Raw genomic sequence first — 144,179 nt, 5'->3', positions numbered from 1 at the left:
ATGAAGTAATGGGACTGGATGCCATAATCTTAGTTTTTTGAATGTTGAGTTTTTTAAACCAACTTTTTCACTCTCCTCTTTCACTTTCATCAAGAGGCTCTTTAGTTCTTCTTCACGTTCTGCCATAAGGGTGATGTCATCTGCATATCTGAGGCTATTGATATTTCTGCCAGCAATCTTGATTCCAGCTTGTGCTTCGTCCAGCCCAGTGTTTCTCGTGATGTACTCTGCACATAAGTTAAATAAGCAGGGTGACAATATACAGCCTTGATGTACTCCTTTTCCTATTTGGAACCAGTCTGTTGTTTCATGTCCAGTTCTAACTGTTGCTTCCTGACCTGCATACAGATTTCACAAGAGGCAAGTCAGGTGGTCTGGTATTCTCATCTCTTTCAGAATTTTCCACCGTTTATTGTGATCCACACAGTCAAAGGCTTTGGCATAGTCAATAAAGCAGAAATAGATGTTTTTCTGGAACTCACCTGCTTTTTTGATGATCCAGTGGATGTTGGCAATTTGATCTCTGCTTCTTCTGCCTTTTCTAAAACCAGCTTGAACATCTGGAAGTTCACAGTTCATGTATTGCTGAAACCTGGCTTGGAGAATTTTGAGCATTACTCTGCTAGCATGTGAGATGAGTGCAACTGTGTGGTAGTTTGAGCATTCTTTGACATTGCCTTTCTTATGAATTGGAATGAAAACTGATCTTTTCCAGTCCTGTGGCCACTGCTGAGTTTTCCAAATTTGCTGGCATATTGAGTGCAGGACTTTCATAGTATCATCTTTTAGGATTTGAAATAGTTCAACTGGAATTCCATCACTTCCCCTAGCTTTGTTTGGAGCGATGCTTCCTAAGGCCCACTTGACTTCACATTCCAGGATGTCTGGCTCTAGGTGAGTGATCACACCATTGTGATTATCTGGGTTGTGAAGACCTTTTTTGTACAGTTCTTCTGTGTATTCTTGCCACCTCTGCTTAATATCTTCTTCTTCTGCACGGTCCATACTATTTCTCTCCTTTATTTAGCTCATCTTTGCATGAAATGTTCCCTTCATATCTATAATTTTCTTGAAGAGATCTCTAGTCTTTCCCATTCTATTATTTTCTTCTATTTCTTTGCACTGATAACTCAGGAAGGCTTTCTTATCTCTCCTTGCTATTCTTTGGAACTATGCATTCAAATGAGTATATCTTTCCTTTTTTCCTTTGCTTTTCACTTCTCTTCTTTTCACAGTTATTTGTAAGGCCTCCTCAGACAGCCATTGTGCTTCTTTGCATTTCTTTTTCTTGGGGATGGTCTTCATCCCTGTCTCCTGTACAGTGTCACAAACCTCCATCCATAGTTCATCAGGCACTCTGTCTATAAGATCTAGTCCCTCAAATCTATTTCTCACTTCCACTGTATAATCATAAGGGATTTGATTTACATCATACCTGAATGGTCTAGTGGTTTTCCCTACTTTCTTCAATTTAAGTCTGAATTGCCAATAAGGAGTTCACTATCTGAGCCACAGTCAGCTCCCCGTCTTGTTTTTGCGGACTGTATAGACCTTCTCTATCTTTGGCTGCCAACAATATAATCAATCTAATTTTGGTATTGGCCATCTGGTGATGTGCATATGTAGAGTCTTTTCTTGTGTTGTTGGAAGAGGGTGTTTGCTATGACCAGTGCATTCTCTTGGCTAAACTCTGTTAATCTTTGCCCTGCTTCATTCTGTACTCCAAGGCCAAATTTGCCTGTTACTCCAGGTGTTTCTTGATTTCCTACTTTTGCTTTCCAGTCCCCTATAATGAGAAGGACATCTTTTTTGGGTGTTAATTCTAGAAGGTCTTGTAGGTCTTCATAGAACCATTGAACTTCAGCTTCTTCAGCATCACTGGTCGGGACATAGACTTGGATTACCATGATATTGAATGGTTTGCCTTGGAAACAATCAGAGATCATTGTGTCGTTTTTGAGATTGCATCCAAGTACTGCATTTCAGACTCTTTTGTTGACTATGATGGCCACTCCATTTCTTCTAAGGGATTCTTGCCCACTGTAGTAGATATAATGGTCATCTGAGTTAAATTCACCCATTCCAGTCCATTTTAATTTGCTGATTCCTAAAATATCTACATTCACTCTTGCCATCTTCTGTTTGACCACTTCCCATTTGCCTTGATTCATGGACCTAACATTCCAGGTTCCTATGCAATATTGCCCTTTACAGCAGCGGACCTTGCTTCCATCACCAGTCACAGCCACAACTGGGTATTGTTTTTGCTTTGGCTCTGTCTCTTCATTCTTTCTGGAGTTATTTCTCCACTGATCTCCACTAGCATATTGGGCACCTGCTGACCTGGGGAGTTCATCCTTCAGTGTCCTATCTTTTTGCCTTTTCATACTGTTCATGGGGACTCAAGGCAAGAATACTGAAGTGGTTTGCCATTCCCTTCTCCAGTAGACCACATTTTGTCAGAACTCTCCACTGTGACCAGTCCGTCTTGGGTGGCCCTACATGGGTTGGCTCATTGTTTCATCGAGTTAGACAAGGCTGTGGTTCATGTGATTTGATCTGTTAATTTTCTGTAATTGTGGTTTCCAGTCTGTTTGCCCTTTGATAGAGAAGGATAAGAGGCTTATGGAAGCTTCCTGATGGGAGGGACTGACTGAGGGGGAAACTGGGTCTTGTTCTGATAGGCGGGGCCATGCTCAGTAAATCTTTAATCCAATTTTCTATTGATGGGTAGAGCTGTGTTCCTTCCCTGCTGTTTACCTGGGACCAAACTATGGTGGAGGCAATGAAGATAATGGTGACTTCCTTCAAAAGATCCCATGTATGTACTGCTACACTCAGTACTCCCAACCCTGCGGCAGGCCACCACTGACCCAGGCATCTGCTGGAGACTCCTGGACACTCACAGGCAAGTCTGGGTCAGCCTCTTGTGGGGTCACTGCTCCTTTCTCCTGGGTCCTGGTGCACAGGTTCTGTCTGTGCCCTCCAAGAGTCTAATTCCCAGTCCTGTGTAAGTTCTGGCAGTTCTGTGGTGGGGTTAATGGCAACCTCCTCCAAGAGGGCTTATGTCACACCTAAGTCTGCTGCACCCAGAGCCCCTGTCCCTGTGGCATAGAGCAGTCCGCTGCTGATCCGGACCTCCACAGGAGACACTCAAACACGGTTCTGTATCAGTCTCTGTGGTCTCAACTATCTCCCAGAGTTTGCTCAAATTCATGTCCACCGAGTAGGTGATGCCATCTAACCACAGGTTAGATGCTATCTAACAAGGACCTTCAATCTTTCCTAGTATCAGGGTCTTTTCCAATGAGTTGGCTCTTCACATTAGACGACCTAAGTACTGGAACTTCAGTTTCAGATCAGTCCTTCAAATTGTTAGGTAGTTAGAATAGGGAAAAGGAGTACAAAATGGCAGTGGCTAAAAGACAAGGAAGGGAAAAGCCCATGAAAATAGAACAGAAGAAGGTCAAAGGAAGGTCCGAGGACCAGAGTGAGGACTTCAGGTAGAACAGCACTCCTGACTAAGCCCAATTTGCATAGGGTAGGCCCAGGGGGAAGAAAAAAACATACAAAAAGAGGAGCCAAAGGGCTTGCTCTCTCGCTCTCTCTCCCCCTCTCTCTCTCTCCCTCTCTCTTGCTCTCCCCTCTCTCTCTCCCCACCCCGCCCGATGGAGCACGCTTCTCTTCGCGTCTTTGGATGGACGTGCCCTCACCCCTCGAAGATGGATTTTCCTGCTATCTTCTAAATAAAATAGAGCTGTAACACTGAGCTGTAACACTGATTTGTCTAAGAGCTCTAACACGGTCCATTCGAGACCTGAGAGCTATAACACGGTCTAATACCCGGGAGCCATGACATGCCTAGGGGGCTTTAACGTCCGTCACTCCAAATCTCTGTTGTGACAAGACAAAAACCGAGGAACATACACTCGCCTGACACAATGAATATTCAGGGTTGATTTGGTTTGGGATTGATTAGTTTGATTTCCTTGCAGTCCGAGAGACTCTTAAGAATCTTCTCCAGCATCACAATTTGAAAGCATCTATTTTTCAGTGCTCAGGCTTTTTCACGGTCCAACTCTCACATCCATACATGACTACTGGAAAAACCATAGCTTTGTCTATACAGTATAACACTGACTTATGGGCCAGGAAATATACTGCATACATATATTAACCTATGTAAGGAAATGAAGGAGACATGGAGATCAAGGACCAACTAGTGGGTTGATGGCTATAGTATATCTAAAAACACTAGGCAGTTTAAAGAAAAAGCACAAAGGTAAAGTTAAAATTTTTGTGATTCCAGCTTCCATCAGATAGCTGTGCCCTTCATGATTGTAGGGGCCTCTAGCTCTCCCTGATGACCCTAGTATTGTTTTTTAGTAACACCACCTCTTTCTGCTCTTTCTGGCTCTTGAGTTTGTCACAGCTTCTCAGTCACCACATTGTCCCCCTGAGTGCCTTAGCAATTTCATCACCTGCATAATCAATTCTTGAATTAGAATCCCTCATTTTAAATACCCAGATTTTCCTGACTAGACCCTGATTGATATGGTGACTACTATGTACTTGGAGTACTCTGGTATCAATCAGTTAGCTTTTGTTGTATAATAACTCACTCCAAACCTTAATGGCTCAAAGCATCAATGCTCAACTTTTGCTCATGAGTCTGTGCATCATTTGCTGCTGATCTGGGCCAGCTCATTTCAGCTGGGGAAGCACTTGTGTATCTGCAGTACTCTGGTCAGTTGGTTAGAGATTACTAGTCTATATTCATGCATCTGGCTGTTTGAGAACATTATTTAGGGCAATGCGAAAAGCTCATGGATACAGAGAGAGGATAATAATGTCTATTTTGCCAACTATCTACCAAAGAAATTGCCTCTCAAAATGGAATTCTAGTATTGGGTTGCTCACCTATTTAAGTTTGACTACCATGAAGCCTCCTTACAAGTAGAACCCTATTCTACTTGTTGGCTACTAAAAGTCTGTGGCATATAGTGGCATCACAACTATTTAAATTATGTTATAACCTATTATTGCTTGGTAGGAAATGTCAGCCAAATGGAATACATTATGTAGCTGCTGTACTTGCCCTCATGACTGTAAATAGTGCAAAGTCTGTGAGATGGGATTGCTGCTTCTGACTGCTCTGGAGAGTTTAGAGAAATAAAATAATAAGTCTAGAAATTTAAACTCTCAACTCAAGACATGGGCACAGAACAAGACGGCTCTTATGGTGCCATTTTGTATGTGCACTTGTGTGCATGTGAGTGGTTATTGTGGCTGAAGATAAGACTCAAAATCTATTTGTGTGACATACATAATTTGAATAGTTGAGTATACAACTTCTAAAAGTACCTTGTGTTAAATTAGAGAATGGGAAAGTCTGGGACCTTTATGAATAAGAACATTTGGGTGGATTTGAAACCACTAGATGGCATTTCAGGGGAACTCCATGGAGCTCGGGTCCTTTATATCTCAACACAGAAAGAATTCAGAGAGAGGCAAGGTGATAGATAAGAAGTGATTTACTAGCATAAGATGCTTATGAGGCTTACAAGTGGGTGGCCAAGAAGGTGCTGCATGCAAGAATTTAGTGGGCTGCGGTTTTATAATCAAAAGAAAAGTGAAGGGGGGAGGGAATTCTTTGTCATTCTTGAGTAGACATCAGGCTTCCATCATCAATTCTTCCTCCAGGTTGGACAGGGGAATTTTCTTGTTCCTACGTGATCAAGCTAGGTCCACAAATTACTGTTTTTTATGTGTGGAGAGAGCATGTCCTAATTTCCTGAGCCACTGAGTGGGATGAGGGTTTCATGCCACCACTCTTTCATTGTTTTGAGGCATGTCCTGGGCCTCTCTTATGTGGTTTTGTTGCTAAGCAAGCCTGCTTGGTTTTGTGGTTAAACAAATCCGTTTTTTTTAGTAATCATTAAACTTACAGGGGTCTCCCATATTTTTCTACTTACAAATCCCTAATGGGATTAACTATTTAAAAACCTACTTTGTCCCTTTACTCTGTCCTTATCAGATTCAAATAAATCTGAGAACTTGTAACTATAATCCTTCTTTGCTTCCTTTGTCAATAGAATCAAATCCTCCTCCTCCTCAACTCTGAGGAGACAAGCATTTCCTGCTTAAGATGCTATAATGATACCCCCAAGATAGTTGATTTACAAGGTGATGCATATTCTCATTGCCTGAAGACTTAACACCTAGAATCAGGTATCACATGCCCCTAGGAGAGAATTTAAATTACGCTTCAGTAGGAGACAGTTATATTAAAAGAATTTCAAGTTCTTGCTAATTTATAGTAGCAGGGAAACACATGTGAGAATGGAATCAAAGTGATGTTAGATCAAGATGAATGGAATATAATACTGAATTGAACTATAGTTACTGAAACAGGTACACTTACCCAAGATTCTGGATTTAATATGTTTTCTTAGTCAACTATAAGTGGTTCTAAGAGTTTTCTTAGTTGCTAAACTAAAATTTGAATTCAGTGTTATTCTATAATCAGTGAGGTTAAGATGTCATAGCTTCTATGGTATGATGTAGAAGAAATACAAAGGTTTAGGAAGATAAGAAGTTTGGAGTGAATTTATCATGTTCAAAGTATTCCCCTTCCAGGGAGGAGGGGAAGGCCTTGGAGGACACATTCCTTTACTAAGTCATTGAGAAATGAATCAGTGTAGGGAGATACTGATGCTGAAATGGACTCTGATTCGATAAAAGTTATGGGATTTACATCACTGGAAAATCTCTAGGCCTGCTGGGCAGAGGTATGGCGCCTTACCATGTTCCCACACCTAAGCCAGGTAACAACTCTGGAGTCCCTTGACTGAAGGGTGTGTATGTCACCTTGAGAGGGGACCTGTGGTCTTTGGGAGAAAATGCAGAATGAATACTAGCTCTGAGTTGACAGTAATTTGTAGGGGCCAGAAATGGCACCGTGGTCTGCTGAACCAGTGATGGCTTATGGAGAATAGAGGATAAATTAAATTAAATTCTGTCCTGAGTTTATCTCATAGTTGTTCAGTCACTAAGTTGTATCCAACTCTTCACAACTCCAAGGACTGCAGCACACCAGGCTTCCCTGTCCTTCACTATCTCCAGGAATTTGCTCAAATTTATGTCTCACAGTGGTCCCAGCACAGAAAAGAGTCCTTCTGCAGTTTTTTAATTCCTGGATTCATGGTTGAAAGATTGATATTCAGCAACTGGTTGAATACTTACATCAGCCTCTTACCTGTGGTGTAAGGGCTAATGTGGTAAGGAGGGTCAAATGGAAGCCAAGTAAAAGGCTCTCCTACTAAATAAACAATCAAGAGTAATAACACCTTCATGTGGAGACTGTAAAGAATAGTGCTACCATGAAGGACTTGAACATTACAGACTATTGATCCCTATCACATCCTTGTTTAATTTGCATGTTTGGCTAGTATAAAAGCCAGATGAATTTGGAGAATGCCTGTGGATCATTATAAAGTTAATTAAGTGGTGACGCCAATTACAGCTACTTTTTCTAGGTGTTGTTACATCTTGTTTCCAGAGTGAATGAACACAGTCCCGGGTATTTGGTCTGCAGCTGACCAATGTTTTTCCTTATATCAATTAATACAGATTATCAGAAGCAGCTTGCTTTTACCTGAGAGAGATACCAGTAAACCTTAGAGGTACATGAACTCTAGAGCTGCAGTGTCATATAACACGATCCACAGGGTCTGCGGTCACCTGGGCGTCTCACAGGATATCATTGTTAGCATCGTGCTGGGTATTTTAAGCAGAAAAAAGCAAGAATCCCAGATGTCGTGCTAGTACAAATATATACCAGAAAGTGGAAGAAAAACCCCATCAAAGTTCGGTGGCTTTCCATACCACTGACATTTCTGATGAGCTTGCTGGGGGTATCTACTTTTAACAATTTCTTGCTCATTGCACCACTTACTTCCAAACTAGAGGCATCAAATTCAGTGGGACTGTTTGGATATTGGAGGCAACATATATTGTATTTGAGTGTGCCCCTATGACATATTTATTGAGAAATTGGTGATGCCCAGGGCAGGGGCAGGCTCTAAATAAGGTAGAATCTGCAGAGGAAGCTTCTGTGCCCCTTAGCAGATTCAAGTGGAAACTATACTGTACGGAGCATTTTGCATAGCTCAAGGAGGAAATGAATGCTGGACCCATAGGGATTGTAAATTTGTTGTGACTTCTCCTACCCACCATGAACTTAACGCTATCTGATCCAACAAACTAAATCTGAGCTATATGATTGTAGCTATGTGAGTTACAATCCACTATCAAGTGGAAGTCGTTTCTATGAGAATGGACACTGGCAGTCTGGAACATTGGTGACAAGAAGACCTGAGGTCATGTAGGGGCTGAAATCGGCACAGAGTGTAAGGATAATGTGTATCCCATGAAAACACTCCCCAGAGAGTGATCTCAGTAGAGCAAATTTTCAGTAATCAAGTGGAGGAGATCATTTGTTCTGTGACATTGAACAGCCTCTTTCTGTAGCCATGATAGTGCTTGCTCAATGGGCCCCTGTATAAAGTGGCTTTAGTGGCAGGAATGGAGGCTCTCCAACGGGCTTAATAAAATAGATTTCCTTTCACCAATGATGATCTGGTTTGCTCCACTGCTAAAAGCCCAACTATCCAAAAGTAGAGGCCACCCAGTCTTGGTATGGTACTTTTCTTGGGAGGGACTGACCATCTGGCCACCAGTGGCTTATTGGTTACCTGAATCTTTTCCATTCCATCAGAGAAGGCAAAGAAATTTGTCTTCAAACAAATATAATTTAAATACAGATTACCTTTCTTCCCTGTACTACTTTTGCCAGAACCATGACTTGTGAACTTATAGAATGCTTTATCCATTGCCTCTGACATGGAGATAGATTTTTGTTGTCAAGTAGGTGATACAATAGGCTTGTGTCTGAGGGGTGTATTAGTTTTACCATGTAACTTATGACCCAGAAGCAGCTAACTTTATGAAATGGCTTGCTGAATATTCATTTGTAGTATCAGCTGTAAGACAACACTTTGTGAGGTTAGGGTGCTCTCCTAAAGGTGTGGGATATTTCTCATAATAGTGGCCACTAGGTCATACTGTTTTCCTCAAAGCCAGAATGCACTGGTCCTGTAACTAAGAGGTAGAGATGTGAGGCCCTCTTTTATTACCAAGTAATCCACTGGAGAAACATTTCCTTTCATCTCTAAAATCTTGGGCTCAGTGAATTTGGAAGGTCTTAGGACACAAAGATCTTTCAATCACAGATTGAAAGGCACAAAGACCTTTCAATCACAATCAAAGAAAATTAATGAGACTGATTACATGAACCACAGCCTTGTCTAACTCAATGAAACTATGGCCTTGGGTAGGGCCACCCAAGACAGATGGGCCATAGTGGAGAGTTCTGACAAAACGTGGTCCCCTGGAGAAAGGAACGGCAAACCACTTCAGTATTCTTGTCTTGAGAACCTCATGAACAGTATGCAAGGCAAAAAGATATGACACTGAAAGATGAACTCCCCAGGTCAGTAGGTGCCCAATATGCTACTGGAGAAGAGTGGAGAAATAACTCCAGAAAGAATGAAGAGACAGAGCCAAAGCGAAAACAACTCCCAGTTGTGGGTGTGACTGGTGATGGATGTAAAGTCTGATGCTGTAAAGAACAATGTTACTTCAGTCAGTTTAGCTGCTCAGTCATGTCCAACTCTTTGTCACTCCATGGACTGCAGCCCACCAGGCTTCCCTGTCCATCATCAACTCCCAGAGCATAGTAATCTGGAATGTTAGGTCCATGAATCAAGGTAAATTGGAAGTGGTCAAACAGCAGATGGCAAGAATGAACATCGACATTTTAGGAATCAGTGAACTAAAATGGACTGGAATGGGTGGATTTAACTCAGATGACCATTATATCTACTATTGTGGGCAAGAATCCCTTAGAAGAAATGGAGTGGCCATCATAGTCAACAAAAGAGTCCGAAATGCAGTTCAGTTCAGTTCAGTTCAGTCGCTCAGTCGTGTCCGACTCTTTTCGACCCCATGAACTGCAGCACGCCAGGCCTACCTGTCCATCTCAAACTCCCAGAGTTTACTCAAACTCATGCCCATCGACGCGGTGATGCCATCCAGCCATCTCATCCTCTGTTGTCCCTTTCTCCTCCTGCCCCCAATCCTTCCCAGCATCAGAGTTTTTTCCAATGAGTGAACTCTTCGCATGAGGTGGTCAAAGTATTGTAGTTTCAGCTTCAGCATCAGTCCTTCCAATGAACACCCAGGACTGATCTCCTTTAGGATGGACTAGTTGTATCTCCTTGCAATCCAAGGGACTCTCAAGAGTCTTCTCCAACACCACAGTTCAAAAACATCAACTTTTCAGCGCTCAGCTTTCTTCACAGTCCAACTCTCACATCCATACATGACCACTGGAAAAACCATAGCCTTGACCAGATGGACCTTTGTTGGCAAAGTAATGTCTCTGCTTTTTAATATGCTATCTAGGTTGGTCATTACTTTCCTTCCAAGGAGTAAGTGTCTTTTAATTTCATGGCTGCAGTCACCATCCACAGTGATTTTGGAGCCCAAAAAAATAAAGTCTGACACTGTTTCCACTGTCTCCCCATCTATTTCCCATGAGGTGATGGGACCAGATGCCATGATCTTAGTTTTCTGAATGTTAAGCTTTAAGCCAACTTTTTCACTCTCCTCTTTCACTTTCATCAAGAGGCTTTTTAGTTCAACTTCACTTTCTGCCATAAGGGTGGTGTCATCTGCATATCTGAGGTTATTGATATTTCTCCCAGCAATCTTGATTTCAGCTTGTGCTTCTTCCAGCCCAGCCTTTCTCATGGTGTACTCTGCATATAAGTTAAATAAGCAGGGTGACAATATGCAGCCTTGACATACTCCTTTTCCTATTTGGAACCAGTCTGTTGTTCCATGTCCAGTTCTAACTGTTGCTTTCTGACCTGCATACAGGTTTCTCAAGAGGCAGGTCAGGTGGTCTGGTATTCCCATCTCTCTCATAATTTTACACAGTTTATTGTGATCCACACAGTCAAAGGCAGAAATAAAGTAGTCAATAAAGCAGAAATAGATGTTTTTCTGGAACTCTCTTCCTTTTTCAATGATCCAACGGATGATGGCAATTTGATCTCTGCTGCTTCTGCCTTTTCTAAAACCAGCTTGACCATCTGGAAATTCATGGTTCACATATTTCTGAAGCCTGGCTTGGAGAATTTTGAGCATTAATTTACTTGCATGTGAGACAAGTGCAACTGTGTGGTAGTTTGAGCATTCTTTGGCATTGCCTTTCTTAGGGACTGGAATGAAAACTGACCTTTTCCAATCCCGTGGCCACTGCTGAGTTTTCCAAATTTGCTGGCATATTGAGTGCAGGACTTTCACAGCATCATCTTTCAGGATTTGAAATAGCTCAACTGGAATTCCATCACCTCCACTAGCTTTGTTTATAGTGATGCTTCCTAAGGCCCACTTGACTTCACATTCCAGGATGTCTGTCTCTAGGTGAGTGATCACACCATCGTGGTTATCTGAGTCATGAAGATCTTTTTGGTACAGTTCTTCTGTGTATTCTTGCCACCTCTTCTTAGTATCTTCTGTTTCTGTTAGGTCCATACCATCTCTTTTCTTTATTTAGCCCATCTTTGCATGAAATGTTCCCTTGGTTTCTCTAATTTTCTTGAAGAGATCTCTAGTCTTTCCCATTCTATTATTTTCCTCTATTTCTTTGCACTGATCATTGAGGAAGGTTTTCTTATCTCTCCTTGCTATTCTTTGGAACTCTGCATTCAAATGGATGTATCTTTCCTTTTCTCCTTTGCTTTTCACTTCTCTTCTTTTCACAGTTATTTGTAAGGCCTCTTCAGACAGCCATTGTGATTTTTTGTATTTCTTTTTCTTGGGGATGGTCTTCATCCCTGTCGCTTGTACAATGTCACAAACCTCCATCCATAGTTCATCAGGCACTCTGTCTATAAGATCTAGTCCTTTAAATCTGTTTCTCACTTCCACTGTATAATCATAAGGGATTTGATTTAGGTCATACCTGAATGGTCTAGTGGTTTTCCCTACTTTCTTCAATTTAAGTCTGAATTGCCAATAAGGAGTTCACTATCTGAGCCACAGTCAGCTTCCAGTCTTGTTTTTGCTGGCTGTATAGAGCTTCTCCGTCTTTGGCTGCAAAGAATACAATCAATCTGATTTCAGTGTTGGCCATCTGGTGATGTCCATGCGTAGTCTTTTCTTGTGTTGTTGGAAGAGGGTGTTTGCTATGACTAGTGTGTTCTCTTGGCAAAACTCTATTAGCCTTTGCCCTGCTTCATTCCGTACTCGAAGGCCAAATTTGCCTGTTACTCCAGGTGTTTCTTGATTTCCTACTTTTGCATTCCATTCCCCTAAAATGAAAAGGACATCTTTTTTTTTTTTTGGTGTTAGTTCTAAAAGGTCTTCTAGGTCTTCATAGAACCATTCAACTTCAGCTTTTTCAGCATTACTGGTCGGGGCATAGACTTGGATTACCGTGATATTGAATGGTTTGCCTTGGAAATGAACAGAGATTATTCTGTCATTTTTGAGGTTGCATCCAAGTACTGCATTTTGGACTCTTTTGTTGACTATGATGTTGGATCATCGAAAAAGCAAGAGAGTTCAAGATAAACATCTACTTCTGTTTTATTGACTACACCAAAGTTTTTGACTGTATGGATCACAACAAACTGTGGAACATTCTTAAAAAGATGGGAATACTAGACCACCTTACCTGCCTCCAGAGAAATCTGTATGCAGGTCAAGAAGCAACAGTTAGAACTAGACATGGAACAACAGGTTGGTTCCAAATTGGGAAAGGAGTACATCAAGGCTGTGTATTGTCACCCTGCTTTTTTAACTTATATGCAGAGTACATCATGAGAAATTCTGGGCTGGATGAAGCACAAGCTGGAATCAAGATTGCTGGGAGAAATATCAATAACCTCAGATATGCAGATTACATCACTCTTATGGCAGAAAGTGAAGAAGAACTAAAGAGCCTCTTGATGAAAGTGAAAGAGGAGAGTGAAAAAGTTGGCTTAAAACTCAACATTCAGAAAACTAAGATCATGGCATCTGGTCCCATCACTTCATGGCAAATAGATGTGGAAACAATGGAAACAGTGACAGACTTTATTTTGAGAGGCTCCGAAATCACTGCAGGTGGTGACGGCAGCCATGAAATTTAAAAAAGCTTGCTTCTTGGAAGAAAAGCTATGACCAACCTAGACAGCATATTAAAAAGCAGAGACATTACTTTGCCAACAAAGGTCCATCTAGTCAAGTCTATGGTTTTTCCAGTAGTCATGTATGGATGTGAGAGTTGGACTATGAAGAAAGCTGAGTGCCAAAGAATTGATGTTTTTGAACTGTGGTGTTGGAGAAGACTCTTGAGAGTCCCTTGGACTGGAAGGAGATCAAACCAGTCGATCCTAAAGGAAATCAGTCCTGAATATTCATTGGAAGGACTCATGCTGAATTGGAAACTCCACTACTTTGGCCACCTGATGTGAAGAACTGACTCACTGGAAAAGATGCTGATGCTGGGAAAAATGGAAGGCTGGAGGAGAAGGGGACGACAGAAGATGAGATGGTTGGATGGCATCACCGACTGGATGGACATGAGTTTGAGCAAGCTCCGGGAGTTGGTGATGGACAGGAAAGCCTGGTGTGGTGCAGTCCATGGAGGTCACAAAGAATCAGACATGACTGGGTGACTGAAATGAACTGAACTGAGCTGAGGGCACAAAGAGGGGCTTCCCTGGTGGCTCAGTGGTAAAGAATCTGCAGGCAATGCATGAGACCCATGTTTGATCCCTGGGTTGGGAAGATCCCCCTGAAAAGGAAATGGCAACCCACTCCAGTATTCTTGCCTAGGAAATCCCATGGACCGAGGGACCTGGCAGGCTACAGTCCGTGGAGTTGCAGAGTTGGATATGACTTCGCGACTGAAGAAAGTTAAGGAACAAATGAGGGCATAAAGAAGGCGTGTTTCCACCAGGAAACATAGTGATGGTCCTGTTGAACTGGAATCTGAGGCTTTTTTCTGGACATTTTGTCTTTCCATCATGCTGAGTCAACAGCCAGAGAAGGGGTCTGCGTGGGGCTACTGATAACAATTATCAAAATGAAAGAAGTTGCAACTACACGATAGTGGAAGGAGGACTGTGTTAAGAACTTAAGATGTTCCCTTGGAGCTTCTTATTAGACAGTCTTTATGAGAAAATCAACAATCCAGTAAAGACCCACTAAAGAGTCAGATACCGGACAACAAAGGTATAAAACACTAGGTAAAGAACCGTATATAGCTGAGCTTCTAACAGAGGGCAAGGAACATGAAATTGGTGATAGAAGGAAGAAATGATAAATGTGAATTTGACTCTGTAACCAGCTACAAAAATGAAGACTGCCGCAGGCCTGCACATTTTTCTTATATTTATATTACAAATAGAAACAATATATATAGTTACATACAAATGTATGTCTTTATATGTTAACCAAAGGAAATGTCAATCCACTCCAATATTCTTGCCTGGGAAATTTCATGGACAGAGAAGACTGGTGGGCTATAGTCCATGGGGCTGCAAAGAGTCAGATGTGACTGAGTGACTAGCACACGCACAATTATTTTCCCTATTTCTTTCTTCCACAATTTCTTTCTTAATGAGGAGTGGTTATTTCTTTTCTTTCCAATTTATATCAGAGTTCACCAAACTGAAGAGTTATGCACCATTCTGAGGGAGGAGACCTCATATTATCTGGGTTCTTGAACATGGGGAGAGAAATAATTTCAGATGGTAATTTGTGTTTCACCTTTTTGAGAAGAAAGTGATTCTTTACTTGTACAAAAGTTAGTTGAATTCTGCAAAGTGGAAACATAAAGTTGTTTTATGAGAGTTAGATATGGGTAAAGGATGAGTATGGCCGTTTCAAGGCAGAATGGGTGGGTTGTGGTAGCCATCTGTCTGTCAACTTTTGGGTCTCTCATTTTTCTCATCTGCCCAATGCAGCAGTGACTAAAAATCCTCTTTGTTGTTTCATCTCATGCCAGGCAGCTCATGCTAGGTTCTAGCTCTTTCTGGACATCCTACAATTTTTTTTCTTCAGTCCCAGGAGGGCTACTGTCTTCATTGAATGAATATATACATATAATTAAAAAGTCTACAAATAATAAATGCTGGAGAGATGTGGAAGAAAAGGAACCCTCCTATACTATTGGTGGAGATGTAAGTTGTTGCAGCAGCTATGCAGAACAGTATGGAAGGTCTTTAAGAAACTGAAAATAGAGTTATCATATGACCCAGTAATCCCACTCATGGGCATATATCTGGAGAAAACTCTAATTCATAAAGACACATGCACCCAGTATTCATAGTAACACTAGTTCCAATAGCTAAGACATGGAAACAACCTGAGTGTCCATTGACAGATGAATGGATAAAGAAGATACATATATACATATATATCTTATTTTCTCCTCAACTCTTTTATCACTTATATACGTCCAATCCCCTGTGTTAAATTCCCACTGTTTGAAATACCTGGAACAGTAGTTCTATTTTCCTAACTAGACCCTGACAATTGATAAAATGTGTATGCATGCATGCATGTGTGCATTTATGTGATATAAGTTCAGTTCAGTTCAATTCAGTTGCTCAGTCGTGTCTGACTCTTTGCGACCCCATGAATCGCAGCACACCAGGCCTCCCTGTCCATCGCCAGCTCCTGGAGTTTACTCAAACTCATTTCCATCGAGTCTGTGATGCCATCCAGCCATCTCATCCTCTGTCGCCCCCTTCTCCTCCTGCCCCCAATCCCTCCCAGCATCAGGGTCTTTTCCAATGAGTCAAGATATAAGTTAATTTATATAAAATAATATATAAGCATATAGGCACAAGCACACAAACATGTGTGTGTATATAATCATGTGGTGGGTATATAAATGCATATAAAGGAAATATTGAGTGATAGGTTTTCAAAGGGAGAGTATAGGAAGACTTTCAGTTTTCTCTCTATATTTAAAATTTCCTTATTAGTTTTTACAACAGATAACTTTGTAGTTTTAAAACACATTCTGAACTTATGGCTGTAGGTGGGAAGGAAGGGCAGAAGGGATAGTTAGGGAATTTGGGATGGACATGTACACTCTGCTATATTAAACATAGATTATCAACAAGGACCTACTATATAGCACATGGAACTCTGCTCAATGTTATGTGGGAGCCTGGATGGGAGGAGAGTTTGGAAGAGAATAGATACATCCATTTGTATGACTGAGTCCCTTCATGTTCACCTGAAACTATCACAACATTGTTAATAGGCTACACCCCAATACAAACTAAAAAGTTTAAAAAAAAAAAAAAAACAGTTCTTTTTGAATAACCCAGTTTTCTAAGTGACTGTCTGCCCATCTGGTGGCAGCTTTAATGTCTCAAAATTTTACATAAAGAGTAGATTAGTATAGTTGCACTGATTTCCCTTATCCATACCCCTAGATTATCCCTTTCCTTAAGCAATATAAGAAATATATATCTAGCTGGATCAGTGAAAATATTTCAGATTTCATTTTCTCCTGACAGATTCTATTTTGTCCAATGTGATCCAAAAAAAATACTTCCTTAAAATTCACACAAGATATGAGAACACTATATTTCCATCTGATATCAATATATTCATTCTGTAACTGTTATATCCTATATTTTATGATTCAAAAAGAAAGGTGAGGAAAAGTATGAATATAACTGTGTTGGTGAATTTGTCATTTTATTAGTGATTACTTTTATGGTGCTAAAATTTGTCAAGTACTAATTTTTTAAAGACAAGACAAAATGATGCTTTTAAATTCAGCAGCACCAAGGAAGGGCTATAAAATTACACTGACTGTCTAAGAAAGTCATAATTTTTAATAGCCCAATAGAGTTTGAAAGTGCCATTCTTAATACTATTAGATCCAAACTCATCCCAGCAGTATTCTGGTGACAAGATTTTAGTGGGTTTATGGAGGAAAAAATATTTGTTCAAGTGACTTTCATCATGCCACACTGCCTCAGTGTTATTTTTCTTGTCGTTCATAATTCCTCTGAAGCACTCCCTAGCAATATTGAGAACCTGAATAGGAGTACCACCAAAGACAGCAGCGTGATAATAAAAGTCCCCCTTACCAATAGGTATATATGCTTCTGATGACTGACTCCTCTCATAAGGTAACTCTGAAGGACTTGTCTTATACCAATGAGCATGTAACTGACCTACTGACTCCCCCAGAGTCTCCAGTCCATATTTTTTTACAAAGATTTGATCCACATCCATGCAGAAGAGGAAGTCAACTTCATACTGGATGTGATCCACAACATGTTCACTGATGATCTTCATGCGCATCATACTGATGTCTTGCCATCTCTTCTCTCACTTTATTTGAAAAATTTTCAGCATTCGGAGGGGAGCCAGCTCTACCCAGGGCACCTGAGAGAAGTCATCTACCAGGCTGTAAATGATGACTTTCTGGCCAACCATAAAATATTTATCAGCTGATGTTATAAATGTATACAAATAACGGTCTGCGTATCTGTGAAGTAAATAAGAAGCAATTAAGTTCATCTTCTTATATGTTAGTGAAACACATACTATTTAAATTATACTTACTGTAGTTTTATTGAAAATGCTACCAAGGAACCAAACATTAGATATGCTTCTTGAGTTGTATTTAAGTACTGTAAAAGTGAAATTGTCTGCCTTTCCTCTCCCTGGTGAGGTTTTATGGATTATAGGAGAAAAGAGGAATTTCTCATGAGAGGGAATGAAACTTGGTGAGATCAGAAAACTGAACCGTGCCCAGCACAAAACAAAAGCCAGAGTTTTCAGGGTTATCAGAGCAGTTGGGACTTGTTTTAGAGATTGTAGGCAGGAAAGGTCATAGGTCATTGCAAGAGCAGTTATTGATGCCTGTGGCTTACTTAGAGTAGCTAATTATGCATAAAAAGTCAGAAGTGACATGCTTTGTATCCACTTTAGCACTGGGATTCTTATTTTGCCCTGTGCCTTTTAATATGGTGCTAAGATTGCTGGACTGAAGGCAAACTTTCTCATTTCCAATCTCTCCAGCCAGTTAAGGATTCTTGTAGTAATAAATGGCCTCAGGTGAATTCAAAAAAGAAAAGGTAATGTATGTGACTAGTTCAAATGATGTTTATATGATCATTAGAAATAAGTTCTGGATATTGATCAGAGCCTTAAGAAATACAACAGATGGAGTCAGGAGAAAACTCTCTAGTTTGGAGTATCTAAAATTACTAGGTACATTATGGAAAAATATCACTTAAAATATTATATTGAGCTGGAAGCTAGCAACTCAAATCCAAAGTCCATATTTATCCATATTTCTTTTATGGTTAGTGCTTTTGTGTCATACTTAAGGAATCTTTGCCCCCTCAAAGTAGTGAAAATATTCTCCTATATGTTTTTCTAGTAGCTTTATTATTCTTTCATATTTAAGTCTATTATTCAAGTTAATTTTTGTGTATGATGTGATGTGGGGCTGTTTTGCATCAGTCTCTGACTACTGATAGTGACGTTATCGGCTAGGAGTGCCTGGGGGCACTCACTGGAGTCCCTACTACTTGTGGTAAGACAGCCCTACTTCCCACCAGACATCACCAGAGCCTACGTTATGGCTGGACCAGTCTTTGTCATTCTTATTATAATTTCAAGGAGCACCTCAACAACAACCATAGGGAACTTTGAGAAAATAAGCTTTATTAATCACAAATCCTAGAGGATACGTGGCATGCCTGGGGCCACACAGTGAGGTCACAAGTTGGAGGTGGTGGGAGACAGAGAAAGAGAGAGAAACACGAAGGACCTAGGGTTCTGCCTTTACTGGGTTGAGGGTGGGGTGCCTAGGGTTTTTCGAGTTCACTCTATTGACAAATTTTAAATGTAACAGCAGAAGTTAAAGCAAGGGAGGGGGAAAAATGGGGTCATGCAAGTGGTCATTTATGTAGATCAGATCACTCAGGACTTTCTAAAAGGAAGATTTCATGGGTAGGGTGACTTGGTTCTTTATCTAGTTGTTTAGCTAGTAAGCAATATTTTCATTTGAGATGGGTGTCTTTAAAATGGATATCTCAGGGGATTCCCTGGTGGTCTGGTGGTTAGGACTCTGCCCTTTTATGGCACAGGGCCCAAGTTTTCTCCCTGGTCAGGGAACTAAGATCCCACAAGCTGTACAGTGTGGCCAATGAAAAATAAATACAATGGATGTCTCAGCAATCAATCAAAAGCTTAATATCAGGCATTTACAATTAAAAAAAAAAAAAAACCTTACTTTCACTACAATGGCAAACATTTTCCCCCCCAATTTTTAAAATACTTCCTATGTTGGAATGCTATTAGACTTACTACACTGGATCTTAGCAAGGCCTGCTTCCCAGTTGGTGCTAGTGGTAAAGAACCTGCTTGCCAGTACAGGAGACTTAAGAGATGTTGGTTCAGTCCCTGGATTGGGAAGATCCCCTAGAGAAAGAAATAGCAACCCACTCCAGTATACTTGCCTGGAAAATCCCATGGACAGAGGAGCCTGGCAGGCTACAGTCCATTGGGTCTCGAGTCAGGCACGACTGAGCGACTTAGCATAGCATTAGATTTACAGAAAAGTTGCAGATATATTACAGAGTCCCCACATATGCTCTACCCACCTCCCCCTAATAGTAATATATTATATAACCATAGCACATTTGTCAAAACTAGGAAATTATCAGTGGTAAAATACTATTGGCTAAATCACAGATTTTATGTGATTTTCACCAGCTTCTTCCCTAATGACCTTTTCAGTTTCCAGGATCCAAACCAGAACACACACTGCATTCAGTCACTAGTCTCTTCTAGTCTCCCTAGTCTCTTCCACTCTGTCAATTTCTCTTCTTGTTGGGTCATGACCCTGACCACGTATTTTGTAAAATGGCCTTCAGTTTGGGTTTCTCTGATTTTTCCTTAGGTGAAGTTAATTTTAAGCAGTCAGACTTATCAGTCTCTTCCTTTATGATTAGTAGTTTCCATGTCTTGATTAAGAAATCCTTTTCCATCCTGAGTTCATGAAGATATAGTTTTTCTTTTAACTATTGGTCTTCAAACTACCTAGTAATTGATGTTTGTATGTTTGTACATGATATGCTATAGAAGTACAATTTCAGTTTTCCTGTGTTGACATTGATTTTCTCCAACATCATTTATGGAAATCTTTCCCTATGGGTCTACAGTGCTATTGTCAATGAATAGAAAGTCTTTAATATTTGCATGGTATTTTTCTGTTTTATTTTATTGGCTTAATTGTTCATTCCTGTAGCAGATATTCATGTTGAAAATTTCCATATAGATACTTTAAATCTATCCTCCTAGTTTCAGCCCCACCTATACTCCTGTAATTCCAGAGGAAATTGATGCCATTTATTCCTGAGCTTTCAGAGGTTCTTTAAAAGAGAGTGGGGGTTTCATGGTGAGGTTAATGAAGCTGTGGTTTCAGCGCCCCGTCCCTCATACAGTAGCCTTCCAAGACTCTGTGTTCTATTCAGGAGGGTGTAGGAAGGAATCAGAAACTCCATCTGTGTCCTGAAGGTAGAAGCACTGCCCCAGAGTGGGTTCACTCCCCAGGATCTTGTTACAAATCCTGGGGCAGCAACTTGAAGAGACCACAGTGAGTCCTGGAGGAGGTTATGGGAAACTTCTTCAGTAAGGAGTCTTCCCTTCCTCCTCCCTTTCTTCCTCTTTCTGTGTTCTTTTTATTAAATAATAAATTACTATCAATATTTAATAGCAAGTTGCTATAAAGCTGATAACTTTATCATTTTAATGAGTGATAAGTATTGTTCAACTTACTACTTTTTCGTACTTTTCTTGGTATGATTTTTATATCAAGACAGCATTTGCTTCATAAAATGATTTCTAGTCTCTTTTCTGAAAAAGATTGTGTAGAATTGATGTTAATTTTTCTTTAAATATTTAGTAGAATTCTCTGATGAAACTATCTCCGCCTAAAGACTTTGAAAGTGAAAGTCCTTTCTTTGTGACCCCATGGACTATATACAGCCCATGGAATTCTCCAGGCCAGAATACTGGAGTGGGTAGCTGTTCCCTTCTCGAGGGGATTGTCCCAACCCAGGGATCGAACCCAGGTCTCCCGCATTGCCAGCAGATTCTTTACCAGCTGTGCCACCAGGGAAGCCCCTTTGGGAGTTTTTAAAATTATGAATTCTATTTCCCCAATAGTTATAGGGTTATTCAACTGATCTGTTTCATGTTGGGTGAGTTGTGGTTGTTTGTGCTTTTTAAGGTCCATTTCCTCTAAGTTGTCAGATAGTAGAGAATTTTTATAGTGTTTCCTGATTATCCTTTTAAAGTCTACAAGGTCTAAGGTGATATACCCTGTTTCTTTCCTCATATTTGTAATTTGCATTAATTTTTTTTCTTGGCTAGTCTTCCTGGGTGATTATGGATTTTATTGGGTTTTTCCCCCCCAAAGAACCACATTTTTGCTTCATTGATTTTTCTCTGAGACTTTTCTGTTTTCAATTTCATGGATTTCTGCTCTCACCTTTATTACTTCCTTATTTCTGCTTTCTTCGGTTTTATTTTGTTCTACTTTTTCTAAATTCTTGAGGTAGATTATTGATAATCTCCCGTTTTCTAAAATAAAACACCTGAATATAAAGGTCATTCAGCAATACCTACCTTCCCACGGCAAACACAGTCAGCCCCACAGTAATTTTATGACTTGTGTAGTAATTTTCCAGCACCACTTCATCATAAGTGCTGTGCCACACAATTGGAGCTGCCCAGCTGGTAGTTATGTTTGAGCGATTTACAGCACTGTAAGGAAGATATAAGAATTATGAGCAAAATACTTTTTAATAAAATTCTAGTAGATATTGCTAATGTATAAAGACTATGTCTGATTGCAGCGTTTCCTTATTTCTAACCCAGAGCCTTGATGGCATGATAAACTGAAGAAACAGTTTATCAGAAATGGCTCGGTTCAGTTCAGTTCAGTCACTCAGTCATGTCTGATTCTTTGCAACCCCATGAACCGCAGCACACCAGGCCTCTCTGTCCATCACCAACTCCCAGAGTTTACCCAAACTCATGTCCATTGAGTCAGTGATGCCATCCAACCATCTCATCCTCTGTCGTCCCCTTCTCCTCCTGCCCTCAATCTTTCCCAGCATCAGGGTCTTTTCCAACGAGTCAGCTCTTCACATCAGGTGGTCAAAGTATTGGAGTTTCAGCTTCAACATCAGTCCTTCCAGTGAACACCCAAGACTGATCTCCTTTAGGATGGACTGGTTGGATCTCCTTGCAGTCTAAGGGACTGTAAATAGTCTTCTCCAATACCACAGTTCAAAAGCATCAATTCTTAGGTGCTCAGCTTTCTTTATAGTCCAACTCTCACATCCATACATGACTACTGGAAAATCCATAGCCTTGACTAGACGGACCTTTGTTGACAGAGTAATGTCCCTATATGCTGTCTAAGTTGGTCATAACTTTCCTTCCAAGGGGTAAGCATCTTTTAATTTCACGGCTGCATCATGAGGGTTAGATCATTACAAAAGTACATGTACTGATTATATTGTTATTCCAAGATCTTTGAGGATGCATAGTTGAAATGTCACCCAAAGCTTAAAATAACAATTTCTCTTACAGTTGGACAAGATCTACCATCTTAAACTTTGGACATTGATTCTTTTCAGAAGCAATATTTTTTAAAAATGAACTTCCCAGTTCTCATAATCTGAAATGCTGCCAGTGTTAATATTGTTGCATACTGTCAGAATCAACTTTGTCAGAACTTTGGAAGATAGCCAAATATTTAGAGCAACCAAGCAAAAGTTATCTCAAAAAGAAAAAAAAAAAAACTCAATATGGTAGGACTAGAAAAACTCTGAGGTGTTTTAACCCAGCCTTGCACCAACTCTCTTCCTAGTATAACAATGGTATTGAAAAGACAAAACCATATTATGTTCTCAGTGTGGGTATCTGATTCAGCAGGGAGAAGAGTGGATCTAATTCCTAGGGATTGTGTTTATCTTTTTAACCTATCTGAGAGTTCCTTGAAGGATTGACTCATAGTGCTTTTTTTCTTGTACTTAACATTCTCTAAGAATTGAAGGGGAGGGTATTCCTTGAAAAAAAAAATTGTAAAAGAACAAGCCCCTTCCACCTGAGTCAAAAGATTTCCGTTAAAATAGACACTATATATGTTGAAAGCCTGGGGAGGAAACATTTGAAAGACAGTTCTTTGGGAAGTAAGGGCTTTGACAAGATCCCATGTGTCAATCAGACACACACAGAGCAAGGAACTGAGAAATCCATGCACATGTTCAGGGCAGAATGAATGTTCAGAAAAGATCTGTGAAGATCTGAGGCTTTCAGCCCTGACTGATATTTAGGTTCAGTGCACACAAGAAGTGAAAGCCAGGGCAGAGTTATAAACAACTGGGCTGTGCTGAAGGAGGGCCCAAACAGAGAGCCAATCTTTAAAGGATACAAGTGTTTTCTTCTGTTTTATTTTCCTTTCTTTTCTGTTTTTTTCTTCTTCTCCTTCTCCTCCTCCTTCACTTCCTCTTCCTCCTCCTTCTGCCCTCTAACACCTCCCTCTCTCAGGTTTTAGGCACTTTAAGGAAATCTCTGTCAAACAACTCTCTGACCACAACCTAAGGGTAGCTCAGAGACTTCCGAGACAAAACAAGACAAAGAATACAGTCTTTAAAAAAAATAGTTTAGGATGACGTGGGGAACCTGAGGGCCCAGTACCCTCTTTCCTCTTGCTCACCTAGGGACAAGTCCAAGAAGAAGAGAAAAGTCAAGGTGAAGATGGAGAAGAAATCCACACCCTCTCGGAGCTCATCGTCGAAGTCTTCATCAAGGCAGCTGAGCGAGAGCTTCAAGAGCAAAGAGTTTGTGTCCAGTGATGACAGCTCTTCCGGAGAAAACAAGAGCACAAAGAAGAGAAGGCGGAGTGAGGACTCTGAAGAAGAAGAACTAGCCAGTACTCCCTCCAGCTCAGAAGACTCGGCGTCAGGGTCTGATGAATAGAGAGGAAGATTGTGTCTCCTGGAGCTTGCCCCGTCCCAGCCCGAGTCTCCCCACCCGTGTTTTGGTATCCGTTTTCTCCTATGAAATGCAGTCCTTGGATTCTGCGCCATCTGAACAAGCTTTCCTGCTAGCCTGCACTTCCTGGGGCCGCAGGGGAGGTGTCTCACCCTGCGGCTTCAGAAGATGGCTGTTTATAATCCGGGGAGACATCGGGTGGGGGCCAGGGCAGGGCCGGATCCCACCGCGCCCCCTGCCTTCCTGGCCTTTGGGGTACAGCTGCTGCTTGTCCTGTACAAGTTGCCGCAGGCAGGGGTCCTGTGAGGGCAGTTCTGTAGCTCCTAACTGGGGCCTATTTCTACTTTTATTTTGTATTCCTGGTCTGTGAAAAATGAACATTTAATAAAGGGAACTGACCTTGGCAAAAAAAAAAAAAATAGTTTAGAGAAGCCACTAACAAACAACCATAAAAAAAACCTTCCACCTTCCACCTTAAGGTGGAAAGGGAGGAAACTAGAAAAAAATGGAAAAACAAAACCAAACAAACAACCAATAGCAAATAAGAACAGTGAACTTTGAGGAGGCAAAACTATCTGATTTTCAGAGAATCTATATTATAATACTCAAAATGTCTAGTTTTTAACCAAAATTTAAGAGTTATGCAAATAAAGAAGAATGTACAGCCCATTCACAGGAAAACAAATTAACGAGAACTGTCTAGACATTGACTGAGTTTTTCTAAGAAGACTTTAAATCAACCATTTGAAATATGCTTAAAGTGCTAAAGGAAGCCATGGACAAAGAACTAAAGGAAACCAGAAGAACATTGTCTCAACAAATAGAGAATACTAATAAAGACACAAATTACAAAAACAAATGAAATAGAAATACTGAAGTTGAGAAGTGTATAGCTGAAAGGAAAAATTCACTTTAGGATGTCAACAGAAGATTTGACCAGGCAAAAGAATGAATCAGACACACACAAAATACTTCCTCCAACAACAGAATATATGTCCTTCTCAAATACACATGGAATATTCTCCAGGATAAATTTCATGTTAGACCATAAGACAAATCTCAATAAACTTAAAGTGACTGGAAACATACAAACTATCTTTCCCAATGATAATGGAATGAAATTAGAAATCAGTAACAGAAATAAGTCTAGAACATTCATAAACACCTGGAAATTAAACAACACACCTAGGCAACCGATGTGCCAAATGAAAAAATCATAAGGGACAAAAACAAAAAACTCCAAAATCATGAGGAAATTAGAAAATAAATTGAGGAGGAGCCAAGATGGCGGAGGAATAGGACGGGGAGACCACTTTCTCCCCTACAAATTCATCGAAAGAACAACTGAACGCAGAGCAAACTTCACAAAACAACTTCTGATCGCTAGCTGAGGTCATCAGGCACCCAGAAAAGCAGCCCATTGTCTTCGAAAGGAGGTAGGACAAAATATAAAAGATAAAAAGAGAGACAAAAGAGCTAGGGACAGAGACCCGTCCCGGGAAGGGAGTCTTAACAGAGGAAGTTTCCAAACACCAGGAAACCCTCGCACTGGCAGATCTGGGGGACGTTTTCGAATCTCAGAGGCCAACCTAACTGGGATGGAAAAATAAATAAAACCCACAGATTACGTGCCTAAAAGCAACTCCCAGCAGAAAAGTACCCCAGACGCCCGCATCCGCCACCAGCAAGTGGGGGCGGAACGGAGAGGAGCGGGCGGCATTGCTGAGGGTAAGGACCGGGCCTGAGTGCCCTGAGGGCAATTGGAGGGAGCTTTTGTGAGATTCCAACTTAAATGTGGGATAGCAAAAGAGAGAGAGAAAATTAACCGGCCTGAACACACTGCCGGCCGTTCACAGAACAAAGGGTCTGAGCAAGTCCAGAGAAGAGCTAGCCTGCGGCAGACCGGCCCAGCCCCGCCGGAGGCAGGAGGCGGGGGGGAGGGGAAAGGGGCAAACTCAGCCCCAGAGATGGCATCCCCTACCACACTGCAAACAGGCCTCCAGTTTCTAACCAAAGACTTCCTGAGATTCTGGATGTCGACATCCGCCGGGAGGGTCGCGGCTAAACTCAAGGCGCATGCACCCAACCAGCGCAGGCGGAAACTGAGACTGGGGCCGCAGAGGGGAGAAGGCGTACCACACCCGGGGAGAGTGCACCCGTCAAGCTCCTGGCTGCCTGAGCTGCTCGGGCCGGGGAAGGCACAAAACGCAGGCGCAACCGAGTCCGCGCTTTTGTGGAGTACCCGAAAACTGGAACCGCATGCAATGCAGGGCACGCTCCATATAGAGCAGCCAGGAGCCTGAGCAGCGTAGACGGGGAAAGCATTTCCCCTCCCTCCCCGCATCATGACGGAACTAGCGAACCTGAACAAGAGACCACCTCCGCCCGCCTGTGTCAGGGCGGAAATTAGGCACTGAAGAGACGGGCAAACAGAAGCCAAATAAACAAAGGGAACCACTTCAGAAGGGACCAGTGCAACAGATTAAAATCCCTGTAGATAATACCAACTACGCCGGAAGGGACCTATAGATATCGAGAAGTATAAGCTGGAACAGGAGCTATCTGAAACTGAACCAAACCCACACCAACCGCAACAGCTCCAGAGAAATTCCTAGATATATTTTTACCTTTTTTTGTTGTTGTTGTTGTTAATTAAAAAATTTTTTTTCTTTTCTATTCTCTTTTGTTTTTTTCTCTTTTATTTTCTTTTAAAATTCCCTATTACTCCCCCACTACTCCTTAACTTTCATTTTCATATATTTTTATGATTTTTTTAATTAGGAAAAAAATTTTTTTTCTTGTTTTTTTTTCTTTTTTTTCTTCTTTTTCTCTTATTTTCTTTTAAAGTCCTCTATTATTCCTCTACTACTCCTTAATTTTCATTTTCATTTCACTATAACCTTGCAAAAAAAAAAGAGAAGCCCTATTTTTAAATCGAACTTCATATATATCTCTAAAATTTTTTGTGTTTTTGTTTTTAATATTGTATCTTTAAGAGTCCAACCTCTACTCTAGATTTTTGATTTTTGTTTTTCAGTATGTGATATAAATTTTGGACATTTAAGAATCCAATATTCAGTTCCCATTTTTATTCAGGAGTGTGTTGATTACTCTCTCCCACTTTTGACTCTCCATTTTCTACCTCAGAACACCTCTATTTCCTCCTTTCCCCTTCTCTTCCCAATCCAGTTCTGTGAATCTTTGTGGGTGTCTGGGCTACGGAGAACACTGGGAACAGACAACTGCATAGATCTGTCTCTCTCCTCTTGAGTCCCCCTTTTTCTCCTCCTGCTCATCTCTATCTCCCTCCTCCCTCTCCTCTTTTTCATGTAACTCTGTGAACCTCTCTGGGTGTCCCTCACGATGGAGAATCTTTTCACCATTAACCTAGAAGTTTTATTATCAGTGCTGTATAGTTGGAGAAGTCTTGAGACTACTGGAAGAATAAAACTGAAATCCAGAGGCAGGAGACTTAAGCCCAAAACCTGAGAACACCAGAAAACTCCTGAATACACAGAACATTAAGTAATAAGAGACCATCCAAAAGCCTCCATACCTACACTGAAACCAACTACCACCCAAGAGCCAGTAAATTTCAGAGCAAGACATATCACACAAATTCTCCAGCAACGCAGGAACATAGCCCTGAGCATCAACATACAGGCTGCCCAAAGTCACACCTAACACATAGACCCATCTCAAAACTCATTACTGGGCACTGCATTGCACTCCAGAGAGAAGAAATCCAGTTCCACACACCAGAACACCAATGCAAGCTTCCCTAACCAGGAAACCTTGACAAGCCAATCGTCCAATGCCACCCACCAGGTGAAACCTCCACAATGAAAAGGAACCACAGACCTCCAGAATACAGAAAGCCCACTCCAGACACAGCAATCTAAACAAGATGAAACAGCAGAGAAATACCCAGCAGGTAAAGGAACATGAAAAATGCCCACCAAGTCAAACAAAAGAGGAGGAGATAGGGAATCTACCTGAAAAAGAATTTAGAATAATAATAATAAAAATGATCCAAAATCTTGAAAACAAAATGGAGTTACAGATAAATAGCCTGGAGACAAAGATTGAGAAGATGCAAGAAATGTTTAAAAGACCTAGAAGAAATAAAAAAGAGTCAATTAAAAATGAACAATGCAATAAATGAGATCAAAAACACTTTGGAGGGAACCAAGAGTAGAATAACGGAGACAGAAGATAGGATAAGTGAGGTAGAAGATAAAATGGTGGAAATAAATGAAGCAGAGAGGAAAAAAGAAAAAAGAATCAAAAGAAATGAGGACAACCTCAGGGACCTCTGGGACAATGTGAAACGCCCCAACATTCGAATCATAGGAGTCCCAGAAGAAGAAGACAAAAAGAAAGGCCATGAGAAAATACTCGAGGAGATAATAGCTGAAAACTTCCCTTAAATGGGGAAGGAAATAGCCACCCAAGTCCAAGAAACCCAGAGAGTCCCAAACAGGATAAACCCAAGGCGAAACACCCCAAGACACATATTAATCAAATTAACAAAGATCAAACACAAAGAACAAATATTAAAAGCAGCAAGGGAGAAACAACAAATAACACACAAAGGGATTCCCATAAGGATAACAGCTGATCTATCAATAGAAACCCTCCAGGCCAGAAGGGAATGGCAGGACATACTGAAAGTAATGAAAGAGAATAACCTACAACCTAGATTACTGTACCCAGAAAGGATCTCATTCAGATATGAAGGAGAATTCAAAAGCTTTACAGACAAGCAAAAGCTGAGAGAATTCAGCACCACCAAACCAGCTCTTCAACAAATGCTAAAGGATCTTCTCTAGACAGGAAATGCAGAAAGGTTGTATAAACGTGAACCGAAAACAACAAAATAAATGGCAACGGGACCATACCTGTCAATAATTACCTTAAATGTAAATGGGTTGAATGCCCCAACCAAAAGACAAAGACTGGCTGAATGGATACAAAAACAAGACCCCTATATATGCTGTCTACAAGAGACCCACCTCAAAACAAGAGACACATACAGACTGAAAGTGAAGGGCTGGAAAAAAATATTTCACGCAAATGGAGAACAAAAGAAAGCAGGAGTCGCAATACTCATATCAGATAAAATAGATTTTCAAATAAAGGCTGTAAAAAGAGACAAAGAAGGACATTACATAATGATCAAATGATCAACCCAAGAAGAAGAAGGACATTACATAATGATCAAAGGATCAATCCAAGAAGAAGATACAACTATTATAAATACATATGCACCCAACATAGGAGCACCTCAATATGTAAGGCAAACGCTAACGAGTATGAAAGAGGAAATTAATAGTAACACAATAATAGTGGGAGACTTTAATACCCCACTCACAACTATGGATAGATCAACTAAACAGAAAATTAACAAGGAAACACAAACTTTAAATGACACAATGGACCAGCTAGACCTAATTGATATCTATAGGACATTTAACCCCAAAACAATCAACTTCACCTTTTTCTCAAGTGCACACAGAACCTTCTCCAGATGAGATCACATCCTGGGCCATAAATCTAGTCTTGGTAAATTCAAAAAAATTGAAATCATTCCAGTCATCTTTTCTGACCACAGTGTAGTAAGATTAGATCTCAATTACAGGAAAAAAATTGTTAAAAATTCAAACATATGGAGGCTAAATAACACGCTTCTGAATAACCAACAAATCATAGAAGAAATCAAAAAAGAAATCAAAATATGCATAGAAACGAATGAAAATGAAAACACAACAACCCAAAACCTATGGGACACTGTAAAAGCAGTGCTAAGGGGAAGATTCATAGCATTACAGGCTTACCTCAAGAAACAAGAAAAAAGTCAAATAAATAACCTAACTCTACACCTAAAGCATCTAGAGAAGGAAGAAATGAAGAACCCCAGGGTTAGTAGAAGGAAAGAAATCTTAAAAATTAGGGCAGAAGTAAATGCAAAAGAAACTAAAGAGATCATAGCAAAAATCAACAAAGCTAAAAGCTGGTTTTTTGAAAAAATAAACAAAATTGACAAACCATTAGCAAGGCTCATTAAGAAACAAAGGGAGAAGAACCAAATTAACAAAATTAGAAATGAAAATGGAGAGATCACAACAGACAACACTGAAATACAAAGGATCATAAGAGACTACTTCCAGCAGCTCTATGCCAATAAAATGGACAACTTGGAAGAAATGGACAAATTCTTAGAAAAGTATAACTTTCCAAAACTGAACCAGGAAGAAATAGAAGATCTTAACAGACCCATCACAAGCAAGGAAATCGAAACTGTAATCAAAAATCTTCCAGCAAACAAAAGCCCAGGACCAGATGGCTTCACAGCTGAATTCTACCAAAAATTTAGAGAAGAGCTAACACCTGTCTTACTCAAACTCTTCCAGAAAATTGCAGATGAAGGTAAACTTCCAAACTCATTCTATGAGGCCACCATCACCCTAATTCCAAAACCAGACAAAGATGCCACAAAAAAAGAAAACTACAGGCCAATATCACTGATGAACATAGATGCAAAAATCCTTAACAAAATTCTAGCAAACAGAATCCAACAACATATTAAAAAAATCATGACCATGTGGGCTTTATCCCAGGAATGCAAGGATTCTTTAATATCCACAAATCAATCAATGTAATACACCACATTAATAAATTGAAAGATAAAAACCATATGATTATCTCAATAGATGCAGAGAAAGCCTTTGACAAAATTCAACACTCATTTATGATTAAAACTCTCCAGGAAGCAGGAATAGAAGGAACATACCTCAACATAATAAAAGCTATATATGACAAACCCACAGCAAGCATTACCCTTAATGGTGAAAAATTGAAAGCATTTCCCCTGAAATCAGGAACAAGACAAGGGTGCCCACTCTCACCACTACTATTCAACATAGTGTTGGAAGTTTTGGCCTTGGCAATCAGAGCAGAAAAAGAAGTAAAAGGAATCCAGATAGGAAAAGAAGAAGTGAAACTCTCGCTGTTTGCAGATGACATGATCCTCTACATAGAAAACCCTAAAGACTCTTACAGAAAATTACTAGAGCTAATCAACGAATATAGTAAAGTTGCAGGATATAAAATTGACACACAGAAGTCCCTTGCATTCCTATACACTAACAATGAGAAAACAGAAAGAGAAATTAAGGAAACAATACCATTCACCATTGCAACAAAAAGAATAAAATACTTAGGAGTATATCTACCTAAAGAAACAAAAGACCTATACATAGAAAACTATAAAACACTGATGAAAGAAATCAAAGAGGACACAAACAGATGGAGAAACATACCGTGATCATGGATTGGAAGAATCAATATTGTCAAAATGGCTATACTACCCAAAGCAATCTATAGATTCAATGCAATCCCTATCAAGCTACCAACGGTATTTTTCACAGAACTAGACCAAAGAATTTCACAATTTGTATGGAAATACAAAAAACCTCGAATAGCCAAAGTAATCTTGAGAAAGAAGAATGGAACTGGAGGAATCAACCTGCCTGACTTCAGACTCTACTACAAAGCCACAGTCATCAAGACAGTATGGTACTGGCACAAAGACAGAAATATAGATCAATAGAACAGAAGAGAAAGCCCAGAGATAAATCCACGAACCTATGGACACCTTATCTTTGACAAAGGAGGCAAGGATATACAATGGAAAAAAAAAAACAACCTCTTTAACAAGTGGTGCTGCGAAAACTGGTCAGCCACTTGTAAAAGAATGAAACTAGAACACTTTCTAACACCATACACAAAAATAAACTCAAAATGGATTAAAGATCTAAATGTAAGACCAGAAACTATAAAACTCTTAGAGGAGAACATAGGCAAAACACTCTCCGACATAAATCACAGCAGCATCCTCTATGACCCACCTCCCAGAATATTGGAAATAAAAGCAAAAATAAACAAATGGGACCTAATGAAACGTAAAAGCTTTTGCACAACAAAGGAAACTATAAGCAAGGTGAAAAGACAGCCCTCAGATTGGGAGAAAATAATAGCAAACAAAGCAACAGACAAAGGATTAATCTCAAAAATATACAAGCAACTCCTGCAGCTCAATTCCAGAAAAATAAATGACCCAATCAAAAAATGGGCCAAAGAACTAAACAGACATTTCTCCAAAGAAGACATACGGATGGCTAACAAACATATGAAAAGATGCTCAACATCACTCATTATCAGAGAAATGCAAATCAAAACCACAATGAGGTACCATTACACGCCAGTCAGGATGGCTGCTATCCAAAAGTCTACAAGCAATAAATGCTGGAGAGGGTATGGAGAAAAGGGAACCCTCTTACACTGTTGGTGGGAATGCAAACTAGTACAGCCACTATGGAGAACAGTGTGGAGATTTCTTAAAAAACTGGAAATAGAACTGCCATATGACCCAGCAATCCCACTTCTGGGCATACACACCGAGGAAACCAGATCTGAAAGAGACATGTGCACCCCAGTGTTCATCGTAGCACTGTTTGCAATAGCTAGGACATGGAAGCAACCTATATGCCCATCAGCAGATGAATGGATAAGGAAGCTGTGGTACATATACACCATGGAATATTACTCAGCCATTAAAAAGAATTCATTTGAATCAGTTCTAATGAGATGGATGAAACTGGAGCCCATTATACAGAGTGAAGTAAGCCAGAAAGATAAAGAACATTACAGCATACTAACACATATATATGGGATTTAGGAAGATGGTAATGATAACCCTATATGCAAAACAGAAAAAGAGACACAGATGTTCAGAACAGACTTTTGGACTCTGTGGGAGAAGGTGAGGGTGGGATGTTTCGAGAGAACAGCATTGAAACATGTATATTATCTAGGATGAAACAGATCACCAGCCCAGGTTGGATGCATGAGACAAGTGCTCGGGCCTGGTGCACTGGGAAGACCCTGAGGGAGCGGGTAGAGAGGGAGGTGGGAGGGGGGATCAGGATGGGGAATACATGCAAAACCATGGCTGATTCATGTCAATGTATGACAAAACCCACTACAATATTGTAAAGTAATTAGCCTCCAACTAATAAAAATAAATGAAAAACAAAACAACAAAAAAAAAAGAAAGAAAATAAATTGAGATAAATAAAAATGAAAACACAACATGCTAAAACTTATGGGAGACAGAAAATCAGTACTCAGAAGGAAATGTATGGCTGTAAACATCTATATTTAAAAAAAGGAAGATCTCATATTAGTAATCTCACATTCTACCTTAAGGGGAAAAAGGGGGAAAACTGGAAAAAGGGGGAAAAACAAAACCAAAGCCAACAAAAGGAAGAAATAATAAAGACTGGAGTAGAGAGAACTGAATAGAGAAAAAAAATGATAGAAGCAATGAAACCAAAAGTCAATTCTTTGTGAAGATTAATGAAATTGGCATACCTTTAATTAAACTGACCAGGAAAAAATCAGAGATGACTCAAATTATTAAATCAAGAATGGAAATGGGGACATTATTATAGACCTTATAGATGAAATGGATAAATTTCTGGAAACACACAAACTACTAAAACTGATTCAAGAAGAACTAGAAAATCCTATAGACCTAAAACAAGTAAAGGTAATTGAAAATCTCCTAAAAAAGAAAGCCCAGGATCAGATGGTTTAACTGTTGAATTCTACCAAACACTTAAAGAATTAACACCAATTATATTTTCAAAGTCTTCCAAAGAAATAGAACTTTCTAACTCATTCTGTGAGGCCAATGTTACTTTGATGCCAAAGCCAAAGACATCTCAAGATCAACATCACTAATCATTAGAGAAATGTAAATCAGAACTATAATAAGATATTTCACACACACTAGAATGGCCATAACATAAGCAAAAACACACACCCCCAGCAAAACAAAAAATAGCAACTGTTGGAAAGGATGTAAAGAAATTGAAACACTCATACATTGTTGATGGGAACATAAAATGATGTAACTGTATGGAAAAGAGTTTGGTGGTTTCTCAAAAAATTTAACATAGAATTACCATGTACCCAGTAAACCCACTTATAGATATATACCCAAGGGAACTGAAAGTATGATTTCAAATTAAAACTTGTACATGAATGTTTATAGCACCATTACTTATAATAGCCCCAAAGTGGAAACGACTCAATGTCCATTTACTGGTGAATGGATGTGTCGTATGTCCATACCATGGCATACTACTCAGCTATGAAAAGGAATGAAATACTGATAAATGCTACAGTATAGATGAATCTTGAAAACATGCAAAGTGAAGAAGTCAGACATTAAAAAAATAACAAAACATCCTATGCTCCCTTCATAGGGAAATGTCCAGAATAGGCAAGTCCAGAGAGATGGAAAGCAGATTAGTGTTTGTCAAGGAGCGGGGAATGAGAAGTTACTTCTTAATGGGCAGAGCTTCTTTTTTGCTATGATGAAGATATTCTGGAATTAGATAGCTAGAATTGTACATTTTTAAAAGATTTATTTACTTAAATTTTTGGTTGCTCTAGGTCTTGGTTGCTGCACAGGCTTTTCTCTAATTGTGGTGAGCAGGGGCTACTCTTCATTGTGGTGCATGGGTTTCTCATCGCAGCAGCTTCTCCTGCTGTGGAGTGCAGGCTCTAGGCTCTGCAGACTTCAGTAACTGCAGCATGTGGGCTCAGTAGTTATGGCCTATGGGCTTAGTTGCTCTGCAGCACGTGGAGTCTTTGTGCACCAGGGATTAAACAAGTTCCCTTGCATTGCAAGGCATATTCCTAACTACTGGACCACCGGGAAAGCCCCAAAGTGTACATTTTTAAACAATTAAAATAGTGAATTTTATATTATGTGTATTCAAATCTATTTAAAAAAAAAAAAAGACAATCCATTGTGTGGGATAAAAAGGAGAAGAGATATAAACAGGCAGTTTGCAAAAGTGAATGTCCAAGTGACCAATATTCATATGAAAAGATGTTCAGCCTTAATGATCATCAATGAAAAAAAATGAAAAGTGCAATAGGAACGGACATACAGCAAGAGAAAGATTCTATTAGCTGGTTCAGAGCTTGTTATGGACTGAATTGTGTCCTCCAGATTCATGTGTTGAAGGTGTAATCCCAGTCTGAATATTTGGAGATAGGGCCTTTAGAGAGGTAATTAAGGTTAAACAGGACTTCCCCAGTGGCTCAGATGTAAAGAGCCTGCCTACAATGCAGGAGACCCAGGCTTGATACCTGGGTCGGAAAGATCCCCTGGAGAAGAGAATGGCAACCCACTCCAGCATTCTTGCCTGGAGAATTCCATGGGCAGAGGAGCCTGGTGGGCTACAGTCCATGGGGTCACAAAGAGTCGGACACGACTGAGCAACTAACAGGTTAAGGTTAAACGAGGTCATGAGGACGAGGCCAAAGCCAATAGGGCCGGTGTCCTTATAGAAGAGTAAGAGACACCAGGAATGTGTACACAGAGAAAAAGCCTTGTGAGGACACAGCAAGGAGACAGGCAGCTGCAAGTCAAGAAGAGAGACCTCAAAAGAAACCAGACTTGCCAACACCTTGATCTTCTATTTCCAGCCTTCAGAAATGGGAGAAAATAAATCTCTGCTGTTTAAACACAACCCCCCCCCCAAAAAAAAATAAAAAGGAATGGAGATTGAAACTTAAAAGTAGCCTATTTGGAATCTACTTCAATGATTATATGGTTTTCTCCTTTTTTCACCTGTTGTGATTGATCAGTACCTTGAATTATGAGGCTATAACTTACGTGTCTTGTTAGGGGGAGGCTGTGTCAGTTATTAAGCTATTGTCTTTCATAGTTAAACCCACCACAGTATACCCTGCTTTATTATGTTGAGCTGGGACGCTGCAAATCACATTTCTCCTTTGCCAATGGGCACCCTGTTAGGCTCTACTAATAGAGGGCATTGGAGGAAAATTACAAGGCTGGAGGAAGAAGAAACTTGCTCTTCTCTGTTTCCTGTGGGCTTCTTGTCTGCATCCTGTGCCTGCAAGTCCCATTCCAGCAATGCATTTTACCACAGCAATAGCAGTTCTTTTCCTGAGCAGTTGAATCCAACTTTCAGTTTTTCCAACACGTGCAAAACCAGTCTCACCGTGCTCCTCCTTAGAAGGGCTGGTTCTCTGCCCCAAGAGGCTTCCCTAGAGCTCAGAGGTGAGCACATCAGTTGAGCTGCATCAGAGTTTATGCTCTATGAGATTTGTCTCTAAGTTTTCAAGGTATAATAATTAGAGTCTCTTCCTTTTGTTTCTTCAGAACCAGGGAAAATAATTACTTCCTATAGCTGTTCCCTCTATGACACCTTAGAGTTGTATTTTCAGTTTTTCAGGTTACCTAGTTAATGACTTTATGGGTGTCCATGGGTGCTAAGTTGTTTTAGAAGTGTCTGACTCTGCAACTCCATGGACTGTGGCCTGCCAGGCTCCTCTGTTCATGGGATTCTCCATGCAAGAATACTGGAGTGTCATGCCCTCCTTCAGGGGAATCTTCCCGACCCAGGGATCGAACTGACATCTCTGAGGTCTCCTGCATTGGCAGATTTTTTACCACTATCACCACCTGTGAAGCCCCTTAACCACTGTATAGTAATCAGCAATTCTTTATACTAAAATCTTTGTTTAAATAGTCGGTGTGCTTTGTATGATCTGATTAGATCTGACAAATGTAGTGATATTATGGGAGGAAGAGTCACGGATCATTATCCAATAATTGGATATCTCTTTTCAAAGTTTCAGTTAAGAGAGGTCCTCAGATCTACAGCATGAAGGTGAAAGACAGGTGCGTAGAGTAAGAAGATGGAGGCAGAGAGGCCAGAAGAAAGCTGTTGTATTAAGGCACGAAGTGCACAGACAGCCCACCCACCTGATTTGGGCTTCGGTTCTCTCATTGGTGAAATGAGGAGGAACAACCAAATGATCTCAAATGTACCCTTACATTTTTGACTGTCCATCATTCTAGGACCCATTGTGTTTCTATCATCTAAATTCTCATTCATGGAGGACTTAGGTCCTAATGTCCATTCCCAGTTGATCTCGGCTACTGCTTATTTTTTAAAATAACCATCAAAGATCCATCTGCTCGCCAACATTTGGAATGCCAGTCACAGTATTGTTGCCATCTGTTCATTTCTATTGAGCAGTCTATGGATTAATCTCACACATATTAGATTTGGAATTCTTACTTGGGAAAAAAACAGTCTGATATCTTTAATTCTTCTGTTTGAGTATTCACAGACCTATTAGGAAAAATAATGCAAAGAGTCACATAATATGTATAGAGTTTGAGATGTATTATCAGATGTAAAATGCAAAATAAGCATGAAGCAGAAAATTAATAGTGAACTTTGATAGTTGTGGCATGGAAAAATCATGATTTCCACCCTCAGAGTAATTCTCTGTGCATCCCAGGAGTCTTTATCTGTTCCCACAGTCCTCATTCTCATCTTCTAATTCATAGAGAAAATGGCAATCATCAGACAGAAGCTCCCTCAACTTTCTGCAACCTCATCTGCAAATTTACCTGTAGTGCCTTCTACCACAATGAAAATATATTCATATTTTCTACCTAAGACTAGCCTTAAATATCCTATCTGCTCAGCAGCCTTGATTTGATCATTATTCTTGGAAGGATTTTTCTTAAGTACTCTGTTTGATCAACTGACAATCTTCTGGGCATTTTTCTGTGGTTCCAAGTTCTTATATATAAAGATACTTCTCCCATGAATGTAATACTAGTATATACAACTGAGTTCTAAAGTCTTCTACTTGAATTTTGCACAGATGCTACCAAAGGAAGATGTTTAATGTTAAAGTCATCATATTTTCCCCAAAGTAGTTCCTCTTCATATGTTGCCTTAACTCACTGAATCTGCTTGGATTTGCATGGCAGAAATATGAGAGTCATTCTCCACTCAGAGCCCTTCTGAATCCCAACATCAAACCCATCATTAACCCTGATGGTTTTACCTCCAAAACATCTCAAATCCATCCCTTATCTCCATTCCCTGCTACCACATGACTTCAGGTCAGCGTCATTCCTTGTCTGGGCTACTACCATAGCCTCCTTATTGGCCTCACTGTTCACTTTTTAAAAATTTGTGTACCTTTTCAAAGGTACACAATATAATGAAAGGAGCACAATATAATGAAAATTCCTTCATGTTTCTATCCATGTAATTAGCGATGTGCTGCCTCTCCTTATCCCTGCATGTTACCTTTACAACTGATTCACGATATATTTCCACTCTACTTCCAATAACATGTTCCTGAAGCTCCAATGTTACCAATCACTATTCTATTTAACAATGTCCAGTGGCCTCCCACTGTCCTAAGGATCATGTCCATATTCTTTATATAGCTATGATATTCTGTATGATCTGACCCTTCACACTGTTTCACCCGCCTCTCCTACCTAGCCCCACATTGACAGTTTTCCAGACTCACTGGCCTTTGGTTAGTCCCTTAAATATGCCACAGGTTCCACCAGCTAATTCCCACATCGCATTTAGGTCTCATTTAAATATCCCTTCTTAAGGGGAGTATTCCCTAATCTGCCAGATATATTTAGATTACTTTCATTAATCACTAATACTTATTGAATACTTTCCTAAGTATCATCTAATTCAATCCACTCCTATGAAATAAAGTGAAGCACAGAGAGCTTTTATTATCTTGCCCATAGTCACACAGTAGCTGAAAAGACCAACAATCATGCCTGAGCCCTTACTCTTCCTCTTTTGTAAAAGCTCTATGACACTTTTGCTAGACACCCTGGGAGAGCTGATTCTGGGCTGAGTTGAGGGGATTAGGCAGCTGTGGAGCTGAGTCATATGTCATGAGATTGTCTTTGTGCCTATGTACACAGATGGGTGTAACTGCAATGTTGGAATGTGGCTGAGATGTGACATTCTGCCAGGCACCGCTTCCATCAATAACAATGCCTTGGATGATAAGTATTACTATGCTACAGCTATAGACTCCTGATGCTAAGGAGAGCTAATATTAATAATAGGATGATTGTTAGGTTGTATTGCACTGAATACATTTTGGCAGAAAGCATTTTAATCCATTCTTTCTCCCAGCATCTGCTGTAGCAGGCTTTCCTTGAATGTTCCCACTTTTTGCCTAGGATTTTCCTGCTTTTTTCAGGTGATGGAGAGTTCCAATGCCCTGCTGGCCATGAGAAAACATACTCTGCCTGGTACATGAAAAGCTTCTTTATTATTTTCCCATATAGCACAGCTCGCCCAAGTATATGGAGTCTCGGTCTTAGTGGGGATGTTGCAGTCATGTAACCATGAGACAGACAAGGACCCTGAACACAACAAGCAACATAAGGTAAAGTTGCTTCCACTTCACTATGTGTTCCCACAAGCACAGTATCTTATGATGCTGAATCTTGGACAAACTTTGAGGAAGTTTCCTCTCTGCACACATTCTGATGGCATGATTTTTCAGGTGGTATGTAATTAATACCTGGGAGTCTTTTAGCCAATACTCAATTCCCATGTGTTTCTGCAGAGCTTTAAAAGATCCAAGGTTCCTGTAGGCTGGCTTCTGGCTTCTGTAACATGCTTCCTCTAACCAGGTCTCATTCCTCTATCAGAGATAGCACTCTGCCAGTCTGCTCTTTCTTTGACTCCTGGTACTCCGACCTTAAACAAATATCTCCACTTGTAAATATCTTTATTTGTAAAATTGCCTTGATTTGCCCTGCCTATAGGTTTACCCTGCCAAGGACTTGCAGCTAGTCCATTGCCCTCCAACTTATTTAGTCTTCAAAGAAGTCATAGCCTATTTGCAGATAAAGACTTACCAGCACTGATATATCCTCTGTAATTTCTTTGTGTTTAGGATAAATGAAAAGCATTGTATTAATTTCAAACTTATATAAAGGGTTTCCACATTTAATATGACTAGATTTATTTCCCTGGGACTTCCCTGGTGGCTCAGTGGCAAAGAATCTACCTGCAATGCAGGAGGCGTAGGTTCAATCCCTGGGTTGGGAAGATCCCCTGGAGGAGGGAATGGCTAACCACTCCAGTATTCTTGTCTAGAGAATTCCATGGACAGAGAAGCCTGGCGGGCCATAGTCCATGGGGTCACAAAGTGTAGGACATGACTGAAGCAACTTAGCAAGCACACAGAGTTCAGTTCAGTTCAGTCGCTCAGTCGTGTCCAACCCTTTGTGACCCCAAGAACCGCAGCACGCCAGGCCTCCCTGTCCATCACCAACTCCCAGAGTTCACCCAAACTCATGTCCATTGAGTCGGTGATGCCATCCAATCATCGCATCCTCTGCCGTCCTCTTCTCCTCCTGCCCTTAATCTTTCCCAGCATCAGGGTCTTTTCAAATGAGTCAGCTCTTCGCATCAGGTGGCCAAAATATTGGAGTTTCGGCTTCAACATCAGTCCTACCAATGAACCCCCAGGACTTATATCCCTATGAACCCATTCATTTTATTACCTAATTTTGTTATCTAATATTACCAAATATTTAATGAACATGTAATGTTATATGTGAAATATTTGCATACCACTCAAATTCGTATTTTGAAGTCCTAACCCCTAAGGTGATGGCATTAGGAGGTAGGGCCTTTGGGAGGTGATTAGATCATGAGGATGGAGCCCTCATGAATGTGATTGATGTCCTTGGGAAAGAGACCCTATGGCAGAGATTTTTCTGCTATTGAAGGACACATTGGGAAGATGGCTGTGTGTGAACTAGAAAGTGTGTCCTCAACAGACACCAAACCTGTTGGTGCCTTGATCCTGGACTTCTCAACCTTCAGAACTGTGAGAAATTTCTGTAGTTCATAAGCCAACCAGTCTATGGAATTTTGTTAAAGTAGCTTAACTAGACTAAGACACACACTAGGTGCCAAATATATTGTTGGTTATAAGCAATACAGTAATAAACATGATAAAAATCATTGCAATTAGGACTGCATGCTATATCTGGAGAAAAAAAAACCGAAGTAATTATTTGAGGTACAAATGACAGAGAAGCTTGCTTAATAACATTTAAACAATGACATTTGTGGGAATTCCCTGGTGGCCCAAAGGTTAGGACTCTTCTTTCACTGCCAAAAGCCATGCAGCACAGCCAAAGAAACCAAGCAAAAGAAAAAACAATGAAATTTCCTAATTACCAATGAAATCTCTCTATTTGCTCAAATATATGGGGACAAATACCACACTTAATGTGTGAAGTCACCAATATTAGGGACTTTTTTTTTTTTAATATCACCCATGCAAAAGTGGCAGTTTACAACATGTACTAACATTACACTGTCATCAATTACATAATAACTGTCTTGGTACTTTAACATTGCTTCTCCATGCACATATGGACCTACAAAAATTACATTACCTTTGATCACATTAGAAACAAAGAACTTTTATGCTGAAGATTATGTTTATGTTAATATATTTGGATATAATTGGGTATACTTGGATCAATATATTTGGATGATGATTCATTCAGGGTGAGAGTTTATCACCTTTCTGAATACACTAGATCCTTTACCAACATGAGAATAAAATATCATTACTTTTTTAAAGTTACCTGAAATGAAACATTCTCTGAAAGGTCCACAGAAACAATAAAAATAATAACAATTGAATTGTTTTCCTTTGGTATCTCATTCTTTCCTGGGAGTAAAAAGAAACAGATAAAACTAGATTAAATAAAGCAGAGTGTACACAGAGTATGCTGTGTTGAATCCTGCTTCTCCATGACTGAAAGTGTAATAAACAAGGTGATAGACATTGGCTGGGGTGTCAGGCACCACTGATCCCTGGATATCTCCCCATATGAAAATAGAGTGAAGTCAGTAGAAACACAATTTGAGCTAGCTGCCCAAAGACTTAGGACATTAGCTGGCCTAAGCTGGCCTTAATACAAGAGATCTTAAAACTTATGTCTTTTCTAAAGTACAAAGGGCTTTTCCTACAGAAACGGAAAGTATAAAAGCCACTTCCAAGCCTAGCTCACAGGGTGGCTGTCAGAGAAAGGGAGTGTTATGAAAATATTTAATTGGACTCTAAAGAGTTGTATAGTTAAGGAATTAATTATTTTAATTAAACGGTATTATGAAGATCGTTCTAAGAAAGGTGATAGAACCAATAACAGCATAAAATATATGCTCTTTCTCGAAAGTATTTGAATATAAAATTGATTCAGACCACTGGCTGGTGGCTAAACTATCATTTTTCGATTATTTGTATCCTGACCTTGGAATTTGAGCCAAGTTTACAAAACTCCTTTGTGATACTTAATCTAAGGAATATGAAATCCTCTGTGTACAGAAAAGGAACTAGATATGGCTCAATGGTTGACATGAAGGACAAACTCTTACCTTTTGTTTTACAAAGATTACATAGGAATTTTATACAGCTCTTCTCAGAGACAATGTTTATGGTATAGTGGTTTGGGAATTCATGTAGAGAATCCTAAGAGAGCAGAGAGTTTTCAGGTAGAACATTTTGAGATCTTTGAAAAATCGTGAATCAGATAACCTAGTATTGGTTCTGTGATGCCCTCCAGTTTGTGTGTTTATTATTTCAGACTTCTGTGATTGATGGTGTCATCAAATTCCCTCTTGGGGATGAAAGAATCAGACATTGTTACCATAACAATTCATATGCCAGTAGCTTCTCTTTGTCATTACCAGGGGACTAGATTTTGTCCAACTAAAAAAAAATGACTTAAGTTTCTTTCTTTCCTTGGGGATTTTTTAAAGGTTCATAATACAGTTTTAACTGGTGTATAATCTAAACAAAGTAAAACACATGCAACTTAAGTGTACAGTTCATTAGATTTGTAACAAATGTACATGTGTATGTAAAAACTTCTTTAAGATATAGAACATCTCCATAACTCCCAAAATGTTTCCTGTGCCCCTTGGAGTCACTACCTTCCCACACCCAGGAAACCAGTTTTCTGATTCTATTACCATAGCTGAGCTAGTCCTGCCGTAAAACTTCACATAAATAGAATTGTACTGATTCACTTGTTGTATGCAGCTTTTCTCACTCCAAAATTTTGCAACTCACCAAAGTTACTGTGTGTATTTCACACCATAATTCAACGTGAATTACAGATCTAAGCATAAAAGCTAAAGCCACAAGTTTTCTTAAAAAATTAATTTACTTATTTTAATTGGAGGCTAATTACTTTACATATAGTAGTGGTTTTTGCCATACATTGACATGAATCAGCCATGGGTGTACATGTGTCCCCCATCCTGAATCCCCCTCCCTCCTCCCTCCCCATCCTTTCCTTCTGGGTTGTCCCACTGCACCAGCCCTGAGTACTCTGTTTCATGAATTGAAGTTGGACTGGAGATCTATTTCACATATGGTAATATACATGTTTCAATGTTATTCTCTCAAATCATCCCACCCTCGCCTTCTCCCACAGAGTCCAAAAGTCTGTTCTTTATATCTGTGTCTCTTTTGCTGTCTTGCATATAGGGTTATCATTACCATCTTTCTAAATTCCATATATATGTGTTAATATACTGTATTGGTGTTTTTCTTTCTGGCTTACTTCACTCTGTATGATAGGTTCCAGTTTCATCCACCTCATTAGAACTGATTCAAATGTGTTCTTTTTAATGAGTAACATTCCATTGTGTATATGTACAACAGCTTTCTTATCCATTTGTCTGCCAATAGACATCTAGGTTGCTTCCATGTCCTAGCTATTGTAAACAGTGCTGCGATGAACACTGGAGTACATATGTCTCTTTCAATTCTGGTTTCCTCAGTGTGTACGCCCAGCAGTGGGATTGCTGGGTCATATGGCAGTTCTATTCCCAGTTTTTTAAAGAATCTCCACACTGTTCTCCATAGTGGCTGTACTAGTTTGCATTCCCACCAACAGTGTAAGAGGGTTCCCTTTTCTCCACACTCTCTCCAGCCTTTATTGTTTGTAGACCCTTTGATAGTGGCCATTCTGACTGGCGTGAGATGGTACCTCATTGTGGTTTTGATTTGCATTTCTCTGATAATGAGTGATGTTGAACATCTTTTCACGTGTTTGTTAGCCATCTGTAGGTCTTCTTTGGAGAAATGTCTGTTTAGTTCTTTGGTCCATTTTTTGATTGGGCCATTTATTTTTCTGGAATTGAGCTGCATGAACTGCTTATATATTTTTGAGATTAATTCTTTGTCAGTTGCTTAATTTGCTATTTTCTCCCATTCTGAAGGCTCTCTTTTCACCTTGCTTATAGTTTCCTTTGTTGTGCAAAAGCTTTTAAGTTTAATTAGGTCCCATTTGTTTATTTTTGCTTTTATTTCCAATATTCTGGGAGGTGGGTCATAGAGGATCCTGCTGTGATTTATGTTAGAGAGTATTTTGCTTTTAGAGAAAAGCATAGGAGAATATCTTTGTAATTTGGGGGTAGATAAGTGTCCCTTAGGTGACAAAACCACAGCTGAAAAAATGATAAAGTATGCTTCACCAAAATTAGAAAATCTTTGGCTCATCATAATACATCATTCAAAAATAGAATAAGGAAGCCATTACTTATTGGTGAACAGCCATTACTGTTCACCAATGGTTTACAGTTACATGAAATAATACAAACATGATTAAGGGCTTCCCTGGTGGCTCAGATGGTAAAGAATCTGCCTGCAATGTGGGAAACCCGGATTCACTCCCTGTGTTGGGAAGATCCCCTGGAGAAGGGAATGGCTACCCACTCCAGTATTCTTGCCTGGGAAATCCCATGGACAGAGGATCCTGGAGGGCTACGGTCCATAGGATCTCAAAGAGTCGGACACAACTGAGTGACTAACACTTGGTAAGTTGATGCTTTTGAGTTGTGGTGCTGGAGAAGACTCTTGAGAGTCCCTTGGACAGCAAGGAGATCAAACCCGTCAATCCTAAAAGAAGTCAATCCTGAATTTTCATTGGAAGGACTGATGCTGAAGCTGAAGTTCCAACATTTTGGCCAGTTGATGCAGAATCAACTCATTGGGAAAGACCCTGATGCTCGGAAAGATTGAAAGCAAAAGGAGAAGAGGGTGGCAGAGGATGAGATGCTTTGAAGGCATCACCTACTCAATGGACATGAATTTGAGCAAATTCCAGGAGATAGTGAAGGACAGGGAAGCCTGGCATGATGCAGTTCATGGGGTCACAAAGAGCTGGACACGACTGAGCAACTAACACTTTCACTTTATACATGATTCATATACGAAATAAAAGCCGTATCAATGTTAAAGATTTTCTGTTGATTTCAGTTCTTACTAGGAGAAAAAAAGAAGGTGGCGAAGGAGGATAACTAAGTTAAATTAGTGCAGAATTAGAATCTCTTTTGGATCACAACTGAATAGGTTATACCAAACTAATGCTCCGATATATTATATAACAGTCATATACTCTGGGTTAAATTTAAAGAAAAAGTTAAATAAAACTATCAATATCTGAAGGTAAATGAGAGGGACTAAAAATATGCCAATCCTTGAAAGGAGGGAAGTGTATTGGGTAAAATTCACATTTATACAGCTTTTCATTTGAGGTTATCCCTCAATTCACGTAGAGCTAATTGGCTAGAACTCACACAGAAAGACCTGAAGAGTCAGAGGATAGAGTTGTAAAGGGGGCTGAAAAGCATAGGGAAATCCCAGGAAAAGGGATACACAGAATGAGGTACCCCAAAGTCGGCATAAAAACTCTTACCGAAACCTTGGATGACAATTTAAGTGTCCATGCATAGGAAAGACTTTGGTTTCCCCAGGAAATAGCAACATTTACAAGGCTATAAAAATTGAGTAATTTCAACTGATGCCTCCTGCAGTAGAAATAGGCTTTGGAATTTAGGTCCAGATCAGTTAACTAACTGTCCAGACAAAAATCAGCACTCTACAGAGGGAAATAACAGATCCAGAACCTCTACATGTCATCCATAATGCCAGATATATATTTTTAAAAGGTTACTAGGCATGCAAAGAAACAGGAATATGTGACACATACTGACAAGAAATGAACCCCAATATAACTCAAATATTGGAAATGGTAAATAAGGGCTTTAAAGCAGCTTTTGTAAAAAAAATGTTTTGAGAATTTAATGGACAACTTGTTCAAAATGAATGAACAGATAGGAATCAGCAAATGAATGAAAGCAATTAAAAACTAGAATTTTAAAAGTACTATATTTGAAATAAAAATTTTAGGGGGTAGACTTACAAAGAAATTGAACACTGTAGAAGGAAAGGTCAATGAAATGAAAGGTAAATCAATGTTAATCATTTATTGTGAAAAAGAGAGGAAATTAAAATTTATTTATAGTTAAACTGTACTCAGAAGTTATCTTCACTACTCACATAGGGAAGTTTCTGGATTCTCTCTTTGTGAGAACCTCTCCAAGCTGGGGGCTGTCAGGAGGAAGGAAAAAAGGTGGTGGTGGTAGAACTAGGGGATGCGATGCTCTTTAGTTAGACAAATAGGGTGGTGAGGCATGAACAGGTGTAATAATATTATGAAACCTATTTTAAAGCTCATCTCCATTCAGGAATTGTTTTAGGTGGCTTACAATTAAGAAGGTGTGGTTGCAATAAACATGGAAACAATATAAGAAGAACAAACAAGAACAGAAAGAGACATTTATTTAGTCACTCAGGCAGGTATTTTCACATGACATTGTTCATCCCTGTCACTACCTGAGAATAAATGTTTTCCCTTTATTTTTATTTACATTTAAAGTAAAGTACTGGTAGGGAGAGACTTAACTTCTGTCATTTTGCTATTTGCTTTCTATACGCCTTATAGCTTTTTTGGTGTCCCTTATTCCCTGCATTACTGTCATCTTCTGTGTTTAGTTGATTTTTCAATAGTGAAGTATTTGAGATTATTTCTCATTTCCTTTTGTATGCATTCTATAGCTATTGTCTTTGTGGTAATCTTGGGGTTTGCATTTAACATCCTGAAGTCATAGCACTCAAATTAGACTTTATACCAGCTTGACTTCATAAACACACCAAAGTCGTGTCTGATTCTTTGCAACCCCATGGACTGTAGCCGACCAAGTTGCTCTATCCATGGAATTCTCCAGGCAAGAATACTGGAGTGGGTAGCCATTCCCTTCTCCAGGGGATCCTCCTGAGCCAGGGATTGAACCCCAGTCTCCTGCATTGCAGGCAGATTGTTTCCCATCTGAGCCACCAGGGAAGCCCAGACACATCAAAACTCTGTCCCTTTTCACTCTGTCCTCACCCCTTGTGGCAGTTGATGTCATGAAATTACACATCTTTGCACATTGCATGCCCCAAAACATAAACTAATAATTCTTTTAAATTTATTAGTCTCTTAAATTATGTAGAAAACAAAATTTGGAGTTACAAACCAAAGTTATAATAATAATACTAGTTTTTAGACAGGCAATTTAAAAAATATATGTATATATATTTATCTGTCTCTTAAATAATGTAGAAAACAAACCAAAGTTATAATAATAATAGTTTTTAGACAGGTAATTTTAAAATATATATATATATATATATGTGTGTGTCTCTTTAACAATGTAGAAAACAAAAAGTGGAGTTATAAGCAGTTGTTACAATACTAGCTTTTATAATTGTCCATATATGTACTTTTATAAGATCTTTTATTTCTTCATGCAGGTTTTGGTAACTGGCTAATGTCCTTTCATTTCAACCTGCAAGATTCCCTTTTGGCTTCTAAAGCTTCTAATGAGAAATCTGCCAATAATCTTACTGAGGTTCTGTCATATGTGATGAATCACTTCGCTCTTGCTTCTTTCAGGATTTTCCCTTTGTCTTTATCTTTGTCTTCCAGAAGTTTGATTATCATGTGTCTTGGGGTGGGTCACTTTGAGATCCTCTTACTTGGAGTGTATTGAGCTTCTTGGATGTTTATAGTCATGTATTTCATCAAACTTGGGAAAGTTTCAGGTGTTATTTTTTCAAATACTTTCTCCTCTCCTGCTGGGGCTCTTCCAATGCATATACTACTCAGCTTGCTAGTATCCCATAGGTCTCCTAAGCTCTGTACACGTTTCTGCAATCTTTTTTCTTTCAGTTTCTCAGACTCAATAATTTCCATTGTCCTATTTTCAAGTTCATGGATTCTTTTCTTTTACTTCCTCAAACCTGTCTTCAAATCCCTCTAGCAGATTTTTTATTTCTGTTGTTGTAATTTTCAGCCCCTGGATTACTTTTTGGTTTATTTTTAGATCTTCTCTCTATTGACATTTCCATTTTGTTCATATATCATTTTCAAAATTTTCCACATCTTCCTTTAGTTCTTTGAGCATCTTTGACAGTTCTTTTAAAGTCTTCATCTAGGATATTTTCCATCAAGTTTTTTTTTTTTTTTTTTAGGAACAGTTGGTATTTGTTTTTTCCTTTGAATAGTCCAGACTTTCCTATTTGCTTGCATGACTTATGATTTTTTTTTGTTGTTATTGAAAACTGGACATTTGAATCAAATACTGTGGTAACTCTGGAAAGCAGATTATCCTCTTTCCCCTGCAGTTTGCTATTTTTTGTTATAGCTTTCAATTATTATTTTTGCTTTTTTTGATTGTTGTAGGCTGACTCTGTGTTAAGAATCAGTCTAACTTATAAACTTAAGGTCTTTGAAGTCTTTTCTGAGCCTTTCCCTGGGTGTTCATGGTCACTTACTAGTTTCCCTTTATATGTATTGTTTTTGAATGTCCTTGTCTTTAATACCTAGAACTAATGGGAGAAAAAGAAAAAAATGAAGGGAGAGGTAATGGTTGTTGACCGTTTAAATCCCCTGGAAGTCACTTCAGCTGGAAGGGGAGGGACTTGCAACAATGACAGGATGTGCAACAAGAATGGATGTTTGCCTCTCTGTCTGCACCTCTGTGATCAGAAGCAGCAGTCAGCAATCAGAACACAAATACCCAATACTTGGAAGACAGGGCCCTTTTTGCCCACCCAGGCTTCTGCAAGCTGTGAGTAAGTCACTCCAGGAACACATGCACAGTGGTCTGTCCAGCGGCTGGAAGAAGGGGATGAGTGGCTGCTATGTGCTAAGAGCTGAAACTGATTGCAATTAACCTTAATCTGGGCTTCCCTGGTGGCTCAGTGGTAAATAATCTGCTCGTCAATCCTGAAGACTCAGGTTCAATCCCTGGGTTGAGAAGATCCCCTAGAGAAGGAAATGGCAACCCACTCCAGTATTATTGCCTGGGAAATCCTACGGACAGAGGAGCTTGGCGGGCTACAGTCCATGGGGTCACAAAAGAGTTAGACACAACTTAGTGACTAAACCACTATCACCAACAATCTTAACTTAACCATTCGAGCCCTCCCCTGGAAGACGCAAGCCTTCAATACAATCCAGGGTTCCAAAATAGTTACCCCAGAAAATTCTGCCAGTCTAAGTGGAGGGACAGCTTCCCAGTGCTTCACCTGGGAAGCTCTTAAAAGTCCCAGGGTCCAAATGAATCAGAATTTCTGGGGTTGGAACCAGGCATCAGTATTAGCTCTCCAGGTAATTCCAGAAAGCAACCAAGCTTGAGAACCAGAATGCAGTTTTAAGTCTCCTACTACTAAAGAGAGACATAACTCCTATGTCATACTTTGAATTTTGGAGGCGGTGTTCCCATGCCTAAGGGTATTCAGCAATCTCCCGCTTGTCTGATAAGTGTAAAAGCAGTAAGCTTCCAGTAGGACCTTGGACAGGAGAAAGCACTCCAGCTGGTCCATGTTGCAGACAAGTTGCCCTGCCACTGGACTCTTATGACCTTTAAATTTGACACATTTAAAAGGGTCTGAAGCAAACTGGGGTGATGGCCGCAGACTGTTGTTAGCCTTGATAGAAAACTTAACATCAGAGGCCATCTGAATTCTGGAGTTAAGAAATGTCCTCTTGAGTAGGTAACCATCATTCCCTCCTTTTATTTTTATGTTTTCCTTCCTTTGGAAAGATAGGAGTTACTGTAATGTTTCCCCCTCTTCCTTCCTTGCCTCTTACTACTGATTCTCATGTGAGCTAAATTTACTATTTATTTTACAGATTGCAGAACAGTCGGATGGGCTTTCTAAGGAACCAAAGGCAAAATGGTTATTACCTGGAGATATTAGACTCTGAGAAACTTGGCCCTCTGACATTAGCTGTGGATCCTGTGGTCTACTCGTCCCTTCCCTGGTGGCCCAGACGGTAAAGAATCTGCCTGGAATGCAAGACACCCAGGTTCAATCCCTGGGTCAGGAAGATCACCTGGAGAAGGGAATGGCTACCCATGCCAGTATTCTTGCCTGGAGAATTCCATGGACGGAGGAGCCTAGCAGGCTACAGTCCATGGGGGTTGCAAAGAGTCGGACACGACTGAGTGACTAACACTTTCACTTTCTATGGTCTATTAGGCGAGGGAGTCTGTGCTAGAGTTGTGCAAAATGTTTTTGAATCATGGTAGCAGGGAATATTTTAGATATATGGAAAGAATTGATCGACAGCCAGACAGCTATAAGTAAATGTTGTAGACACTTTTAGAGACATCAGTGCAGCTCACAACAGCATGTCCTTCTGAGAACAATCTGCCCTCAGTAAACCTGCTCCATGGTGCAGCTGCTGGAAGCATGAATCGATGCTATGCCATTTGGCTTTTCTTTTCCAGGAATTTAGAGTTTTGAAGGAAGAAACCTTGAGTCTGGAGATAGTTGGAGCTTGGTCATATCTGCAGACCTTTAGGGGAAGTTCACAGTTCTCAACTCTTGAGGCCCTTGTACTTCCCTGCTCTTGCTTATGGCCTGGTTGTAGTGACGTGCTAGTAAATTTTTACACAATCCCTTCCTTAAAAAAAAAAAAAAAAACATAGAAATGAAAAGGAAGAGGATAGAACCCTGATTTCTAGTGTTTGCTGATTTCCATGTGCAAATATTCCCACTGTGGCCGATATCAAGTTACCACATGAAGTCACTGAACAGGGAGTAGGGGAGTATTGCACTCAACAGGTTCTCACAAGCAGGTATGAACCGGCCTCAGTGTACCACTATCTGGCTGTCAACCAGCCCTTGTATTCATTAGAACTCTCCAGTAGCCTCCCAGAAAACTCCTTTGGGATTTATACAACTCAAGGGGAATGTCAGTTCTTTGCAATGAAAATATCTTTAAAACACCTAGCTAGCATAACTACCATTTAATTCCGAACAGCTTTGTTGTTATCGTTGTTCTTCACTTGCTAAGTCGTGCCCCACTCTCTGCGACCCTGTGGACTGCAGCATGCCAGGCTTCCCTGTCCTTCATTATCTCCTGGAATTTGCTCAAATTCATGTCCATCAAGTCGGTGATGCCATCCAACCATCTCATCCTCTGCTGCCCTCTTCTCCTCCTGCCTTCAATCTTTCCCAGCATCCGGGTCTTTTCCAATGAGTTGGCTCTTCACATGAAGTGGCCAAAGTATTGGAACTTCAGCTTCAGCATCAGTCCTTCCAGTGAATACTCAGGGTTGACTTCCTTTAGGATTGACTGGTTTGATCTCCTTTCTGTCCAAGGGACTCTCAAGAGTCTTCTCCAGCACCACAATTCGAAAGCATCAATTTACCAAAAGTGTGTTCTAACTTTGGCTGATTTTTCACAGCCACATACTTTAAATATTTATAGCGGCCTTCATTTCTATGCAAAATTCATATATATTTTTACAAATATGCACTCCTCTCCAGGTCCAGAAAAGAATGTTTTTAATCATCTTTAGTGTTTTCATCATAAGCAGTTGCCTAGGATTAAGTGTTGTCTTTAGAAATTCCTGCCCTCTGGTGTCCAGTACGGGGAACTAGTTTCGTCTTAGCTGTGAATGTTACCCGGGACTAAGAACAGATGAATTGGAAGCTTTTGGTACGCATCAGAGAACATTCCCTGGGTATAGACAGGTCAGTATTATGCATATTGGCTCCCCATGTTTTTTTTTTAATGAAGTTCAAGGGAATTTCACACCAGATTTCTCTAGCTAATCATGATTGACATTTTGAGTCAGATAATTCTTTGTTGTGAAGGCTGCCCTGTGCATTGTAGGATGTTGATGAGCATTCCTGGCCTCTGCCCACAATATGTGCCTAGCAACCCTCCCCCTACAAGTTGTACAACCAACAAGATCTTAAGACATTGCCAAGTATCGCAGGAGTTGGTGCAGGAGTGGGTGTGAGTGTGCAGCAGTGGTGGTAATTGTGCAAAGTCATCCTGCTTGAGAACCGCTGTTCTCCTCTGATGGAAGAAATTTGTCCCCTGCAACACTGACCTCAAGCCACACTGAACCCAGTGCTGCAGGTTACAGCCTGAAGCTCTACAAGAAATAATTCCAGGTACCAGATAGAAAAGGCTTCCCCAGTGGTTCAGATGGTAAAGAATCTGCCTGCGATGCAGGAGACCCGGGTTTGATCCCCGAGTCAGGAAGATCCCCTGGAGAAAGGAATGGCTACCCACTCCAGTATTCTTGCCTGGAGAATCCAATGGACAGAGGAGCCTGCTGGGCTACAGTCCATGGGGTCACAAAGAGTTGGAGAGTTGGACACAACAGAGGGACTATCACCTCTCACTCTGACCAGGCAGAAAAGCATCTACTTTGTAGTAGGACACAGAGTCCACAATCAAAAACATTTTTCTTGATTGAAAAAAAGCACTTCTTATGAGGCATGACGTGAGTGGAGGTGATGATTCACTTATTCATTCATCTAACAGATACTCTTTTATCAGTGTCTGTGAGCCAGGTGACGTAATGCGTGCTGGAGCTCAAGGAAAGGCAGACTTTAAGGAACTAACAATTCTAGAAGAGTTCAATGGGGAAATTTTCAGTTCTAAGAGAAACTTGATTCCAAGTGTCTTAATGATGGGACTTTATTGGCTCACACATTTGAGAGCCCACAGGCCATGCAGGCTTTAGATAAGGCTGGAGCCGCTAGCTCAGGGTTGTCATCAAGGACTGTGGTTCCCTCGCTGTCTCTGCTCCTGGAATCCTTTTGTCAATTTCATTTGGAGGCTGATCTACCTTGTGGTCCCCAGATGCGCTCAATGCATGCTAAGTCGCTTCCGTGGTGTACAATTCTGTGTGACCCTATGGACTGTAGCCCACCGGGCTCCTCTGTCCTTGGGATTCTCCTGGGAAGAATACTGGAGTAGGTTGCCATTTCCTCCTCCAGGGGATCTTCCCATCCAGGGATTGAACCCTCGTCTCACATTTATCTGCACTGGGCGGGTTCTTTACCACTAGCGCCACCTGGGAAGCCAGATGTGTTAGCAGCTTCTAATGTTAGCAGTTCCAACTTAATGCATCTACATTTCCAGTAAAAGACCTGAGGTTCAACTTGATTGGACTAGTTAGATCATCTGCCCACTGAGGGGGAGGGAAAATGTTGATTAGCTTAGTCTGGGTCACTTGGTCCAACCGTGGCATTAGTTGCCATAGAAACCACACAGACTCTACGAAGGAGATAAAGCAAGCAAGAAAGGCACAGATGCTGGGCAAATGTGCAGCTCCCAACCAGCCAAAACCCTTTCAAGCTTTTCGCTGCTTTTCACACAGGGTCTCCTATGAGATTTCATCCAGGGTCTCCCTGAAAGCCTCAAAATAGCCCTCCGTGCTTCGTACCTGCTGTTCCTCCCTCTGAAACCTCATTCCATTTCTACTTCTCACAGATTTCCCCTTCTCTTCTCTCAATGCTCAATTCAGAAGCAGCCCCTCTGAGACTGTTTCCACCTCCCAGACCTTCGCTCCTCTGTACCCCCTCGGCCCTTAAACTTCCCTGAGCCTCGTATCGCTCGGGTCCTGTTTGACTGCTTTCCAGCCAGGCTCCAGGATGAGTTTAGACCTACCTTCCATCTCTGAAGAGTTTGAGTCTACTAAGTTATCTTTCTCTAATGCTAATACAAGAATTGAGAGCTCTCGGTGGTGATTCCTTGCTGTCCTCCATTTCAAAAACAAAATGGTTAAAGTGTGTGGTTGTGTGTGTGTGTGTGTGTCTGTGTTTGAAAGAGAAAAACTTGAGCTGTGGAAAGAGCAAAGGATTTAAGAGTCAGACAGTCCTGGGTTTGAATCCCTGAGACTTTGATCAGTAGATCCCCCACTTAACCTAGCTTTCTCTCTTTAAAAGGTATGCATCATATATCATGTATTCATGCTTTCTATGATGTTTCACACTTGTGAGTATGCTACACACCTGTGTTATTCATGTACATAAGGTACTTTTTTTTTTTCGTAAGGTACATTTAATAAATGGTGATTTAATACATTCTTAGAACTGTAAATATTGCCATAGCTATCAGTAAATCACATGGTGACTTTGGCTGAAAGGAAAAAATGAGTCATTACAAGACAGACAAGCGATGACAGCCCCTTCCACCCTTACAGAAACTTCTTTCTCCCCAGCTGTATGGGACCCCCAGAGTGGAAGGAGGAGGCATGGCTGTCCCTATCACCTGCCCCTTCACCCAGCTTTGCCCTCCAAGGCAAAATGCCTTGGCATAACAGCTTCTCTGTGCCCATGGGACTCAGAGTGGCCCTGCAGGCACAACCTAAAGTTAAGAATGATCACAGAGTCTTTTATTTATTTTTACATGATACATTTAAACTAATTTAATGTCCTTGGGGCAGGTTTCCCAGGTGGCACTAGTGGTAAAGAACCTGCTGATGTAAGAGACGTGGGTTCATTCTCTGGGTTGGGAAAATGCCCTGGAGGAGGGCATGGCAACCCACTCCAGTATTCTTGCCCGGAGAATCTCATGAACAGAGGAGTCTGGCGGGCTACAGTCCGTAGGGTCACAAAAAGTTGGACACAACTGAAGCAACTTAACACACATGCACGTATGGGGAAGGTTTAGTACAGAAAAAGTGGGAAGTGGTATAAGCCTAGGGGCATAAATAGTTTTTAAAATATTAATTCTTATAGCAAAAAGTCCCCTTTATTAGATTCTTCCATAAAGCATTTTCCCTGATAGGAAACATGGCCCTCTGTGTGTGGGGGGGGCCACTTGAGGAGCCTGAAGTGGTTCAACACATTTATCCTTGTCAGCTTCTCTGGTGTGAGCTATAGCTCACATGCTTTCTATCTGTGTGGCTTCACCTTTCTGAACCTCACTTTGCTCATCTGCAAAATGGGAATAAGTCTCTGTTTTCATTCCAAGCCCTAAGAAAGGCAAGCTCAAAGAATGCTCAAACTACCGCACAATTGCACTCATCTCACACGCTAGTAAAGTAATGCTCAAAATTCTCCAAGCCAGGCTTCAGCAATACGTGAACCAAGAACTTCCAGATGTTCAAGCTGGTTTTAGAAAAGGCAGAGGAACCAGAGATCAAGTTGCCAATATCCGCTGCATCATTGAAAAAGCAAGAGAGTTTCAGAAAAACATCTATTTCTGCTTTTTGACTACACCAAAGCCTTCGACTGTGTGGATCACAAAAAACTGTGGAAAATTCTGAAGGAGATGGGAATACCAGACCACCTGACCTGCCTCTTGAGAAACCTGTATGCAGGTCAGGAAGCAACAGATAGAACTGGACATGGAACAACAGACCAGTTCCAAATAGGAAAAGGAGTACGTCAAGGCTGTGTATTGTCACCCTGCTTATTTAACTTATATGCAGAGTACATCATGAGAAAGGCTGGGCTGGAAGAAGCACAAGCTGGGATCAAGATTGCTGGGAGAAATATCAATAACCTCAGATATGCAGATGACACCACCCTTATGGCAGAAAGTGAAGTTGAACTAAAAAGCCTCTTGATGAAAGTGAAAGAGGAGAGTGAAAAAGTTGGCTTAAAGCTTAACATTCAGAAAACTAAGATCATGGCATCTGGTCCCATCACCTCATGGGAAATAGATGGGGAGACAGTGGAAACAGTGTCAGACTTTTTTTGGGGGGGGGCGGGGGCTCCAAAATCACTGCAGATGGTGACTGCAGCCATGAAATTAAAAGACACTTACTCCTTGGAAGGAAAGTTATGATCAACCTAGACAGCATATTAAAAAGCAGAGACATTACTTTGCCAACAAAGGTCCATCTGGTCAAGGCTATGGTTTTTCCAGTGGTCATGTATGGATGTGAGAGTTGGACTGTGAAGAAAGCTAAGCGCCGAAAAATTGATGCTTTTGAACTGTGGTGTTGGAGAAGACTCTTGAGAGTCCCTTGGACTGCAAGGAGATCCAACTAGTCCATCCTAAAGGAGATCAGTCCTGGGTGTTCATTGGAAGGACTGATGCTGAAGCTGAAACTCCAATACTTTGGCCACCTCATGAGAAGAGTTGACTCATTGGAAAAGACCCTGATGCTGGGAGGGATTGGGGGCAGGAGGAGAAGGGGACGACAGAGGATGAGATAGCTGGATGGCATCACCGAGTCGATGGGCATGAGTTTGAGTAAAGTCCAGGAGTTGGTGATGGACAGGGAGGCCTGGCGTGCTGCAATTCATGGGGTCGCAAAGAGTCAGACACGACTGAGCGACTGAACTCACTGACTGATGAGGGAATTATGCCCTCTTGTATATCCCACGCACCACACTGCTCCACTTTGACTTTGTATTCATAACAAATGCACCCACCCTGTCGTGCTAGAAATTCAGCAAGTCTCCCTTGGGGCTCCCTTGGCCAGATATATTCCCCAGAGGTCAGGACTAGTAACCACCAGAAATGGTTATGACACAGTTTTCCCCTTTGCCCTCTTGCCCGCCCTGACTTTCACGGGCAACCCTAATCCTACTGGCACTTAATTACTTCAGTGCATCACTTTAGGAAGCTATTTGTTGTTATAAAAGTTAGCAAATCTCAACCATGTTCTTTCTATCTTTGTAACAGTGCACACATTTTTTAGGAGGACCCAAGGACTTATTGAAGTCTAAGTATTTAAAATTCTGCTACTGACAGTCCTGAACATCTTTGAGAGAAAATGCACAATCCATGACAAAGACCAGAATATACTGAGAAAATAATTTATTTAATTGTAAATCTGGAATTTTATTTTAGTTTTTTAACATTGAACTATTGATTTTTTACTTTGTCCACTTGGATTTTAAATTTAAGTGAATTTAAAAAAAAATCAAGATCCCTTCGAAAGGAAACTTCATTCCTTTTCATTCCTTTCTGATCTTTGAAGATACATCATTCCTTTGCTTTCAGACTTAAATCATGAACTCTCCCTAGTCCAGAATGGATCCCCCAAAACTTGAATTATATAGAATCAAGAGTCCTAACTGACCTTTGATCTCCTTTTTCTTTTGCAAGCCCACTTTTTCAGGATTTTTGTTGGTTTTTTTTTTTGTTTTACTGGGTTGTGAAAAATTTTGGCAAGAACGGAAGAGTAGGAGGCACAGTAAAACAGTAGAGAAAATGCAGGTTTCCTTTTATCAAAGAAGCCCGCACGGCTGAGCATCAAGCCAGTGAGGTGGCCCTTTAAGTCAATCGCTTGAAAAGGGGAAGCAATGACGTAAACTGGAACACAAGCAAAATATAAACATGCCTGCATATATAAATGTTGCCTCTTTTCTCCCGTTACACTGACTTGTTTAACTTTAAATAATATATAAGATTTCATAGCTTCTCTTAGAGAAAGGAATCGAATGGTAAGTTGTTCAGTCACAAGGACTGGATCTCCCATCGCCATCCCCTCTACTTTTGACACAAAATCAACTAACCATTTTATTAAACACGTCTGGTTGTTATACTTCAGTAGTGCAGGTGGGGCAAGGGGAAACGAGAGGTTCCTTGATATCAGCCCTCCAACGTGGGGCTGGATGGGCTGAGGGTTAGAGCAGATAGTGGCGGGACTTGCTGACAACTGACTATCATGAAGCCCAGGTCTGGGAAGTGTAAGTCCTGGCAATCCTCTTCAGTCCCCTACAGGTTTTTGTTTCCTCAGACACCATCCACTTCCTCTGGCCAAGGATCTGAAGACTCAAGTTCCAGAGTCTGGCATACTGAATATGACTTGGCCAAAACAAGAAGCATCTTATAAGACAACACTGCTCTGGCTGTCATCATGGTTGAGGAGACTGGAGACCACCTACACTGCCTGGATCCATGACATATTTATGTGCCAACTGCATGTCCTGTGCCCCTCGGAGGAGGCACCCCACAGTGATCAGCTCCCTGTCTTTCTACTCTCTCTTTGCTTATTTCACGGCCAGCTTACTTGGAGGCTTTGTTTTCATTTCGCGCTGAGCATCCACTGGCTCCCTCAGATTGCCTGTGGCTCCCAACATCTTCACCATGTGCATTGGGAATCTTGACTAGTCTTGGCACAGAAGCCAAACAATGTCCTGATAAGGAAAGGACACTGACTAAACCACTTGAGGATCACCAAGGTAGACTGTCCTACTAAGAGTTCTCCTGCTGCAAAAGCAACTCTGAGTTGCTTCAGACCCAGCAGCAACAGGAAGACACTGAAATCAAGAGGATAGCCCCACACAATCATTATCTTGTTGCCAAACACTTCCCTTTGCATACTTCTCTCCAGTAAGTCAATTGGCACATGTAGAATATTTCTGGCTTTTTCTTTGTCTATGACAATTTTTTTTTTTTTTGGTTCAACTGATAGTGTATCCATTCCCCACCCCCACAACCGAGAATAGATAAGAAATCACTGGGAATTTACATCTGATTACCACAGGTTCGTTCTCCCGTATTACAAGGCTCAAAGTTACAAGGAGAAATAATATGTACTTGCTGTGTTGGTCTTCTGTTAGTACTTTTTTTTTAAGTTAAAATTAAGTGTTACTTTTCTGAGGAAGTAGCCAGAATAATACTCTCTCAAATTCAGAAATGTACTGGCACAAAGTCAGATGTTATTTCTAACCACATTATACTCTTTTGTCTGCCAAGACATCTTGACAAGCTTAATATCTGCAGGTAGGCCTATATGATAATCCCAGCAGTATTCCGGGGATAAGATTTTAGTGGGTTTGTTGAGGAGGAAATACTTGTTTAGATGGCTTTCATCGTGCCATTGGGCTTCTATGTCATTTTTCTTGTCCTTGAGGATTCCTTTGAAGCATTCCTGGGTGATGTTAAGGACCTGAGTAGGTGTTCCCCCAAAAATGGCTGCGTGGTAATAAAAATCCCCTTCGCCAAAGGGAATGTATGCTGCAGACTCCTTCCGTCTCTCGTAGGTGAACTCATCGGGATCTGCTTTGTACCACCAGGCCTGCAGCTGGGCCACCGACTCGCCCAGGGTCTCCACCCCAAACTTGTCTTGGAAGACCTGGTCCACGTCCATGCAGAAGAGGAAGTCAACCTCATGCTGGATGTGGGCCACAATGTGCTCCCCGATGGTCTTCATGCGCATCATGCTGATGTCCTGCCACCTCTTCTCAGGCTTGATCTCAAACACTTTGAAGGAGCGCAGAGGACCCAGCTCTATCAAAGGCATCCTGGAGACATCATCTACCATGATGTAAAAGATGACTCGATGACCAACCATGAAGTGCTTATTAGCAGACGTTAAGAACTCCTCCAAGTAATGCTCAATGTATCTGAAACAAAGAAGAATGGGATAAATATAACCTCTGGGATTTCTGCAGGCGTCTCCAGTGGGTCAGTGGTAAAGACTCGGCCTGCAATGCAGGAGATGAGGGAGACAAGGGAGATGCGGATTCGCTCCCTTGGAAGATCCCCTGGAGGAGGAAATGGCAACCCACTCTAGTATTCTGGCCTGGAAAATTCCATGGATGGAGGAGCCTAGCAGGCTACAGTCCATAGGGGTTGCAAAGAGTCGGACATGACTGAGCGACTGAACACACACAATAGGATTTCTGCAGGCGATGACATGCTGTTCTCATCAAGGCACGTCCGTTGCTGTACTATTCTTTCTGGGCACTCTCCACCATTCAGTCACTCAACTTTGAGGAGGTGAACTGACTTACCTGATGATTCTGGAAGGTGACTGGGCAGGCCCAGCCCATCCTCTCTCTCTTGGAAGCCAGCCAGGTGGAGCGATTATGTATTCTCAACTGCTCTGGGCCCTGCAGTATAGCTAAATGGTACAGGCCCTTCCCCAACATCCAGACACCTGACGTTTCTCGTGCTGTGGATGAGGGATGCCTGAGTCTCTAATTCTGTGGTTGAACATTAGGAAGCCCAGGGCCTTCAGTTTTATAACCCATATTCTTCAATATCAGCTTTAACTGTAGTGAAGGTGATCATCACTACCATCTACCTTATTTATCCTTTCTCTTATTTATTAGTTGGTTCAGACCTTGGGCAGGCGGAAGTGCGCTGATCCTTTTCTCATACTGTTTTATTGAGATATGATTGACATATAGCATAGTTTAAGTTTAAGGTGTACCAAGTGTTGATTTGGTATATTCATGTATTACAAAAGGGCTTCCCAGATGGCTCAGTGGGTAGAGAATCTGCCTGCGATGCAAGAGACGCAGGAGATGCGGGTTCGATGCCTGGGTCAGAAAGATCCCCTGGAGGAGGGCATGGCAATCCACTCCAGTATTCCTGCCAGGAGAATACCATGGACAGAGGAGGCTGATGAGCTACAGTCCAAAGGGGCGCAAAGAGGCAGACACAACTGAAGTGGCTGAGCAACAGCACACATATATCACAAAATTATTACCACTGTAGCATTAGTTAACACCTTCATCTCGTCACACAATCATCATTTCTTTTTCGGCAAGAAGATTTGAGATTTATTATCCGAATAACTTTATAAGTATATAAAACAACATTATTAACAATAATCACAATGCTTTACGTCAGATCGCCAGAACGTGCTCATTTTATAACTGGAAGGTTGTACCCTTCGATCAACATCAGGGGGCGCTAGTTCTCAGGCATCTCTCAAAACCCCAACGCACACTCCAATGTCACACTGCCCTACCAGATGAAAGGGTGACATGCCCCTTAGGCCCTTTGGGGATGCCTTAAGACTAACCATCGCCACTCTCTTCTCCTTCTCTGGGACCCAGAGAATGGGTTATGGGACATGAATATCCCTCCACACTACACATTCACTTTACACCAATACATTATCCAGCTACCAGCATTATAAGACCCATTCAAATACCAGAGCAAACAACCTCTGATTTAAACTTATTTTAACTACCTCACTTCCTTTTCTAATAGATTTTAATTATTAGAACATTTTTATGCTTACAGAAATATGGAGCTGAAATTGCAGAGTTCTCATATGCCCGCATGCTCCCTACTCCTTCCCACAGCTTCCCCACTATCAGTGTCCAGCACCCACTGCAGTTCATGAACCCAGACTGACACATCATTATCACACCAAATCCACCATTTACATTAAAGTTCACTCTTGGTTGTGTATATTCTATAGGTTTTGACAAATATATAATGACAAGTGTTTTTCACTAGGTATGATATCATACAGAGTATTTTCACTGCCCTAAAAATTCTGTGTTCTGCCTATTCATCCATTCCCCTTTGCTGACCCTTGGCAACTACTGATCTTTCTACTGTCTCCATAGTTTTGCCTCTTCCAGAATGTTACAAGGTTGGAATCTGCAGCAGGTAGTCTTTTCAGATTGGTTTCTTTTAATATGTATTCAAGTAATATGCATTTAAGGTCCCTCTATCTCTTCCACGCTTGATAGATTTTGTGTTTTCTGCACTGATAATATATTCTACCACCTAGATGTACCACAGTTTATTAATCCATTCACCTACTAAAGGACATCTTAGTTACTTCTAAGTTTTAGAAACTATGAATAAAGCTGCTATAAACATCTGTATGCAAGTTTTTTGTGTGGATATAAAGTTTCAGCTTTTTTTGGTAAATACCAAGGAGTGCAATTGCTAGATTGTATGATAAGAACATGTTCAGCTTTATAAGAATCTGCCGAACTGTCTTCCGAAGCAGCTGAACCATCTTGCATTCTCGCCAGCAGTGAATCAGTTCTTCTTGCTCCATATTTTCGCCAGCAGTTTGTGTTGTCATGTTTTGGATTTAGGTCCTTCTAATAGATGTGGTATTTTAGCTATTTACTTATTCATTCAAAAACCATGTTCATGTCTTTTGTAAGCCAAACTACACACTATCATGTGACACCATGGGGATGATAGAGAAGGAAAGGAGTTGGCTTAACACAACTTGCACCACCCCCAGACTCATGCTCAGCGAATGTGGATTAAGTTTAATTTGCTGATCACACTCACGGCCAGTTATGACATTTTGTGAGTAATAATAACTGGCATTTGTTTTTGCTCCTTAGTTGCAGTTTGGATTCCCGTTTGTTTCTACAAAAATAAACTGTGGTTTTAATATTGGTCTCTGGAAAAACCCCGGGTTTTACAGTATTGATTCTTTAAACAGAGAGAATATATCTGAGCAATATAAAGAGGGACTCTGCCATGGCTCTGAAAAAAATCTACTGTGCCCTGAAGCTTGAGAGACAATCCTAGGGGGAGGGGAGGGGGCCCTTGCGAGGTTCAACATTATTGAGAGATGAAAGCATTGCAATTGGCTCCAGGCATTGTTATTTGAAAACAAACCAAACATCACACCTCCTAAAAGTCCAAATCCACTCTTGGGAGGATTTATTGCTGCAGAGTACAAGCAGTCCCCTCCTGCCTCCAAGAGGCGAGCTCCGGGTTTTCACCAGGGTGTACAATTTACTGTTTAGCTCCGTGAAGCTGCGAATACAAGGCTGAAGCCATTGTGGAGCCTCAGGCCACACTCTGTTCTTTGTGGAAACATCAGGAGTAAATCAGTCTGCAGTGTGGCTGGCTTGTCACCTCTCATACCAAAGGATGAGGTGAGCTAAGCATCTGCTCCAGACTCATAACAGTACAGATTCTTCCAGTAAAAATGTCAAAACTCCAGAGTCACCCTTCTCCATCAGAGACACCCCTGGGATCAGCCCAGGTGGTGACATCCGGACTTGACCAGTATGGTGAGGTGATGGCTTCCGGGCTCTGGGTTGGGGACGGTCTTGGGAGTGAAGACACGCAGATCCTCACTCAGATCAACCTGGGCCTTCACCGCTCTGTGTACAAGCGAGAGGTCAACTTTCCATGTGGCTCTCGGAAAAGATACAGATGCGAAGGCCCATAGAGGGGGGTTGCAGGGAGGAGGCTAATAGAAAAAGTGAACTTTTGCTTTGGTTTCGAGAAAAAAAAAAATTCTCCAAAAGAACAGAACGGGTTCTATTTTAAACTTATATCACAGCTCCGACTTTTAAGTCAGAATGATTGCAGTTTGGGGAGAAATGTCATTCTAAACAAGGAAATGGAAGCAGAAACAGGAACCCATCCAACCTCTGGAAGAGGAAGTTCTGGTTGGCCAGATCTCCGGGGGCCAAAGCCTCTAGGAGGAGTAGGGCAGCTGAGGAAGCCTGGGAGGAGCGGTCAGCCAGGCTGACGTGGGGAAGCTCCGCGCTTAGTCACTTCTGTCCTTGGTTCTCAGTCTGGGGTCTTGAGCCCGTGGGAGAAACAATGACACGCATTCGCGCTGTCTAATAGCTGGCATTTTTGAAATTCCCAGAGAGGGCTGTGGAGGTCAGGGTGGAGGCGGCTCTGGGTGTGCTGGAAACTCCAGGCTCAGTGAGGGTAGCAGACACTCTAACCTGCAACCAAGGCCTCGCTCAGGTGGGAAGCTGTCTACTCCCCATCCGCTGTCTTGTTCTCAGCCTCTTGGGGCCTCAGCAGAAAGGAACCTGAAACAGTCCTATTACTCCATTCCCCTGTCTAATGATTCAGACACGTCCATGAACAGCATCCGTGAGCCCAGGGAGGGCCACCAACCTTCTGACAGTGGGACAAAGGAAAAGTCAAGGTCACTCTTATTAGTGACACCTACCTTCCAACAGCGAAAACCGTCAAGCCGACGGTAATTTTCTGCTTGGCATAATAATCATCTAAGACGGCTCTGTTGTAAGTGCCTTCCCACACCACAGGAGCCTTCCAATCCGTCATGGTCACAACCTCGGGGCGTTTACTGGTGACAAAACAGAGTCCATGAGTCAGGATGGCCTTGCTAAGGAGGGGCAGAGACATCAGACAGAAAACGGGTCAGCCATGGCTTGTGGTGACTGTCCTTGAATCCTGACGGGAGTTTGACCCTGAACAGTGATGTGACATCTGCAGCATTTTCTGGGTGATGGACAGGAGACTCTGGCCCAGGTGCCTGGGGACTGCCTTAGCGGGGGCCCTAGAAGGGTCTTACATATACAGCTCATGCCCTCTGTCCCCCTTTCCTGCTTTCCCTATCCTCATCTTCCTTCTGTATCCCACCCCCATCTCCCCAGCCCCTTCCTAAGCTGCCAGGGGCATCTTTAGGCATTATTTATCCCAATGGGTGCCATCTGACCCAGAGAAAGCCCTGATGCTGGACGCAGAGTGACATTAGAGCTGAAAGAGGAAGAAGCTGTTTCCATCTGCCTTTTGCCAGAAAGGAATTTCTGGTTGTAACCTGGGTATAGGACTAAGGGGTTTCTGGTGCTTTTGTTCATTTGACATACAAGGAGCAGACGGTCACTTAAGAGAGGATCCTGCAGGCTCACAGCGGCCAGGGATGGAACACGGGGACCCTGGCTGTCACCTCTCTCAGATCACGTTTCCTCTTTACAAAGCTGGGGGTGGGGGAGGGTGTGTTCTGTGCACTCAGCACACTTGAAAGGGGCTTGGCAAAGCCAACACAAACACAGGAAGCAGCGTAAGAGCAAAGACAAACCAAAGAACTGTAAAGAGTAAATGCAGAAAGGCTGCGCTGCGGCTGGGGCCCAGGCCAAGGCAGGAATGGCGTGGGGACTCGGCTCCAACCCCGTTTGTGTTTGCAAATGACTGCCCTTCCCTGGCGGGAAGTGGAGACCAAAACACAGTCACTTAGAGCAACCCTGGTCACACAAGGACCCCGCCGCACTTCAGCCACTGCGGGGACAGGGCCAGTGACTGAGGCAAAGCCTCGGTGGCCCCATCAGGCCCCTGCTGACTCTGTGCCGGTGGCCTTGGTGAGGCTATGGAGGAGATGTCGGCAAATAGATCGGCCCACTGAGAACTTCCTCCCTCCCTCACACATGGGTGGAGAGTGGGTTTTCACAACACTGCCCCTCCACCATGGCTGAAGCTGAGTTTTTTCAGGGAGGCTGGGCAAGGCCAGGTCACCCCCTCCTCACCCCAGCCCCCAGCAGACCCTCGTTCACACCTCCTGTCCCTCCGTCACCAAGCTCTGCGGTCCTCCTGTTCTAGAACCAACCAGGCCCTCCCATCCCCTCCCGGTGCCCTGCAGCAGGCCTGCTTCCCTCCTCCACACACAGAGTCTCCTCCAGAGACGGGGAGGGACACTGCTGGGCCGGCCTCCCCACTGGGTCTTGTCTCAAACCCCACAGCCCAGCTCTCCCTTCACACCCAGGTATGTCAGCGGCGTGTCTGCACCAACCTGCATGAAATACTTTCACACACACACACACACACACACACTCTTTCTCAGATAGTCCTTGCAAAAGCCCTGTCATGTATTATGTTCTTTGTACAGATAAGAAAACCAAGGCTCAGAAAAGCTTGTTGACTTGTCCAAGGCCAAACAGCTAAAGGGGATAACTAGTGTACCCTGGATACTTCCTATAGAACAAGCCACAGTACCCAGGGCTTCACCCTTCAGAGGAAGCTGCTATTTTGATTCCCGTTTTAACAAAGCGGAAACTGCAGCACAGAACTGTTAAATAACTTGTTGGAGGTCACACAGCAGCTAAGGAGCCAAGCTGGAATCTGAACCCAGAGAGTCTGACTCGGGAAATCCATGCTCCGAACCACTGCATCTATTGCTTATTGTGTTGGATATTTACTTGCTAGGCTGACGAACTAAAAACCAGGTCTGTCATCGTTTCCATTCAACTTAGATATTTCAGCATTTTTATCAGTACAGATGAGAAATGAGCTTTTGTATTTTGTTTTTAGAAGCTTATGGGATGCTTTTAGTCATATAAAACCCCCAGCTTTGCTGAATGACTAGATTTCAAACCAGAAAAACCACACAAACATACACACACACACACACACACACACACACACACAGAGGCTTATTCTATCACCACTATTTCTGAATGTAAACCCTCCCATGTATTGTCATCTCACCCATTGCCATTTGTAGTGTAGCCTGTCAGGGATCTCTTAGCCATTCTGACCCAACCCATTAGCTAAGCCATGCAGCTGCGTGTGAGCTGAACATCTGGTGAGAGGGCAACATTTTTAAGAAAGGGAAGAGAAAGGGGAGGAGGAAAAGGAGGAAAGGATGGTATTCGTATTCCAGGCATCGGGGCTCAATCCTCGGCTTTCATTCTTTCACTGAATCCTCACAACCACTTTCTAGGGTGGGTGCTGTCATCACACTAATTTCACAAGTAAAGAAAGCAGGGGGTTGGAGAGTAGGAGAAGGGAACTACCACCTAATCAACAGAAGGGGTCAGACCAAGGCACTAAATCCCTCCAGGCACTTCTGCTAAGTCCCTGCTCCCTGTCAGGCCCCATGCTGAGCCCCGAGATCAGGAGAATGAGACCTGCCTACCCATCGAGGGTCTCAAAGTCCTGACAGGTGGCCAGCCTGCCACCTGCCACTCTTCCACTGCACGACCACTCAGTTCTACACCTTCTAGAAAGGACTGAGTCAGGACACCAATGTCCAGTTTGGTTACTTGATAGGGAAGATTCCTCTGAGCAAGGAAAAAAAAAATGTAGTAATATTAAAAATTAATGTTTCATTAAAAATTAAAATTTTCTATTTCCTAGCTGTTAATTATTAAATTCCATTGGCAATTCCCACATGTCAGCGACCCTGACTAAGAAGCCAGATGACAGGCTGAAGAGGCAGGCCTGAGGGGAGGATGAGGGGGTGGGAGGATGGTTGAGATCAGCTTCCTGGATGAACCTCCCCCACCCCAACCCGGGAAAAAAAAATAAATAAAGAAGTGACAGCAGGCAAGCTACACATGTGTAAGACCAAAAGATGTCCAAGGTCACCAAGATGGGGCTCTAAAAGGAGGAAAAAGTGCCAGGAAAGACGGAAAACTGCCCAAATGCCTTCTTTCCAAGCAGCACACCTGCTGTGTTACCTCCGCTTGTCAGGTTCCCCAAGTACAGGCCAAAGGTTTCCCACAACATAGAAGGGCCTCCATAACCCAAACATACACCTACCTAGGTATTTGGTAGCATTTACACCTTATGTACTTATTTATGGGCTTACCAGGTGGCATAGTTGGTAAAGAATCTGCCTGCAATGCAGGTAATGCAGATTAGATCCCTGGGATGGGAAGATCCCCTGGGGTAGAAAATGGCAACCCATTCCAGTATTCTTGCCTGGAAAATTCCAGGGAAAGAAGAGACTGGCAGGCTATAGTCCATGGGGTCACAAAGAGTCAGACTTGACTGATCATGTGCATACGCTTATTAATGGGAACACTGTGGTCCCCAGGGGCTGGGCAGAGGAAGTATTAAAATTCTATGAATCAGGCAGCAGTTCACGAAAGATGTAGCATGCATACAGCATGTTCTTTACTGGACTCCTTCCAGGCAGAAGGACAAAGACAAGAGCTGTGGGGTGGCAAGAAGGAGATGATGTGGGAAGAATTTTGGAGGAAGAATTAACAGAACATGCTAATGGATTAGACTGTGGGATGGATGAAGGAAAGAGTGAAGGATGAATTGGAGAGGTCTCCTGGACTCTGACTTAAATAGGAATGAGAAGAACGGGGGTGGGGTGAATCAAGAACTCTGTGAGACACACAGACAGTTAGACATAAGCGGGGGCTCAGAGAAAACCTTTGGACTTAAGATGTAAATGTGGGAGTCATTCTCCCATGGATGGTATCTAATGCCATGGAAATGGATGAGGGCACATTGGAAGATGGAATAAAAGAAAAGAGATGAGGATACTGGACTCAACCTCCAGAAGCTAATATTTGAGGCCTGAGAAGAGGGAAGGGCCCCATTAAGGAGACTGAGAAAGTAGGAGGAAAATTAAGAGAATGTGATGATATGAGGCTAAGAGATATTGATATAAAAATGTATCTACAATGTACTTAACATGCTTCTGGTAGTTTACAGAAAAGGATACATTTCTATAAATATGTCATCTGTGAATTCAGTTGTTCACCTTTCATTCATTTATGCAAGAAATATACTTTAGTGCCCTGAGAAGGCTTAGATTTGGTATCACTACAAATCAATATTCTTTAAATATCTGCTCATCATTCATTTGGAGGACAATGGAGAGAGTGACAGCTGCTGGTTGTGATCTGTTTCTCTTCTCTGACCAGACTAATGCAGCCCTGGCCCCCGCCTCCAGGTCCCCCTCGGCAAAGCAGAAGTACCACAGTGAAAGTGTGCTACCCTCCTTTGAAGTAAGCTTGGCAACTAATCGTTAACTCATCTAGCTGACCATTGGGGGGGCTCTCGCCCCCGTCACACACACACACATATACCTAAGGGACTTATCAAACCACGGTGCTTCCATATTCTTACATTTCCAGGAATGGTTTAGCATCTCATAGATGGCTACCCTGTTGTCCAGCTCCTTAAAGGATACCTTGGGGGGAGGGTGGTGGAGGTGGGGGAAGAAAAATTCCCATCCTTTCACACTGGCATGGATCCTTTGTCCCAAAATAAGAGAACTTGCCAGAACACATTCAGTCTTTGCAGAGCCAAGATCCCTCATGCTGTCATAGCTGCTGTTCTCCCCTGATCCTCCTCCTACCTCTACCGCCACTCCTGCTCCTTTTCAGACTTCTCTTCCTCCACTGGCCCTTTAAACGCTGATGTCAGACATCGGCCTGGTGCCTCATCCAGGCCTGCAGATCCCATTGCTCCTCTTCCTACATATCCACCACCTATCTTCTGCCACACTTGGGGCACTGCTACAGACTATTATGTCCCCCCAAAATTCATGTGTTGAAACCTAAGGGGTGGAGTCTTAGGGATAGGATCAGGTCATGAGGGTAGAGCCCTCATGAATGGGATTAGTGCCCTTAGAAAAGAGGCCCCTGAGAGCTCCCTCTCCCCTTCTACCACGTGAGAACACCGTCATGAATACACTAGGAAGTGGGTCCTCATCAGACACCACCCCGTCTGGGGCCTTGATCTTGGACTCCCCAGGCTCCAGAACTGTAGGAAATACATATTTGTTGTTTATAAGCCATCCAGTCCATGGTATTTTTTTATAGGCCTGATGACTAAGATAGGCACCCTATGAATCTCTGTCCAGTGGCCCCACAAGTTCCTGAATCCATACACATCCCTAGTTGAGCTCATCACCCCTCCCCTTCACCACTTCTAGACCCTTTTCTGGTCCATGGCACCACCACCCACCGGTCTCTCAGGACTCACAGTCATCCTGGACAGCTCCCGCCTCCCTACTCCCCAAACCACTTCCTTCTAAGTCAGGCTGCCCACAGCTCCTTAATCAACCTTGGCAAACACTAGTTACACGTCTAGAGCCCCTACAGGACCGTGCACTTCTTGAATATAACCATGCTGATTGATTTTTCCTGTCTCCTATACCTAATACAATGTCTAGTACAGAATTTTTTACCATGATTCACAGTAAGAAATACATCTCATGTCAAAAACACATGCACATACACATATACAGAGAGGCAAAAATCCACATAAAAATACCTATCTTTCCTCAGGTGATGCCCCCTGGTTTTCTGTTGATTTCAATTTTTAAAAGGCTGCTTTTAACCCATTCAGCTAGTTTCTGAACACATTAATGGATAGTGACCAGTAGTTTGTAAAACATCATCTTTCCTCAGGTGATGCCCTCTGGTTTTCTGTTGATTTCAGTTTTTAAAAGGCTGTTTTTAACCCATTCAGCTAGTTTCTGAACACATTAATGGATAGTGACCAGTAGTTGTAAAACACATGGGTGTTTGATAAACATTTGTTGTATGCTTGCTTAAAGAATGTGCACATGGCCCTACAAGCTTCTGTAACATCACTGCCATTTTACAAATCAGTTAACTGAATCTCAGAATTTTCTTGCTCTGACTGTAGCTTTGTAGCTTTCCATAGTACCCTGTGGCCTATGAGACCCCCTTCAAGCCCCAGTATTTTGTGATTCTTCTGCTGCCATTGGCTGACTGCTGTCAGAATCATTGTAGTTATTGCTCAAACAAATAAGTCAAGATAACCAGACTCTCAAGTTTCTCATCTAACCTGGTGTAAAGGTCTAATAGATGCTAAGTCTCTGTCCCCCTAGTCAGGGCTGTTCTCCATGGCACTGTTGCCTCCATAGCCCCTGCCCCTTTATGCTGAGCTATGGATTTACTGGAAATGGGGCGATGCTTCTTTTCTTACAATGGGTTGAACCAGTCCGATAGCTTAAGCTTGCTTTCGTCTTCCTTTCTGTGTTCCTTTTCTTCGTCTATGTCTTCATCTTCTTCGTGGTAACTGTGGGTCATACACACAAATGGAAAAATAAGCTGAGGAAGGCAAGGAGGATGACCTATGGTATCAGGATGGTGGCTGAGGACCTTACAAAAATGGGTTCCAAGGCAGAAAGCATGTGCACCAAGTGAATGTCTGGAGAAAGGTTCATGATACTAAACGTTTATTCATAAAGATGTACTTTTGTTGAAATGGTGCAACACTCAGCTTGCTTATTATCCTTCCAGGTCAGCACAGTTAGCAATTTAATGACCCAACAACCATCAGGTTATTTCAAGAGGAGGGAAAACTAATAAAACAGTCCTCATAAAAACATTTTAGTTTATGATAGGCTTCCCTGAAATCCCAAGTTTAGCCTGAACTTCACTCACCCTCAAGTTAAATGGGGAAAAAATAAAAACATGACCACCAAACTTAATGCCCCAGTCCCAACCATGAAATAGAGGCCTTGTGTGTTTCCAATAAGCCAGAAATACAAATGACTGAGGTCATGGCTGTGAAACCATTCTATCTGGACTCTATAGCATTGGGTGGATAAACAGATCACTATGCGACCGCCTTACCCATTGTTAAACCATCTCGGAAACCACCAGCCCTTCTGAATGCTGCTGCCACCAACTTCTGGGTTTCTAAGAAATGAGAAAAAACGAAAAACATTTTTAGAAAATGAGGCAGTCCCAAACGGGGGGGGTTTTCCAAACTCTTTTTATGGCAGGTCATTTAAAATTTTGCTAAAAAGTCGCTCATTTGTAAAATGAACACAAGTGACGCTGCTGTAGCTGAATGGGAGAGGATGAACCTGACACAACCTAGATCTCCCCTCCCGTGGGCAGCCCCTGGCACTCAGCTCATCCAGGGACCCCCACAGAGAGAGAAGGAGAAAAACGGAATGACAGAGTGGGGTGGGGGGGTGGGCGGATACTAATCCATATATCTGAATCCTGGGTCTGCCGCTTACTAGCTGAGTGACTGTGAGAGGACATTTTCCCTCTCTGAATCTTGAATTTTCTCCTCTGAAAAGTCAGAGATAATAATAACAACAAGAAGAAACCTACCACGAGGGTGGCTTTGAAAACTAAATATAAGTAGCATACACAAAAGAACTTTCTAAGATGAAAATTACTATAGCAAGTTGGAGTCTTTAAACAAAATGGTTCACACTTCCAAGAATGATCTCTTTGGCTAAATGAGGAGAATCTGAGTTGCTACAAAGGTCAGCAGTGACGGACGCAGGAAATCCGAGGATCTGTGAACCAGAAAGAAGCTCAACCAACTGTAATTAGAAGCCACTTTCACCAGCGCATACTGACGTGTCTACACTCCCTGTGAGAGCCTCTCCAGGGTTGGGGACCTTCTAGAAGAGGGAAAAGAAACGGAAACCAGGAAACAATACCCTCAGTTGGACAAATAAGGTGGTGAGGTATGAACAGCATAATAAAAAAGAAACATGTTTTAAAGCCCATCCCATCACTCAAGAAGTGCTTGAAGTGGATTATGATTAAGAAAGCATGCTGCTGCTGCTGCTAAGTCACTTCAGTCGTGTCCGACTCTGAGCGACCCCATAGACGGCAGCCCACCAGGCTCCCCCATCCCCAGGATTCTCCAGGCAAGAACACTGGGGTGGGTGTCCATTGCCTTCTCCAATGCCTGAAAGTGAAAAGTGAAAGTGAAGTCACTCAGTCGTGTCCAACTCTTAGCGACCTGATGGACTGCAGCCTACCAGGCTCCTCCATCCATGGGATTTTCCAGGCAAGAGTACTGGAGTGGAGTGCCATTGCCTTCTCCGTAAGAAGGCATGGTTATAATAAATAGGGAAAAACTACAAGAACAAAAATGAAGCAAGAGGAAACAAACATGTTAGTCACTCAGTAGGTATGTTCACATGACCTTGATCATCTGAGCCACTCTGGGAAAATAAAAGTTTTACCTTTATTCTTGTGACTAAGATACTGGTTGAATGGGTTTGAGCAAATTGCCAAGGTCATATGACATGTAACCATAAAAGCCAAGATTTAATACCAGGGGAGAAATTATATCAAAAATGAAGGTCAAGGAAAGTACAAGCAGTTGAACATAATACTTTGCTCTGAGCTTCCTGGCAACCAAGCCAAAGATTGAAAAATCAACGCTTGTAGAATCCTCGAGGACAATAATAACAATACTACTACACCACACACTAGTTCATCAGGAGACCCAAACTTTTCTCCTGATCCTTTATCACAATGAAATTTCTTGCAAGGGTCTTTATACAGCATGTGGTGGGTAGCCTAATGGACAATATCTACCCTGATTTTTTTAAAAGCAAGGCAGGAATGTTCTCCAAACAAGACTACTTGAAGAGATAGATACTTGATGAAAAGCAAGGACAAAACATGAGTCATGGCTCTAGACAGAAAAGACTAAGGGGCTAGAGGAATACAGTCCAGACTCCTGAGACCCTTCCCCTCCATCTGTGACCAGAGCAGTGTCACCACCTGCCACGTTAAGAAGGGACTGTAGGGGAGCCAGAGCAGGCAGGGGGAGAACCCCATAGATACCTAGAATTAAAAGCACTTACCTTGATGGGTTTATCCAGAACAAAGAGCCTTCTGGGCTAAAAGCAATGAGAAATAAAAATGTATCATATTACTTTTAATTCAGAAAAGCTATTTTGCAGCCATTATCACTGAAGCCCCAGGCCAAATTGAGAGCTTGGGTTTTGGCTACGCCCAGGTTTCCATTCATTTCACACGCTAGCAAAGTAATGCTGAAAATTCTCCAAGCTAGGCTTCAACACTATGTGAACTGAGAACTTCCAGATGTTCAAGCTGGATTTAGAAAAGGCAGAGGAATCAGAGACCAAATTGCCAACATCTGTTGGATCATAAAAAAAGTAAGAGAATTCCAGAAAGACAGCTACTTCTGCTTCACTGACTATGCTAAAGCCTTTGACTGTGTGGATCACAACAAACTGTGGAAAATTCTGTAAGAGATACAAATACCAGACCACCTGATCTGTCTCCTGAGAAATCTGTATGTAGGTCAAGAAGCAACACTTAGAACCAGACATGGAACAATGGACTGGCTCAAAATTGGTAAAGGAGTATGGCAAGACTGTATATTGTCACCCTGCTTATTTAACTTAAATGCAGAGCATATCATGAGAAATGCTGGGCTGGATGAAGCACAAACTGGAATCAAGATTGCCAGGAGAAATATCAATAACCTCAGATATGCAGATGACACCACTTTTATGGCAGAAAACAAAGAGGAACTAAAGAACCTCTTGGTGAAGGTGAAGGAGGAGAGTGAAAAAACTGGCTTAAAACTCAACATTCAAAACACTAAGGTCATGGCATCCAATCCCATCACTTCATGGCAAATAGATGGGGAAACAATGGAAACAGTGACAGATTTTATTTTCTTGGACTCCAAAATCACTGCAGATGGTGACCACAGCTTACTCCTTATAAGAAAAGGTATGACAAACCTAGACAGTGTATTAAAAAGCAGAGACATTACTTTGCCAACAAAGGTCCATCTAGTCAAAGCCATGGTTTTTCCAGTAGTCATGTATGGATGTGAGATTTGGACTGTAAAGAATGCTGAGTGCCAAAGAATTGATGCTTATGAACCGTGTTGGAGAAGACTCTTGAGAGTCCCTTGGACTGCAAGGAAACTCAACCAGTCCATCCTAAAGGAAATCAATCCTGAATATTCATTGGAAGGACTGATGCTGAAACTGAAGCTCCAATACTTTGGCCACCCAATACGAAGAACTGACTCATTGGAAAAGACCCTGATACTGGGAAAGATTGAAGGCAGGGGGAGAAGGGGATGACAGAGGATAAGATAGTTGAATGGCATCACCGACTCAATGGACATGAGTTTGAGCAAACTCTGGGAGATAGTGATAGGGAAGCCTGGCGTGCTGCAGTCCATGGAATTGAAGAGTCAGACACGACTGAGCGACTGAACAAGAATGAGGTTTCTACCTTCCTTTGAGATAAAATCAATGACACCAAGGGACTTTGATCACTTCTAGATTACTCAGAACAAGGAGTGGTCAGAAGATCTCGGGAGAATCTCAAATCCTAGTTCAAAAAAATAAATAAATAAAAGATGGCCGCTCTCCATTGTCCGCGGTGGCTTCGCTGAGGGAGAGGCTTCCCCGGACGGCTCCCCTCTTGCTTCCTGGTGGGGAACACCATGGCCCAACCGTCCCTTGCCCAGGATTTATCTTCCCCCCAGAAGACCAGTGACTGCAGAGCCGGCACCCCACCATCTCAGAGCCTCCTCAAAGGGGGAGCAGCCTCAAAGGGCACTTCTGAGGCTAACGAAGGCAGTGAAACCATCTGAAGGCATCTACAAGACTGGACCAGTGACTGACTCCTCAAGCAGACCACCTCCCCCCATTCCACAAATACTTGCTAAGCGTGTGCCACATGCCTAGCGCTGGGGATGCAGTGCTGGCTGAGACAGACAGAGTCCCTTTGTGTCCTTGTGGTACAGACAAGCTAGTGGGGAGGGCAGACCCTATACACACAGCTACAGGACTTCAAGCTCCAAGAAGGGCTGTTAAAAAAAAAAAAACAAAGCATAAGTAACTAGGAGCACTTAACAGGAAGACCTGGAAGGCTTCCCAGAGGAGGAAACAATGTTTTAGCTGAGTTCTGAAAGATGAATAGAAATCCAGGGGAAGAGAAATTAGAAAGAGTGTCTCTTGGAGACCAACAATATATACGCAAAGGCCCTGAAAAAGGAAGGAGGCATTTAAACGTGCAAGGAAATAAATGGAGAAGTAACCAGAGGTCCCCTCGCTGTGGCCTGCTCTGGATTTTGCCCTTGAAGAGTTTTAGGCAGGAGAGGGACGGGGTCGTCTCTGCAGGCAGTATGAGAGTAAATGGGGTGACTAGTCAGGAGGTGTTGGCAGCGGTCCGGGCCCAAGTCACGGCAGCCAAAGAGATGGAGAGCGCAGAGTGCACTGACTTGAGAGATACTCTGGGGGAAAAGGGATAGGACTTGTCGTACTGGATTCTTCCACTGTTCTGCACATGGAAGCTGTGCCCAATGGTTAAATCTTTCTTGCTTCCTTCTCCCTGTGAATATAAGGGATAGAGCCTGGATAGAGTTCTGGACCTGGGTTCAGGCACCTGCCCTGGCTCTGTACCTGTCTGGCCCTAGCTGCCCTCATCACTGAAAAAAAAATATAAATGACTAATACTTGTTTCAGACTCTGCCTTCTGCCCCTGCTGGGAGTCCATATCTCTTGACCAGTGTGAAATGCACGCCCTCTTTCCACCTACAGTTACACTTCTGAGCTCAACACTTGTGGACCAAGTTCTAATGTCTCTTGTTTCTAAATCTGTTTATTGATCTGACAATATTCATAACAGCTAATACTTGGCAGGGGACTGTTCTAAGCAATTCACATGTATTAACTCATTAAATCCTCACAACAATCAGCAAAGGAGGTTCTATGCTTCCTCAGAGGCACCTAGGCATTAAGTGGTTTTGTCTAAGATTGGATTGCTAGAAGAAACAGTACTTGAACCTGGGGAATCTGACTCCAGACCTGACAAGAGGCGGTTAGGAAGAAGGGAAAGAGGAGGGGGAAGGCCCTCTGCAACCTAGCACTCAGACCCCCCCCCAAGTGCTTAGGACATCAATTTGTAGAGTCAGTCTTGCCATCTTGTTCCATCTTTTAAATTTGCCATCTTGCCCTTTTCACCCTCCCCTCCCAGAGGCCTGTGACATTTCAGGTCCCAGCAACATATTCATATTCATCCTTCAAGGCACAATTCAAATGCCCCCTCTCCTGTGGCTTCCCTGGTACAATCTGAGTAGAGCGACTGGCACATAGTAGCTGCTCAATAAATATTTGTAAATGAATGCCTCTCCCCGCCAAAGAAACAGATCGCTCTCTAAGTCAAACATAATCTTTGCCTCCTTGAATTCTCATGGTTCCTTTTCTCTCCCTCTGATATCCTTCCTTCGCTTTGCATTGTTGATATTGATGTACACATCTGCTTGCTCCATCTAGAGTTTAACCTCCTGAGGGTAGGAATTCCCTCTGCCTCACCCTGTATCCCTCACAGCATTTGGCATGAACAACCAGCTCAAGAAGGAGCCCGGACAATAAATCAGATCTGAGTTCCAATTAGAACTTGAACATAAATTCACTGCTAAGTTATTTCACCTATTCAGTCTCCATTTTGTCTCTTAACAAATAGGAACCCTCAACTGAAGGAAGGGTTGTATTGTGGGTCACAGAATAAGCTATATTCAGACAGCCTCAGATCTAAATCTTCCAGAAAATGTGACCTTGCACATTCACGTTTAACACTGTGGAGACTCAGTGTTCCTCACCTCGATACATAGACTATGTGGACTAATACTTAGCTTGCAGGGAAGGGAATGCCTAGTACAGTTCCTGGCACATGCGAACGCTTAAAAACTAGTAGGTACCATCATCAAAATCACCTTCACCATCATTACTTTATCATAAATGTTTAAAGTTTCTTCCATCTCTAAAATTCTAAGATTTTTTTTTTCATCCAACCTCATATCAAACCCTGTCCTTGATGACATTTCAGGATGCTCTATCGGTAATAGTCTCTACTAATCAGTCGATGTGTTTGATTGCATTACTTTAAAATCCTTTTTAGCTAAAGTGCTGCCTACCTGTCTAAGGTGAGTGCCCTCAGCTCACCTCACACCATCACAAGACCAATTCTCAGGGTGGCAAAGAATCTGTTGCCTTTTAAACCTCTTGCAGACATTCAAATAGATTCCCCACGTTGAAGAATGATGTGGCTGCCGTCTGGGTGCCAGACTATGGCCCTGAAGAGCAGCCAGAAGCTGCTCTAGTTACTATGTAGAGAGTGTACCCAGCACGGCAAAATAACCCTCTTTATGGGAGGCCAGTGCCAATATGCACATTTGGGCCTTTGGCTCCCATATTTTAATTTTGTGAAGTACCCAAAATTTGGAAGTGTGACTCTGGCTGCAATTCAAAACGCCAAGGTTATCCAATCAAGCATTCAGAGCGCGAATGCTCTCAAGGCTACCTACACAAGCATCTCAGCTCAGGGCAGGACCCCAAAGGACGCGCGCTCTTCTGTTGGATTCTTCCAACTGCTGGAGCTCTTCCTTCTATTTGCTAAAATTCCCTGTCTTACCTCTGAGCAGATGAAGAGAAGGTGGTGATGATGGTGATGGCAGTGAACGATTACTGAGTGCACTGCCCTAAGTGCTTTATACACAATAACTTATTTAATCCAACAGCCCTATGAAGCAGGTACTACTATTATGCCCATTTTAAACAACAGGGAAACATTGAAAACCAAGGAACAGAGTGGCGAAGTAGCTTGCCCAAAGTCACAAAGGAGGTAAGTCATGGCGCAGGACCAGCCCCGGGCAGCCTAGTTCCAGACTCCAGCCAGGATACTTGCTCAAGCCCTCAAGTAACGGGAGCTCCAGGGTCCCTGCATCCAACACTGAGTCATCTTTTCTTCGGACTAAGTACCCACAGTTTCCTTCAATTCGAAAGACCTGGTTTGTAGGCCCCTTTAACATGGTCACACTCTAGCTTGTCCTGTTTCTTTTAAAATGAGTTGTTCAGAATGCAACAATAATACTCCAGAAATGGTTAGGTCACCCTGGGGAAAAACAGCTCCAGAGTCTAGCGATTCCTCCTTCCACTGATGTACCTGAAGGTGCAGTCCCTTTATAAGTAGACAGGACAGCCCTGCCAGCTCATCAAATCTTAGAATTTAAGAATTGAAAGCGACATTCTAATGTTTAACCGAGCCATCATCTTGAACTTGGGAAGCTACTAAGACACTCCACCATGAAGATATCAATGGTGACAAGACAGTGCTCCTGGCCCAGAGTTGTACGGTGGCCTTATTTATTTATTTGTATTTATTTATTTTTAATTGGAGGATAATTACAATATTGTGTTGGTTTCTGCCATACACAAACATGAATCAGTCATAGGTATACATATGTCCCCTCCCTCTTGAACCTCCCTCCCACCGCCCACCCCATCACACCCCTCTAAATTGTCACAGAGCATTAGATTTGATCTCCCCGAGGCATCCAGCAAATACCCACTGGCTACCTATTTTACATATGGTAATATATGTTTCAATGCTGTCCTCTCAATTCATCCCACCCTCTCCTCCCCTCACTGTGTCCACAAGTCTGTTCTTCATGCCTGCATCGCCTTTGCTGCTCTGCAAACAATTTCATCTGTACCATCTTTCTAGATTCCATATGAATGCATTAATATATAATACTTGTTTATCTCTTTCTGACTTATTTCATGATGTATAATAGGCTCTAGGTTCATGTACCTTTAGGTGTAAAGTGGCCTTTTTGAAAGAAAGGCTGAACTGTACTGATGCCTCTTAAAGTCAAAACCATTGTGCATTTTTGTAGCTGCCTGGGGAGACTTCTTTCTGTCAGAAGCCTCTCCAGCTGGAACCTCCGAGGCATTATAGTTTCTCAAAACACAGAAGCAGCTCAAATATTTGAGGTGAGTCCACGGATGAATTTGAAAACTCAGAAATATTTCATTCATTTTGTTTTCCAGAGTCAAAAAAAAAAAAAAAAAAGACAAAGCACTCAAAAGTTTAGCCAGGCACAAATGAATCACCAGCGACTCAAAGTGTATTTTGCAGCAAAAGTCAACAACTTTGAGTAGTTCCTTTGAACTTTGCAAATATTTTAGGACTGCAAAAATCAGGGTGAACTTCTCGTGGAATTCCTGTCTGAAATTTCCTAATGTAATTTCCATATCTGGTCATATAAATAATTTAATATGACATTTTGATCTTAATAGGACCTTACTGTTTCTGGCTCTAGCCTGCCCAGAACTGCAAAGTTATATAAAAATTGAGGTATTAGGAACATGGCAGGAAGAAAGATAATTAATTACTTAGAAAGTGCTTGAAGATCTAATGATTTTAAAGATAGTCTTTAAAGTCTAGGGCTCAGGGAAACAGGAAGGAAGGAATCCTAATTTTAATTCAACCTGGTGACTTGACTGATGGAGATGTTCATTAACATCACTTTATCATGTTCCATAATTACCTGTGGATATATTCCCAAAACACAACAATGACAGTTGAGACAACCAGCATTGACAGAATCACTTTTCCTTTGACATTCATTATCTTCTCCTGGGAAAAGAAAAGAAGAGGGGTGAAAGAGATTAAATATATCAAGAGTGGGATATGATTTTTATTTTTTCAAGAAATGTTTCTACCCATATCCTTTCTAACAGGAAAAGGTGATGAATATTTAACAAGCACTAAGTGAGCATGTTCTGGGCTTCCCCAGTGGCTCCGCAGTGAAGAATCCGCCTGCAATGCAGGAGATGCAAGTTCGATCCCTGGATGGGGAAGATCCCCTGAAGGAGGGCATGGCAACCCACTCCAGTACTCTTGCCTGGAGAATGCGATGGACAGAGGTGTCTGGTGGGCTACAGTCCATGGGGTCACGAAGAGTTGGACACGACTAAAGGAAGTGAGCACACACGCATGCAAGGAGCAGGTTCTAGCTTAAACTGCATGGGTCTGCAATGGCAAATGAGCCAGTTCAGCAAACTAATGTGGCCACCTGGGTTGCAAAAGATGCTAAGGCTACTTTGAGGCTCAGAGGGAAAGTTTCCTGAGTGTTCACAAGGTCCACCATGGGCGTAGGAGAGGGTTTACTTATTTTTATTGGAGTACAGTTACTCTAAAATGTTGTATTCATTTTCACTGTAAAGTCAATCAGCTACACATATACACATTCCCCCTCACTTTTAGATTTCCTTCCCATTTAGGTCACTGCAGAGCACTGAGTACAGTTCCTTGTGCCATACAGTAGGTTCTCATTGGTTATCTATTGAATACCCAGGAGGATCTGTATGTGAATCCCAATCTCTCAATTCATCCCCTCTCGCCCCTCCCCCACTTGATAACCTTAAATTTGTTCTCTACATCTGTGACTATATTCTACTTTGCAAACAAGTTCATCTGTACCATTTTTCTAGAGTGAGGGTTGAGCTAAATGGTTCCTGCGGATGCTGGCCTCCTCTGACTTGATAGCCCTGCCTCTCAGCATGTGACTTTGGGGAATCATCAAGTCCATGGCTCTGCTGCCTCTGATATCCTAACTATGCGCTCCCTCATTCAGAGGGGAAAACAATCTGGTCTTTTACAGTTGAGACTCAACCATTTCCCAGGTGGCCTTTCCCTACCACACCCACATAGCTGGTGCACGGTGGGTACATAAATATTTCTTAATTGCTGCATGAAATTGTGATCAAAGGGGGAAGGGGTGCAGGGAGAGAATTACAGCTTGGGAAGTACTTTGATTTGGGTGGTTGGGGAAGGGTTCACTGGGGAGATGACTTTAAAGCTTCCCATGGGGTGAAGATAGGATGGAAAAGAAAGTACCATGAGAAGGGATGAGAATATTTCAGAAATAGCATCTATACCAGGCTGACTAGAGAAAAACCTTCCTGTGTGTGGGAAAAACAAAAGCAAAAAACCTGGACAAGAAAAAAAATAGTGCAGTTGTCCCACTTGAGTGAAAGAGAGGGGGTGGTGGTGGTGATGGCCGGTAGTCAGAAGGTGGGCAGGGGCAGTCAGAGGCTGGAAGGGCATGGAAAGAGGGCAGGGACCCACAAAAGCATCTGAAGCTGAAGAGTCACCCAACCCATCTTCATTCAGAGAGACCCATCTGGGCACTGGGTTTGGGGAACAGATAAAATGACAAGCTAGACCATTCTAATTGCAACAGAGGAGAGGGGCTGGAGACTTCCCTGGTGGTCCAGTGGTTAAGAATCTGCCTGCCGACGCAGGGGACAAGGGTTCGATCCCTAGTCTGGGAAGATCCCACATACCGCAGCGCCTGAACTCTAAAGCCCTCGAGCCACAACTACTGAGCCTATGTGCTACAACTACTGAAGCCCAACACGCTAGAGCCTATGATTCACAACAAAAGAAGCCATCGCAATGAGAAGTCTGTGCACCACAACTTAAGCGTAGTCCCTGCTCACCAAAACTAGAGGAAGCCCTTGCATAGTTTAAAGGCCTAGGGCAACCAAAATTAAATAAATAAATTTTTTTAAAAAAGAGGAGATGGGCTGGCTCAATGGTTGGTTTCATTCAAAACATACGTTGGAGAGAGAATTGATAGGATTTGGCTGGTAATTTAGTCGTTAGCGATGAAGGAAGAAATAAGGTTTCTGCTTAAGCAGGTAGGTTGTAGCATTTAGTCAGATTGGTTGGAGGAGGAATAGGCTTGGAGGAAAGTAATCATGAGTTCCCTCTTGGATGTGTGAATTTCAAGGAGCATGTGAACACCTGAATGGAAACTCATAGGCAAGCCGGAACTCAAGTCTGAAGCTCATCAGAGAGGTGTGGGCAGGCCGTGCAATTGGGGAGTGTCCATAGACCAAGGATGATACTTAACATGAAGGGAATAAATTCAATTACCAAGGAGATAATGGAGAGAGACAAAAGGGAAGGAGGAGGGCCCTGGGCTGAAGGCTAAAGATGACGACACTCAAAGGCAGGTTAGAGAAAGGGGCGAAAAGGAGAGGACCAGCAGGTGGAGAAAATGTGACAGTAGACATCTGGGAGCCAACGTCATCGCCTTGGTGAAACCACTGGTGGAGAAATGGACAACGTGGAGTCAGTCAGGCTCTCCTGTCCCACTGTCTCACAGCCTCACACCTTGTGTTCTGTAAACAACAATACTGCTTACCTTGGTAGCACTGGGCCTGTGTGCCTACTTGGCCATGGGCCACTTTTGTCTGTCTGAGTATATCAGTAGTCTTTGAAGACTTGCTGCTGGGAGAGAATACACATGTCTGCAGTCCCTCCGGCTACTTGAGTCTCCTTCCAGCTTCCCTGGCTGTGCCTTATCTACCCTTGGTCCAGTGAGCTGTGTGAGTGGCAAGACACCACTCGCCACCCCCGACCACCAGCATAGCCCCCTTTCTCTCCTCCGGCTCCCCCATCACCCTGTTCACATTGCTGCACGTATCACCTCGGGAGGCAGCTCACGTGGCAACATCCACATTTGGCTCCATCTCCTCTGATCATTCCTATGAGCTTCCTGAGGGCGGGAGGGGCATCTTCTTATTCAATCCTGAATCCCCAGTGCCCTCAAAGAGCAGAGGGGGCCGTCACCTAGTGAGTGTGTGAAATAAAGTGAGAAGGTACCAAGACAGTCCTTCATGGGACAGGTTAATCTCTAACTATTTTCAAAGAGGGTTCTGAAATGATTCCTGGCTTGGATCTCCTGTGCTCCATCACGTTTATTATTATTTTCTTTTTCCTCCCTACTTTTTAAACAACTTTTTGGCCTCGCCGAGTGGTATGTGGGATCTTCGTTCCCTGGCCGGTGATAGACCCTGCACCCACCCCCTGCATTGGAAAAGCGGATTCTTAATCATTGGACCACCAGAGATAGTCTCTTCATCACTTTTATTATTAAATCCAGTTAAAGAAGAGGAAGTGTGGGATTACCAGCCATGACATTTCTTGCTTAGAAAGTGAACTCTGTTTGGAAATGGAAAAGCCAGGGCTGAACTCAAGGTCATAACACACCCTCCGGCTTTCAGATATAACCATAACCGGTGGTGTTACAGAGACCATGAGAAGACAGACCTGCTGGGCCACAGGGACACCTCAGTCTGAGCTTCTTCCCTGTGAAAACCTCGTGAGCTGGCACACACAGCCCGGGACCCAAGGCAAAGTTACAAAATGCAAAGGAATGCTTGCAACTCATCCTGGTTGCTAGGAAAAGCCACTTGATTTCTACGTCAATACCACGAGCATTGCGTGTGAGGAAAGGCCAGGGTTTGGAAACAAACAGGTCTGGACTGAGACTCTGGCCACCCCGCTCTGCTGCTATGGTCCCTCCCAAAGAAGCGTGGATGGTGATTAGAACACAGGAGTCTGGGAGTGAAGTAGGGATTTGTGACATACAAAACCAGCTAACCCCTAACATGTTGCAGCTTCTCAGACCCTCATCCAACTCCAGCAAGCTCTGAAAACTGAAAGCCTGTTTATAATTCAATTGACATCCAGGCCCTACTGATGTGAGGCTATTTATAATCTTTATCCCTCTCAGTGAGGCTGTTTAAATGTTTCTTTGCATAAATATTGATGTATTTTGTTATGTGCTGCTGCTGCTGCATTGGGACATTACATAATATATGATAAATACTCTGCATACAAAAAAAAATTCTGAATTCCAACATATTTGGCCCTAGGGATTCAGAAAAGAGACGCTGGACTTGTAATGGCTCATATTAGATAAGTTTCCTCGTCTCTAAAAGGGGGATAAAAATGGTGATGGTTGCAAGAGATGGCATCTGTAAAATGTTTAGCATTGTGCCTGGCACCCTTTAAATGCTTAAAAATTGCCAGTTCTTCTTACTGGTGTCCATAAAATGGGCTGTTGGGAGAATCCAATGAAGAGAGCAAAGTGCCTGGTACTCAGCAAAAGCTCAAAACATATTTGAGAGAAAAGAATAAGGGTTTTGGAATAAGAACATGCTAAACAATAAAGTGCAAACTGATGCAAATTAGGGACTCTGAAGGTCTATCCATCTGTTCCGTGCTGCAGCCTGATTAAGAGCTCTTTGGAAAGGCCAGACAACTTTGATTTTCTTTGATCAAGCCCCAGCCATCTGAAGCTTTATCAACCCCACCTGCTGAGGATCAAACACAAATTTTCTCCCAGTATAAGAAATGTTAAACACACAACTCTCGTGGTAGAGAACACTCATACCTATATCAGGGACACCCCCTCATCCCCTCTCCAAATGTAGGTGTTTGATTTTTTTTTAATCTCAGAAATTAGCCCCAGAGACAACTCTTGAAGCCCATTTTTAATATTTTTCTTATTTTTTAAATTTTGGCTGCTCTGGGTCTTCCTTGTGGAGCACAGGCTTAGTTGTCCAGCAGCTTGTGGAGCCTTAGGTCCTGGACCAGGGATCAACCATCACCCCCTGCATTGGAAGGGATTCTTAACCACTGGACCACCAGGGAAGTCCCTTGGAGCCCATTTCTTTCTGGATCCTATCAATGACTTGAACCTGCTGACTTTTTGCTGTGGTCAGGTGTCACTCTTGTTAGAGACTCACAGTTGGAAGCTGCCCAAATGAGTCAATCTCGAGTCCTTCAGCAAAGCACCGGCGATAGAAGGGTTGGCAGGGTGGCCAGTGGGTCTTTGAAAACATTTTCATTTTTCTTTCTGGATAAGATGAGGCATTTGGCAGGCAATGTGGTCTAAAAGCCCTTCACTGATGTGTCTGTCTCTCAGAATTTTCAAAACTGTGTCATTCTGAAGACGTAGTTGACTATCTTACCCACCAAGTAGGAAATGTGGGCTTGCTTCTAAATAGCCCGTTTAAGGGGTGCAGCATAGAATCAGGCCCTGTGTGTGCTCAGTTGCTCAGTTCTGTCTGACTCTTCGTGACCCTACAGACTGTATGCTCCTCTGTCCATGGGATTCTCCAGGCAAGAATACTGGAGTGGGTTGCCATGCCCTCCTCCAGGGGATCCTCCCAACCCATGGACTGAACCCACAACCCCTGCATTGCACCCTTTCCTTGTTGCTCAGATGGTAAAGAGTCACCTGCAATGCAGGAAACCGGGGTTCAATCCGTAGCAATGGGTAGGGAAGATCCCCTGGAGGAGGGCATGGTAACCCGCTCCAGTATTCTTGCCTGGAGAATCCCATGGACAAGGAAGCCTGGTGGGCTACGGTCAATGGGGTAGCATACAGTCAGACACGACTGAACGACTAACACAAACCTCCCCTGCATTGTAGGCAGACTTAGCGCTGAGCCACCCGGGAAGCCCCTGAATTAGGCCCTACGGGGTACTGACACCCTCTCTCATATGGGAGAGTGTGACTGTGAGTCACCTGGCCCCACACCTCAGAGAATCAGGTGAGCCCAGGCAGGCCCAACTCCACCTGAGCCCTCCCGGCATCTCTCAGCCCTCTTGTCAATGGTGTTTGCGATTTCTCTCTGAACCCATCCTACCACCCCCATGGGCCACTCCCAGAACCCAGCCCTTACCATGGCTTCCAAATAAAACCACCCCTACTCCTGGAACACATGCAGATGGTGCTAAAAACTCCAGTGCATTTCGCAAGGCAGGGTCACACTGTCCTTTCTCCACCTTCCTTACCCCCTTCCCCTGCCTCCTTTTCCACTTCTGTTTCCCTGAAGCATCAGACTTTTCCATGAGGCCCATAAATTAACTCTTCCACACAGACAATACGCACACCCACGGCTTCAGAGAATCTCAATCATTTCACCCCATCTGGTCTAAGTCCAGGTATTCCTTCCCAGCAAAACTCCTCTCTGAAGGGAAGTCTAGTGGCCCTTATTTTCCCCATCTCACATCAGGGGGAGAGGTGAGCATCTCAACTGAATCAATGGGCACTCAAAAGCCCTGGAAAAGCCATTATCTGGGGCAGAGCCGGGGGAAAGCAGCGTCTTCCCGCAAACTAAATCCTCCTCTCTGCCTGTGATTCATCCCCCCACTGTCCCTGGAACCCATCCTGTCCTACAACCTCCAGCCGCAGTCACTTCTGGACCACTGCATGGGGTCAAGAGACTCAAAAGGATACGCGTCAGACAGTGACAAGTGTTGCAAATGAAACAAAACAGGTGAGGGGGCGGGAAGGAGGGCCAGGAACTATTAGTCACCCTTCGGGAAACCTCCTATCGTTCATCTTCCACATCCTCCATTGTAACATTTAGATCCAGCGTTCTGGGCAGAAATGAGTCTGGCAGCTCAGACTGTGCAGCCCTAGACGCACACCCCAGGCAAGTTCTCTGGCTCTGAGCCTCTGTTTACACGGACAAAATGGAGCTTCAAACACGCCCCCCTCTAGGGTTCTTGAAAGGACAAGAGGAGACCATGCATACGCAGCACGTTGTGCGGGTGGGCAGTAAATGCTCCACAAATGGCAGTCGAAATGAGGACACTGCTTTTTTTAGGGGAGAGATTCAGAAACACGTGGCTCCATCGGAGACTGCAGGACCCAGAAGGGTCACAGGCGAGCCCTCCCCGCCTGCTGACTGATGTGATAGTCAGCTCCACTCCCCACTGCCCCCAGCTCAGGGTCCCACGGACATCACATTTGCCCCCATGGCTCACGATGGGGAGGGGAAGAAGAGGAGGTTCAAATGGCACCCCCAATGGCCACACGAAGTGGCTTTGTGAACTAAGTCATGGTTTATCTGGCCTCAGTCTCCCCATCCTTGAAACAAGTCCTGTGGACTTAACTTTCCACCATAGTCTTTCCTGATTGACCCAGGACCCGGTGAGAAATTAGCCAGAGGGCTGGAAGTCTCATTGACGAGGACAGGTTCACTCAGCCACACCAAGCTCATCTTTCTGCGATAGCCCCAGTTTCCTGGAAGTGATGATCACAAGAGAAGACTGCCAACCAAGTCATGTTGAGTCCACAGGTCAACTGACCCGGAAGCTTATGAAACCTCCGTGTCAGGCCCCTTGGCAAACTGGGCCTGTTCTCCCATTGCGGTGGGAGTGGTTAAGGCTCAAAGGCTCTCCAGAGATGAGGTGCTGCCCTGTCTCGGGGAATCACTCCAGTCCTGGGGCTGCAGGTGGGGCCTGGGGCCTGACCCCACTGCCTGCAGACCCAACCTGCACCAGGTGGGCCTTGCTGAGCTCCCAGGAGCCTCCCACCGTGATCCAGAGAAGGGGCTGAACTAACTGTTGTTCTGCTGCCCACTTGGGGGTCTCAGGGGTCACAGTGATCCAGACTTCACAGCTACCTGGTGCCCATATCCCCCCAACACACCCCCACCACCCCATCCAGGATGGAAGAGCTGAGTTCTCTGGAGCTCTGGCCAGAGTCACCTGAGCAGGAAACTGCCAAGCTATTCACAGCCATGGCATCACCAATAACAAGCTGTGAAGCTGAAAGAAACTCTTCTAAACTCGAGGTAATAAAAAGCAACCTTTGATTTAACCATGCTAGAGGCAAAAACTGATTTGTCTTTTTTGTCTCAATTAAAAATGATATTACAAAGTCAGCAAAGAGGCAGTCCAAGAGTATGCAGCCAAAACATAACAGGGGCATCTGACAGCTGAGTAATACTAATCATTTTTATATTATCTTCACACTTTATTACAATGTTATTTTCTGAATTTTTTCCTATTGAGAGCATTTGTCAGTTTTTGTTACATGTTCGGATGTTTCCCCCTTTCCTAAACACGGTCAGCCTTCCGTACCCATGGGTTTCACATCCACAGATTCAACTAACCACGGATCAAAAACATTAAAAAACAAAAAATTCCAGGAAAGCTTCAAAAAGCAAAACTCTAATTTGCTGCATACAGGCAAATGTACACAGCAATCTACATAGCATTTACACTGCACTAGGTATTCTAAGTAATCTTGAGGCGATTAAAAGTAAATGGGAGGATGTGTGTGGGCTGTATGCAAATATCATGCCATTTTATGTAAGGGACTTGAGCATCCCTGGTTTTTGGTATCTGTGAGGGTCTCGGAACCAATCCCCAGTGGATACGGAGGGATGACGGCATTTACTTCCATCCTAATGTCATATTTGCAACTTTGCATTCTTTTTCCTAAAGGGAGCCTGGAAATGGAATAAGCTTCTGGCCCTGCAACACTTGGATGTCCCTCAGCTGAACCAGGCCAGGGCCTGGGCTAAACGCTTTACCAGTAGTCTCTCGGATAAGCCTCATAATGACCCTGTGAAGTCACTCTAGTATTATCCTCATTTTACAGACATGAAAATGGAGGCTCAGAAAGGTTAAGTGACTTGCCCAGTGTCACACAGCATAAAGCAGTGGGGCCAGGATTCAGGTCCAGAGAGCTGGCCTCCAGCACTCACCCTTTCATCCCTTTTGTTCTCAGCAGACATGCAGGCTTACCCATGGACTCATCAGCCAGGTCTCTTAGGCACATCCTTTCGTTTTGCCTTTCACGGTTGCATGAGTGGGTACGTGCGTGCTAAGTTGCTTCAGTGTCCGACTCTTGTGACCTTACGGACTGTAGCCCACCAGGCTCCTCTGTCCATGGGATTCTCCAGGCAAGAATACTGGAGTGGGAAGCTGTGCCCTCCTCCATGGGATCTTCCTGACCCAGGTAGATGGCTCCTGCCTCTCTCAAGTCTCCTGCATTGGCAGGTGGGTTCTTTACCACTAATACCACCTGGGAAGTCTGCCTTTCACGGTTATCATTAAGCAATTGGCCCAAAGCTAGCCAATCACAGGCTTCCTTGGACCAGCTGGTGAGCCTACTGGGTTCAACGCCTCTGCCGTTTTCAGGTGCCTCCTGTGTATCTGGCATCTGAGCCTTCCTTACTCACTCCATCCTGTTTGTCCCTCATCCTGGTCAGCACCCCAGCTTCATAGCTGAGGAAACTGAGCTTTTGCAAAGGCTGAGATCGCTGGGCTCACCCTCAAGGTGGTGATGGGGGGATGCTGTGTTTGGAAAAGCAGACCCTCTGCCCTCCTGGCCCAGGTCCTGGCAGGGAGGTGGTGCTGGGGGTGTGGAGAGTTCTGCTTTTACCCTAAAATCTCTCTAAACTGGTGGGCATTAGGGGGAGATGCTCCCTGTGAGAAGAAACATGGTATAATTTGTGGGGGAAAAAAAGGTACATGGAAGTCTGTTTCCAGTTATGTTTTTCATTATAAGGGTCAAAGTAAACACAGACAGAGGAAACTAAGAGACAAGCCTCAGACTAAATATACGACTAGCTGTTGCTCCAGCCGCCACAGACGGAACGACCTGTTTTTGGAGGGATTTTCGCAATGCCCTTTCTAGAGTCCCCTTCAGGAAATCTGAAGCCTGGATCCAGCCAGTTTTTCCTTGCTGCCTGACCCAGGAATCATTGCACAAGGGTTGTCCCAGGAGAAATAAGGCGAGGTAAATGAAGAGTCAGCGCTGCCCCGAGAGGGCTCTGCATGCACCCACAGGGCAAGCCCTCCTACCCCTGCATTGGCACTTTGAGCCCCAGAAAAACCCCAAGCTGCAGCCCCGCCCTGTGAGGTTCTGCCAGGGGCAGCAAACTCCAGCAGAGCTTCCAAGGACAGAGCCAGCATCCCGCCAGCACCCACTTCTAGATCCGACGCCAGGAGAGGAGGACTTTGTCGTCTTCCAGAACAACTGGCGGGTTCCAACAAGAAGTCAGGGGGAGAGCGGAGTTCCTCCCCAAGGTGTGTCCACACTGCAGCCGGCTCACAATACCCCCAGGGACCCCAACCCGGCAGAGGTAAATCATTCCAACATGTCACATACCTCATCGTCTGCTGCTCTCCTCCCAGAGTAAAAGGCAAAAGTACCAAGTTCTATTGAGCTCCGTTCCGCAGAAGGAGGCAGGGCTGGGAGGAAGCGAAGGTGCAGTGTTCTGACTCCTGTCAAAAGAATAAGCAGCTGTTTCAGGAAGAGGGGGTGGGCAGATCCCACAGCAGTCAGGGGCTTTGTTCCTTGCTGGTCCTGGGAAGTGGGCTGTTTATCAGGCCCATTGACTCAGAGCTGCATGCCAAAGGCACAGACGTTCCTCTCTCAGTGCCCAGGAAGGGCCCAGCCTCCCTCACCAAGCGAAACTACAGGTCCAAACTTGGCCTGGCGTCGGAGGAAGTAAAGCCACCACCCTCGGGAGAGACAGCAGCATCACCCACTCCTGAGCGAAAACGAGAACCACTCTGAACCCAAACAACCCAAGTGACAACCACCAGGAATGGCTGATGGAGAATTAAAAAGAAAAAAATTAAAAACGCAGAGGCGTGGCTGAAGGAGCGAGACCTCAAGACTCCTGCTGAAAGGCTACCCAAACGTCCCTCCACATGGAGCCTCTCCCCCACATCCTGTAGGCTTTCTGTTTTGTTTGAACACTATTTTAATAGAAAGTACTGAGATCTCCCACACCATGAGCTGAGCTTTAAGAACTTTAAAAAGGTCACTGAGGCCCAGCCCTGCTCTTTCACTGACTAATGCTTAACCCTTCCCACACCCCTCTCCTGATCCCAAAATAGAATTATCCAGATGGAAGGGACCTCACAGCAGTTGAATAGCTAAAGCTTTTTTTTTTTTAAAAAAAAAAAAAACAAAAATACATGCTGTCATTCTCAGAATCCTACTATGTAAAACAGAGGATACAGGGGGCTTTGGCTGATGCAGGGAAATGAAGCTTAAAGCCCTCCTACCCATCCCTTCCAAGCGGCCCCGGACACCTCCTTGGGAGTACAGACTGGGCACCCAGACAGATTATGGAGAGGGGAACAAAACCAGACAGAGAAGGGCCAAGGACTACCCACCCCAGCCTCCAATACAGGCCTGCCTAATTCAGCCTCTTCCTCCTGTTCTCCAGAGGAAATTTCACAGCCCCCTCCCCCTGTGACAAGAGCTAGTCCACCACAGTCTGCACGGTCCAGAAGTCCTGCTTAACTACTTGTTTAAATCCTTCCTGCTGGCATCTACTACAATCAAACCAACCACATCTTATGAGCCTGTCATTCCACCCCAGGTCTGTACCCCCAAAGAAAGTGCACATCAGCTCACCCAGAGACGTGGACTAGAACATTCATAGCGCATGGAAAACTGGAAATGACCCCACTGCGTACCATCAGACAGATCAGGTGTGACCAAGTGTGGGCGTCCACGTACCTCAGTGAGAAGGAACCTGCTACAGCCACTGACGTCACCAGGATGAGGCTCCCACACACACAGCAAGGAGCGAAAGAAGCTCTGGATGGATTCCATTCATTTAACATTCAGAGGTGAAATCAACCCTTGGTGCCAGAAGTCAGAGTCCGGGTGGGTGGGACTAGGAAGGGGCCCCGAGGGAGTTCCCAGGGGGCTGGCCATGTCATTTCTTGAACCGGGTACTGGTGACACAGGTGTGTGTCCACTTTGTGAAATTCATCACAAACATGCCTTTTCTGTGTATATACTAAGAGCAAAAATGAACAGAACCCTTCCTGCTGGAAGCTGCCTTCACTTGGGCGTTCTGGTTTCCCCTGACTCTGGCTCGCAGGACATAGGGTCCTGGGTAGACCTGTAGTTTCCTTCTCTGGGGTTCAACACCCCAGTTCTGAGCACCACGGAGTACCTCTCTACAGGCTCAGAGAAAATTTGTGGTTGTAAATGATCCAGGCATCTGGACGGTGGTCAGCAGACAGAAGAAAGGGGGACAGCGTTTAGAGGCTAAGGAGCTGGGCCAAGACGGACTGGTCCTTCCAACAAGCAGGCCCCGATCACACAGGCCTCCCCCTGAACTGTTTACAAAACAGCCTCTCCCTTTATCTCGGGGGGTCCTCAGGCTCACCCACCCCGTGGTCAGGAAAGGGAACAAGGCTCTGAGACCTCCGTGACTTACTCGAGGTCACCAGCCAGTGGGTCTTTGCTTCCCTTCCTCCTGAGCTGCCTCCAGGGGGGGACTCTCTCCAGGTTATCGGAATCAGAGGCTCCAGGTGGGTTATCTGCAGCTCAACAGAGCATGTAAAACTGGAAGGCAGAAGATTCATCTTCCAGGAGATCAACAGTATCTTTCTTTTTCCCTAAAGCAACCTGAGGCTAAGGACTCTCAAAACAATGGAGCGCATACCTGTGGTCATTCTTTAATTGGGAGGCAGGGAACTGGAGCAAGTAAGCCTCAGGCCACGTCGCTCCACTGATCAAAGGAGGCCAGAGGCTGTCCAGGTAAGAGCCTGGCACCATTCCCAGCCAGGCTGATTAATCTCATCACTCAAGTCACTAAGGCCCCTTCCAACCCTGATAGTCCAGGGCCTGTCAGACGACAGCCAGCATTGAATGACTGTCTCTCAGCCACACCCCAAGTCAGAGGATCACAGGGCCTCAGGGCTGAGCCAACATAAATAGGTGCAACCCAGGCGGAAGTGCCCTGGCTTCACATCCCAGACCCCTTTCAGCTGGGAAACATGAAAGTCCAGATCCCCACCCTGCTTACCTCTGTGGGAGCACAAGGATTAAGTGTTCCAGGGAAAGTTTGCTATAGACACAAAGGTCGCAGGCTATTGCTGTTTGTTTAACCCTAAATGTGTTCTTGGCAGTTATAAAAGACATTCTTGGTGATGCTTGTGACTGATGGAACAATATGGTTGGTCTCCTCTTCTGTGCGTTGGAGATAATCACAGTCCCCACCTCTCAAGGTGGGCAAGGAGCTTACAGCGTGGTGCTTCTGAATGTGGACTCTGGACCCAGGCTGCCTGGGTTTGAGACCCAGCTCTGCCCTGTAGGCTGTGCAATCCTGGGCAATTTACTTAACTTCTGTGTTTCTACAGCTGTAAGATGGGGATAATAGCAGGTGGGTTGTAGCCAGCACATATAAAGGTATAGACATGCATATTACCCATGATCGCAAGAACTAAGGAACTACTCCTTGGAAAGCGCTTGAGGTTCTCAACCACCCATAGACTCTACTGCTCAATTAATCCAAGGTTGCTGCTCCCACAGCTTTACATCAAATAAAAATGTTGACCATGTACCGGGCGGGTGGGAGAAAGGTAGGAAGGAGAGGTTCTGGCCCAATGTCCCATTATCATTAAGTATTGCCATACACCTGTGAGCATCAGCGCTGAAAGCCCACACAATAAATAACTGCAATCAGGAGTGTTTGTACCTGTAAGTCTACTTCCTTGAGAAGAGCTGGGAAAAATGAAATCATGATGACTCTTTCCAAGCAACACCTAGCCAACCTTCTTGAGATCTGCCTCCATCCCACCTAACCGGGAGCTGGAGCCCTCCCTCTTCCTCTACAAGCATCCATCCTGAGCCTCAGCCTTTTCCTCTCGCACCAGGAAGTCCCTCTATGAAGCTAACCTCAGTTCTTCATGCTGTAGGTCAGACGCTTTCTAGAGAAGGGAGATGCTGGCTTTGTTGACAGCTTGGAAGATGGGAGGAGCTCCCACCGAGGGGCAAGTTTCAGGTATTGATGACAGCCTGGGTTTAAGCTTCCTGCAGAGAGGAAATCCCCTCCCCCTTTACCCTCCCTCAGTTTCTCTCACCACTTCCTCAGGCTGATGACCCCAGATGGAGGTGAAAAAGCAACACCTGATCCTTCTTATCACAATCTGGCAATGGGTGCGAGGGGGTGCCCTCTCCCCGCCCCCCTAGAAATTCTCACCCCTCCCTGAGCAGAGTCTTGAAGCCAAGTAGGCCAGCACCCTGCCTCAGAGCCAAACCGCTTCCTGAACAGGTGAAGACTTCAGCATCCCTCAAGGTCAAAAAGTCACGCCCTGTTTAGCGCTCACTGTAGAGCTCTACAAAGACCCAGATAGCTTTCAGACAACCCTAGAGGAAAGTAGGGTAAAGATCACAGTCCCAAGTTGTAAGGAAGGAAACTAAAGGTAAAATAAGAGCCTCACAGAATTTTGTGGTCTGAGTCATCAACCCTGAAATGGAAGACAAGCTTGGGGTTTTTCCATGATTTCATCGCACCTCAAATTCTTACATCCCTGGTGGTGGTGAAGCCAGACCAAGCTGGGGATGCTAATGGATCCCCATTAGAATGAGGCAGGGGCTGTGAACCTAATGCCACTGCAACCCAAGAACTACTGGGGTTTGGGGTGGCTTGACTTCCATCTTGGTCACTTCTGGGTTTTCCCAGTACCTGGATCAGTACCTGGTACCTATTACCCAGTACCTGGCACCTATTAGAGGCTTAGTAGATATTTGCTGAATGAATGCTGAGTGGAAGCCAGGGTGACGGAAGTGTGTGACTTTGACCAGGTATAACGCAATAGGAAGTGATGGGGTCTGCAGAAAACTGGGGAACTTCTGCCCGAATCAGACCAAAATCAAATTTTCAAAAGAGAGAAAAAATAGTGGGAACTTCCCTGGTGGTCCAGGGGTTAGAACTCCAACTTCCACTGCAGGGGGCCCGGGTCCAACGCCTGGCTGGGGAACTAAGCTCCTGCAAGCTGCCGAGTGTGGCCAAAAATAAAAAATAAATAAAAAGAGAAAAAACAAACCTTGCATCTAAACAGAGCTTCTGATTCCAGAATGTGATTATGTTGGCCATGCGGACTCCTTTTTTTAAGGAAAATCACTTGGTACCAGAAGCTAAAAGTACTGTTTGAACCCTTACTCTGCCATCACCAGACTGTGTGACACAGGCATGTCCGGCTTCCTTCTCTGTGCCTCTATGTTTTCTCATCTGTGGAGCACAATTCCTCCCAGTCCGACTCTGCCCAGCCTGGGCCTGAGTCTGGGGAACAGCTGTGAATTGGGCTCCTATAGAAATCTGACTGGGGCAATCTCAGAAGGCTTCATGGAGGAGGTGATGTGACTGGACCTTTTCAGATGGACATCTCCTGCCTCTGAGGAACGTGATGAGTCAATATGCACAGGCTCTTTCTTGTGCACGCCTCTATGCACTCCTCTCTTTCTTGTCACTAAAGAGAGGCTGGAAAACTAAGCTGCAGGGGGAGGCGGGCAGCCCAACCCTTTAGGATGTGTAAATCCCCTTCTCCTGCTCCCCCAGGGTCCTGGGGTCACCCTATGAATGACTAGCTCTGGCTTTTGGAGGAGATGGGTCAGGCAGGCGGCCAGGCGGAGGGGATGACTAGGATGCCACAGGATTGCCAGCCCACTCAGGAGCCCCACTGGACCCTCCCAAGGTGGGGGCCCAAACAAACCGGTGAAAGAAAAAAGAAAAGATTCTGCGAAACAGAGAAGAGAGAAAAGCAGAAGGGGGTGGGAAACAGCTTTTGAGAGAGGAGACTCAGAGTCTGGTAGGGCCCCAGAGAAGTCTCCCCCACCCTGGCTCACTGCAAGGCCAGGTGAGAACTAAGGCAGTCGTGATGATAAGAAGGACAGGCAGGCCTGCCCTTACCCGGCCCCGCCCTGGAAACATTTCTTTCCCAAGAGCCTATGCAAGGGGGTGGTTTGCAGTGAAGAGAGCTTTTTAAAAACTGAGGTCAATACCAATAATACAAGCGGAGAAAAGAAAGCCCAAGAAAGTGCTTTATAAATCCAGTGACATGGTTCCACAGGCCATGTGGCCCCAGGCACATTCTTCATCCCCATCTGGGCCTCACACCCGCTGTGGGCACTGGCGAAGCTGAGGCGGAACTTTCCCAGGATCCTGTGGCTCCTTGGCGGGGACCCACGTGGGCTCGATGGCTGTGAAGGGCCTGTTCTCACTTGCTCTGCAAAGCTGGCTGATGAACGCGCGGCCTTCAGAGCTGAGAGCTCCATGCCACCTCCTCCAAGATCCACTTCCTGGCCAAGGCTCTCTCTCCCCAATTCCCTCTGCCCTTGTGTGGCCTGCTTGGAACCCAGGTTGCTCTGTGTGTGTGTGTGTGTGTGTGTGTGTGTGTGTGTGTGTGTGTCTGTGTCTGTGTCTGTGTGTCTGTGTGTCTGTGTGTCTGTGTGTGTGTCTGTGTGTGTCTGTGTGTGTCTGTGTGTGTCTGTGTGTGTGTCTGTGTGTGTCTGTGTGTGTCTGTGTCTGTGTCTGTGTCTGTGTGTGTCTGTGTCTGTGTGTGTTCATGTGTCCATCTTGCCTTCCATGTGCAAGTTCTCAAGGGCTGCAGGGAGCTCTGCTTTGACCCAAGGCCCCTGTTGGTCCTCACACAGGGTCTGGTACAGAGGAGGTACTAAGGATGGGTGGACCGGTGGACGGATGGACAGATGGCCGGCATATGGGCTTCCTTAGGGCTTCCGTACCACAGACTGGGTGGCTTAACACAACAGCAGTTTATTCTCTCACACTTTTGGAGGCCAGAAGTCCAAAGTCAAGGTGTCGGCAGAGTTGGTTCTTTCTGAAGGTCATGAGGGAGAATCCATCACGCCTAACTCCCAGCTTCTGGTGGTTGCCAGCAGTCACTGGCATTTTTTGTGTCTTGTTGTTCAGCTGCTAAGTCGTGTCCAACTCTTTGCAACCCCATGGACTGTAGCACACAGGCTCCTCTGTCCTCCACTGTCTCCCGGAGTTTGCTCAAATTCATGTCCACTGAGTCGGTGATACCATCTAATCTCATCTCATCCTCTGTCACCCCCTTCTCCTGTTGCCTTCAGTCTTTCCCAGCATCAGGGTCTTTTCCAGTGAATCGGCTCTTCACATCAGGTGGCAAAGATACGGAGCTTCAGCAACAATCCTTCCAATGAATATTCGGGGATGATTTCCTTTAGGACTGACTAGTTTGATCTCCTTGTAGTCCATGGGACTTTCAAGAGTCTTCTCCAAAACCACAGTTTGAAAGCATCCTTGCGTCTACATTGTGTCTATTCCAGCGCCGTCTATGTAGCCACACAGTGTTCTCCACATGCGTCTGTGTTGTGTCCAAGTTTCCTTCTTATAAGGACACCAGTCATTGGATTGGAGCCCACTCAAATCCAGGATGACCTCATCTGAATTTGAGTCATCTGTAAAGAATCTATTTCCAAAAAAAACTCATAGCCGTAGGCACTTGGGGTTAGGACTTGAACACATCTTTTTGGAAGACTCAACTCTATCCACTAGAGACAGTTACCTAAATAGTTATTGGTTGGGAGCCTGTAAACACTAGCAGAACCACCCATGGGGGCAGAAACTCCGCACATAATTACAGAGTTAAAAGCAACAGTTGGAGGTGGGCGGGGAGGTGGAGGTGGTCTTAAGAAAGAGGAAAGTGGATGGAATCCTTAGAGCATCTCTGTTTGATCAGGATTGTAGGAAGAAGAGAAATGCCACCCTGGGATAGGCTCTGTGAGATGCTCCAGAAAGATGCTACAGGTCTGTCAGTATTCAGCTCTGGGCATCACTGCGATGTGAGTGGCTAAGATCACCCTGGGAGGGGAAGGATGTGGAAGAAGAGCTTCCTGGGGCAGCTGGCATCAAGAACACATGGACACGGGGAGCTGGGCACCAGACTGCAGTGGGTCAAGGAATGAACCTCAAGTGAGGAAGTGATGGCAGTGAGTGTAAGGACCTCTCGCCAGCAGCTTGCCTTGGGAAGGGCTGCAGAGAGGGTCCAATCAGAAAGGCCGTGGAGGAAAAGGGAAATACTCATGAGTACACTCCTGACCCTGGGAAACTCATGATGACACAAGGGGAGAAGGGTTTGAAGATTCATAGGAGGGAAAGGACGGGTACCAAAGGTCAGCTCTGCAGGGAGGATGCAGGAGTGTTGGGGGCAGGGAGCACCAAGACAGGCAGAAGGTGCTTCCCCTCGTGCAAAAAGTGAAGAAACAGGATGGGTGGGTTGGTGATCTGGAGTGAGGGGCGGGGGGGCAAAGTGGGAAGTTGAGAAGCCCCAGTCCAGAACAGCTGAAGTGTGGAGGATGAAGGAGGCAGAATGGGGGTGGAGTGGGGGCAGAGAAGCTAGAGAGCCATGCTGAATCTTATCACCACCAGCCCTGAACCTGAGGAATCTGCATTTCCTCCTGAAGGTACTAGGGAATCCTTGAATGCTGTTAGGCAAAGAGAGCTACAATGATTCGCTTTTTAGAAGACTTCTTTGGCTGCAGGATGAGGGTCGGTGGGAAAAGTTAAATCTCCAGGCAGGGAGCCCAGCGAGGAGGTGGCTGGCTAGTATCCAGGGGGGAACATGGAGACCTAACACCATGGGGAGAGCTGGGAGATGAGAAAGAAGCAGCATTTTGAGACTCTGGGTTATAAGAACTGAATTCTCTTTCAAAATTTGCTTCAATGTCACGTTCTTGGAGAGACGAGACAGTCCTGGATTTTAGATTACTTTCCTTTTGTAGGTAACTTATTTTTCCCTTAAATTTCTTTCTTCCTTGACCAGAATGTCAACTCTACAGGCAGATACATCTGTATGTTTTGTGCCAATATGGAAATATCTATTACAGCACCTGGCACTCAGAACATCTTTGTAGGCTAAAACGCATGCCTGGTACAGGGCTTGGCCCCGAAATGTTCAATACATGTTAACTATGGTAATAATAACAAAAATGTGTGTATATGTTAGTCGCTCAGTCTTGTCCGACTCTTTGCGACCCTATGGACTGTAGCCCACCAAGCTCCTCTGTCCATGGGATTCTGTAGGCAAGAATACTGGAGTGAGTTGCCATGCCTTTCTCCAGGGGATCTTCCCAACCCAGGGTATAGTACCTGGGTCTCCTGCATTGCAGGCAGATTCTTTACTGTCTGAGCGACCAGGGAAGCCCCAATAATAAGAATAATAGTAAGCCATGGGATGAAGGGAGTGAGATGAGTCTAGTTCAGTGCGACTCAGTGTGGATGGAATGAGCAGCAGCTTCAGCATCACCTGGGAGCTTGTTAGAGATGCAGAGCATCAGGTCCACTCAGCTCTAACCAATCAGGATGCCCAGGCTGGGGCCCAGGAATCTGTCTGCAGGTGATCTGGAAACCAAGCTGGTCTCCAGGTTTCTGGCTGGTACAGGAGATCAGATGGTTGATTGAAAAATGGAGAGGAGGGGTTGGAAGGAGGGGGCGTTGGTGCTTGGTTCTAGAAGCGCTGAGTTTGAAGAACCTGTCAAAGCCAGCTCAGTAACATTGTTCTAGAGAGAGAGCCTGGGCAGAGCCCGATTTGGGAGCTGCCAGCATGCAGGCAAGAGCAGGCAGGTCTGTTGTGCACCAAGGGAAGAAAGCGCTGAGAGACAGCGGGGAGTCCTGAATGGGCACGTGAATGGGCACGGCGCTGAAACCTGAGAGGCAGAGCTGAGAGGCAGGACAGCCAGAACCAAAGTTGTCAGGCATGCTGAGAAGCCACATCTGAATTCTCAGCTCAGCGCCACCCACTGACACTCCTGTGACTGCCTCTGGCCCCATGTGCCCCCGGAAGAGGGAAGGTTGTGTTCCCCTGGAAGGGTGCTGCTGTCTCAGAATCCCACGGAGTGGGGCAAATGGAACGGTGGCAATAGATAGACAGGGGTCCAGTTCTAAGCAACTCCTGGGTGTGCCTCAGCATCCCCCCAATTAACCCTCCCCTTAGATGAAAAGGTAGGAGCTGTGTCTCCCTGACTCTGCATTGCCTGCCAGCTCTGGGGGCTCATGGCACCCTTATGTCCAGCCATAGACTCTGGGCGAAGAACCACCACATGGGTGCAGCTGGTGCGTCCAGAGCATGTGATGAGGCTCCAGAGACCAGAGTCAGAGGGGAAGGCACAGCCGTGGATGGAGGGAGGGTGCCCTGGGGCCAACAGGTGTGCCGAATCCCAAGCTCTACCTGGCTTGGTCTCAAGGTCCAAAGAAGCCTCCTCTCTCTCATCCAAGGTGGGAGGCCCTGGAACCAGCAAGGGGCTGTTACTTGGGAAAAAGGGAAAGTCGTCAGGGGCCTCTGCCTGTTTCCTGTTCTCCCTCCTAGCAGCAGATCCCCCTTTCTCAAAGGGCCAGCTCCCACCAGTCCCAGGCTGCTGCTCCCGTGTGCTCCCCTCGCTGGCTGACAGCACGGTCTTCCAGGTGACGTGGACAGGGCTGTAAACAAGTCACTCTTCTCAGCTCTCCTCTCCCCCATGTCCTGCTAACCCAGCCTCCCTCCCAAAGGTGGTCACACCATTTACAGCATCCATGCCCAACCGCCTCTGCTTGAAGACTTCCAGTGATGAGAAGGCTTCACCACCAACCGGGGTAGTCTGGTTCATCTCTGGACTGTTCTGATTGATTGCAAGACACGTCTTTTCAGTAGAGCTGAGCTCTCCTTCCCGGAATGTTATTATTAGAAATCAAGATTGCCTTTCATTTACACCTACCATCTCATTGAATCCTTTATCATAAGTGTTAGTGGCTGAGTTGTGTCTGACTCTTTGCAGCCCCATGGACTGTAGCCTGCCAGGCTCCTCTGTCATGGGTTTCTCCAGGCAAGAATACTGGAGTGGGTTGCCATACCCTTCTCCAGGGGATCTTCCTGACCTTGGGATCAAACCTGAGTCTTCCACACTGCAGGCAAACTCTTTACTGTCTGAGCCACCAGGAAAGCCCCACAATCAGTAAAGAGCCCTCTGCTTCCCAGACAGGGAATCCAAAGCTCAGAGTCAAGTAATATGGCAATATCGTAGAATCAGTAAGTTCTGCTTGCCTCGCCTTTCCCACTGAACCTAACAGCTCCTCACAGACAGGGTCCCTGACTCCTCCCTCTGCGAGCCGAACAGCATCTCCCCTGGCACACTTCAGGAAAGCCATGCCCACTAGCATTTACACCATCATCAGCAAACACTTGAAAGGCAAGTACTCAGTCCTGAGACTGCTGGGACTGGGCCGGACACAGACTAAACGGCATCCACTCCTTGCACTTGTTAAGTGCAAGTCTGGTGGGAGAGACACGTGTGCCCACAAACGTCAAGCGCTCTCTGCAGACCTCAGCTACTGCCGCTGTGTTAACCAGGCGGGGGCTGGCCCAGAGCCAGAGTTGCAGAGGTGTCCCGGGGTGGAAGTCACAGCTCCACCTGCCCCATCTCCTGGTCTCCTGTTCTGTTTCACCACCCTCCTATTTCTGCCACCTGGTCTTTACCTTTACACAGCCACCCACCGCCCGCCCCCCCGCCCCCAACCTGGTGTGGGTAGTTTCCCAGAGCCTGTAAGATCAAGATGCTTTCCCTCCCACAGTTCTGATCTGCACATGTTGTGATCAAGTAACAGGTCATTGTTTTAGTGCCCCATTCACTCTCAAAGGTGTGCAGGTTTGGAGGATAAATCATAGGGTTGTTTTATATAAAAACAGCTCAATAAAAGACAAGGGGTTCAGTGAAGTCCCCTCGGGCCCTTTAGGATTCAGGGCTTGTGTTTACTATCAACCTCAGGTTAGCCTCTCCAGCAGGCAGACTCCTTCCTGTGGCCACTTGCAATCCAGGAGGTGGTACAAGCCCAGTCTCTCCCCAACCCCACCCTGTCCCCCTTAGCGCCTGGGGCTAGAGTCATCTCAGCTAGCCCTGCTTCCCCTATGTAGGCCAGGAAGTATTAAGAGTCTAAGAATTTACCAGAAAATCCTGAGGTTGCTTTGTCTTGGGCTTCCCCACATACACACTAGATTTTTTTTTCTTACAGTAAGTTGACTTGAGCATAAAAGCCTGTCCAAGAATTAATCTGTAGTGATGAGGTTCCAGGAACCCTAGTGAGAAATTAAACAACTACAAAACCAAGAAAATCTTGTAACGGAGCCCACAGCGGAGGTGACTTTTTTCCCTGCCTGTTCTTGGAATGAGCCAGGCCTGAGCTCAAATTCCAGCTGCCCCTCACCCCCAACTTTCTTGCTGTGTGGCCCTGAATAAGTCACATCACTTTCTGAACCTCAATTTGCTTGTCTATAAAAATAGGGATAATAATTTACTACTCCTTGAGTTGTTAAAAGGTGAAGAAAAACATCTGTAAAGTTCCTGGTACCTCGTAGGTACTTAGAAAAAGGCAACTTGTATTACTTCTAATATCACTGACAGATAAGCACTGTTCCCATCTCATCATAGTAGGGGAGGCAGTATAGCATAGTGGTTAGAGCCTGCACTTGAATGAGCCTGGTCTGAGCATTGATTAAATATGTCGCCTTGGGCGAGTCATTTGACCTCCTGGATTTGGTTTCTTTCCTCTGTAAATGAGAATGTCTCTCTTTTTGTTGCTGCTGTTTAGTTGCTAACTTGTGTCCAACTCTTAGTGACCCCATGGACTGTAGCACACCAGGGTTCCCTGTCCTTCACTATCTCCCAAAGTTTGCTCAAACTCAAGTTCATTGAGTCGGTGACGTTATCTAAGCATCTTATTCTCTGCCGGCCTCTTCTCCTTTTGCCTTCAGTCTTTCCCAGCATCAGGGTCTTTTCCAATGAGTCAGCTCTTTGCATCAGGTGACCAAAGTACTGAAGCTATAGCTTCAGCATCAGTCCTTTCAGTGAATATGCAGGGTTGATTTCCTTTAGGATTGACTGGTGCATCTCCTTTCAATCCAAGTGTCAACTACAAACTGGCACTTACCAACAGCATTGTCAACGACTGAGCAACAAAGGCATTTCCCACCTGCCTCTAGGGAAATGGAACCCCATGCTGCTATAGCTACTGATCTTCAACAGCCCCTGAGGGGGTTCAGGGTGGAGTGAGGTGCTCTCTGCTCCAGGGAATCTGATGGGATAGGTCTCTAGGTAGTTGTATGTTTTTAGAAACAGATTTTATGATCTCAATCCTTGCATCTCCTCATATCTAGAGAAGCAATAAATCCCTTCATGGTGACATCAGATCCTCATGACTAACAAAAAACCTTTAGTAAAATGAGTGCTTAATAGTACTGAACTCCCCCTTCACCAAAACCTTATATATTGACCTTCCCCCACTGCCGCTTTGGAACAGTCTCTCAGAGCTATCTGAGGTGCTGCTTCCCGGGCTGCAGTCCTCATTTTGCCCCAAATAAAACTTAACTCACAACTTTCAAGTTGTGCATCTTTTTTAGTCAACACAAGGGACTCTCAAGAGTTTTCAGCACCACAGTTCAAAAGCATCAATTCTTCAGAGCTCAGCTAGCCTTCTTTATGGTCCAACTTTCACATCCATACAAGACTACTGGAAAAACATAGTTTTGACTATATGGACTTTTGCTAACAAAGTGATATCTCTGCTTTTTAATATGCCATCTAGGTTTGTCACACCTTTCCTTTCAAGGAGCAAGCATCTTTTAATTTCATGGCTGCGGTCACTGTCCGCAGTGATTTTGGAGCCCAAGAAAATAAAATCTGTCACTTTCCACCCCTTCCTCTTCTACTTGCCATGAAGTGACGGGACCGGATGCCATGATCTTAGTTTTTTGAATGTTGAGTTTTAAGCCAGCTTTGTCACTCTTTCACCCTCATTAAGAGGCTCTTTCTTTGGCGTTGTCTTTCTTTGGGATTGGAATGAAAACTGACCTTTTCCAGTCCTATGGCCACTGCTGAGTTTTCCATATTTGCCGGCATATTGAGGGCAGCACTTTCACAGCATCATCTTTTAGGATTTGAAATAACTCAACTGGAATTCCATCACCTCCACTAGCCTTGTTCATCCTAAGGCCCACTTGACTTCAAATTCCAGGATGTCTGGCTCTAGGTTGGTGATTGCACCATCGTGATTATCTGGGTCATGAAGATCTTTTTTGTATAGTTCTTAGAAGTTATAGTTCATAGAAGTTAAAAAAGCAGGGTGACCATATACAGCCTTGACATACTCCTTTCCCAATTTTGAACCATTCCATTGTTCCATGTTCGGTTCTAACAGTTTCTTCTTGACCTTCATATAAGATTCTCAGGAGACAGGTAAGGTGGTCTGGTATCCCCATCTCTAAGAATTTTCCACAGTTTGTTGTGATCCACACAGTCAAAGGCTTTAGCGTAGTTAATGAAGCAGAAGTAGATATTTTTCTGGAATTCTCTTGCTTTTTCTATGATCCAGTGAATGTTGGCAATTTGATCTCCGTTTCCTCTGCCTTTTCTAAATCCTGCTTGTTCTTAGTTCATGTATTGTTGAAGCCTAGCTTGAAGGATTTGGAGCATTACCTTGCTAGCATGTGAAATGAGCACAACTGTATGGTAGTCTGAACATTCTTTGGCATTGCCTTTCTTTTGGACTGGAATGAAAACTGACGTTTTCAGTCCTGTGGCCAATGCTGAGTTTTCCAAATTTGCAGGTGTATGGAGTGCAGCAATTTAACAGCATCATCTTTTAGGATTTTAAATAGCTCAGCTGGAATTCCATTACCTCCACTAGCTTTATTCGTAGTAATGCTTCCTAACTTGACTTCACAATCCAGGATGTCTGGCTCTAGGTGAGTGACCACACCATTGTGGTTATCCTGGTCATTAAGACCTTTTTTGTACAGTTCTTTCGTGTATTCTTGCCACCACTTCTTAATCTCTTCTGCTTCTGTTAGGTCCTTACCATTTCTGTCCTTTATCGTGCCCATCCTTTCATGAAATGGTCTCTCTCTCTTAGACCATAATAAATGAGATAGTGTACATCACATCACCGACTCAATGGACATGAGTCTGAGCAAACTCTGGGAGACAGTGAAGGACAGGGAAGCCTGGGTGGGCTACAGTCCATGGGGTCGCAAAGAATTGGACACAACTGAGCGACTAACACACAACACTGGCACCTACCACGTGCCGGGCACTGTGCAGGCTACAAGATTGACAAGGATTAGCCAGCATGGCCTCTCTCTCACAGAGTTCACTCCAATGGGAAGTCCAACTCTCCTGCAGCCATATACATCCTGCAACAGAGGTGAGCGTCCCACGGCAGCAATGAACTCCCTTCCTCTGGGCTCCATGGGCACCGGGAGGATTCAGAGAGGAGTCTCACCTTCCCCCTCGTCCATGCGGCTGCAGAACATCTTCACCACACAGCGCCACTCTCCTCTCAAGTCTGGTCTGAGACTTCTGAGTCACTTTAATTTACAGATGAGAAAACTGAGGCACCAAGGCAGGGAAATAACTTATCAGGGCCCACTCAGCAATGAAGTGGGAAAGCTGGGGCTGGTACACAGGTATCTGGCATCTCTCCAGGAGGAGACGCCTCTTAACCATAGCACAGGAAATCAAGTGCTCAGGGAAGGGGCTGAGAGGTTCAGTCAATGGTCTTCTTCCAGAGTTTCCTTATTTATGCCCAAGAAAACCCCCAAATCCTCTTCCAGGGATGGCCACATCTGTCCTTCCCTCCCCCTTCTACCAGCACTGCTCTTGAATGATTTTGGGTGCCACAATGGGACATAGAAAAGTCATCGGCGGCACTTCCCTGGTGGTCCAGTGGTTAAGAATGTGCCTTGCAATGCAGGGGACACAGGTTCAATCCCTGGTGGGGGAACTAAGATCCCACATACCGCAACTACCGAAGCCCAAGCGCACTGGAAACCACGGGCTACAACTACTGTCCCACATGACACATCGAAGACCTGACACAGCCAAAAAAACAAACAAAAAAAAAGAAATGCCGCTGGAAAAAGGTGAGCATCGGCTGTGCACTGGAGATAAGTGAGGCATCCAATTCAGAAAGAACATCCCTCTCATAAACATCAAATAGCTCAGAAATGGAGCAAAAACACCTAAATGTGCGCTCCACTTATAGAACACCATGTAGGTCTGAGATGAAGAATGTGGTTTGCAAACCCTGACTCAACACTTGTTGCCTCCGCCTTCCCTACACAATGAGCACTGGGAACTCCCAGCAGGCATCACCTGCCCTCTTCATGGCTGCTCTTTTTCATGAGAAGCTGCTTTTCCTACCTGCCCCCCCCCGCCCCGCCCCCCGCCCCCAGAGAGGCTGGCAGTTGCATGTGCCTTTTTGTTCCTCTGCCTCACACGTGAGGCTGAGAAGTGCCTTGGGGCTTTTCCTCTCTGGTTGTGGATTCCAAGCACTCACAAAGGAGAGCCAACTGCCTGCTCTGTCTGTACCACCAGCCTGGTTATCTCAGCTTGGAGAGTTGATTTAGCCCCCTAGGTAAAGAAAGGAGTAACCTGCCTAGGGTACTCATTAATTCTGTTCTACGAAATATTTCCTACTCTCCATCTTCATGGTAGGCTTTCATTTCCTGGTCCCCTTGTGGCTGAGTAGGGCCACATGACTAGTCTGACCAGTAAGATGTGAGCTGGCCCAAGCATTTATTGCCAGTGGAAGACCCTCTAGGGCTCTCTTTCTGTGGGCCATGAAGTACATTCAACAAGGAGGTAACTGCTCCATCAGCCCGGTTCCTTGAATGAGGATCACAGCCCCTCGCTGACTCAAGATGCTCACAATAACTAGAGTAAGAAAGAAAGTTTTAGGGAATTCCCTGGCAGTCCAGAGGTTAGGACTCCATGCTCTCACTGATGAGGGCCTGGGTTCAATCTCTGGTTTGGGGAACTAAGATCCCACAAAGTGACAGGTATGGCCAAAAAAAAAAACAAAACCCTACCTTTATGGATTTAGTCCCTAAGATTCAGGGGTTGTTTGTTACTGCAGCATAACATACTCCATCCTGACTGATACACTCCCTGTCTCACACACAGTAGGATATCTTCTACTCTTCCCTATAAAATCTTTACCCTCCTCATCAATGAGAGCCTTGCATGAACAAAGGAAAATGAAGCAGAGGTAAGAGTGTTCCTCAGTGTCCTGTAGAAATTTTTTCCTCCTTAGGTCTCAAAGATGGGTGCAGATTCAGCTAAATTTGAAAGGAATGAGAAAGAAGTTCAGAGCATTGTCTTCTATGGCTTCCCTTTGCTATGGAATAGGAAACTAGGTCACTCCTATGAACATGTCAGGCTTGCAACGTGAGAGCCATCCAGGTTAGGAGCAGATGCCTTGGGCGCTGAGAGAGGACACTGGCCAAGCAGCTCTGCAACCGAGGTGGGGTTGTAACCGAGCCAGTCACACCAGCCCAGGGACAATGGGAGGGATGGCAACTTGCCTGATCCCTCCCCAGTAAGGGACGGACTGTTCCAGACCAGGGGTGGGGAGAGTTGGCTAGAAAGGCAAGGAGGGGCATGTGGTTCAAGGCAAAGAAGATGTGTGATTTAACTGGCTGATCATGGGAGGGAAAGAGGTGGCGTCCACAGCATCCTTGTAGATTCTACTGCTATTCCCATTTTACAGGGAGGAAAACTGAGGCTCAGAAAGGTGCAATCTCTTGTCCAAGGTCGGTCAGCCAAGGATCAGAGCCAGAACTCATCCAGGTCTGGCTGACACAAAAGTTTAGCCACCTCCGGGTGCTCTTTCAGCCAGAAGCCATTTCACTCCCTCTGTGTCCACCCTGGCCCCTTCTCAGGCTTCTCTTCTGCACCTTTACTTTTACCTTTAATTACTTATCTATAATTACATATATCCCAGTTCAGAGTGTGAGGTACTGAAGAGCAGGAGTCTGTGCTTTATATAATAATAAAAATAAAATAACAACACAGCAGGAGCAGGAGCAAATGCTACTACTTATTGAATGCTAGGCTGGGTTCTCAGCACTTTATACTCATTATTCAATTCTTGCTAAGCTCTCTGAGAAGCAGCTACTGGAATCATCCCCATTTACCAATGAGGAAGCATCTCAGTTTGGTTGAACTGAAATTCAACCCCTAATATTAATATTTTAACAGGTGCCAAAGGAGTCCATGAAAGAGCACAATAGAGGCTAAAAACCCCTGCAGAGGCAAAAGCCAGGTTTCCAGAGGCTGGGTTCTGTCCCACCTTATCCCACAGAACCCAGAGTTCCTGGCTGAGACGGGGTCAAGGACTGGAATACCATCTTCACACAACAGCGGGGAGTGAACAGAAACTGCTATCCCATCCACACAACGTAAATACATAAACATCACAACTCCTTTGATTTCAGCGCTGTGAGCCCATGTATAACATTTATCATAATAGGCAATGCACCTGTTTCCCCAATTTAAAAAACTATGTTAGCATCCAGAGTGCTAATTAGAAAAGCATCAGTTGTTGATCACAAATTAGGATAACAGGAGGGCTTGGAGCAACCACCTGTGGATAGCAGGCTGGCTGGCCCTGCCCCCAGACAGTCCGTATTAGTCTTGCTTTCTTAGCTTCTGAGCACTGGTTTTTTTGGTCCAAGTGGCGGTCACATAATATCTGCTGAAGTTTTATACTTTGTGAAACTTCATGAAATTGGATTTTACTTGCAATGCCAGGCATCCAGACATGCATACTGCATCACCAGCAAGGCGGAGCTCTCTGGATTTCAGAAAACCTGGGCTGTCATGGGACGCAGCGGTAAGGTAGAGGAGCTGATGCTCTCTGCTCAGTCCGACAGCTAACTGCCCTCCCAGGCAGCTGGCCAGGGCCAGGCTGAGGCCAGGACACACCTGATGGGCTGTATGACCTTCCACAAATTGCAGACTTTATCTGGGCCACAATTTTTTTTTTATCCTCTAAATATGGGGCTGTACTAGATCCAAGTCCAGCCAATAAACAATCACAAAGCATCCCCATCTATGCCTGGTACCGTGGGGCACACAGAGATTATGAAAACTCCCTAAGGAGCTTACATTGTAGTCAGGGAGCCAGGCCTAGAAGCAATTACATACGATAAAAAGAAAGAACTGTGAGTGGCTGAGTGAGGATGAAGCCTCCTGTTGTGTTCTGGGGGTCTCAGAGGAAGAAAGCCTTTGCAGCCAGCCTTCAGAGAGGAAGGGGCTACGTTTGAACTGGGCCTCAGAGGGTGAGTAGGAGTGCGGTGGGTGGGGAAGGGCATTTGGGTCAAAAGGCTGAATATGCAGACACAGGGGCTACAATGGGAAACCTCCCCCCGACAGAGCCCAGTGTGGACTGTGGAGCTGGGGTTCCTGTCCCGGCCTCACCATGTGCCTATGCTTTGCGGTCCAGAGGCAAGAGTCCCGGGAACCTGTGTTTTAACAAGCTCCCTAAGTGATGCTGCCATGCACGCAGTAGGTGTTATGGGTTGAGGAAAAAGTTTGAATGAATGAATGAATTTTAAAAAATGAACTTGACCTCCAGCAAGTCCCTTCTTCTCTCAAGATGTCCACTCTTTGTTGAAATAAAAATGCTGGATCAGCATGGTGGTTTTTAAACTGAGTTCCAGAAAAAAAAAAAAAAACAGAATCTCCCCGCCAAAGTCCCTCAGTGACAGAGAGGAGCTGGGGGGACTGAGAGAGCAGGACTTTGAGCCCCGTCCACCCTTCTCTAGATCAGCTCTCCTTTTATCTCTTTGCTATTTTGTTTGCAGTAAAGGTTTCTTGGCGACAAAGAACTTTTAAAAACACCGAACTGGATGATCCCCAAGAATCCCCAAGGAGAAATTTAAAAATTTCTTGAGGGCAGCCACTTATTTTTGGTGAGTATTTCTTGAGCAAGTACGAACAAAACATAAGGCTGTTTACCAGAAGCAAGTTATTTATTTTATCATCATAGTTCAATATCTTTTGCTGTGGCCCAGAAATCAATGAGTGGGGAGAAAGGAAATGTGGTAAAACAATGCAAACTTTTGAAAATGTTTTTGAGGAATAGTTAATAAAATGGAAAATTAAGTGAGAAAGTCAGGCACAAAATTGCACATAGGGCTTCCTGGGTGGCTCAGTGGCAGAAAAAAAAAAATCCACCTGCCAATGCAGGAGACGCTGGTTCGATCCTTGATCTGGGAAGATCCCACTTATAGTGGAGCAGCTAAGACCATGTGCTAAAACTATTGAGCCTGTGCTCTAGAGTCTGGGAGCCACGACTGTGGAGCCCGCATGCGGCAAATACTGAAGCCCAAGTGCCCTAGAGCCCGTGCTCCACAGCAAGAGAAGCCACTGCAACGAGAAGCCCGAGCACCGCAACTAGAGAGGAGCCCCCACCTGCTGCAACTAGAGAAAACCCCGTGCAGCAATAAAGACCCAGAACAGCCCAAAAGTAAATAAATACAACTGTTTTTAAAAATTGCACAGAGACTATGATTTATATTTTGGATCTCAGACATCAGAGGTACTGGACATGTAGGACAGTTCCTCAAAAAATTAAACACAGAATTACAACTTGATTCTGCTATCTTACTTCCGGTGATAGACCCAGAACTGAAAGGGACCCAGAGAGATATTTGTACACTGATGTTCAAGCAGCATTATTCACAAAAGCCAGAAAGGTGAAGACAACTCAGACATCCATCCACGAGTGAATGGACAAAGAAATGCGGTCCAGACACACAGTGGGATGCTATTTGGCCTGAAAAAGGAATGAAATTCTGACACACGCTTCAACATGGATAAACCTTGAAAACATTATCCTAAGTGAAATAAGCCAGGCATAAAAGGATACACATTGTATAGTTTTACTTAGTTGAGGTACCTAGAGTAGTTGAATTCATAGAGACAGAAAGTAGAATAGTGGTTACCATGCACTGCAAGGGTTTCTCTGATGGCTCAGTCGGTAAAGAATCTGCCTGCAATGTGGGAGACCTGGGTTCGATCCCTGGGTTGGGAAGATCCCCTGCAGAAGAGAACGGCTACTCACTCCAGTATTCTGGCCCGGAGACTTCCATAGACAGAGGGAGCCTGGCAGGCTACAGTCCATGGGGTCATAAAGAGTTGGACACGACTGAATGACTTTCCCTTTTATGTGCCACAAGGAGTTGGTGGTGGTAATTTAGTTTACTGGAGTGGGTAGCCATTTCCTTCTCCAGGGCATCTTCCCAACCCAGGAATCGAACCCACTTCTCCTGCATTGCAGGCAGATTCTTTACCCCTGAGCCACCAGGGAAGCCTGCAAGGAGTTAGAAATGGGAAATTATTTGCTCAGTTGGTACAGGGCTTCTGTTTGGGATGATGGAAAAGTTCTAGAGAGTGGTGAAGCAAATGTACTTAGTGCTACTGAACTGCACACTCAAATCGTGTTAAAATAGTTTGATATATTTTACAGCAAGAACAAAACAACGCCTAGCGTCACGTGGTCACAGCGGTGAATTCTGTGCGATGAGATTGTGGTAGTGTGATCACTTTATTCTTTCCACTTCTCTATATTTTTCAAATGTTCTACAATGAGAATACTTTACTCTTAAAACCAGACCAAAAGCTATTTAAATAAATCTAGTGGTTCTCTGACACTTTCCGAAAATGCATTGCTGTCTTTTATGTAAATGCAAGCAATATTTTCTGTGCTTAATTAATAAAAGGAGCCAAGTTCAAATATGTCATCCAAAGAATAGCCCAAGCTGTTCAGTCAAAATAAATGACGGGCAGAGTGGTCCACCTTTCTGAGACTAGTTGTTCTCATCTATATTTAAATAAATTTCAAATAAAAAAACAGAACCAAAACAAATCTTCTAACGAGCCTCCCAAGAAGCTGTCTGGCTTGGAAAAGCTCAAACACACACTGGAGAGAGAAAGAAAAATGGGGAACAGCCAGTGTTTTTTTAGGACATTAACTCATTGCAGCTGGGAAAGTGACTTTGACAGTGAATTTCTATCCCTTCTGCTCTGTAAAACGTTCTTGTGTAGAATAAATTCAGAATCGAGAAGAGGCTCACCATTTGGATTCACTGCAAATCCACTCCCTCCAGCACCACCCTCCCCCCTCCACCCCAGATAAATGTTGAACAAAGATTTAAAGACTATCGGTTTAGAAGGGTAGTCAGTGTGTCTGCCTGCCAGGGTTGCCCTCTGCCCTGGGCCACACGGGTCCACTTTCCTGGCGCCTGGACCCTCTGCTTAGGGCTGTCTCAAGGGCAGACAGACCAGAAGGAAGCCGCCAAGGTGAGCAGGCTGGGGCTCCCCGCCCCCCGCCCTGGAGTGGTCCCTCCCCAGCCATGTCAGCTCAGGCAGGATCCTTCTGAGAGATTCGGTGTCCTTCCCTAGTCCGGGGGCAGAAGAGCACCCTCCTTGCAAGGCTGCTGGGAGGAGTACACGGCCCTGCCTGTTGAAGTGTCTATTGAGATGATGGATGCATAATATTAATAGGCTCCCAAGCTTCCTCTTTATCTCCTAGAAGTTCACTGTCCAAGATTCATATTGTCTTGACGGGACGCTGGTACCATATATGGTTAATGCTGACTGCTGGGTTATAGGATTACAGTCAAACAACGGGGTGGAGAGAGGCCCCTTCAGATCCCGGGCCCAGGACTGACCAGGAGGAGGCGCAGGATGAGAGTAGGCAGTTCCTGGCTGTTTCCCACGCTGACCAGCCAGCACAGAGTCCTTTCACAGGAAGGGCTTCATCATTTTACAGCTGAAGAAACAGGGGCTCTGAGAGGCTAACTGTCTTAGTCAAGGTCCCATGGTTCAGAAACTGCCCCATTTTAGGGTTTTCTAAAATTCCCTCATCATGAAGGGGTGGGTCCTTGTCATTTCAGCTCTGCCACTAACTCATCTGTTTAGTTAGTTCTTTATCTTCTGCCTCTTTCCCTCAAAAAAGTTAGAATTTGGGGGCGTGGAGGGGAGAGAAAGATTCTTGGGGATGCTTAGCTGGATCGGTTTCCAGTCTCTGGGCTTCAGCTTTTTCATGTACAAAATGAGGGGCTTCCTGCCTCAGGGCCTTTGCACATGCTCTTTCCTCTGCCGGGGACACCTTTCCCCACCTCCCTCACATCCGTTCACCCACTCCCTCTGTGTCCATTAGGTCTCAGCTACAAATGTACTTTCTTTTTTTTTTTTTTCCCATTTATTTTTATTAGTTGGAGGCTAATTACTTTACAATATTGTAGTGGTTTTTGTCATACATTGACACGAATCAGCCATGGTTTTACATGTATTCCCCATCCCGATCCCCCCTCCCACCTCCCTCTCTACCTGATCCCTCTGGGTCTTCCCAGTGCACCAGGCCTGACCACTTGTCTCATGCATCCAACCTGGGCTGGTGATCTGTTTCACCCTAGATAATATACATGTTTCGATGCTGTTCTCTCGAAACATCCCAACCTCACCTTCTCCCACAGAAAGTGTGTTCTGTACATCTGTGTCTCTTTTTCTGTTTTGCATATAGGGTTATTATTACCATCTTTCTAAATTCCATATATATGTGTTAGTATACTGTATTGGTCTTTATCTTTCTGGCTTACTTCACTCTGTATAATGGGCTCCAGTTTCATCCATCTCATTAGAACTGATTCAAATGAATTCTTTTTAATGGCTGAGTAATATTCCATGGTGTATATGTACCACAGCTTCCTTATCCATTCGTCTGCTGATGGGCATCTAGGTTGCTTCCATGTCCTGGCTATTATAAACAGTGCTGCGATGAACATTGGGGTACACATGTCTCTTTCAGATCTGGTTTCCTCGGTGTGTATGCCCAGGAGTGGGATTGCTGGGTCATATGGCAGTTCTATTTCCAGTTTTTTAAAGAAATCTCCACACTGTTCTCCATAGTGGCTGTACTAGTTTGCATTCCCACCAACAGTGTAAGAGGGTTCCCTTTTCTCCACACCCTCTCCAGCATTTATTGCTTGTAGACTTTTGGATAGCAGCCATCCTGACTGGCGTGTAATGGTACCTCATTGTGGTTTTGATTTGCATTTCTCTGATAATGAGTGATGTTGAGCATCTTTTCATGTGTTTGTTAGCCATCTGTATGTCTTCTTTGGACAAATGTCTGTTTAGTTCTTTGGCTCATTTTTTGATTGGGTCATTTATTTTTTCTGGAATTGAGCTTCAGGAGTTGCTTGTATATTTTTGAGATTAATCCTTTGTCTGTTGCTTCGACAAATGTACTTTCTAAGGGAAGAGTCTTATTCTGCATGTAGCTTCCTGTTCTTTTTCTTGAGGGCAGTGACCCCTCTTTGGACACATATGCATAATTATTGGATTAATATCTGCCTCCCCACCAGATGGAAAGTTCCTTGTTAATCAGCATCAGGTAAGAGGTGGCATTCAATGGTATTTTTTGTATGTTGATTCAAACAATGAGTTCTCCTCAGGGTTCTGCCAGCAGCCAGCTCTAGGATCTTAAGAAAGCACTCTAAAAAGGGGGGGTGGGAAGAGTGGATACAGACCTCCCTGGTGGCCCAGTGGTTAAGAATCTGCCTTCCAGTGCAAGGGATGCAGGTTTGATCCCTGGTTAGGGAACTAAGATCCCATATGTTGTTTAGTCACTAAGTTGTGTCCAACTCTTTGCAACCTCATGGACTGTAGCCTACAAGGTTCCCCTGTCCATGTAATTTTCCAGGCAAAAATACTGGAGCGGCTTGCTTCTCCAGGGGATCTTTCTGACCCAAGGATCAAACCTGTGTCTCCTGCACTGGCAGGCATATTCTTTACCACTGAGCCACCTGGGAAGCCCCCAAGATCTTACATGTCTTGGGGCAACTAAGTCCATGTGCTGCAGACTACAGAGTCTGTGAGCTCTGGAGCCCATGCCCCGTAACTAGAGAGAGTCGAAACTAGGACCTGACACAGCCATAAAAAATACTTTTTTAGAAAAGTGACTACACGTACAACTGATCCACTTCGCTGTACGGCAGAAACTAACGAAACATTGTAAATCAACTATAATCCGATAAAAATTAATTTAAAAAAAACATTTTCATAAGTGGCCCAAATTTTCAATAAAGTAATTGTTAAATATACTATGAAACATTTAGATCATGTTGCCAACATCCGTTGGATCCCAGAAAAACATCTACTTCTGCTTCACTGACTACGCTAACGCCGTTGACGGTGTGGATCACAACAAACTGGAAAATTCTTATAGAGATGAGAATACAAGACCACCTCACCTGCCTCCTGAGAAACCTGTATGCAGGTCAAGAAGCAACAGTTAGAACTGGACATGGAACAACGGACCGGTTCAAAATTGGGAAAGGAGTACAGCAAGGCTGTCACCCCGCTTATTTAACTTCTATGCAGAGAACATCACACGAAACGCCAGACTGGATGAAGCACAAGTTGGAATCAAGATTGCTGGCTGAAATATCAACAGCCTCAAATATGCAGATGATACCACCCTAATGGCAGAAAGTGAAGAGGAACTAGAGTCTCATGATGAAGGTGAAAGAGGACAGTGAGAAAGCTGACTTAAAACTCAACATTCAAAAAATTAAGATCATGGCATCCAGTCCCATCACTTTATGGCAAATAGAAGGGGAAAAAATGAAAACAGTGGCAGATTTTATTTTCTTGGTCTCCAAAACCACTTTGGACAGTAATTGCAGCCATAAAGTTAAAAGATGGTTGCTCCATGGAAGGAAAGCTATGACCAACCTAGACAGCGTATTAAAAAGCAGAGATGTCACTTTGCTGACAAAGGTCCGTCTAGTCAAAGCTATGTTTTTCCAATAGTCATGTATGGAGAGTTGGACCAAAAAGAAGGCTGGGTGCTCAAGAATTGATGCTTTTGAACTGTGGTGTTGGAGAAGACTCTTGAGAGTCCCTTGGACTGCAAAGAACTCAAACCAATCAATCCTAAAGGAAATTAACCCTGAATATCCATTGGAAGGACTGATGCTGAAGCTCCAATACTTTGGCCACCTGATGCAAAGAGTTGACTCATTGGAAACACCCTGACACTGAGAAAGACTGAGTAGGAGGAGGCGACAGAGGATGAGATGGCTGGATGTCATCACTGACTGAATGGAAATGAATTTGAGCAAACTCTGGAAGTTAGTGAAGGACAGGGAAGCCTGGTGTGCTGCAGTCCTGGGGTCGCAAAGAATCGGACACACATAGGAAGTGAACAACAACAACAAATACAACAAATACAATAAAGCATTACACGATTGAAAAAAAAAAAAAAAGAGTACTCTCCCATCCCTGCCCACATCCACCCCAGCCTCAGCCTCTCAATTGAGCAACCGAGGGAGGTGAACTGAGGCACTGATTAGATCTCTGCCAGCTCACACACTCTATGATTGTATCATCTCAAAAAGAACAAAAAGAAAAAAAAAAAACCTAAACCAACCAAACCCTAAAACCAAAGCCAAAGCCCAGGGGGATCCCAGAGCCCTCTGTGACTTGGGCCAGGTTCTTACATCTGGGGGGCCTTGGTGTCCCTGTCGACAAGAATGAAACATTTAGGCACAACACTGCAGCAATTCCCCCGTCCAACAATTGGAATTCCCGAAAGGAAGGCCCTGTCTTCCCCTTGCCCTTCCTCAGGGCTCTGCCACAACCCAGGCACACAAACAGGAAACGTGACATCCAGGAGCGGGCAGGCCACTTGTTTGTCTACAGCCTGGAGGGGCTGGCAAGGGAGCCAAGAGCTTCTGAGCTTTTCCAGCTAAATCCTGGACTCCGTACCCAAGACCTCTCTCAAGCAGTGTAGGCGGAGGGCACCTGGACCTCCCAGGCCCTGGGAAGGGGGAAGCCTCCCCGCTTCTCTGGGCCTGGGTCTCTCCACCTGTTGGGCGAGAGGCCTGGACTGGGGGCTCTGCCAGCTCCCAGCTCACTCTGAAGACAGTGTGCAGCTTTGATGAAGGGCGCCGTCATCTTGCCCGTATCTGAGTCTCGAATCTCTCCCTTACCATGTGGCCCTGGGAAATCGCTTTATCTTTCTGCACTTCCTTTCCTCACTTATAAACCGGGTTTCTGGGTGATGAAAAGGCAGGGCTCCTGTAACGCTCCAAGACCAGCATCTGGAGTGAGTGAGTGTTCAGTAAGCGTGAGCTGCTACTGTTTGGTGATGTCTCTGGTTTCTGAATTGCTCCCCCTCCCATTTTGCCATCTGGAGAAGGGGCAAACTGAGCCCTGAGAGCCCCACTGGCCCTGCAGCGCGTGCCTAAGTCCCGGTCCTCAGGAAAAGCTAGTCCGAATCTCAGTGTGAGCCAAGCGTGGTAGAAACACAGAACTACGTAAAAAAAAAAAAGCAAAACCCTACGATGCTGCCCCCAAGCAGATGGACTGGGAGATTAGCTGCTCCCTGGGGTTGCTGGGCACCCAAGGAGGCTGCACCCAGAGTCAGCAGTCGGTGGGGGTGGGGGGTGGGGGGGCCCATCCCCAGCTTGCCCTGGGGGAGGAGGGACAACCTGAGGCAAGTGGGGGTTGGTGGTGAGATGCAGCAGAAGATATGGCCTTGGTTTATCTCTGTCCCTACTTCTGCCCAGAGCCTCCCAGGGAAGAGGAGGCTGGATTCAGTCAGATCAGCCCGGAGGGAAACAGACAACAGAGAAGGGACAGGCAGACTCCCTAGATAGCAATGGGTGGCCTCTTCCCTGGGGATAGGGAGGTGTGCTCCTCACAGGGAGGGTCCCAAACCCTGCCCAGCCTCACCTGCAAAAGGAAAAGTGAAAGTTAAAGTCGATTGGTCGTGTCCGACTCTTTGTGACCCCATGGACTATACAGTCTGTGGAATTCTCTAGGCCAGAATACGGGAGTGGGTAGCCTTTCCCTTCTCCTGTGGATCTTCCCAACCCAGGGATCAAACCCAGGTCTCCCACACTGCAGGCGGATTCTTTACCAGCTGAGCCACAAGAGAAGCCCAAGAATACTGGAGTGGGTAGCCTATCCCTTCTCCAGGGGATCTTCCCGACCCAGGAATCAAACCAGGGTCTCCTGCATTGCAGGCAGATTCCCCTGATAGCTCAGTTGGTAAAGAATCCACCCGCAAAAGGAGCAGACTCTAATACCTGTTTCCACCAGCCACTGAGAGTCTCAAAGTGTGGCTGCAGATGGATGCAACAAGCCTCAAAACCCTCTGCTGCCCCTGAACTGGCAGGGCCTGGCTCGCGCTCCCTGTCTGCGCAGCCCAGGAGGATGGGCTGGGGCCAGTCATGGCAGCTCAAGAGAAGCCACGCTGTACTCAGTGTGAAGAGCTATCCTCAGAAGAAAAGAATAAAACCGATGGTCCTAAGAACCAGTGCACTGGCTTTCACCCTTGAGGATGCTCAGCTAAGAATCCCTGTTGGGCTGGGCTGCACTGTGGGTAAGGGATGCCTTTATCAGGTATAGACCTTTTATAGCTGAAGGGAACCCTGGGCGGGGGAGGGGGGGGGTCTCTGCTCCAACTCTTTTCTTTTATAGATGAAGAGGCTCAAGGAAAGATGCACCCTTTGGGGATCAACACATACACACTATTATATTGTGGCTTCCCAGGTGGCTCAGATGGTGAAGAATCTGCGTGCAATGCAGGAGACCTGGGGTCAATCCCTGGGTTAGGAAAACCCCCTGGAGAAGGGAATGGCAACCCACTACAGTATTCCTGCTTGGAGAACTTCATGGACAAGAGGGACCTAGCGGGCTACAGTCCATGGAGTTGCAAAGAGTCAGACACAACTGAGCAAGTAACACACACACACACACACATTTGAGATAGACAACCAATAAGGACCTACTGAATAGCACAGGGAACTCTATGCAGTACCTTTTAATAACCTATAAGGGAAAAGAATTTGAATATATATATATATACAATATACTGAATCTATTTGCTGTACACCTTAAACTAACACAACACTGTAAAACTACAGTCCAGTTTTTTTTAAAATGCACTTTGCAGCAGAGGCAAGATTTGAACGCTTGAAGGCTTCTAGCCCTGTCTCTGCTCATGCATTCGATCCATGGCTATTGAGGGGCAGCGACGTGCATGCAGTGTTCTCAGCACTGGGGATTCAGAGATGAACCACCCAAGAAGGCCTTTGTTCTCACTGAGCTCGCATTCTAGTTGGTAAACAAATAAATCAATAATAATTAACAAGTCATTAAAGACATAATTTCAGGTGGGGACAAGGGTAATAAAGCAAGTAGAAGGCTGGCATGTTAGAGACTGCCTCGGGGCAGAGGAAACATGTTTAGGGGGACAATCTATTTTCACTGGGTCCTCTAGGGTCCCCAAGGACCTGCCCAGCCAGCAGCACACTGGAGCTGGCTCATGCAAGAGCCAGTTGTTAAATTTTCAGGAACTTGGCGAGCAAGTTGTTAAACACAGTCACTATTAAAAAATTAAACTCTATAAACTCAAGACTAAATGAAATGTAGTGAGATCAAAGGTAGTCATCAAAACTCATCACTTTCTAATTGTTTTACTACATGCTATACTCAAGGTTATTTACACCTATTGTATCTAGATGTAGTGGAATACTCTATAGCACCACACTCCCCACTCATGGTGGAAATATTTCTACTAAGGAAACTGGCAAACACGACATTATCAGGGTCTTCATTGTTGTTGTTGTTGTTTTGGCCCGTCATATGGCTTGCAAGACCTTGGTTCCCCAACCAGGGATCGAACGCGTGCCCCTATAGCAGGAGCGCAGAGGCCTAACCACTGGCCTGCCAGCAAAGTCCCTGAGCTTTCATTTTTCAGCTGGTCATGAAACATTTACAGGCACACCATGACCTCCAGCTCTAATCCAGGCCTTCCGTGTCTGTGGGAGTCTGTTTTTCCAGGGAGAGAGTGTGGCAGTGTAGTCCAATTCTCCCAGGGCTATATGTGGGGGCGGTGCCTCCAGTCCTGTGGCCGTCAACTTCCCTCTTCCTTTTTTAAGGCTTCCACAGCAAGGAAGCCAGTCCAGGATCTTCAAACAGATCTGTCAGTCCCAGGAAAAAAAATTGTTCTCTTCAACAGTTGCATTTAAGGAGGGCCCATAGGATGGTGATTCATTCCTTCCTTTGTTTGTTTATTTATTTGGCACATTAAATCTTCTCGCAAGTCTATTGTGAAGGTAAAAATTTAAAGGAATACCCTGCAGAGAACCTGTTTGTATAAATATGTGTGGTCACTTCTTAATTCCCCTAGATTTTCATATGTTGAGTTTCTTCCTTCGGGCATATAACTGCGCTAGTAACAGCAGAATGAAGTTACTATCACTTCTACTAATAATAATGGTAACAGCAGTTGCCACTCACTAGAACCATGTCAGGCACTAGACACATAGATTATCTCTTAAATCCACATTGACCCATTTTACACATGGGAACATTGAGGCTCAGGGGCTCCATAACTTGACCAAGGCCAAGCTGCCCCTCTGAAAGCTCCCTAGAACACTTTTCCCTCCAGTAGGTATGGCCCTGTGACTCTGCTTAGACATGTAGGATTCCATGGCACTACTGGACCCCCATCTCTGGCAGCTTGGGAGCATTTTGTGACTTCTCAGCTTAGCATCAGGACCCTTCTTCCTCCACCAGAATGGAATGACCTAGACCCTCCCCCTGGCCATTCATCTGCACTTGGAACGCAGGAGAGTGACCTCAGCATGGTCACTTAGTAGCTTTGTGTCCTAAAGAAGAAGCATGGAGGCTCAGATGCCAGTGAAATGTTACAGCAGCTCCAGTGGCTGCAAAAACTACAACTAGCTCCTGTTGGGAGACCCTAAGTGTGCTGTCTGTTGCCCAGCCTCTACTAGTTCTGAGCAGCTTGCTTTTCCAGCTTCCCCAGGGATCCTGTGAGCAACAGCAAAAAATCCTCCAATGCACATCTCCTCTGCCTCAGTGAGCTAGAAGCTTCATCCCTTGCTTGCAGCCACGGATTCTCCTGTGCTTCTCAATACATCAGTCTCAAACATTCAGGGAGCTTTTTCATGCCAGGGAATGAATTCCTAAGCACTCAATTAATTTGCACACAGGAGCATAACTCCACCCCTCTCTGCACAGCTCTGGCTAACACGTGAAAATAGTTTGCCATACAAAACACCAACGCACAGACAACCGTAGATAAACCTAGAGCATCCAGACCCCTGTCCCTGCTCTCCAGGGGCATGTTCCCCTTAAAGTAAACTTCACCATTGATTTTGTGAAGTGTCTTGTCTTTCCCTGCAAATGCCAGGCAAGTTCCTCTTGGGGACAGCTGGCAGGCCACTTGAGGACTCGTGGTTTCCCTGACAGAGGAGAAAGGACAGCTGCGCTTCTGCACATAGATGCTGCCAAATACAACGTCACCCCGCTGGGCAGCTGACCCCCCTCGGTGCCCCTCCAGACACCAGGGCCATCTGGATTCGGGAACAGCCCTGGAGAAGATGAGGATGACTGTTTCTCAGGGCCTCCTACCTTTGCCCGAAACACTTTTCCCTCTTCAGCCTCCGAATCTTGCAGGCCACAGTTGGAAGGTCACTTCCTTTTGGGAAGCCCTTCCTGATCACTTGCCCTGACAGGTACAGACCCCTGCCCCCCACCAACCCCCCCTTGCCTCCCATGCTTCTCCTTCATGGCTCCCTCTGTGCAGTTTGGTATTTAATGATTGTCTCCCAAGCTGACTCCCGTCTCTGCAGGGGAGCAAGCGAGGGATTGTACCTCCCTGTTTACTGCTGATCTCAGGTGTGTCTAGCACAGATGCTGAGTACATTCTGGATGCTTTGACCAGGAGTGAATGAAGATCTGGCGGCCCAATCAATGTTGCATAAGATCTGATTCAAAGCCTGAGTCTTGGCAAGAGGTACATCTTTCAGAATCACAGTTCCTGGTACCCAAACTCACAGGTGGAAAGCTCAAAGCTTGGGATCTCTCTGTACACTTCAGCAGCTACTTCTCCCTGGCATATTTTTAGTTTGGATGTTCATTTCCTGTGGGTTTGGACTTGTCAGCCTTTTGTTTAACAGCAGATAGTGCTCAAAGAGAAGTTTCCTGGATCACAGCCTCAAACCATTTTGTTAACAGGGAAACTGAGGCCCCAACAGTCTCCATGGCCTGTGGGGCGAGATCAGCTCACTTTCAGCCCAGAGGTCTTTTCAGTGACCCCACCCCCACCCACCTTGGACACCCACCAGTTGAAAGGTCACTTCCTCCAGGAAGCCCTTCCTGATCACTTGCCCTGACAGGTACAAACGCCTGCCCCCGTGTGGCCAAGACCAGGGGATGTTAAAGTAAGGCTCTGAAAGAGAGGACACCCAGACTGGGATGGAGCTGGAAACTTTCGTTAAGAACTAATCCCAAGACCTGGCCTGTCTCTCCACCCTCTTCCAGCAGCTACTTTGCACCCTGGCTAATTCTGGGCTGGGCAGTGCCAGGTAGGAGCCCTCTCTTGGGCTGGGCATGGATCTGCTCCCCAGCCCGCCCCCTCCCCTTCCTTTAGAATCACCTTCACTCCCCCCTGCCCGCAGCCCACCAGGCTCTCCAAGTCAAACTATGTTTGGAGTGAGACTGGGCTTTCATGCCTCGGTTCTTTCACTTCATTCTTGAGAGCCTTTGGCCAAAAGATCAAAACTCTAAGCCTCAGTTTCCCCACACGTAAAATGGGGGGGATAATTCCTGCTTTGCCCGCTTCACAGGGCTTTCATGAGCCTGAAGCGAGGTGGATATACGATCTCACTTATCTAACTGACCATTCGTGTAGAGAACTCGAGGAAGAACAATGCTATAGTATTTTTCAGTTCCCACCAGGGATCTGCAGTCAACCCACAACCAGCTGACTCCTTCCAGGGCCCAGTCCCCTACTCAACCTCTCAGCCATGCAGCCCTCTTGACCATATCCTTCTAGACATCCTCTCTCCCTCTGCCTTCCCACATGTGCCCCCTCTATCTCAGATCACTCACTCTCCAGTTAGGACCCGGTCCAGGTAGCAACTCCATGCTTTTTCCTGCCGTTCACATCTGCCCACCACACATAGCCTGAGACACACCCTGCAGGAAGCACAGGCCCTTACACCCAGATCCCTGGAGAACCCCTGCATGCAGTTTCCCCGCAGACACAACATGTAAACACGCAACCTCAGGTCCCCACCCGGCTGCCCTCACCACCTCTCCTTTAGGAAACTCTATCTGGCAACAAAGGTGGAGCACAGTGCCAGCAAGAGCCGCAGCCAGGTCTGACCAGAGGTGGCTGAGGGTCTGGCGCCTCCACCCCTCATTGCAACAAGCTGAGCAGACCAGCTCTTTGTCTGGAGATTTCTATGACATACTTTTACTTCCTCTTTTTAGAACTGCACAGAATTTTATAAATAATTCTGGGTTCAGTATACTAAATGATGACCCCCTTGCCTTCAGTCCATGGTGCAAATCTACATTACTCTTTGATTTCCCAGTCTGACCTACCGGCCTCCCTCTTGCAGGAGCGAGCATGAAGCTTTTCTATCAGCACAGCTTTTCAGCCCAGGCTCAGAGGGGAGGTATTTTGTTCTAGGTCTGACAGGCAGTAGAGGCGCAAACTCAGTCAGTGGAGGCCACTCTCAGCCAGCAGGGTGAGCCAGGCAAAGAGCACTGTGGTTACATGCCCAGCAGGCTCCAGCAGTTCATGGTCAAGGAGGGGAGAAATATGACATGCGACATGATGTGTCGGAGCGTGCAGTGCAGGATGCCCAGAGACCCATGTGCGGAAGTACCTAACTCATGGTGGGAGGCAAGAGGCAGAATGAAGAGACTGGCATCTTACAGATGATTAAGCTGGGTCTTGAAGGATGAGTAGGAGTCTGTGAGTAGGTTTTTGGAGGAGGAGGGAACGGTACTCTAAGCAGAGGAAGCAGCATGGGAAAAAGCCCAGAGGTACCAAACCAGGAGTGGGTTTCAGGAATTACAGTAGTTCCCTGAGGCTGGAGCAGAAGGTCCAAGAGGTGGGGTGGTGAGGGTGATGAGAGCTTCAGAGAGTAGCTCATGCAAGACCTTGCATATCACCTAGAGGAATATGTGCTGTATCCGGAGAGCAGAGGGGAGCCTTGGGAAGATGGACAATGCCAATCATCTGGTGTCCGGAAAGAGGACTTGGATTGCTGGGAGAGGGTATGAGGAGGGTGCTAGTTTAGAGCAGAGAACAGGGAGTGCCCAGCAGCAGGGCGCTCGGTTAAAGAGGGTTGCATGCCAACTCAGCAGGGGCAGTTGGGTTGGAAGTAAAGGGACTCTGCAGAACTGGTAAAGAGGTGGGATTACCTGAACTATATTAGATTGTGGGGGCTGGGGGAGAATAATGGTGTCCAGATGGAGGGATATAAAGACTTGAAAGGCTCTTGCCACGCTTGAGAAAAGGGGAACGATGGAGCCAAAGAGCAGTGGTGCAACAAAGATTAGTTTGGAGAGTTCAAGACAGGTGCAGATCTGTTTGAAGGGATTTCTAATAAATAAATGTGGTCAGCTGCATTGCTGGTCCCAAGCATCCATTCTGGACCAAGAGGCAGAGCATAAATCTCCATCCCATTGACTCTAGACTTGGTCACATGACTGTCTTTGACCAATGGAATATGGATAGAAGTGATCATGTGCCAGTGCAGCAACTTTAAGAAGCATCACGTCATCTCTTTCTTCCTCCAGCTCTCACCATAAAATAACATATATCGGGTAGAAGCAGCAACTTCAGCCTGGGTCCTGGGAGGAGAGGATACACAGAGCAGACATTCTGCCTGGCTGGAACCCAGCGCAAATCTACAAAACCATGTAGTCTTCACTGCCCTCCAGCTGACATGTAGCATGAGTAATAAAGAAACCTTTGTGGTCATAAACTAAGAGTCAGTGGTTGGGGGATGTTTCTTATGCAGCATTAACTGCAGCCAAAGCTGATATATGCTATATATATGAGACAAGAAGGGAACAGACAGTAAAGAACCTCACATGTCATGATTAGGAGTTGTGCACGAGGAGGGTCAACAGAATTTTGTAGTTGATGAAACTTCTCCATCTTTTTCAAAGCCAACCCTCCTCACTCCCTCCCACTCCTCCCAGTACCTTGCTCTATCAGCCATCCCTTCCCTCTCCTGGACTGAATCCTTCCCCTGAGCTTATAATTTACTTGTCTTTTCCATCCTAAAATCCTTTTCTTCACCCTGTCTTCCTTCAACTATAGCTCAATTGCTTCCCTTTCTCAAACTTCCTCAAAGAGTTGACTCTACTCACCATCTCCACTTCTTTCTATATCACCTACCAGCAATCTAGCTTACCTGCCCTTCACTCCACCAAAACTACTCACAGTATATTCCAGTAATTTCCTAATTGCTCTGTGCCATCCAGAGATCAAATTGCCAACAACCACTGGATCATTGAAAAAGCAAGAGAGTTTCAGAAAAACATCTATTTCTGCTTTATTGACAATGCCAAAGCCTTTGACTGTGTGGATCACAATAAACTGTGGAAAATTCTGAAAGAGATGGGAATACCAGACCACCTGACCTGCCTCTTGAGAAACCTGTATGCAGATCAGGAAGCAACAGTTAGAACTGGATATGGAACAACAGACTGGTTCCAAATAGGAAAAGGAGTACATCAAGGCTGTATATTGTCACCCTGCTTATTTAACTTATATGCAGAGTACATCATGAGAAACGCTGGGCTGGAGGAAGCACAAGCTGGAATCAAGATTGCCGGGAGAAATATCAATAACCTCAGATATGCAGATGACACCACCCTTATGGCAGAAAGTGAAGAAGAACTAAAGAGCCTCTTGATGAAAGTGAAAAAGGAGAGTGAAAAATTTGGCTTAAAGCTCAACATTCAGAAAACTAAGATCATGGCATCTGGTCCCATCACTTCATGGCAAATAGATGGGGAAACAATGGAAACAGTGTCTGACTTTATTTTTCTGAGCTCCAAAATCACTGCAGATGGTGATTGCAGCCATGAAATTAAAAGACGGTTACTCCTTGGAAGGAAAGTTACGACCAACCTAGACAGCATATTAAAAAGCAGAGACAAAAAAAAAAGCAGAGACAATACTTTGCCAACAAAGGTCTGTCTAGTCAAGGCTATGGTTTTTCCAGTGGTCATGTATGGATGTGAGAGTTGGACTATAAAGAAAGCTGACTGCCAAAGAATTGATGCTTTTGAACTGTAGTGTTGGTGAAGACTCTTGAGAGCCCCTTGGATGGCAAGGAGATCCAACCAGTCCATCCTAAAGGAGATCAGTCCTGGGTGTTCATTGGAAGGACTGATGTTGAAGCTGAAACTCCAATACTTTGGCCACCTCATGCGAAGAGCTGACTCATTTGAAAAGACCCTGATGCTGGGAAAGATTGAGGGCAGGAGGAGAAGGGAATGACAGAGGATGAGATGGTTGGATGGCATCTCCGACTCAATGGACATGGGTTTGGGTGGACTCTGGGAGTTGGTGATGGACAGGGAGGCCTGGCATGCTGCGGTTCATGGGGTTGCAAAGAGTCAGACACGACTGAGCAACTGAACTGAACTGATCTAATCCTTATCTTCCTAGATTGCTCCACACCAGTTCGCTTGGAAATAAATTCAGCATCTTGCTGCGCAACCTCAGACATTCCTCTCTCTGTATTCTCTCAGCTAGCGGAACCATTATTCATTCAGTGACCCATGACAGAAAGCCAACAGGAGATAATGAATTCTGTTCTGGATTTGTCCAGCCTGCATTGCCTTTGGGACATCCAAGAAGAGATACCCAAAGGGCACATGTTTAACTAAACATGTGAACTGGGGGCCTACAATAGAGATCTGAACTGGAGATAAAGATGATTGTTACAGACGTAGCATAAAGCCATGAGCATGAGTCAACTTGCTTATTTACAGAGCACAAGGACCAGATCTTTAAATCTCTGTTCTGACATGAGACAGCTCTTTCCTGAGCCCATAAATTCCTATTCCTAAAATCACAGTTCCAGCCACCCTTTGGTCCCTTCCCTCAGGAGTCATGCCTCGCAATGGCCTCCACTGTTGTTACTGTTGTCCAGTTGCTAAGTTGTTGTTCAGTTGTCGGGCTCTTTGCAATTGCAGGGACTGTAGCTCCCCAGACTCCTCTGTCCTTCACTGTCTCCCCGAGTTTGCTCAGATTCACGGCCATTGAGTCAGTGATGCTAACCAACCATCTCATCCTCTGCTGGCCCCTTCTCCTTTTGCCTTCAGTCTTTCTCAACACCAGGGCCTTTTTCAGTGAGTTGGCTCTTCACATCTTATTTCATATTCTTCACCCTGATCATGTTGTGTTCTCCAAGAACTCTTAAAATTCTATCATAAAAAGAGAAGGTATAAAATACTCCTACCCAGGCACTAATAAAAGGCTAAAACAAAAAAGATGGACAATACCAAATCTTGACAAGGATGTGGAATAATTATGTCTTATATATTGCTATGGGAATGTAAAATGGTACCCTCTATGACCCCACAATTTCACTCCTCAGTGATAACAAATGACCACAAAAGACTTCTCTAAGAAATAATAGCCCAAATTGGAAATAACTCAAATATCCATCAACAGAAGAATAAACATGCAACGATGGTATATCCATAAAATGGAATACTACTCAGCAAAAAGGAACAAACTACTCATATACACAACAACATGGGTGAATTTAACAAACACTATGTCGAGTGAAATAAGCCAGACATGAAAAAGACACACAGTACAATTCCATTTATGTGATGTTCCAGAGCAGGCAAAATTAATCAGTGATGAGGAAAATCACCAACTGGTTACTTGGAAGGGTGGAAGGGAAATTCACTACAAATGGGAACCTTCTAGGATGAGGCAAATATTTCATATCTCATTTTGGGTGGTGGTTCCATGAGTGCAAACAACTGTCAAAACTTGGTAAACCCAGCACTTAGAATCTGTGAATTTTATTGTATGAAAATTATACTTTAGTTAAAACTTAGGAAATGAAAATAATTGTAAAGTATCTAGAAAATAAAAACTAAAATAATGAGAATATACAGGGCAGAAAAGGTGGCTCGGTGGTAAAGAAGTTCGATCCCTGGGTCAGGAAGATCCCCTGGAGGAGGAAATGGCAACCCATTCCAGTATTCTTGCCTGGAGAATCCCATGGACAGGGGGGCCTGGCGGGATGCAGTCCATGGGGTCGCCAAAGAATCCAATTCGACTTAGTGACTGAGTGCCCATGAATGCACAGGGCAGAAAACATTCAGTTAAAATACAAGTATATTTATGCTATGAATGCACCTATATAAATGTCAGCCCCACCCCCTTAACCTAGTTGCCCTTTCAGTCATTCTCCCCTCAACCTTGCCCCCATCTCCATGACAATTGCCCATTAATCAGTTTCTCACCATCAAGCGGGATGATGCAATGCAAAGAGCAGAAGCCTTAGAGACAGACAGCTGCTTTCAAACCCCAGCTGCAATTTAGGAACTCAGTGCCCACCATCAAGTGCCTTGGCCTCTCAGCCTCCATCGCCTCAACGATAAGGCCGGTTGATACCTGCTGGGCTGGGCTAAGCAAGCTGCAGAGTGCCGATTAGTTTGTGGGCAACCTAACTCTTCTGACTGTGAAACCAAATTGCATGTGAAAGTCTCACCGAAGGTCTGGAAAAGCTTAGCAGAGGAGACTCCTGGGCTGTTTCTCCCCGGAGGGTAGAGAGGTGGCCCTGGGGGTCCTGGAATTAGGGTCTGGGTGGGCAGATGATAAAAGCTGAGGCACTGGCTCAGAGCCAGCAGAGCCAGGAAAAGGTGTTCTTGACCAATGACTAAGGACACAGGTTTCCTGGCAAGGCTTGGCCACTGGTGGGCCTTGCCCAAATCACTTTGCACACCTCTAGATTCGGTTGCTCCACCAATGCTCCACCAAAAGGGGCCAGATCAGACTGGATCTGAAGAATCTGATACTGAAAACAGCCTCTGGGGTTTCCCAGTATCTAGAGGAGGCAAAGGCAGACCTGAACTGGTTCTGTCTGAAAGATGGAAGGGAAAGATCAGCGCCCTGCAGCTCAGGCTCCCCTCCCCCACCATGGTGCCCCTTGAGCCAGGCCTCTGGACTCTAGGCCTCTCAGGGGCAAAGTTTGAAATTTCCCTAAGCAGATGAACCCGAGGGACGTCTGCAGCGCTAGCTTGTTCAGTCATTGTGCACCTGTTCCATGTAACAATAACTAAGAATCTGCACCTGCCCCCTCCCCCTCAACGTAGTAGGGAATGCAAGGAAGACCCAGAAATGACTCGCAGGAAGGAAGAAAGAACTTCGTGTAGCCCAAGAGGTGCAGAAGGACGACAGAACACCCACAGCCTTCCCCCAGGTACACGCGACCCCCCACCCACCCCAGCCCCGCTGCCCTTCTCATTTCCTTACTCACAGCTGTCTCTATTTCGTGGTCGCGGAAACGGAGGCTCTCTCTGGGAAAGGGTTTCCCAGCTCGGAAGCAGCGAGGCCAGATGCTCCCCGCCCCACCTCCGGCCCCTTGAGACCCACCCATTTCTAAGTAAACGGAGGAGGCCACGAGGCCTGCTGAGGAGGAGCGCAAACGACTAGCAAAGCCACCAAAGCCGCCGCAGGGGCTCAGGTCTCGCCTCCGCAGAGAGGAGCGCGCTGGCTGACAAACCTCCGCGTCTCCGTCCCGCCCCTCCCCGGCCCGCGGGAAGACTGAGAATCTCAAGTCGCTCTGCTTTCTCTCTTTGCGTGCTGACATTTTTTTCCACTTTACTGTTTCTTGGACGCCTTTCAAGAGTTTGTGCAATCATTCTGTTTAGCTGCTTTTCTGCCATTTTCAAACGCAGGGTGGTGTCCCTTTGGAGTGGGAACGTGGTCTGAAGACTTGAAGGGCCCCGATCGCCTCCCATCACCCCGACTCCTCCAGCCTCGTAGCTGCCAAAGTTACTACGTTTGAAACTTTCCCCGTGCTGGGTGTTGGGCTTGGTCCTCGGCTTTCTGAGCTCCCCGACCTCTCCCTCTCGGCGCCCCGGCTCTGAGGGGTTCCTGCGCCCCTCCCTCGCCCTCCCAGGAGCCCCCTTCCCGGAGGGATCCTCTTCCCACCCTGTCCAGGGCGAGGGCGCCCCTTCCCTCCTCCTGCCCCGTAGATGGGGCAGAGCCCTCCCTCCTTCCGAGACTTCCTCGGTGGTCCCGCCCTGACCGCCCTGCCCGTCCCTGCCTTCTCCCGTCTCCACCCGCCCCGGACCCCGTGGGAAGCCCTGCCCGCAGCCCTTCCAGAGGCCCGAGTCTGAAAGGCTGGGCAGAGGCTGCGACGGGGACGGGATGGGACAGAGACCGGGTCGGAGTTGGGAACCGCGGGAGCGATCAGAACAAAAGCGGGGACACGGGCAGGGCAGCAACAGGGCAGGGCCGGCGCGGCGGCCCGTCCTCTCGTCGCGCCGCCCCCACCCGGCGCCGGCCGCCCGGGGGCTCGCGGCCTCAGGGGCCTCGGGCGGCGCCTCGAGGGACCCACCTGATCCGCAGAAGCTAGGCGCGTAGGGGGCTGGCCGGCGCCTCGGCTCCCGGCCCCGGCGGCGTCCTCGGCTGCCCGAATAGTCGGCGTGCTGCCTCCGCCCGAGCCCCGCGGGGCGTGCCGGGGCGGGGTGTGCCGCCTGCGCTCCTGTCTGCCGGCCGCCGGGCGCTCCTCCGGGGCGGCGGGCAGGGGCGCGAGGGAGCCGGCGGGCGCTGGGCAGCGGGCTGCAAGCTCCCCGCTCGGGCCGGCCCGCGGCTGTTTGTGCAGAGCGGGTCCCGCCCCGGACACGGCCGCTGGGAGGCCTGGCGCGCTAGTGCGCGAGTGCCGGCGCGCGTGTGTGTCTGGTGGCGGGGCGGCGCAGGGGGTGTTTGTTTCATTTTCACTCAGGCAGAAAAAAGCCTGAAACCAGCAAAAAAAGAAAAGACAATCCCTGGTGAGGGTGGCTGGGCCTCTTTGCCTTCTTGGGCCTGCGCGTGGTGGGGGTGGCCGGGGCGGGGGGCGGGGGGTACCCGGAGCATCGGAGGGTGGGGTGGGGTCTGTCACCCAGGACCGCGGGGAGGGGCCCCGAAACCCTGGCGCCCCGCCAGACACGAGGGAAGCGGAGAGCCTGGGAGGTCTGATCCACCGTTTGTTTCCTGGGGAAGGAAGGGTGCAGATGACAGCGACAGGCAGGCGGGCGGGAGCCACTCTCGCCGGAGCCCCCCACATCCTGAGCTCCGAACGGGAGGGGCTGGCCACTGGGCACCTAGCGCCGGCCCTGCCAAGGTTTGTTCGCAGACTTAGTAGTCTTCAGGCCCAGAGTTCCTCAAACAGAATTCTGCACAGGCCCTGTGGTTCTCCATTAGAATTATTTTAGAACGGAACTGGAAAAAAAAAAAATCTATTTCAAAGTTTGTGCTTCTGAGCCCGGCGTGACTACATTTCACTTCTGGTGAGTTGATGTAGGCACATCCGGCTGACTTAGTTCTATGCTGGTAGCCGCAACAATTATCTCACTTCTTGGGTTCCAGACCATGTATTTTGCTGGTGCAAAACTCAGAATTTTATTTGGCAGGGATCATTTGCCTTTGAACTTAAACTTCAGGGGCTAAGAAATTAGCTTCTTAAATATTTTAATGCATTGAAACTGTAGTTTGACACCATGAAAATGGCACAGAGCCTGGGTATGGTGTATCATTTTAATTGTTTCATGCTAATGAGCAATGAACAGAGCCCTGATCAAATATTTGAGGGATATTAAGAGGCTGCAGGAGGCTAAGTGACTTCTGGAAACTTGAGAGGATGAAGTTTCCTGACGGTTCTAAAACCTTTTACCTCAGATTGGAACTTGAACCCAGCCAAAACCCAGTTTGGGACTTAAACCCACATGGCTGGGGCTCAAACCCAGCCAAAACCCTGCTTGGGACTTGAACCCACGTGACTGGGACTCAAACCCAGCCAAAACGCCCAGTACCTGGTTTCAGGACCTAATGAAGCTCAGGTTCTTGATGTCTCATCACAGAAAGAATTCAGTGAGAGACAAAGTCATAGGTAAGAAGTGAATTTATTCACATATAGAAAGCGGCACACTCCACAGACAGTGTGGGCCATTGCAGAGGGCAAACTGGGCCACGAAAGTTGGTGTGGTTCATTTTTATAGGCTGGGTAATTTCATATGCTAATGAGTGAGAGGATTATTCCAACTATTGTTGGGAAGGGGTGGAGATGTCCAGGATGTGGGCCATCGCCACTCCTTGGTCTTTTAACAGTGCTGTGGAACTGTCATGGCGCCTCTGGGTGTGTCATTTCGCTTGTTGACTGAGGATTAAGGCCTAGTCTTCTCTGCCTCTTTGGTTTCATTTGATTCTAATCGGTTTATGTTGTATCCTTGGGCTATGTCATTCTTTCAGAAGTTGTGCCCTGCTCCTTTCCCTCCTGTTGCAGTTCCAGTCGAGTGAACAGTGGGAGAATTGAATCATCAACCCCACATGGTTGCTCAGGAAGGAGGTGTTCCGTGACAATCAGCAGAATAGATCCTTTACAAAAGCACAAACTGCTCCACTGTTGTCTTGGGTGAACTCACTTGTAATAGTTCTTTAGTGGTGAGTATCACAGTAAATATACGAGTGATGTTATACCAAGTGCATCATTCCCCATGTTTTCATTATTGCATCTAAGGATGCATTGTTTCAATTGTTCAGTGCATCAAACTGGACAATAAATGAGTGGTGTTTGGTTTTTTTTTTTTTAAGGAAACTGTGACAGTAATTCAAGTGGCTCAAATGATAGCTCTTCATGATCAAAATCAAAAGACGAGGACACAGGAAATGGAACATGTGAAAACATCACTCCGCTACTATTAAACTCAATGCAAGAGGTTTAATTTCATCATCAGTCACGTTAATTTAATGTTGTTATTGTGGATTTTATTGGTTTTGAGGTTGCATTTGTATCTACTTAGAAAGCTTGTTTTGGTTTTACAGTTGGTTTATAGAGTGTGAGCATGACAACTTCCTGGTTAATTTTAGATTATTTCAGTAGCAATAAAGTAAAAATAATTTCAGTCAATACTATGGATCTGGATTTGTTTGTTTGTTTTGGGAAGAGCTATATAGTTCTCAGGGCTTCTTTCCTGGTGGCTGGCTCAGCAGTAATCTGCCTGCAATCCTGGAGACTCAGGTTTGATCCTTGGGTCAGGAAGATCCCTTGGAGGAAGGCATGGCAACCCACTCCAGTATTCTTGCCTGGAGAATCCCATGAACAGAGGTTCCTGGTGGGCTGTGGTCCATAGGGTCGCAAAGAGTCAGACACAACTAAAGCGACTGAGCATGTTTGCACACACATATAGCTTCTCAAAATCTAACTGTCAGTTCTACTGACTGAATGGCTAAGCTGGAAAACACCTTGAAGATTACATACGTTAGCTTTGGGTGGAGACTTCTAGGTTTAAGGTCTTAGATAAGTCACTCTTACTGTCTGAGACTACTTTGCGTCACATGCTGAAAGGGAATAAGGTGACTAGTTCATGGGAGAGGCGAAATCAAAATGGGATAATATTGGGGAAAGGGCTTTAGAATCACAGGAGTGTGAGGCTGAATATTGACAGAGGGGAAGGATGAGGCAGGTAAGCGCAGGTAGCTCTGATGGCTTGCCAGGCATCGCTCCAGGTGCCTCTCACATACTTCAGCTCATGTCATCCTTTGTGCATGCTAATCACATCCCCTGATTTCCAGAAAAGAAAGCTGAGGCAGAGGCAAGTTAGGTAACTTTTGTTCCTCATTTCTCTAGGTCTAACCAAAGTGCTCTGAATCCAGAAGGCCTTCCTCATTCTTTTAAGAAATACTTACTGGGACCTCGGTATCTGTCAGCCCCTGATCTTCAAGCTGAGGATATCAAGGTAAGCATGTAGCATCATAGCCCTGGGGAATGGCTGCAGCCCAGATATTAAAACAAGACCCACCCAATGAATGATTTGGGGACCATTGTGATCAGGGCTCTGAGGGAGAAATACAGGGTGCAGGGGACCCTGAGACCAGAAGAAGGAGTAGTTCACCAGGTGAAGACTTAGGGCAGAGTGACCCAAGCAGAGCCAAAGTCTTTAGCAGGGAGGAAAAAGAGCCATGAGTGTGTGCTGGAAAGCTTCAGCATCACAAAGATAGCCGTTTTCTGCAAATCAACCTATACGATCAAAACAAATCCCAGCAGAGTTTTGTGGAACTTAGCAAGCCGCTCTTAAAACCTGAATGGAAGAGCAAAGGGCCAAGTGTAACCAAGACAGTCTTGACTGAGCAGGGAGGTGAGAGGTGGGCTGTTATTCAGCCAGATATCAAGACACACCATGAAACTCTAACAGCATAGGGTTGGTGCCAGGATGGATTATTGGACTAAGGGAACAAAATAAGGAGCCTAGACAGAGACCCACATGCATGTGGAAACAGTGTAGGCCAGAAATGGGGCTACAGATTAGCGGAGAAGGAATAGACTTCAGAGAGTCTTGCTGAGCCCAAAAGAATTGGAAACAGGTGGGCAAACAAAAACTTGCACAGGCATGTTCATGGCATCGCTATTTATAACAGCAGAAAGGCGGAAACAATCCAAGTGTCCTTCAAGCAATGACTAGATAAAGAAAACATGGTACATCCATACAATGGAATATTATTTGGCATAAAAAGGAATGAAATACTGCTTCATGTTACCGCATGGATGAACCTTGAAAACATTATGCTAAGTGAAAGAAACCAGACACAAAAGACCATGTATTATATGACTCAATTTTATGGAAATATCCAAAATAGGCGAATTCATAGAGACAGAAAGTAGATAAATGGTTACCAGGGGCTGGGGGAGGGAGCATGGGAGTGACTGCCAAGTGGGTACTTGGTTTCCTCTTGGGCTGATGAAGAACACTATGGAAATAGACAGTGCTGAGGGTTCCACAGCACAGTGAATGCATTAAATGCCCTGAATTGTGCACTTAAACACGGCTTACCCATTTTGAATGTAAATTTTATGTTATGACTTTTATCGCAATTTTAGGAAGTGTTTCTGAGCAATCCATATGAAAAGTAAAATTAGATTCCTAACACACACACGCACACATGCGTGTGTGTGTGCACACACATGCCACATAACACATGGGTAACTGACCTAAAGGAAAAGAGAAACTAAAACCTTCAGAGGAAAATATCATTATTACTTCAGAATAGGTGTCTATTTAAACATACACACACACACAGCACTGACCTTAAAGAAAAATATAAATAAATTTGACCACATCAAAATACAAATACAACATATATATCCACAATGAATTAATGGGCAAACCAGAAATTACAAGATGTTTGCAAGGCAGAAAACAAAAAAGGATTGGTATCTTGAGTCTGCAGGAATGCCTGCAGATAAACAGGAAAAAACACATCTTCTATTTTTACACCTGGCTAAGGGCCTGAGTGAAATGTCACTGGGTCAGAGTTCACAGGTGTCCCCTTCGTAGCACTTATCATAACTGTAGGAACAAAACTTTCTGTGTAACTACAAGCCCCATCACTCCATTTCAGTGGATGGAAAATTATCTGTTCGAGCATTTTGTGGGGAAGAGCTTATCAGCAGGGGCATGCTGGGGGTGAGCGGGAAGGGGCGAGGGGGCGGGGGGGAAGACCAGGGTCTGCAGAGTTTGATGAGCCCGACCCACAGAAATCCCAGCTCAAGGAAATGGGAAACTTCCCCAGAACCAGAGACACACAGGGCCCTGGAGCCCCAGGAGATGGCCAGCCGTGCCCTTCAATTTACAGATGAGGAAATGAGTTTCAGACTACCAGGGAGTGACTTCCTCAAAATCACCTACTAGAACGTTTCAAAGCTGGGTTTCATTCCTTCTTCTCTCACGTGCTCCTCAGGCCGCAGACAAGAGGGGAAACTCTCAGAGCCAGAAGGGGAAAGTGTTCTACAGCAGCTTCCAGAAATAGTCAAGTTAGAAGAAGCAGGTGAGGCTGAGTACTGAGTCCTGGAGGAAGTGGGGGTGCAGGAGGGCAGCTGGGAGGATGGGAACAGGGAGAAGAGCTTGCGCAAAGGACAGAGGGTGGAACAGGCCAGGTCCTCCCCTGGAGCCAGGGGGCCACCAGCCTGGGGCTGAGGGGCCGTGGCGGTGGCAGAGAGGCATGGAAGGCGGAGCCCAAGAATTTGCCTTTTTATCCTGTCCACAGAAGGGAGCCTCTGGAGTGATCATCTCTGGGGATGGAGGATGGCAGGATGGAGTTTGCCTTGGAGGGATTAGTCCCACCCCTGCAATCACAGTCACTTTACTTAAGTCACAAGGGAGGGAAGGAGAGGAGTCAGAAAGGGAGGAGGGAAAGCAAGAAAGAAGGAAGGGAGGGAGGGAGGAATTAAGGGAAAGAACTTGCCACCCCACCCCACCCCAACTCCACCCTCCCCACCCCCAGCATCCAGTGGTTAAGCCTCTGCTCCCAGTGCAGGGGGCAGGAGTTCGATCCCTGGTCGGGAAGCTAAGATCCCATATGCTTCGTGGCATAACCAATAAAATAAAATGATGGAGCATTTATGTGAACAAAGTTCTCTTCTTATCAAACAAAACAATTAAAAAAAATACACCACCCCCAAAATATGTCACTTTGGCATAAAGACTATTTGGAGCTGAGGCCAATTGGGAAGCAGCAGACGCAGGAAAGACTCTTCTGCTACCACATTCCCCCCTTACCTTTCTGCCTAAAAGCAGGGCATAAATTTCCCTTCATAATGGTGACATAAATTCTCCTTGTGAAGGTCCACTTCCCCTACCTCCAACACCCACTCATACCAGGAGAAGGAGAACAACCTTTATCACCAGCGATCAGGTGAGTCTGCATAAACAAATCAACCTGACTCAAACAACACTTATCTTCCATTAGCTTCCTCCAGATATATACCTTCCCACAACTTACCATCCCTAGTAATCCCGACTCCTTTTCTTTTGTCTGGTCACTTCACCATTTATTGCCCTTTGTTAAAATGGTGGATAAGACCTCAGGTCTGATCCCTTCTTTGGGTTTTCACTTTTATTTTTCCTGTGAAGCCCCCACATACATAAAAATATTAGCATCAATAAAGGAACACGTGCCTTTTTCTCCAATTAATCTGTCTTTGTCAGTTTAATTTGCAGGCTGCATTAACAGAACGGAAGAGGATAAAGGAACAGTGCTTTCCTCCCCTACTGAGGCAAGGAAGTGGGGAGAGGGAGGGAGAGAAGGAAGGAAGAAAAGGTTTTCTGACTTGGGACTGGCATCAGATAATTGCTTTCCTTCCAGTTGGACAATAAATAAGATGGGAGGAATTGACAAGCCCAGGAGACTGGAGGCTGGCTTGGCTCCATAAAGGCCCATCAACTTCTCCATCCTTTATTGAACCAAGGAAATGCTATTAAAATCATCATCTCCAGGCAAGGAAATATCCTTTTTACTTGGTTTGGTACTTGGAAGTCATTTGTTTTCTAATGATGCTAAATTCCACCTCTGGCATTTACATATATCTAATTTCAAAAGGCAGACACAGGGAGAAGGCCAAGTTTTTTAAGGCTCTTGGGTTCATTTTTGAAACCTGTCAGTGCTTCCAGGGCCAAAGAATTCTACCAGTTGAAATAAAATTTTATATTCGCAACCAAAACTAATAAAGCTACATTCCACCGTGTTAAAAGTGTGTTCCTCTCAACTTTCAAAAAAGGTCAAGGAAACAATCCACTTAAACCCTTGTATATTTCAGGATTGTTATTCCCTGAGAGTATCTTCTCTATTTTTCAAATTAAGCACGTAAATAAAATAAAACGCAACTTAAAAACGCTAATGTCCTGGGTCTTCTCAAGAGTTTGAATGAGTTATGTTCTGGGCATTAGAAAAAAAATGTTTAATAGAACAAGCCTGGGATCAGCTCTGGTTCAGTTTTGTTCCTGAAATTCCACAAGCCAGGTGACCTTGAGGGGAAAAAGAATCACTTAAATTTTCTGTCCTATACTTATCTATTCTTTTATAGATAGTTATCTATAAAATGGAGATAATTATCTCTACCTCCCAGGTGTATGTTAGAATAAAGAATGACATATGTTCATATAAAAGAGGCTCTAAATATAGTAAGGCACCGAATAAATGTGAGTTCCTATGGTCAATTATATAAAGTTATTGTTTGAATTCTGGAGTCACACTACCCAGTGGGAATGAGTTCCCCCCCCACTAACTCATGCTAATTCCCTCTGCTCCCCTCCTCACCCTGCAGATCTCAGCTCAGGCACAACCTGGCTGCCTGGTCCCTCACCACTCTTCCCGGGCCCCCTAAGGCTCCAGCCACCCTCTCCTCTGTGCTGTCCCTCAAACAGGTCGAGTATAATCCAAACCTGGGCGTTTGCACCTGCTGTTTCCTCAGCCTCAGATGTTCCCTGACCCAGTGCTTATTGTAAGCACATACTTTCTCACTCACTCAGTCGTGTCTGACTCTGCGACCCCATGGACTACAGCATGCCAGGCTTCCCTATCCTTCACTATCTCCCACAGTTTCCTCAAACTCAGGTCCACTGAGTCGGTGATGCCATCCAACCATCTCATCCTCTTGTCCCCTTCTCCTCCCGCCTTCAATCTTTCCCAGCCTCAGGGTCTTTTCCAATGAGTCAGTTCTTCGCATCAGGTTACCAAAGTATTGGATCTTCTGCTTCAGTATCAGTCCTTCCAATGAATATTTAGGATTGATTTCCTTTAGAATGGACTGGTTTGATCTCCTTGCAGTCCAAGGGACTCTCAAGAGTCTTCTCCAATAGCACAATTCAAAAGCATCAGTGTAGTTCTTAGATTTTTTTGTCAGGCGAGTGTATGCTCCTCGGTTCTTTGTCTCATCACAACAAAGATTTGGAGCGACGGACGTTAAAGCCCCCTCGGCAGGTCACAGCTCTCGGGTCTTGGACAGACCGTGTTATAGCTCTTAAATAAATCAGTGTTACAGCTCAGTGTTACAGCTCTATTTATTTAGATAATAGCAGGAAAATCCATCTTCGAGGCGTGAGGGCACGTGGATCCAAAGACGCAAAGAGAAGAGTGCCCCATCACGAGGGGCGGGGTGGGGGGCGGGGAGAGACAGAGAGACAGAGAGAGAGAGAGTACGCATGCATGGGAGAGAGAGGGAGAAAGAGTTTTGGCTCTTCTTTTTATATATTTTTTTCTTCCCCCTGGGCCTGTCCTATGCAAATTGGGCTTAGGCAGGAGCGCTGTTCTACCTGAAGTCCTCACTCCAGTCCTCTGACCTTCCTTTGACCTTCCTCTGTTCTATTTTTGCGGGCTTTTCCCTTCCTTGTCTTTTAGCCACCGCCATTTTGGACTTCTTTTCCCTATTTTAACTACCTAACATTTTAAAATTAAAAACCAAACAAAAACCCTTCTTTAGATAAGAAAGTTGATTCAAATCTGTCTCTATTGGTCCTGGCTTTTGACCTGTGGGCTGTCAAACCAGGCATTGGGAGCCTGGTCTGTCTTTCTGCTTTGCAGCAGTCAGGAAGTCCCTGCCCTGCTCTTTGCCTGGCTCTGACTGCCTCATCAGGCAGCTTCATAGTTCCTCCAGGGCTACACCTTCATGCCCCCAGGCTCACAGGCCTGGAGGCACCCCACATGAAAAGTCCACTCCACCCTACTTTTAGAGGCAGGAGTCACAGCCTGGAGGACCCCAAGTTACCAGTGGCTGCCCCAATAAAGAGAGAAGGTCCTGAATTCTAAAAAACCTGGGTGGCCACCTTGGCTTGACCATTACTAGCTGGGATTTTTGATCAGGAGGAGGCAGCCCTTCCCAGGATCAGTCTCCACATCTGGGTAAGGAGCAAGCCTCCCTCCCAGGAGCCAATGAGATGAGATATGTGAGGCCCCTGTCCATGTATGATGGTTGTGATGGTTATCAGGACGCAGGAATGAACCTCAGATGGTGGAATGTCAGAAATTGAAAGGGCAATTGGGAAGAAACAGGGGCAGGGGGCTGGGCATCTTGGGTCATCTCAAATCATTGCCATAGGCAAAACCAAGCTACCCAAGCGTCCAGTACAGTTTCTGTACAGAAAGCAGAAGGTGGGGTGGGGAGGAGATGACCTCCATTTTCTTTTTTTTGGTCATGCCACATGGCATGTGGGATCCTAGTTCCCCATCCAGAGATCAGACCCACGCCCCTGCAGTGGAAGCATGGAGTCTTTTAACACTGGACCGCCTGGGAAGCCCCTCATTTTTAATATTCAGTACGGCAGCAGGTCTCTCCCCAGTACATGGCACGTGCTGGGGTCCTGAACAAAACTGACCATGGATCATTTCTAGAGGCTGTCAATACTCAAAGACAGCCTGCAGTTGACTGTAACTATGACTTTTTTCTCTCTGTAATGAGACTCTCCATTTTGGAGAGTCCCGGCTTGGTTGAGCATCAGCATGGGAACTCTCCCTTAAGGAGACTCTTGCTGTGTGCCTGGGGAGGGCCCCTCCCCTGGGCTCCAGACGCCCCATCTGTACAGTGACCCCAGAGAGTGGATGGGTCTCCCCAGGCCCTCTTTGCTCTGGGGTCCTGCCTGTGGGGCATTTATGAGTCAAGGCAATGTCTTCTCTGAGTTTCCCAGGCATCGTTACTAGTTGTGTGATCATGAGCAAGGGATGTCACCTTCCTGTGCCTTAGCTGCTTCATGGACAAAGTGAAAGTAAGAATTTACTTAAGAGTGTGGAACAGAGCCTGACATGAGTAGGTACTGTGTGTGAGTCAATACCCTCATCACCACCAGTAATTCCATCATCATCATCACCCCGTCACCGTCATCACCATCATTATCAATACATCACCACCATCACCATCATTATCACAACCATCATCACCATTGCCACCACCACCATCGTCTTTATCATCCAGCCATTAAACTGTGAGTTGGTGTGGCTGGTGTGAGGAGAATTGCTCAGAACAGGATACAGAGACCTGAGTACAAGTGCGTGCTTAAGCAAGTTTCTATCTCTTCCCTAGCGTCAAGCCTTTCTTCCTAAGGAGAGGGGATTGGGTCTGATAGTTGGGGTAAAAGGTGCAGCCTGTGGACAAAGACTAAATCCTTTCCTTGTCCCTCTAGCTTTCCAACCAAATTCTTCAAGTTCTGGATTCCAGGACAGATTTTAACTCTTCCTTCCCACTCTGCATCTGCCTGCTCCGAGATCATCAACATCTGGCCCTACCCTCAGCTAAAGGCAGTCAGGTTGATCTGAGCAAAAGAAAAAGGGTTGATTAAGTGTCCATAAACAGAGGAATGGGTAAAGAAGATGTGGTAAATATACATAATGGAATACTATGCAGCCATAAAAAAGAATGAAATACTGCTCTTTGCAGCAACATGGATAGACCTAGAGATGATCAAACTAAGTGAATGAAGTAAGTCAGACACAGAAAGATAAATATTTTTTTTTTAGAAAGATAAATATTATATCATATTACTTAGATGTGGGATCTAAAAACTACATTAATAAATTCATTTACAAAACAGAAACAGACTTACAGACATAGAAAACAAACTTTTGGTTACCAAAGGGGAAAGAAGGTGGGAAGGGATAAATTAGGAATACAGGATTAACAGATACATACTGCTATATATAAAATAGAAAAACCATAAGGATTTACTGTATAGCACAGGAAACTATACTATTCATTGTCTTATAATAACCATTGTATAATGGAAAGGAATGTGAAAAAATATATATATAACTGAGTCACTTTACTGTATACTCGAAACTAGCACAGCATTGTAAATTAACTGTACTTCAGTTTAAAAAAGAGAGAAAGAAAGAAAAAGCATTGGAGCAATGCACGGGAAGAAAGAAATACAGGCCCACAAGATTTTCAGGTTGAATTTCTTACAACTGTAACAGGGTTGTAGCCGCCCATCTCCTGAGAAAAATAGGAGATAGACTTGGAGAAGGGGACTTCCCAGGTGGTGCTAGGGGTAAAGAATCTGCCTGCCAATGCAGGAGACTCAGGAGACTCAGGTTCGATCTTTGGGCAGGGAACAGCCCTTGGAGGAGGAAATGGCACCCCACTCCAGTATTCTTGCCTGGAGAATCCCTTGGACAGAGGAGACTGGTGGGCTCCAGTCCATGGGGTCACAAAGAATCGGACACGACCAACTGAGCATACCCACAGACTTTGGGAGAAGAGAGAAGGAGGGGAGAGATGAAAGGGGAAAGGAGAGCAGGAGTGGGAGAAAGGATGAAGGAGGGGACAGCAGGGAGAGAACACCGAGGCAAGATGTTTCAAGAAACTACACCGCTTGTCATTTTCACTCACTGAGAAATCAGACTTTGTGTGGTCAATTATATCTCAGTAAAGCTGGGGTGGGGGGGCGGGTGCAGGGCGGGGGGAATGGTTGTATTTGTTATCTGTGGCGTGTGTATGTGTGTGTCTGTCTTTGTGTCTGTGTGTATGCTTGAATGTGTGTGTGTGTATGGAGATACTTGAACGTGTATCTGTGTGTCCACATACCTGCATGTCTAGACAAATCGGTGTGTATGTGGGTGTGTAGATGGGTGCTCAGTCGTTTAGCCATGTCTGACTCTTTGCTTCTCCATCACTAATAGCCGACCAGGCTCCTCTGTTCATGGGATTTCCCAGGCAAGAATACTGGAGTGGGTTGCCATTTCCTCCTCCAAGGGATCTTCCCTGCACAGGGATCGAACCTGCATCTCTGGCATCTCGCATATTGGCAGGTGGATTATTTACCACTGATATCCACTGCACGATGGATATCTGATCACTGAAAGAATATGCTCTAGAGTATGTGTGACTTCTTGAATGACCCTGATAGGCACACGTGTGTACATTCCTATGGTCTTCTGAATGTGCACCTGTGATGAGGGTGAGGTGAGGAGGCATATTGGTATCTGAATGTGTGTTGTAACTTTGTGTCTGCACATGTAAGTGTGTGAGTGTGTGTTTCAGTGCGTGCAGCTACAGGGCTGAGTGTGAGGGAGTGGGTGCTTGTGGGTGGCCGTGAACCTGCCTGCAAGGGAGGTGCCTGAAAAGGCATCCTGGTGTTCAGCTGGGTATGGTGTGTGCATGCTTGTGTGCTGTGGGTGGGCTTGCACCTAAGTGCCCTTGTGTGCAGGAAGCCTGGTAGCCCCGGGCTTGATTTCTCTCCCTGCAGTCAGGAAATGCCTGTGGCTTACAGTCAGTCAGTCCCCTTTGCACTTCAGTGGGGGCTCAGGCAGGCTTTTGTTAGTAGCAGCTCTCACTCACCAGATTCTGTTGACTTCCTTTGTGGGAACCAGAAGGAGTGTGTTTGCAAGAGCCCTGCTGAGACTGGTTGACACCCTGATGCTGAGTGTTTGGGGCAGGAGCTCCTTTTCTTCCAGGTTCCGGGGGGGCTCCCAGATCCCCCACTGGCCAGACCCTCCCCCAGCCAGGGGAGCCTCGGCCTTGGGAGCAGGATTGTTTAAAGGACAAGAGATTTGGAGGCAGACACCCTAAGTTCAAGGTCTACTCCCACTCTTGGATGAACTAGGCTTTGGCCAAGTCGCTGAAACTTTGGAAGGTTCCACTTCCTTGACAACATGATAGGATACCAGGGTCAAGCCCTTCCCATTCCAGTGACCATGAACATGTACAGTGGAGGTTTCCAGAGCCCACCCAGGTCTCCTTCATGCCCACTGGTGCCCTTGGCTTTTTTTAAAAATTATTTTTAAAATCATATTTAAGTATACGTCATCCATTATCCTTTTCCCTTTTGTTTAAAAAAAATAAATTGTATATTTTGGCCACACCACACGGCATTTGGGATCTTATTTCCCTAACCAAAGATCCAACCCAGGCCCCCTGCGTTGACAATGCAGAGGCTTAACTACTGACCACTGGGAAAATCCCAGGATTGACTTCTAAAGTCTAGCTGCCCTCTTCTTGTCCTTGGCCAAATGGAAGTTGTTTGCTTCGGAGGTCAGGTCCCCCTCAGAGCACCCAGTAACCAATGACTTCTGACTCATCTGGATGACAGAAAGTCAGCCCTCTTGTTGGAAGATGACACAGTTCATGCTTCAGAGATCCCCAAGGGAACAGGTTAAATCAGTAGCCAAGACCACATCCTTTCATTACTTTATTTCTCTGTCCCACCTGTGTTCTTCAACACAACCCCACCCCTCCACCCACCCTTTTCCTGAGAATATGCCTCTAATAAATCAGGTTTTCAAGAAGCCCCTCCCAGGTTCTGCTTCTAGGAAACCCAGCTGAGGACAGTAGGACAGCATTTTTATACACACAGTAATCCCATGGGTTGGGGTGTGATTATTATCATCCCGTTTTCAAGATGAGAAAATGAATAGCGGAGAGGAAAATGAAATAAACATTCATATTTCTAAAAGTGAATTAGAAAGGCTTCCCAGGTAGCACAGTGGTAAAGAATCCTCCTGCCAATATAGGAGACGCAAAAGACGTGGGTTCAGTCCCTGGATCAGGAAGACTGCTCTGGAGAAGGAAATGGCAACCCATTCCAGTATTCTTGCCTGGAAAATTGCATGGACAGAGCTTGCTGGGCTACAGTCCACAGGGTCGAAAAGAGTCTTACATGACTGAGCGCAGCACTACACCAATCATAAAATAAATGCTTAGACTTAAATATTGCAACTATACAGGAAGATTATTAAAAAGTGAATTAGATTTGAGCCAGGTGTCAATATGGGTCTCTCAGACAATAGCCAGCCAGCCACTTCATCATGGGTCCCCCAGGTCTCAAGCTTCTTGGGATCAAAGGGGACCTGAAAGTTTATCTGGTACATGCATCTCATGCTCTGCTCCTCTCTACACGTATGTTCCCTCCAGACAAACATCCAGTTGTACCTGAATGCTCCTGATGATGGAGGCCTCACTCTCTCCAAAAAAAGAATTTTCTATTTTTAGAGGGCACAAGTCTTGAT

General features: G+C 44.6%; 2 protein-coding genes and 1 long non-coding RNA gene across 11 annotated transcripts; 1 reads left to right on the top strand and 2 right to left on the bottom strand.

Moving 5' to 3' along the window:
* Positions 1-16,397: 16,397 nt before the first annotated feature.
* Positions 16,398-41,835, bottom strand: LOC122702591 (N-acetyllactosaminide alpha-1,3-galactosyltransferase-like). The gene is given in 5 exon segments (XM_043916161.1): positions 16,398-17,641; positions 21,799-21,936; positions 37,371-37,424; positions 40,004-40,036; positions 41,756-41,835. Coding segments are annotated over 5 exon segments (999 nt in total). The 3' UTR covers positions 16,398-16,947.
* A 15,253-nt stretch (positions 41,836-57,088) lies between these two features.
* Positions 57,089-130,119, bottom strand: GGTA1 (glycoprotein alpha-galactosyltransferase 1 (inactive)). 5 transcript variants are annotated; one of them, XM_043916966.1, is made up of 8 exons: positions 129,775-129,901; positions 89,822-89,937; positions 79,592-79,680; positions 73,071-73,106; positions 71,077-71,142; positions 70,424-70,516; positions 63,936-64,073; positions 57,089-59,640 (listed from the first exon to the last, which is right to left on the bottom strand). In XM_043916966.1, exons 3-8 carry the CDS (start codon positions 79,669-79,671, stop codon positions 58,947-58,949), a joined length of 1,107 nt encoding a protein of 368 aa, XP_043772901.1. In that variant the 5' UTR covers positions 79,672-79,680; positions 89,822-89,937; positions 129,775-129,901; the 3' UTR covers positions 57,089-58,946. The 5 variants fall into 5 exon arrangements, with proteins under 5 accessions (XP_043772901.1, XP_043772902.1, XP_043772899.1 ...); XM_043916967.1 differs by lacking the exon at positions 129,775-129,901 and adding an exon at positions 128,689-128,841; XM_043916964.1 differs by lacking the exon at positions 89,822-89,937 and having other exon boundaries at positions 129,775-130,119.
* On the top strand, positions 128,358-137,054 carry LOC122702947. Of its 5 annotated transcripts, none has more exons than XR_006343372.1 (7): positions 128,358-128,631; positions 131,698-131,855; positions 132,006-132,130; positions 133,042-133,150; positions 135,150-135,236; positions 136,033-136,103; positions 136,397-137,054. It is a non-coding gene; the product is annotated as an uncharacterized LOC122702947 (long non-coding RNA). The 5 variants fall into 5 exon arrangements; XR_006343371.1 differs by lacking the exon at positions 128,358-128,631 and adding an exon at positions 130,089-130,207; XR_006343374.1 differs by lacking the exon at positions 128,358-128,631 and adding an exon at positions 130,489-130,705 and having other exon boundaries at positions 132,006-132,089.
* Positions 137,055-144,179: the final 7,125 nt, after the last annotated feature.

This window comes from Cervus elaphus, chromosome 11, assembly GCF_910594005.1.
Source record: "Cervus elaphus chromosome 11, mCerEla1.1, whole genome shotgun sequence".
NCBI lineage: Eukaryota > Metazoa > Chordata > Mammalia > Artiodactyla > Cervidae > Cervus > Cervus elaphus.
Note: the sequence above shows the minus strand (reverse complement) of the source record. Positions and strands in the feature narration are given on the sequence as shown.

Coding starts and splice junctions, on each gene's coding strand:
- GGTA1 (XM_043916964.1), bottom strand. CDS start 79,671: ATGAATGTCAAAGGAAAAGTGATTCTGTCAATGCTGGTTGTCTCAACT. Junction 64,074..70,423: donor TCGGACTGGTTCAACCCATT/GTAAGAAAAGAA, acceptor TTTTGTCACCAG/TAAACGCCCCGAGGTTGTGA. Junction 59,641..63,935: donor ACGGTTTTCGCTGTTGGAAG/GTAGGTGTCACT, acceptor TCTTTGTTTCAG/ATACATTGAGCATTACTTGG.